Raw genomic sequence first — 106,470 nt, forward strand, 5'->3', positions numbered from 1 at the left:
GGGAAGGATCATCCCATATAACATTTTTTCCTAGTATTGAGATGGAAAATAAAATCATATATAATTTTTAATCAAGAAATAGACTATTTATATTATATCTTATAATCTTATTTGAAATCTTAAACAATCTAATCTTGAGCTTATATGCATGTTTTACAGCATATATACATTATTTACAGAGTCACATACACATACACATCTCTATACCAAAACTCACGATCACAAGAATTCTAGCTATATTTATCATATTAGGAATAAAATTCTTTTTCACCTTTTTAAATATTCAAGATGTTTTCGTTACAAAGTTAAAAATAATATTAGGGAAAACTTGACTTATAACCTTTGATCTTTCATCATTTTTGCAATTAAGTGTTCAAACTTTAAAAAAGTGTCAATTTAGGGTATCTATCTTTCAATTTTTATTTATTTATTTATTTATTCCAATTTCAACATTCCGTTAGAATTTTTTATCAAAATTTTCAAAATACCCATCTTTTTTTTTTTTTTTTTTTTTTTTTTTTTTTTTTTTTAGGAAAAAAGAAAGAAAAAAATTGCAAGGATTTAGGTGTTGGTTAGAATTTAATGGAATTAGCAAAAATACCCATGCCTGAATCTTTGAAATTTTTTTATTTTTTTATTTTTTAAATAGATATTTTGAAAATTTTGATAGGATTTAACAAAAAATTCTAATATGAGGTTAAAATTGAAAAAAATTAAAAGATAGATACTTTCAATTGACACTTTTAAAAGTTTGAATACTTAATTGTAAAATGATGAAAGATCAAGAATTATAAGTGAAGTTTTCCTATAATAATATTAAAAATAATATAAATAAACTTATACGAGACAGAAACAAATTTATACGAACTCGGCTCCTTTAGTAAACAAGTCTAAATTTCTATTTAAACTCAGATTGTTTGAATTGAGTCTACACGAGTCAAACATATTGTTATTGGTCTTTTTCCATGTGATGTTAGACTTGGATGGTAAACAAAATTCTATCCTATAATCATTCTTTTAACAAAACAAGACTCCATCTGATGTTAGACTTGGGTGGTAAACACAAAATTCTACTCTATAATCATTCTTTTAACAAAGCAAAACTGAGTTACATTGATCGTTCTCAATTCAGATAAGGTAAAAACGAAAGTATTGTTTTATCAGGTGGTGCCCTAAAAATTAATATTAATTACTATTATTCAGTTGTTGGAGCAATTAATATTGATATGAAGTGGAAAAATGATTGGTCTGAGGTTCACATCAAACATTAGAGTTATTCTAAAACAAGATTAGAAAATAAACAGGCCCAGAAGACCAATATCCTCCATTCAGACTTCATGTTTTCAAAGCTAAAACCCAATAACTACCCCCGTTACTCCTACTTGGGAGAGCTATGTTGCATAGTTGAAACATGAACATAAACCCTCAATTTCTTCTTCTTACTTCTTCCTCTTCTTTGGGGGCTGGAGGGCCTCTTCTTCTTCATCCTCTTCTGCATCCTCTGGATCTACTTCCACGACCTCTTCCCCGTCCTCATCCTCATCCTCAGCTTCATCATCGTCGTCTTCATCTTCTTCTTTATTTTCTTCATCTTCCTCCTTATCATTGTCGTCGATGTCGTTGTCATCGTTATGGTCATTGCCGTTTTCGTCATCTTCCGGCCTGTCTGCATTCTCATCCCCAGCAGCTCCACCAGCCTGTCCTTCGAGCCCCTTTTTAGCATTGTCGCCATTGCCGTTGGGATTGTGTCCGCCGCCTCCCTCTTCGGAAGACAGCTCCTCTTCGCCTTCTCCAAAGCCACCATCATCACCATTGCCTTCATCTCCATCTTCCCCACCATCAACTGCCTTCGAGTCACTTTCACTTTTGGGTCTAGAAGTTAGTAACAGCGCAAGAGGGCCCTATGATTATTTGAAAGGGCACAAAGAAAGAGTAAGGAAATCCATATGTAGTATAAACGAACTTACGACAGTAGGAACGAAGGCTATATATATAATGAAACACAACATCATCGGATATCTAACTAGATTGATTGCAACATGCTTCGATACAACATAAATGCTACCCAAACCAGGTGAATTACTAACGTATAATATTTTAATTACTAGGTATGACGGGTACAATATTTTAATGCCCATCTTCAGAGTTTCATGATCATAACTAAGAGCATCTCCAACAATAATAGTCAAAGTAGCTATTGTAAAAGTACCAACTCTTTCAAATAAGTCATTTCATCACTTTACCGTCAAAATTTACGTTGGCTACACGCTTAACACGTCAGCACCCAATGTCAGTGCCACGTTAGCACGTGCCATGTCATTTGACAAAACAAAAACCTGTGTGAATTCACTCAACTATTGTGTGAAGGTGTGTAAAAGCCATTCTGGTACTCAAAAAGCCAGTTTAAGATCTGAAGCCCTAGCCTGCTTAGAATTGTGTTAAGGAGCTTAGAAGATGCTTTTAGTAAAAGTTAAAATGGGTGAAATTTTGAATAAGAGTAAATATTATAACACACTCTATACCATTACTTTCATCCGTAGAGCCTACTGACTACTGTTATGTGAGATAAGTGAAGAAACTTTGCCTCATTTGACGATAATTTTCAGTTTTCAAAAAAAGAAAAACAAATTATTTTTTTTTTCAAAACAATTCAGAAACACAAAACATTTTCTCAAAAAACACTTTTCCATTAAACAATTTTTTCAAACCAAAATAAAATAAAATAAAATAAAAATATCCTTTTCAAAACCATTATCAACATACCCTAGTTTCGGAGATGGACTACATAAAATGTCATTACTTCTCTAACAAACAAAACCCCATCGAATATTCGAATATTTGCCTAAAAAATAAATCCAATGAATCGATCAAAATGATAGTACAGACAAACGAACAAACAAAAAAGAAAGACTTTTTCCAGTTTGACTTTTCAATTAGAACCGGCGAGAACCAACCGGAACCACTGACTTCCACGACCAAACCTAACTTACCTTCTTCTTTACGCTTCTCTTTCAGCTCCGAACTAAAGCCATAACTGACCTTCTTCTTTTTGTTAAATTCTCGCTTAAGCGTTAATTTGAGATGCAATTAATGCGTCATTAAGAGAGAGAGAGAGAGAGAGAGAGAAAAAAAAAAAATGAACTCACTTGAGCCCTAAGCAAAGCTGAGGTAAGCAGAGAAACGGCCACAGTTTCACAGGCGCACGTTAGCAACAAACCCTGGTTAGCGTTAACCATTGCGTCAACGAAGCTCCTTTTGGTCTCCATTTGTACGGACGTCCTGGTCCTGCGAACAAACAAACATCACAGGCCAACCGTCAGATCTGTTCCCCGGTTCGGTCCCACCGTTGGATCTCCCAATCAAAGTACAAAATATACAAAACAAAACAAAAGCTAAGCTAAACTAGTTAACTCGGAGTCTCAGAAAATTGAGAAAAATATTTATCCCCAGATCTAGGAACAAATAAATAAATGAAAAAAGTTATCCATAAATGAGAAAATAATAAAAAGACAAAATATATATATATATACAACTCTTGTACGGACAAAAGCTACCTGAAGAGTGAAGAGTTAAGGAAGGCGAAGAAGATACCTGAAAAGAACAAGAACTCAGGGAGATTTTCCGGGAAAAAATGGAAAGGAAAGGAAAAGAACGAGGAAGCTGACAATCAGTGAGAAAAGGTAGATTAAAAAAAGAAAAAGAAAAACAAGCGTAAGAATAGAAGGTGAAAGAAAATATGCAAAGCTAAAAAAGGCCAAAAAGGAATCGAATTCTGTTTGCGCAAACGTTACGACTAATAACGAAGAAAAAAAAAGCGTACCCGTGGATTTCAGAAGCGCAGTGAAAGCAGAGATCGAGTTAGAGTAAAGTTTCGGTCAGTTTTCGAAAGCCGAATGGGGGCAGCAACAGTACTATGCTTACCCTGCCCGATATAAACGTAGAGAGAGAGAGAGAGAGAGAGAGAGAGAAGAGAAAAAGAAAAACAAAAGCAATTGAATTGACTAGAAAAAGTGTGGAAATGGAGACGGAATCGATTCCAGAATATCGCCGCTTTAAACGTCTTAACCTAACCAAGCCATTAATTTGACCATTCTAATATTCTGTTCTTGTTTGACACAGCTGTCAATGTCTCTGTCTGTCTCTGTGTTTATTTTGTTCTAAATTTTAGAGAATCTTATCAAAGAAAAAGATGCAACTTTGGATGCGATTATAGAAAGAAGCTCCATCCTCATTCCTCTGCAAGTTTGCTAATGATTCTTCGTAACCACCAGTGCTTTGAATTTTGAAACTACATTTTATTCACCACTATCATCTTATTGATTTGAAGTGATAGTTTGAATCAATTCTTAAATTTATTTAAGAATCGGTTTTTGGCCCATTTTATATTTGTCGTTTGAAAATGCGTTTTAAAAAATTACGGTTTTGAAAAGGTAGAAAAATTTCAATTTTCAAATCTCAGACAAATGAGTGTATTTTAAAAAATTTACAAATTTAAAAACTAAACTACGATTTTACCAAATGCTTAATTGTATTTTTAAATCTCACAACTTTACCCTTGTTTTTTTTTTTTATTATTTGCCGCCGCTATGCTAGGTAAAGGAAGAGGATGAAGGCTCATCATTTGAGTTATATAGCAGAAGCCAAAACTCATCAAATCTTATTCATGCCCATATGATACGAACATAAATTTCCTTCAACTTAGTTTATAGAAATGATACGTATCTTTTAGCATGTGAAAAACACACGATTTTTTAATTAGCATGTGAGAAACACGTAATTTTTAATAAAACCATTAAAAGAGCATGTCTTGCTCACATGTTCAAAATACACATAAAAATTTTATAAGTCGAATTAAAAGAAGTTCTACAGATATATTCAAATTGACATACGAGGCAATAAAGACTCTTGAGAAACCACCTATATGGAAAATACGAGCACAAGGCGTCCTGACTAGCTTCATTGCCTTGCCGTTTAACGAGAACCGTCCGAGATAAATTCCACGAAGGAAACAAAATCCTCCATTCCAATAGATCTCCTCTCGCGAACAATACTTAAGTAGTAGCACCACCGCTTAAACCACCACGAAGGGCGGCGTTTTAGAGCATGTCCGGCACCACCAAAGCAGCACTGTGGTAGTTGCCATGTAGAACACTAGAATGCTACATTTGTTTATACAAATATTGTAGTGAAAATGATAATATCTTGAGCATTTTCCCAAAAGTTATTCGTAATGATAGGTTTGATTTCACATTCCGTTCAAAGTTCAACCCTAAATCCATCCGGATAATTTATTTTAAAGGTTAAAATAATGTCAATGATATTTATGACTGTCATAAATGCAACAACATTGTGCGAAAGATCCACCTAAGACATTGCTCCAATTTGATTGGAGGTGAGCGGCAGTCGCAGTTGCACTAGCACTACTCCTCTCGTGGAGTTAATTATGAAGTAGGTTCGGATTAACCAATCAACGCTCGGGTAGGTTTCAATTGTCCTTCAGCCTCGTCCAATATTATATTATTATATCCCTTCATATTGGAGAGATTTGCAAATAAAATGATAATTAGAGGAGGATAAATGTAAATTCCTTTCTTTTTGTGCTCTTCTTAATTAATACAGTGACGTATGGTTCAACCCCTCAATAAGTCAATATGGTGACGAATCACAAATCTGGGGACTCTTACTTGAGGATCTCAGCATTAGATTTGGGATATATCTAACTCAGCTGATACACAAATTAGAGCCTCTACCTTAACTTCCAGGACTAAAGTTTTTGGAGAATAATAAAATTTAAGCTTTAATGTTTAACTGATTAATGCCAAAATTTCTGAACATCAAACAACTCTAAACAATATAAAATTCTATGTTTAGTCAATTGATTCTCTCTCTCTCTCTCTCTCTCTCTCTCTCTCTCTCTCTCTCTCTCTATATATATATATATATTTTTTTTTTTTATAAAAAAAGAAGAAGAAGCTCACCCATCTATCTAAGTTTAGAGTGAGTTGTTTCTCTTAATCCCCTAATTTAAATTAGGTGCAATGAAGCTACCAATTGTATTTGTAATGAGCATCTTCCATCTTGTTTGGACATGTGTCTAACTTATATCCGAATAGAATGGATCCAAATGTCTTCTCGCATAAAAATTGTTGGGTATGACTTGTCACACATCAATTAGCCTTGCTATTTCATGGTTGAAGAGTTGGACATCTTAATTGCACATGGGTAGTCGAGAGACTTATGGGCATTTAAGAAGGGTTGGTGGAGCTTGCCTATATAAAAGAATGAGAGCTCGATCATTTGTGTATCATCCTATTTTAAGAGAGCTAGAAAATAGTGAGAGAAAGAAAATCCAAAGCTCAAGTAAGCCATTTGAGAGAGTGGGAGAATTCTCTTTGTAGAAATACTATCAAGTGTTGTTTTGAGTATACTTGGGTCTTTGGGTGTGAGCCACTATTTGTACCTCCCTTGTTTTCATAGTAAAAAATCTTAATCTGTCTTCGCCAGTAGACGAATGCCAAGTCGGGGCCGAACCCTTAAATCCTTGTATTTATTTTGGTAGTTTTGTTTGTTGATTTTTACTTCTCAATTTATTTTGATGTCTCTGTCACAACAAGAATGTCCGTTAGTAACCTATACTCATCCCCTATCTCATATACCTTGTCTGCCAAAATTACTTTTTAAGTGATTCTGTCGGCTAATATGTTCAATGAAAAATACTATACATATTTGGTATAAATGATTAAAAAAAAAAAAGAAGAAAAGAAAAAAAAGAAAAGAAAAGGGATTTTTGTTGATTAAAGGCATGAATATTGGCTTTTGCTTTTTGTGCAAGCTATTTGTTTTCCTCCAACTGATTGGTATAAGCCTTAGATCATCAAAAACAAGAAGAGAAGTATACTCATAATCACAGATGATTAATGGTAATTAACTCAAGTCGATCATAAATCCTCTATTATTGTCTCCTCTCGATACTCTTTTCCGTCATCTCATTCGAACATTTGTGCTTCCTTTTAGCAGCTACAGGAGAATATGAAGATGTAGATGATATTGTTAGCATTGGCATTGGCATATCCAGTTGAGTTGGATTTGGACCTCATCAAAGGTGAAACTACACAGTGAGACTTGTTGGGCCAGAAAAGGCAAAAATTGTGGCCCCTGAGCTTTATCTGGATACGCCCATTACTAGATTTGCATCAATCGTTGGATATTTCAAAGGAAACCCATTTTCCCCGGAGGAAGTAGTAAATGCAAAGTTGTGTTCAAAGGGGACTATGCGTTATATTGCACTCAAAAGTGTTCTCTAAAAACTTTAGGAATTTGGCTTATAAAGCACATGTTTATAACTTTAGAATATTGTTACTTGAAATAGTCGGAGGAAGGAAAAATGTTGATGATACAGTTGAGAACACTAGCCAAGTCTACTTTCTGTAATAGATCTATAATCTCTTATAACAAAAAGAAGACATACGAATCTTTGTTGAGGACGATGGAGTTGCTAAAATTGCAAAGAAACTTTCAATTGTGGGATTCTGGTGCATCAAATGGCACTCAATGAATCGTCATTTCATGAAAAAAGTGGTTCAAATGTTAGAAGGAGATAAGCTAACTATGCTTCATAATCCCTATGTCTCTACAAATCCCATAAAAATTAATGCAAATATGCGTAGAAAAAATTTAAACCATAAGTTAGAAGTCATCCTAGAATTAGAATAATTGTATGTAAATTTGGCGTATGTGATAATTATATAAGTTGCAACAATCTTGTACTCTTTAAACTTATTAATCTTGTAGTCGAGATTTTTCTTGTATCAATGTATGAGCAATTTGAGGATTATAAAAAAGTACCTGGTAATTTTTATTTCTCTTTTCAATTGTCAGCTTCTTGGGCGGTCATAAGATCTAAAAGTGAAATTGATTTTAGTCACACCATAAGCATGTTCGATCGCCACCAACTCAATTAAAGGGACCATGCATGCTTATATAAAACACACACACAAAGATATTGCAAAGACAATCATGTTTATATACTCTTTATATTTATATATATTCAGACGTAGATATTTTTATAAATTCTGTTAAATCCAAACTAATACCTAAATGCTTGCAAAAGAAAAAGAAAAAAAGAGTACTTAAAAAATTGACACCCTTCAGTTAGGATTTTCATTAAATCCTAACGGATGAATAAAATAAAAAAATTGATACACTAAATTGAGAATTTCTAAAGTTAATGAGGGTAATTACAAATGTGATAGAAGTTCAAGTAGGTTAAGTAAAGTTTCCCTTCAAAACAAAAACCATTAAGGTACCTTTTGTTACCCTTGTTTTACAGAGTGGAGTGTTACAATACTGTTTGATGTTGAAGATTTGCACAAGAACATGATCGCGTAGGTTGTATTTAGACAATCACTGTTTGTATTCCTTTGACAATTCTTAAGGTTTGATTTCAATTAGGTATGAGAACAGGTCCCCTTAAGATTTATCACGGCCAAAATGTTAAGTAAATTAGAAGGAATCACCCAAAGATAATGACACATGTGATAACATGAATTTCAACATTATAAGTGATGTTTAGAGCAAAGTAAGAATATCGAAATTAATAATTGGCCAATCCAGTGTCTCATTTTAGTTCCCAGTTTTGAATTTCTATAAGTTGGAAATGAAGCCATGTTTCTTCTATAGGAAGCAAACTCTGCATAATATATCATCTCAACTTCATCGCTGCAAATGTTGTTGCCAAATTGATTGCCTCATCTATATGTGATGCATCTGTCCCCTGAAATTCAACATTCATAACAGAAATTTTTTTTTGATAAGTAATATTCATAACAGAAATTACCAAAAAAAATTACAATGACACCGGCTCAATCAAATGACAAAATGAAATCAAATTAGATAGATGCCTTTTTCCTCACTGAGACACATATCAACCCACTGGTAGCCAAAAATAGTGAAGGCTTTTTGGGCATTCTTCCTTTGGTTCTTTCTTTGTTTTCAAATTTTATTTTCATTTTCATTTTTGTTTTAGCTTTTGTTCCTTTTTTTTTTTTGAGCTAGGTAATTAAGAGAAGGCTTTGTGGGTAAAAAGAAAAAAAAAAAATAACTTTTAAGGCAATTTAAAACCCCACTCCTAGCTGAAAATCTTATTGTTCAAATAAATAACTAATAACTTCACCATGTAGACAACTTAAGATGAGACCTATTAACTGCTGGGACCATGTAAAAATTACTAACCTGTCCTGATGCAAGACCACCTTTTCCTTTACCACATCGTCCTTTGAGAGGCTCCAAAGCAGCTGTCAACCACTCTGACACCTCCAAATGCTTCCCCTTATCTCCCATCTCCGGCACCCCAGCACACACCACAGCCTTGTTAGTGGTTTCATCTGTACTGAAAACCATAGCAGATATTCCCTGTCCATTCATCACAACAATCTCAATATTTTGCTCAAGTTAACTATAAGAGTGTGAAAGTGTCTCTTGGTTGTCGGGCACCAAAAACACGGATCCATTGCCATTACAGACTTGAGCCATTTCTTTTTTTTTATTTTTTTTGGGGGGTGGGGGGGTGGAAGATGTTAAATGTCCCTTAATTATATTGATGGCTACTATTCCTGAATTTCTCAATTTAAAGTAATGGATTTATGCATTGCCATCTGAAAAAGAAAACCAACGCTATCCATATTATACAGAACAGCCTGAACCCACCCAAAAATTATTGTCAACAAAGTGAGTGGCAATCACCTTCTGTTCTAAGACTTTTAGAACTGCTTCACGAACTGCAGCTGCATCCAAACCAACGTCAACACGGGATACACAGAAGACCTTCCCATCTGAAGCAGCAACTTCAGCCGTCTCAGTTGCGACCTTGACTGCTTTCTGTATATTTTCTTCGGCAATCTTTTTTTGTACCTTTCTCACTTGATTCTATAATAACAGAACAATTCAAAACATATAGAAGAACCATTGCATAAGAAGAATGGAGCAGTGAACAATAACACAGAAATCAGACACTGAGGAAAAACTATAATGAGCCATCGACATGTTTAGCCCACAGTAATACCTGAAGTATGGCAATCTTAGCCCTGATATCTGCTTTCTTGGCTGCTGGAATAGGTGCCGAGTCCACACGACTTTTCAAAGAAGCTACTATCTGCAATGAGAAAAACAAGATTGTCACTGACAGAAGATAGCATAATATATGGACACACATGAATATAAATCACTCCATATAAACCCTGTAATGAAAAAGAATGAAGTCCCAGAAAAGCAATGTCCTAAACCAAATGTGATAACTCTATAGGGTACCCAAGAAGCAAGATTCTGTGGAGGATTGTGGGAGACTGTCAACTAATATATTTGCAACCAATAGATGTTGGAATCTTTGATATTAAGAAATTTTATGATTTCCAAAAAGAAGGAAATGGGCTCCTCTCCCTTCAAGACCATATCCAAACAATATGCAGGTTCTCCAAAATTCATGGGTCTGTCTTCATTCATTCATATATACAAGAGATAATGTCAACTCAGAATCACAACAATACTCTAATTCTATCATCATCGAGAGGGAGGGACTATTCTACTTGAAGTTGGTCTTGCCCAAAAGCTTTATACATTCTTAATAATCTTCCCACCTTAATTGCTATACTTTGACAAATACTTAATCAGAAATCAGTATAATTGTCAAGCCATCAACCTAATTACCAAACAAACTTTGACTGCTAATGACAGAATGCAGCAAATTCATTCATTTTTCTGGAATATAAAGATTTCATTGAGTGATAAAACAGTCCATGTCGTAACTTCCCTGAAGATTGGTGTACAAGGCCAACAAAGCACAACTATGAGAACTAATTTAGGCAAAATTAGTGCCAATATTTCACTCATGCATGAAATCACTGGCTACCAGATGCCACATTAGAATGGGTGACAAACGTGAAGACCTGCTTGGAAATATCATACACTAGTTTTTCATTTTTTTTTGATAAGTAATGATAGTTTTATTGAAAGCGTAAGGCACCCCTACGTACACTAGAAGTATACAACAGGAAACACCTAACTAGAAAGCGAAAAAGAAGCAAGAAATTTAGCAAAGCTGATAGATAAAGGGTACAAATAAGCCATCGACCAGACATACAAGGTATGGAGAAACAACTCTAGCACCTCCTCTAGGGAGCTCTCTAGATTCTCAAAACACCTAAGGTTTCTTTCTCTCCAAATACACCAAAAAAGGCAAATAAGCACCATCTTCCAAGAAGTAGCGCTCCCAGATCTCCCAGACTTCCACCAACAAGCAACTAAGTCAAGCACACTCCTAGGCATGACCCACGAAAAACCAAAGCGGGAGAAAATGTTGTTCCATAGAGCTGAGGCCAGATCGCAATGCAGAAGAATATGGTCCACTGATTCCCCATCCCGCTTGCAAAGACAGCATCTATCCACAATAATTATGTTCCTCTTCATAAGCTTCATATAGGGTGATTTTTCATATAAGCTTCATGTTGATTTTTTAGATTTTAGACACTTGTATAGGGTGTTTGTCTCTCCTGTATACTTTTCGTGTCCGAGGGATTTGCATTTTTCTTTCAACAAAATATTATCCATAAAAAAAATCAGATATTCTTGAACCTTACATGAAAAACTAGTGTATGGTATTTCACAATTAGTGTATGATAAGAGAATAGTCTGGGCATGCATTATCGAATGGATCATGAGACATGCCAGAGATGTCTCAAACAACAAATCTATAGTAAGGAGGCCACAAAAGTTAAATGGAAAGTCAGAGGAGCAAATTAGCATAAAAATGAGGAAAAAAAAAAGGGAAAAAAAAAGAGTTGCTGCGCATCCATGCACATATTCTCACGTCAAAGTGACACTCATATGATAAAGGAGGAACTGGGACATTATGATTAAGGGTAATAACTAGCAGTGAGAAGAGCTGACAGCATGCCACAAAGCCTAAAAGTGAGTGAACCGAAGGGGAAAAAAAAAAACCTTTTCCAGCAGGCTTGCTTCTATCTTTGATGCATCATTTACTTCCTGCTCAAGCGAGTATGCTAATTCCATTGCCTTAAAAGCACAGTCAGTTGTGACAGCAGTTATCCTTCGAATTCCCTTGGCAATTCCCTCCTCAGATAATAGGGCAAATGCCTTAGCTTCCCGTGTATTTGATATATGCGTCCCTAGATGTATCCATATATCAAATTCAATACAACATTCAGAGCAAGGGTGCAAGAAAAGGCACTCATATAATTTACAAGACTAAACCTCCACAGAGTTCTGCAGAAATGGATGACCACTCGTAGTTCTCTGGATCAGCCAGAAGGTCCTCAACTTTACGTCCGATTGCCACAACTCTAACTGGATCCGGATACACCTATAGCAAAAACAGAAAATGTGTTAAAAAAACAGCATTCACAAGACATACACCAACCAAGTTGAGAAGACAAGGACAACAAACTGAAGCAGCTTACTTCACCAAAAACAGCTCGTAAACCATTGATACGCTTGGCTTCAGCAAGGCTTGCCTCCTTAGCAAATACATCTAGTTCAGCTTTTATTTGCTCATTCACAATTGACTCAATCCTTCTCAAATGACCAGGATCTACCGGCTTGCCTATCCAAATTCAGCAGTGTTAAAGCAATTCCATAAACTCAAATAACCTAATTGGCCATTTGAATAGAGCCTACCATGCGAAAAATCATATCTTAATTTTTCAGGAAGAACAATAGAACCCTTCTGGTCCACATGATTTCCAAGTACTTCCTGCACTCATAATACAAATAATTTTAACACAAGCACAAAAGGATTAACGAACATAATTTTGCAAGTTCACTAACAAACCATTGGCAAATTCAGGCATACCCGGAGAGCAAAGTTCAACATATGAGTGCACGTATGATTAGGGGCAACAAGCCTACGCCTGTCGTAGTCGACCTGCAGAAGTCATTAGAAAACTGAAAAGAGTCAAAAAAAAAAAAGAAAAAAAAAGGGAAAGGAACAGAAGAAATAACAATACTATATAATATAATGAACATTTTACCTTACAAATTACTTTGTCACCCACGAGGAATTTGCCAGTCTCTCCAGAAAAAGAACCAATATGAAGAACGAAACCTCCATAAATTTGAACATTAGAAACTTGAAATGAGCCGAAGGGGCCGTCAAGTGATCCAGTATCAAAAATCTAGAAACACAACAACTAGACTCAGAACCTAATTACATAACAAAAAAACGCCCAACTTTCACCATTTTACTTGTCTCCATGCCTTCTTCAGTCTATGAGTGGACATAATAATTGAGATTCCAACGCATATATCGGATATCAGCAAATTACATCAGTCAATAACACATATTTACTCTAAAGCATATATACCCACCCCTTCCATTTAAGGTGGGATAGAGCACTGGCCTATACTCCCTGAATGACCAACTATGATACCTCAGATCTACTACTAATATTCATTTACAAAACTATACAATTAGACACCACTGTATATTTTAATGTATTATATTCTACTTGCCATATTCGTCTAGTATATTGGATGCAAAAAGCAGCTTTTCCTAGATTGAACTCAAACTACTTTTGGATGTCATGCAGACCCAAAAAGAACCACCGTGTGTTCTTGCCATTTAGGTTCCAACAAGTAAAATAATTAAAGACAAATTCCACAAACCTTCTACTTTGACACAAATTGGTTGCAAATAACCTACGACATGCAATACCTGACCACCTTGCTCAGCATAGAAACTTGTAGATTCCAGAACTATACCAACTTCACTGCCATGACCAACACTTTCCAAGAACTGGGAACCAGTGTAAATTGCTCTTATAACACTTTCATGGTCCTGAAATAGTGCATAAAAAAGCAAATAAGATTAATACAAAATATGGTAGTTTAATACCAAAAGAACGTCAAGTAAACATAAGACTCATGCACACAGAAATTTCCTTCTGCTGATTTGGACACCATTAATTAATTCTTATAGCAGTAATTGTTCAATGATCTCAATCCCTTGAGTGGTTACAGAACTGGAAAAAAATGTTTATCATCGGCATAGCTAATTGGTGTAAAACGGCCATGCACAAGGATGCACTTGTACAATTTCATTAGAGTTCTAAGTCAAAAACACATAAACCCCCAGAAAAATGATCCCTCACACCATCAACGTGACAAAAGGATTGACAACCTGTATTGTCACTTCTGTACATATGCTTTTAGATATAGAAAAGCAGAGATACTCTAGAAAAAGAAAGATGTAGAAACTCAACACGGTTGATAAAATAAAAGTTCCAGAAGGACCTTAGTAAGCACAAATTACAAGAAAGTAAATGTTTATAATAATAGGCTCAAATAACCAGATTATCTAATACACTGTAAACAATCTGAACAACTTCTAGTTTTATTATGGTGAAATAGTCCCTCTACGTGGTCTCTAAAGCATTGAAAGAATTAGATCTCAATGGAGAAATTGACATTCACATGGTGATTTAATGACAAAGGTTCATTTTCAATATGTTACTGTCAACAGAGAATTTTGAAAAATCAAAATACACCATATAAAATGTTCAGAATCATATTTTATATAGAATGTAAACATTACATGCTTGTAGCTTGTAACTTCCAAGGTGGAAAAACCAGGCATAGGCCAATATATAGGATCATAATATGAATTTAGTCCACAGAGCTACTTCAATTCACCATTCAAGCAGATATACCGCCATACATATGTAGAAGCCACTCAGAGAATATAATTGGTGATGTATTCAAAATAAGCATAAACATAATCAATACCATGTGGCTTGTAGCCTCAAGGAGAGAGAATGTACAACTAGGAATACACAGGTGCTCACACACACAAACAGAGGGCCATTGACAAAGTATTCAGAGCTAAACGAGATAAGGCAAAGACGTCTAATGGTCTGGGAGAAGTGGGAATTTACCCCCAAAACGAGTAAAAGGGATCATGTAAACACTAAAATGGGTAGGCACGAGGGATTCTATTTGCAGACTCACAAGTAGAACAAAGAAGATGTTCGATTCTCAATATCTTGTCAAATATTATACACTACAATGCAATGTTTTGTTTGACTTCTTTGACGAGGTATGAAAAATTTGTTTCCACAGCCCATATCTATCTCACCCTTGATTCAGATTTGATAACTCCATGACATTTTTTCCAAGGCCTCAAAGGCAAGGGGATCATAAGTTAAATCTTGGATGGGATGGATGGAGGCGGTGATGGTGAGTTTGGGGAGGTCCTCTACTCTCCTCTGTGTTCTGATCCCTCTATTGTGTTTGGCAACTCCACTACTCGGATTGGGTTTTGCAAAGTGTGAAGGATATCTATCAGATCGTGAGGATCTCATGTGTGGGTCATGAGGAGCAGTTTATGGCTCTTTTGACGGTTATTGAAGAGCAACGTCGTCTTGAGGAATCGGATTCTCTCTCTAAACTTGGTAATAGAGGCAGTAGGGAGCTAAGGAGATTGGAGTGCTCCATCAGCAAATAGGCCACAAATTTAGAAAATTTGACATAAAATGAATTTTAGATCAAGAATGTTTATGAAGATTTATAATAATAGTAATATTTATGATTGAATTTAAGCCATCAGCTACCTAAAAAGTTTGAATATTCTGATTAACATTTTAACCAGAAAAAAAATAAATAAATAAATAAGTACAACACCCAAGAAATCCATACTCTTTTAAGTATAGTTACCAGGAAAATTATCTCTTCCCTTTCAAAGTTGAGATACGAGAATTTTTATCTAAAGTTTCACACGGACACTTATTTTCAAACTCCAGTCAGTAACAATCTAAATAACATTATCTAAAGTTTCACACATAGACACTTATTTTCAAACTCCAGTCAGTTAACAATCTAAATAACATAGTACAAGTGATATTTAATAGCAAACCTTTAACCAAATAAATTTGAAGGAATCATCTGTAGCAGCAACCCCTATTTTGTGCAATGCAGCGGTAGCATCAGCATCCATAACAATAGCACCACCAGCTTGCTGCCAACAAATAATATTAGAACAAAAGTATGACACAATGACTCTGGCAATATCCAGTTTCATTATTTTTCTTTGTAGCACTGGCTCCGAAGAAGATTAAGCCTTTATATTCATTATTTTATTAAGAGCAGATGTAAAAGCAGAGCACAGAAAGTGAACTCTTAAAACCTTATTTTGAGCATTCCTTGATCTTTCTCTTGCCTCATCCATGGCATTATTAAAACCCTCAACATCAACCAGTAGGCCCCTTTCTTCAGCCATCAACTGATAAGGAAAAGATAATTAGTAAACAGAGTAAGTAATTATTTGCGACAGAAAAGAAAGAACTCCACCTACCTGGGTCAAATCTAATGGGAACCCATATGTGTCCCACAAAACAAATGCATCCTGCAACAAGAGATAAACTGGGTTACAGATAGTGATGAGTATGGTAAGAAGAACGAATCTTTAAAAGATGTAAACCATTAGATTTGGAAAATTAAGATGAGAATTTTCAGTTATCCGAGATTTTTTCCGCTTTTGTCAACTTGACTTAATTAGGTCTATTTCTCTATCAACATCCAGTGCCAAGTGACTAAAAGTACCATATTCCAAAAATTTAAATGAGAATTTTCAGTTATCCAAGTGACCAAGTCTGGCAAGTTTCTTCTTGGCTCATATATTCAATAAGGAAAGTAATATTTGCTATCAACAATATTATTGTGACCCAATGATTTTTTGGTTAAAATTTTTACAGGAAACAGATGTGGTTACCTTGGCAGATGATAAGAGAAGGCATGAGAAGAATCCAATTTCAGCAAATTCAACAATGTATTGATAATTGAATAGAGGATTCCACACCCCCCCCCCCCCGGCTTTTTCTCTTTCTGTTTAAGAGACTCTAGAGTTCATTACACTGAACTTTTTGAGTAAATGCACAAGCTGTACGAAAGGAAACAAACCGGAAGACTTGGGGGCAGCTTCAACAGTAAAATAGAAAATAGGTGATAATCGTAGATCAATAAAATCTACTTCTAAGCTTCTGCGTATACTAAAAATTCTACAACAACATAACTCAAGAGAAGAGCACAAAGCCAATTTTGGAAAGTGAGCATTCATATTATGAGAACAGTGATTGAAGTACAGTACACAAAACACAAAATATAATCAAGAGAGGGGGAGAGAGAGAGAGAGAGAGAGAGAGAGAGATCAGAATAATACTTGCCTGCCCACTTAATATCTTCCCTTGAACATCCTGAGCAGCCTTCTTAAATTTCTCAATTCCCTAAAGACAAGTGAATGATGAGCAATGTTTGTTGCCAAAGACGGTACATTAGACAGAAACAATGTCCATCTCTCTACAAGGCAGGGAAATATAAAAAGCTAAAATGGCATCATGCAGGCAAAGCACCCATGCAGGGCACATTAGACAAACAATGTCAATCTCATGCACATACCGCAATTTGAAATTGAAAAAAAGAAAAAAGGAAGTAATCTATAAAGTGAAATTTGAACATTAACTTTTGACTTCATGTTTTCTTACATTTTGTTTTTTTTTTTGATGAATATGTTGTCTTACAAATTTATCGAAAGAGAAAAAAGTTCACATCTGAAAGTGCACACCAGAATCAAATTCAACAGAAGTAATGTTTCCATGGAAGTCAGTAGCATAAAAAAGAACCCATCACATAATATTCGATACCCGCACATATTCAGAAAATTATCATTTCATATGTAAATTATACATTACCTTACAAATATAATTTGTGATCTAATATCTGCAAGTCCCCAGTGTCAGCTAGAGTTGCTTTATTAGCATGGTCTGCAATTTAAAAATACAATACTAACAATCTCCTTTTAAGGAAGTGGGCCATTCATAAATGTGTCTTGCATACCCATGAGAGCCAGTTGATAATCCCGTTATTCATTGTCCATTTTCATCCCAGAATTGGTTTTGTTTCTCCTTCTTTTAAACAAAATATGGGAAGCCTTGGGTCATGCCTTCCACACTTCCCCAGTTGCTAGATTGATCGCTTAAGAGGGGCTCCAAAAGAGGGTATAATGTGGAAAATGTCTGTCATCGCACTCCTATGGTCCATTTGGAAGGAAAGGAAGAACGGATTTTTCATGGTGTTTCAGACAATGTATAGGTGCTAGAGGAAAAACCTATCTTGTGTTTTGAAAATGATCAGTGTTTTGAAAAGTGTTTTCGAAAACAAAAATGAAAACTAAAAATTGTTGGGGGTCGGACCACCTCTGAAAATTCGTTTGGATAACTATTGTCAAAAAAGTGTTTTTTCGCATTTGAAAAATGAACAGTGAATTTGAAAATTTTGCCAAACACTCGCTATATATTTTCATAGGATTTTGGTGTTGCAACATCCTAAGTTTCATGCGCATTGAAATTTTTCACTATATTTTTTTCATAGGATTTTGGTGTTACAACATCCTAAGTTTTATGCGCATTGAAATTTTTATATCCTTGCATTATTAATGCATATAGAATTAGAATTTTAACCAATTGTAGTGACTAATTTAACAGATACTGTTTCTTAATAGTACAACTAACTTAATAGAACCTTATTCTACATGGTGGGCATATCATTCTACATATGGGTATCAACCTGAACTTACAATTCGAGATATTCCTAGAAATATATTTCTAAAAAAATCATGCATAATCTGTACAGAAATTCATCCTTAAATATCATTCACATAGCAACCAAACTAGATTATCAATAAATAAAAAGAGTACAGAGTACAGTCAAAATGCTATAACCATCATTTCCTTAAAAAGCGTATCTCAGCGACAACTGATCATTTGAATATTAACCATAAGGAGGCCTACAATTCCTGTGCTATTCACTGACCTTGAGCAAAGTTTTGCCGAAACTTGCCTCCTCTTCTGCAATTATGCCTCTAATGCGCACTTCATTTTGTTTTAGCTCCGGAAAAACATCACCCATCACTTTCACCACAATGTCTACAAGCCTAAATGTAACAAAACCATTGAATTTCCCAATGGCAGTTTAATGAGTTTCAAAGGAAGAAAGGGCAGGAGGGATGGAGATAAACTGCAAAACCAAAATAGAAAATAATCACAAGTAAAACACATCTCCCCTACCCATTGAAAAATCCTTCTTGAGCTTTTAAGACCTCACTTCCATAACGAACAGCCCTACGAAGAATACGCCTCAAAACATATTCACGGCCCTCATTGCCTACACATCAAGTAAAATTGGCACAAACAAGTTACACCTAAAGGTGAGAGATTGCAAAAGATTGAACAATCTCTTAAAAATAAATGTCCACAAGTAGACCACCCTTTCATTGAAAGAGAAAATATAGTGGAAAATGTTTCATAAATAAAACTGAAAGAACAAGAAAACTGTCAGAACATTACGAAAGAGAATTTAGATTCCCCTATGATGGATTCAAATATTCATGACCCTCATTGCCTACACCCTCATTGCCTACACATCAAGAGAAATTGCCCAAGTTATTACTCCAGAACTACTAAAGTCGATCGCTCACAAAATACCGAGTAATCTCCTAAATTGAATATAGTAGACATGCATATTTCATAAATAAAACCAAAAAAAAAAAAAAAAAAAAAAAAGAGAAAACTATCATAGCATTTCAAAAGAAATTAGATGCCCCAACAACGGTTTCATGTAACCATTGTCATTAGAGGTAGTAATTACATCTCGACCCTCAGTTACATTAGATCAAGCAATCCTCAGTTAAACTTGGATTAAAGCAATAGATTTCAACATCCTAACGGGAAAGATGAGTAAAACGTGTAAATATCAAAAAGAAAATTCCATTCTTAAGGTGCCATTTAGTCTTTATATGAAAAATTACAAAAAAGCAATATCCAACAAAACAAAACAATTACAAAAACATAAGAGGATTGTCCAAGTACAGTGTTCTTTTACATGATTACACATTCTAATATTCCAACATAAGGTGCCAAGTCACCTATCAGAATCTTTTACATGTTTACATCACCTAAACTCCATGTACCCTCTAAAGACCTGTAAAATAAATGGCAAAAAAAACTGCAACAAAATAGGAGCCTTCAAGATCAAAATTTCAGTATGAGGGAGAGGATGCAAGAATAAAGGGAAGACTCTCCTTCTCTGAGAAACTGTCTCTCATTCATACAGACTAATCCATTGGAATAAGAAAAAAGAAAAGAAAAATATCAACTACGTCGGGTAGAACCACCCAGTCAATAGCCATTCCTAAATATCAACTACCTTGGCCAAATAAAAGACTACATTCCAAGAGCGTACAAGGCTTCCTCTTTTTCTTTTTTCTTTTTTATGAATAATAATTTATTAGAAGAAAATGCAAAGTCTTGTACACAAAAAGTATACATGAAATACAACTACTCCAATGGTGTCTGAAGTCTAAATGTTAACCAGATTTGAAGAGAATAAATTAGGAACATAAAATACAACTCAATCTAAGAGAGATCCCGCAAAAGGATGATTTCAAACCGGGCACATAAGACTCGCAACCCTCAAATAGGTGCCAATTCTTTAGTGCAATAATAACTTTCCAGATAGCCTCTACGCAATGTCCCATCCTTGAGTCTTCTAACAATGTAGCAGCTCTAAGACATTGCTCGGGATGACCCACAAAATTCCAAATAAGTTTAGAACCCAGTGCCAAAGATCGCTAGTAAACTCACAATAAGGTCATTTACAGTCTCCTCACTCTTTTTGCATAGGCAATACCAATTAACAAGAGTACAGACCCCGTCATCTAAGATTATCAATTATGAGGATTTTACCCAAAGTTGTCGTCCAAGTGAAGAAAGCAATGTGGGGCAGAACCTTAACCTTCCAAATGCTTTTCCATGGGAACAAACAAGGCTCTCCAGGCTATAAAGAGTAATAGTAGCTCTTCACTTCAAAGCTATGATTGCATGTTGGGCTCCACAACATTTTATCTGTCTTCCCCATATGGGCTTTTGAGGAGTACAATAGGTCGAGGAAAACATCAAGGAACTCAAACTCCCAATCCTAGACTGCTCTGAAGAAACTCAAATCCAATGGATATAAGTGTTGAAGGAGTCCAAGTAATCCGACACTAAGGCCTCTTTGTCACACACTATTGAATAGAGTTCTAGGAATGAGGACTTGAGAGCTGCTTCTCCCCACCAAACAGCATGCCAAAAACAAATGGGGGACCCATCCTCAACCTTGTAGGAGACAGAGTTGGAGAAATTCCCCCATACATTCTAAATATTCCTCCAAAGGCACACCCAATAGCTTATAGGGCCCTCAAGTTTCCTCAAAATACCAACCCCTTCTTTGGATCCCATCCCAACAATCACCTGTCTCCATAGAAAATTCTACTTGCGCTCACCACCTATTCCTCCCAAAGGAAGTCCCTTTGAAGACACACTCCAATCTTCTAGCAATACCGATTGGTAAAGAAAAAAAAAGACAAGTACATAGGTAAACTGGATAAAGTACTCTTGATGAGGGTTAGGCGACCACCCCGAGACAAGTAGATCTTCTTCTTCTTCCAACTAGCCAATCTTCTTTCCATTCTCTCAACTACCCCATACCAAATAGCTTTTGACTTAAAAGAAGCACACAGTGGGAGTCCCAAATATTTCAATGGCAGAGAAGATATGCTACATTTAAGAATATCAGCCAACTCTTCCTATTACGGTACCTCCCCCACTGCAACTACTTCAGATTTCCGAAGACTGAGCTTCAAGCTCGAAATAGACTCAAAACACAAGCGAATATGTGCCAAATTATAGATTTCGTCTTGATCTGGATTACAAATAATAAGTGTGTCATCTGCAAAAAGAAGATGGGAGATTTCCAAGGGGGCGCCATTTTGGAGGTCTACCCGGAATCCAGATAAATAACCCCCAAACATAGCTTTAGACAACATCCTATTAAGAGCCTCCATGACAATCATAAAGAGTAGAGGCGCAAGAGGGTCCCCTTGGTAAAGGCCCTTGGAGCTACCAAAGAATCCATGCGAACGACCATTAATCAAAATAAAGAATCAGGCCGTGGAGATACAACCAAACATCAATTTCCTCCATTTAGAACCAAAGCCAAAACGGCCCAAAAGATAGGAGAGAAATTCCCAGTTGACATGGTCATACACTTTCTCCAAGTCCAGCTTGCACAAAACACCGGGAATTCCCGACTTCAACCTACTGCTAAGACACTCATTTCTTATAAGAACTGAGCCTAGAATTTGTCTCCCCCTATAAAGGCATTCTAATTGTTCACTATGAGCAAACCCAACACATGTTTCATTCTAATAGCAAGGACCTTAGCCAAAATCTTAAAAACACTTCCCACTAGGCTGATAGCTTTGAAATCCCTTACTTCTAACAGCCCAATCTTTTTAAGGATAAGGGCAATGAAAGTAGCATTAAGACTCTTCTTGATCAACTCATGCTCATGAAAGTTATGGAAGATGCAAATAAGGTCATCTTTCACTATAAACCAACACAACCGAAAAAAGGCAATAGTGAAGCCATCCGGGCCCAACACTTTATCACCATCCATACTAAGCAACAACTGAAGGACTTCCTCCTCTTGAAACGGTCGCTCTAACCAATCCGCTTCAGCAAAGTCTAACAAAAGAAACTCCAAACCATCTAAGGTTTTGTGGGGAAGGTGAAACACTAGTGGGATTCGTACTCGTTCCAAGGTACCCCTAGTTTTGCCTTTGCTTGTAAACTAAAGGCTCTGAAAAAGGATTTGAAGATTTGGAATGAAGAGGTTTTTGGTAAGGTAGAAAGGAACAAGAGGAAGTTGTTTGAGGAACTTCAGGTTTTTGATGATACTGAAGGAAGTAGGGCATTAGTTGAGGAGGAGATTCAGAAGAAGACAGAGATAGTCAGAGAGATAGAGAGGTGCTCTCTTTTGGAGGAGGTGAGCTGGCGGCAAATATCTAGAGTCTTGTGGTTAAAAGAAGGGGACAAGTGTACTAAATTTTTCCACTCCATAGCAAACTCAAACAGAAGGTACAACTCTATTGACTCTTTAATGATTGGAGATATTCTTTCTTCTAATAAGACAGATATTGGCGATCATGTGGTTAATTTCTATCAAAAACTCTTTCATGAGCCGAGTAGGTGGAGGCCTAGGGTGGATGGTTTGTCCTTTGATTCTATTTCAGATTCTGATGCTAGCTGGTTGGAGAGAGCATTCGAAGAGGAGGAGGTCAAGAAGGTAGTGTCAGCTATGAATGGTGATAAGGCACCGGGTCCTGATGGCTTTTCTATGGCCTTCTTTCAAGCGTGCTGGGATGTCGTGAGAATGGACATTATGAAGGTTTTTGATGAGTTTCATGCCAGAGGTTTATTTGAGAAAAGCCTGAATGCTTCGTTTATTTCTCTTATTCAGAAGGTTCCAGGGGCTAACTCCATCAAAGATTTCCGGCCTATTAGTTTGGTGGAAGGCATCTACAAGATTATTGCTAAAGTTCTAGCAAACAGATTGAAGTTAGTCTTGGAGAAGGTCATTTCCAAATCTCAGAGAGCTTTTATCAAAGGGAGGCAGATTCTTGATCCGATTCTTATTGCTAATGAATGCATTGATAGTAGGCTTAGATCAGGGTTGCTAGGCATCATTTGCAAAATGGACCTGGAGAAAGCATACGATCATGTTAACTGGGATTTTCTTTTGTATATGTTGAGGAGGTGTGGCTTTGGGGAAAAGTGGTGTAGGTGGATAGCTCATTGCATTTCAACTGTGCGGTTTTCGGTGTTAATCAATGGCTCCCCTTTTGGTTTTTTCAGTAGCTCTCGAGGTCTGAGACAAGGGGATCCTTTGTCACCCCTATTGTTTGTTTTTGTGATGGAAGCCTTGAGCCGTATGATCTCAGCTGCAGTTAAGGGGGGGTTTGCTGGAAGGTTTTAAAATAGGTGACACAGATTTTTCGCATCTTCTGTTTGCAGATGATACACTAATTTTTTGTAGTGCTCATTCTTCTCAGTTACGTAATTTGCGGAGTCTCTTCCTCCTGTTTGAAGCAGTCTCGGGTCTGAAGGTTAATTTGGCAAAGTCTAATTTAATTCCAATGGGGCATGTTGATCAAGCGGAAAGGCTAGCCGATATTTTAGGGTATGGGTTTGCCACTTTGCCGGTTAAGTATCTTGGTCTTCCTTTGGGGGCTTCCTATAAGTCTACTCATATTGGGACGGGGTCGTTGAGAAGATTGAACATCGTTTGGCTAGTTGGAAAAGGTTGTATCTCTCTAAGGGTGGTAGAGTAACCCTTATTAAGAGTACCCTTGCAAATGTGCCTACTTGTTTTTTGTCTCTGTTCCATCTCCCGAGGAGTGTGCTGCTCGATTAGAGAAGCTACAACGGGATTTTCTTTGGGGTGGATTGGGTGAAGAATCTAAAGTTCACTTGGTGAAGTGGTCGAAAGTCTGTTCCCCAATTTCAAATGGAGGGTTGGGTATTCGGAATTTGTTGTTGTTCAACCAAGCTTTGTTGGGTAAATGGTTGTGGCGGTATGGAATAGAGAGAGAAGCTTGGTGGAGAGTTGCGGTGGATGCCAAGTTTGGTAGTTTGTGGGGTGGGTGGTGTTCCCACGAGCCTGTAGGTGCTCATGGGGTGGGGCTGTGGAAGAATATCAGGAAATGGTGGGGGAGTTTCTCTGGTCTCTCTAGATTGGAAGTGGGGGATGGGGCTAGGACAAAATTTTGGCATGATCTGTGGTGCGAGGATAGGGTGTTGAAGGAAGCTTTTCCTGTTCTGTTTGGTATTGCTCGGATGAAGGATGCTTCTGTTGCGGATAATATGGAGGTTTTGGGCGGATCTATCCAATGGAATGTGAGCTTTGTTAGAGAGGCGCATGACTGGGAAGTGGGTGTATTTGCATCTTTCTATCATGTGTTGCATTTAGCCACGGTGAGTAGAGATCGTGCTGATAGGCTTAGGTGGGTCCCTTCTAAAAAAGGGGTGTTCAAGGTGAAGTCCTATTTCAGCTCCTTGGCCGGTTGTGAGGGTAGTTATTTCCCTTGGAAGAGTGTGTGGAGGACTCATGCTCCTCCGAGGGCGGCTTTCTTCGCGTGGTTGGCAGCCCTTGGAAAGATTCTTACAGCGGATAATCTCAGGAAGCGAAAGATCATCATTGTGGATAGATGCTATTTGTGCAAAAGAGATGGGGAAACTGTAGACCACCTTCTTCTTCATTGTGATGTGGCTTCTACTTTGTGGAATCACGTCTTTTCTCGGTTTGGTCTGTCTTGGGTTACGCCTAGGAGAGTTGTAGATTTATTGCTTGTTGGTGGAAGGCAGGTAGGTCAAGGAGTGCTGTAGTTTGGAAGATGGTGCCTATTTGCATTCTTTGGTGTGTTTGGAATGAGAGAAATATTAGGTGTTTTGAAGACTTGGAGAATTCCATAGAGGATATTGTTGCTTCGTTTTTTCTTATCATCTTATGTTGTATCTTTGGACGGAGGCTTTTTTGTCACCCGTGTCTATTAGTTTTTCTGATTTTCTTGTTCGTTTTTCTTTATCTTCTTAGGTGTTTCCTTGTGTATACTTTCAATGTACTTAGAGGGGCGCCTTACGCTTTTTATAAAATTTCATTTACTTATCAAAAAAAAATTTGGGGCGCCAATGAACTATTTATGTGAAGAGATACTTGTAATATTGAATGATTCTATCATTGATTGCCTCTTGATCGGGGGTAACAGTACCATCAATGCTAAGATTTGAGATAAAGTTGTTTCTCTTGTGAGTTGGCGAGGCGGTAAAAAAACTCGTATTGTGATTCCCATCTTTTAACAGGTCCTCCTAGATTTTCGCCTCCAACTAACTTCTTGCATAAGAGCTACATTCTCCAAATTTGCTTTCACCTTAGCCCTCCTGACTCTCTCCTCGTCTAAATAATCAAGAGACTAGATCTCCTCCATTAAGGCCTTTTTTCTCTCCTCTACATTTATGAAGGCCTTGTTCCAACGCTTTAAATCAAGTTTCAGCCATGTAAGCTTATTAGCAAAAACAAAACAGGGAGTATCAAGACACTAATACAAATCCCACCAATATTTCACCAAGTCTACAAAACATTCTGCTTTCAGCCACATGTTCTAAAATTTAAATGAGCGTTATCCTCTAACCAAATCTCCACTATCGAGCAAAATGGGAAAATGATCTTATAAGAGTCAAGGAGACGGCGATGAATCAGTTCTGGAAAATGTTCTTCCCAATTCGAAGAAACTAGAAATATATCAATCATGTACATAGAAGGCGGGTCTTGGTTGTTAGACCAAGTGAAAGAACCTCGTGCCAATGGAATATCCATCAACCCCAGTTCTGAAATGAAATCTAAAAATCCCCTCATAGTAGAGGTTAACTGAGACACTCCAAATCTTTCATTCAGGATGCGAGTAACATTAAAGTCTCCCCCAGTGCACCAAGGAACTTCCCACCAACTGAAAACCCCTTATAACTCCTCCCACAAATAATGCACTTCGGAATCTGCATTGGGACTGTAAACTCCCGCAAAAAGCCAAACAAACTGGTCCAAAACAGATTTGAATTTACATGAGATAGAGAAAGTGTCCACCACCTCCTCAATGCACTCTATTGCACGTCTATCCCACATTAAGTTAGTAACCCCCCCCCCCCCCCAAAAAAAAAAAAAATCTCATGTGGCTGGCAGAATAGACCACCTCGTGAAAGGACCACCCCAAAAACCCCAGACAATACCAACTTAAATCTGCTCCATTTTAGTTTCTTGAAAACACAGTCAGGCTTCCAATTTTTAAGTAAGTTGCTAATGCCAAGCCTTTTCCCTGCATCATTATGTCTTCAAACATTCCAACAAATAATTTTTCAATTCATAATGGGGTAGAAGCCATGTACATACCGTGGAGAAGGACAGGGTTTGAATGGATTCCTCTTAGAATCGTAGTTCCCTTTAACCACGCTCCATGTTTCCTTTTTGAAAGAGCCCGACATTACTCTATAACCCTTACAGTTGGATTCAATTACAGATAACTCTGAAACCCCTCCTATTCAAAGCCTTAATAAGAAACCCCCAAAATCTCAAGCCCATACATACGTCTCTTGACCCCAATCTGAGCACTCAAATTATCCCATCAGGGGGTTGAGGAGTTGAGAGAGATCTCAGGAACACTGCAAAGGGCATCCTCTTTGCAAGAGGAGGGAACCACAAGAAGCCCACAGGTGGCATGTGGGCTACAGTAGATTGTGAGAGCCTAATGCTTTAAAAGTCTGTTCTATGCATGTGGGCTGGAATGGACTATGAAAGCCTAAAGAAGGGCCCATTACTATAGATTTCTTTAGAAGCCCATTGGTTGCATGTGGGCTACAGTAGGCCGTGAGAGCCTAAAGAAAAGCCCATTACTACACCGAGTTCATCCTTTTTTTCTTTGCAAGAGGAGGGAACCACAAGAAGCCCACTGGTGGCATGTGGGCTACAGTAGATTGTGAGAGCCTAAAGCTTTAAAAGCCCATTATATGCATGTGGGCTGTAATGGATTATGAAAGCCTGAAGAAGGGCCCATTACTACAGATTTTTTTAGAAGCCCGTTGATTGCATGTGAGCTAGAGTAGGCTGTGAGACCCTAAAGAAAAGCCTGTTACTACACCAAGTGTCCTTAAGCTACATGGGCTTGGGAGTTTTACTGGGCCCAGGCACCAACTAAACCATCTCGTACTATTCCCTAGGCCCAGCCTGCTCTGAGGTCTTAGAGCCATCCATTACGCGTGGTACCCACACGGAGGCCACCTGAGTTTTTGTTCTTATCCAATTGACATGGCATTTTCCTAGAACGTCAATGTCGACCCTCAATCGTGGGATATTGCCAACACTTGGAGAGTACTATGAAGGCTTTTTTGGATTTGAGTCTCTCTCACGAAGGAAAATACAATGTGTACCTTCTTGTTGCTAACAACTTGTTTTGGCAATATTCAGGTGTTGGAAGGAGCAACACAATTGGCATCACTACACGGCTGTGATGCAATGCTCTGCACCGGCCTAATGGGATGCACTTGATGGTGCGACGTGACCGAAACCCCTCCTGCACCCTTACCATTTACAGAGGTTGAGTTGCTCTATCCGGCTACCGCCTGGTACTCCGGTAAGGGTAAATCAACGACTGAAGGTGCGGGCTTCACAAATGAATATGGAGACAACGAAAATCGCAGAACCTCCAGGAATCCACACCAACCCCATTTTTTTTTTCTTCAAGAATAAGAATAAATCCCCTCCGCACACTGCCATTGAACTCTTTAATGGGCATGTAGCTGCCGTGATAATTACTTTACCGCTAACCCAAAAAGGCACTCTAAGAATCTCTGAACTTTCAAAAGAAACCCCCACTGATTTCCACTCTAGCCACATCCTCAAGCGTCAAGAGTAACCAAAATGCTCCATATCTCCCCAGAAAAATCGAGCGGAGGTACCCCTTCCCTCGTTCCACTATTCTCAGCCTGATGGAGTTTCCCTCAAGCTCGACGATGAACTCAAGATTTCGCTTCTACATGGAAAAAATACTGCCCCATTGAACCTTTGGTACACAGGTGTTTCATGAACTTTTCTATCCTCCCTCACATCAGATAAAAGATCCAAAATGGAGAGCTTTCTGTAAGTAGAGAATAGGAAAGTCTGGCTTCTGTCTGGAGATTACTACTTTCTGCTTACAAGGCTTCCCATTTTTTACCAAAAATTATAGGTAATGTACAACAATGTGGCATTAGAGGCCTCTATTCAAACCAGAAATCATTAGCTATAAGAGCATAAATCATTAGCTATAGAAAGGGAAAGGTAGAAAAGATGGGCAGACAACAATTTTGTCTCTAGTACCCTACCTGGACAAGACCCATCAGCAATGGCAAATGAAAGAGTTCTAATGTGATCTGCAACAACCCTGTAGGCCATGTCAACTCTATCTAGATCATCTGGTCCAACTTTCCCAGAATATGATCGAGCCCCAGTTGCCTACAAATAAAATGGATCATATACATGTAGCATCATCAACCGCTCAACGAAATAATGCAAATCCACATTTAGTCATGCCAAAGAAATCTGGCTAAAATGGAAAAGTCTTATAGGAAGCAAAAATCTTCAATAAAATCTCAGAAAGAGATATTTCAAAAATATAACAATCAATGGCGAGTTAATTATGCCGCTTTAATATTTTCAAGGCCATACCATCTATTCATTACGAAGCGAAAAATGAAATTTTAGCAAAAGAGGCATAGAACCAAACAATGGAACTAATTCAATCCAAAACATCAAAGTCCATCTTAGACATGCTATTAGTACATGTTAATCTGGACACTGCATTGATATTTCATATTTCCAACCATTGGAAGAGGTACTGTTCAAAAATTGAAAAAAGCTAATCAATACTATCAGAACAAAATAATTTGTACAACCATCAGCCTCACCATCTTACCTGTTGGATTGCATCAAAGATGGGCATGAACACATCAGTATCATAATTGCTCATCTTGTTCTGAAGTACCGAAGTCAATCTTTCAAAGCCCATGCCAGTATCAACATGCTTAGAAGGCAGAGGTTTTAAGGAACCATCACTTTCCCTATTGAACTGTCAGAAATAATTAAACAAATGTGAAAACAAATCAAATCAATTGTTAGGCACCAGAGTACACCAGAAAGAAGAAGAAGAATGACATAACTACAGTAAGGCATCTTTTGAAGAAGATTCAGACACCTCATTTCAGAGATGCTAAATGGGGATCCACAAGACATCGTGGCCAAGTTATACCTGAATAAAGACAAGGTTCCAAATCTCAATGCACGTAGGATCATCATTGTTAACTAATGATGCAGCATCTCTGTTGCCAATTCTATCATAATGAATTTCTGTGCAAGGTCCACAAGGACCAGTATCACCCATCTCCCAGAAATTGTCCTATTCAAAGGAACAAAAATAATAAATCCAATTAATATAGCATAACGAAAATAATTAATGCACAAGAAGAAAATATTTCAACTAGATGGAACCTTTTAGTGCAAGCAAGAAAAGAATTAATATATATGGCATATAGTTTGCTGTTAAAAATAGATTAGAAGTTTCAAATTTGAGCAGCAAAAGAAAATCTTTATTCCAAGAGTTAGCTTATCATTTGTTTCAAAGACAGGCACATGTATCATTGCGAAGATGCTAACGTAGCACTTACATCAGAAAGTTCAGCAGTAACCTTTACATGTGTGTCTGTATTATTTTTCACCTTTTAGTTTTTACCATTTAATTTCAGCAGCAGAACTATATATTTTTACAAATATAGCTGAAACATATTACATCCATATTACATTAGTAAAAGAATTTCCGGAAAACTCTAGACCTTTGTCATAAAAAAATGTAAGAGAAGATTAGTAAGAAAGTATACTTTACACCCAAAAGGCAGCACACGTCCTGGTGGTAAAAATTTAAGCCATAGATCTCTAGCTTCAGCATCAGGAGCAAGGCCCAATTTCTCATCACCGCCAAAATACGTGGCATAGAACCGATCTTTAGGTAGTTTATAAACCTGCAAAGGCAACAAACGACAAAAATTGAAAATAACACTCATCAAGATATAAAGATAGGATATCACATGAATGACTACTTAACTCCAAATCAGGGCATATACTACAATTTCAGAAGCATTTTCAGTCATAACAGCCTAATAGTAAGCAATATTATACAAGAATGCAGAAGCAACTTAATAAAGTCATCAATCAAATTTCTCCTTCACTAAATTATTACTCCAAAAGTTGACCTAGCGTCTGATATGACATTACAATGAGTATAATTAAAAACCATTCAACCTAACAATTTGAACATCTAATATGACATTTTAAAAGTAATACTTGAAGAATATTAGTGGTGTTAGTAGTTTGGCCATGCTTAGTAATTGGAACACCTGATTTTGAATTTGTTGAAGGTTTGAATGGAATGAATGACGCTAACAGTTGTTATTCAGAAAAAATTAATATCAGTGAAATGTGATGGCCTAATAACCAAGGGAATATATATAGGGGATAAATGATGAACCAACAATCTTCTTTATTCAATTTTAATGCTTGAAGTCTTGCTTAAGTTAGGTATGGCAGTTGGATCCTTCCTCCCATTTCTCTTATTAGGCCCCCTTCAGAGAACCAAACATGTGATACAGTATCTCAAACAGAATCAACACTTTTTCTATATGTATCACCAGTCACTGTGCATCAATATGTACAACGAATAATTAAGGGAACATAAAAACCATGAGCACACCAGTGAAGTAAAAGCAAAATGGTACAAATTATCATCAGATTGAATCAATGAAATTCGACTATAACTGGCTTTAACGATACGATCTATACATTACTAAATCCTAGAGGTTCCCGTGTGTAAAAAGAGTAAATATTAAGTGAATTGATGCACGGCTGTGACATGATATGGATTTTTAAAAGAAAATTGCCAAAACACATGAATCCTCACTACTATTCATTTCTTTGTAGACTAAACTTTTGTTCACAACTCAAACATGACAGCAAAAGAAAGCTGACAGCAAAAGAAAGCCAAATATTTAGAAGAACAAAAGAAATAGATCAAGAGTGCCACTAACAAAAAAATAAGCCAAAACTAAGAAAAGCATGAACCAACTTGCCTCTGTAAGAAGTTCCCAACCCCATTCAATGGCTTCTTTTTTAAAGTAATCTCCAAATGACCAATTGCCAAGCATCTCAAAGAAGGTGTGGTGGTATGTGTCTTTCCCTACATCATCAAGATCATTGTGCTTTCCACCAGCTCGAATGCATTTTTGGGTGTTGCATGCACGAGTCAGTTTGCTTAAGGAAGTGTTAGGGTCAGCTGTCCCCAAGAAGATGGGCTTGAACTGATTCATACCTGTGGTTTGTATCACAATTTTAAAAAATCTCAATACACAAGAATATAATTATGCAACCCAACGTCTACAAAGAAATGAACATAAAATCCCATATCAAAGAGTGAAAACATAGCCAAAGTAGTCATGTAAAAATAAGGAAAAAAAATATTTAGCCCTTAGGTTTTCATTTGATTTGGATTTAGTCATTGGATTTCCAATTTCAAGAATACAATCTTTAGGTTTTGACCAAGTTTAAAATAGGCCATTCTGTTACTTTAATGTCAAAAGTTAACGATATGTAATTTGTCAAATGTTTCATTTGACATGTCAGCAACCATGCAAGCACCTCAATGCAATGCCATGTTAGCAAGTGTCAAGTCATTCATAGAAAAAAAAAACAAACAAACAAAAAATACAAAACAAAAGACCCACAAAAACCAATCAATGTGACGCATGAAACTTAGAGAAACACAAAACCTGAAAACTTAAAGAGCAAACCCACAGTAACCAAAGACTTCCTCTTTGGCTTGAAACTTGAGAAACAGAAGACTTCTTCTTCGTCTATGTGCATCGCCCGTTCTTCTTAGTCTCTAATGTCATGGCATCTCCCAGGTAATTTTTATTATCACTTTTCTTTTTACATTTTTTATTTGCTTTCTTCTCTTACCATTGAAGGAAAAGAGGCTGTGTTATTAGATTTTGAATCATTGGTTAAATTTGCTTGGAGTTGTTCAGTTTCTTTTTTAAAAAAATTGGGATTATGGTTTTTCTTTTTTCAGTTTCTGAAATCCAGAAACAGAGCAGCCTTTTTCTTTTTAGTAAATTTTTTAATCCAATAACAAAAAAATTTGGATATTATTTTTTTTTTTATATAGATACTTGAAAAAAGAAAGTACAAAGCTAGGGCTGGGCAACCCAAAACACATCTAATAATGAAAGTACGCGGAGGCAATGCTTCCAAAGATGAATTATTTTGGATATGATTTTCAGTTGTGGTGAATGGGTTGGCTGAATCTAGAACGAATCTGCTTGACTTTGTTCATTTTTTGGTTTTTCCATGTGAATATATTTGTAAACATCATAATCACAACAAATGTGTCTGGTCAATTTTCAAAAAAAAAATTTTGATAAGTAATTTCAAATTCAATAAAAAAGCGCAGAGGGGCGCAACCCTAATACACGAAAAGTATACAAGAGTGCCCCTAAACGGGAGGAACAGCTAATAAATTTCGAAAGTCTACAAAAGTAGAAACACCTAGGTGGCAAAGACGGGAGGCTATCCAAAGATATAGCGTGTTAAGTACACGCTTCCTTAACACTACCATTACAGTCTCGACATCTTTAAAAAGCCTCGCATTCCGCTCCCGCAAAATTTCACTCATTCATTCGTTTAATTGTAGAACATTTTTTTTAAAAGAAAAAGGGTTCTCATGTTGGTGAAAGTAAAATTTTTGAATTACAAATTGAGTGGTAGTGTATTTCTCCTTCTACTTTCATCTTTTGCTCAACTTCAAATTTTGTCATACAGGCAATAGTATTAATTGGCTAATCATATTGGTTGGTAAAAATGCATGATTGAACCTGTGAGGAACATGAACTATTTCAAACTAAAAATTGTCTACATTTTGGTTTGAGATATGTGTTGGAGTTATTGTAGCCAGCTGGGATTCCCTTTCCCTTTCTTTTATTTTCTTCTTTCGAATTCGCAACCCTTTTGTTCAATTACGGACGACGGCATCAGAGACGAAGAAGAATGGCCGATGCAAGAGACTAAGAAGTCTTTTGTTTCTCAAGTTCCTAGCCCAAGAAGAAGCCGTTTGTCACCGTGGGCTGTGGATTTGCTCTTAAGGTTCTCAGGTTTTGTGTTCTGTAAGTTTCATGCATCACATCAATTGGTTTTTTTGGGTCTTTCTTTTTTCTACGAATGACTTGACACTTGTTGACGTGGCATTGCATTGGGATACCAACATGTCAAATGAGATACATATAGTAGATAACAAACTACTAACTTTGACAATAAATTGACATAGGGAACTACTTTAAACTTACGCAAAACCTAAGAATTGTATTCTTGAAATTGGAAACCTAAGGACTAAATCCAACTTAGATGAAAACCGAGGGCTAAATAGGATTTTTCTCTAAATATATATATATATAGTTCCACAGTGCGCGTTTGTGTGTGTATAAGTCTGTATAAAGTGAAAATACTACTTTGTAATGAATGTCCGATTAGTATTTGCCCTAATAGAGATAACGAAGAAAAGGCTCAATAACGAGAGGTAGAAATCAATAGCTCTCTAGGCTTTTTATTACATTTCATTTCTGTGTAGGATCATGAAAAATAAAACCTCCACTAAACAGCGGATTAGAAACACATTCTCAAACGCATGGTACACGGCCCAGCAGAGATCAGTTTTTCCTTTGATGCTGAATAAGAAAGCGTTTTTCTCATTATTTCAGAAAACCAAAACCAACAATTATAATGTCGCACATACGAAAATAAGAATAATATATTTGAACGAACAGAAAACACTGAAAAGCAAAGCATATTGTCATCATTTCTTCATGACTTTCTTTAATTGCTATGAAACAGGTTATCTACTAGGAAACAAATCTAAAAGCAGTCCAATTTCCACATTTTTCTTCGTTTTCTCAGGAACCAAACAGAGGCAGATAGGGAAATGAGAACCGCACCAGCATTAGCGAAGAGTAGAGTCGGATCATTGACCGGCACAACCGGGCTTGACCTCCAGTCGACATGGTTTTTCTCCTCGAAGAACTTGATGAACGTTTCCCGCACGCGGTTCGCCGGCCACTCCACAACTTCGGATTCGACACCCGGCATGTTGGGAGAAACCGACGTCGTAGCGAGGGAAGAGAACGAAGCGAAAGAGCCAACAGATAATACACGGAGCCTGCTGAGAAGACAGCGTTTGGAAGAGTGAAAATGGAATGGCGGCGAGGTAAGAAGAGGTATAGGGTTACAGAGAATCCTTGCGTTGACAAAGAATCCCCAAGTCATTCAACGCTATCTAATACTTTTTTTATACGCCAATAGCTCCCAGAGCGCACGCTAGCAACGAACACCGGATATAAGTAAACAACACCAAGCATTAACCGTTAGATCTATTCCTTCGTTCGGCCCCACCGTTGGATCTCCCAATAAAAGTAACAATTTCAAAAGAAAAATGCAGAACAAAACTAGAGTTGAACTCGGAATGTCATAACATAGAGAGAGTATAATTATAAGATTAAACAAATAAATTTTTCATAAATCAGAAAATTAAAGAAAAAAAAAAAAAAAAAACTACCTGAGGAAAAGTTACCTAAAAAGCTCAGGTTAGTCGGAGATTTTCCAGGAAAATCAAAGGAAACGGAGGAGGAAGCAGAGAATCAATAGGAAAGGTGCAGAAAAAGAGAGACAAACAAGCATAGAAGATGACTAATTTGGAAAGATTTCTACCATGCTTCGTGTTTTCGAAACTTGTTTTTAAATTTCAAGCATAAAATAAAAAAATAAAAAAATAAAAAAATTGTAATTGGATGTATTCTTCTGCCATTTTTTTCTTTAAAATGTTTGATAATTGGTCTAAAAACTGGTTAGAAATTGTAAATAAATCATTTTACTGGAACGAAGTCGTTTTGATATGATTTATAGGAAACTATCTTAACCTTGTATGAAAAGGTCGTTAATATTTATCATCGCGCCAAAGTTTTCAATGAAGCTGATATCGTGTGTGAAAGATATATTTTATTCCGGTAATTAAAGATATATTTTTATATTATCATAAATATAAAATTGATAATATTATAAAATTGAACTAGAGATATCGATGTTCATCCTAGGGGTGAAATAACCGCCCGCAATAACTGCTCGCTAACTGCCCATAACCGCTAACCGTAAAACCGCTAAAACTGCTAACCAATAACCATCCTGCAAAGGTGATTAGCGATTTTTACAACCGCCTTTATTATTATTATTTTTTTTTAAAACAAAAAAAAAATTATATATAAAACGACATCGTGTTGGTGTTGGCACCATTTCAATTCAATCTAAAGACTCTAAACCTAAAGCAACGCATAAAAGCATAAACGAAAAAACCCTAAGGGCTCCGGCTCCTCTCATTCTCCCAACTCTCACTGCACCGCCTCACTCCTCAGCCCTCAACCTCTCGACTTTATCATCTCCGAATCTCCCTTCTCGCAACACCCTGCCACTCGCCGACCTCTCTCTCTCCGCCCAGAAGCTCCAACGCTCCACTATTGTTGTTTCTCCACCACTCTCCGTCCTCTCTACCTCACTCTTTACGACTTTGCTAGTAAGTTTTCTTTTTTCTTTTGTCATTAGACTTAATAGACTGTGTTTTGGGTTTATGTTTTAATTATTTGTTTGATTTGTTTTAGTTTTGATTTGTTATAGTTGGATTTCGTCACATTTACAGCTGTAGTAAAGGGTGAACACTGAAAATCATACTTTGATTTGTTTGTTTGTTATAGTTTGATTTCTGGTTGCCCATTTTTGCGTTTTGAATTGGTTTGGCTGTTTGCCCTCTTCTTCGATTTTTTTTTTTTTTTTTCTAAGAGTAAAACTGTTTTTCAGAGAAGTAAAAATAATAAAATAATATGTTTTTTAGGATGATTCGTTGATCTATATGTACAACAGTTTGTCTTTATTTATTTTCACTTTTTTGTTTTTGTTTTTAATCTGTTTTTATGTTCATAGTCGATGTTTATTTGCGGCAGAAATGTAGATGTTGCTAGCTTAATTGTTGATGAATACTTCTGTCTAGAGACATGATCTAGGTTTGATTAGTGGTCACATAACTGGATTGGAGTTATTTGTTTTTTTAACTCCAAACTCATACTTTTGTTGTACTATTTCTTATATGTACACTGATCTGTAACTAAGACTGTAAGGATTAAGGCTTAGATGAGTTCTTTTAAACCCAACTCACAAGACAGGTCTTCTTTCTATTTCTTGCTCACTCTGTTTTGTGATTCTTCTTTTATCTATGAGATGCTTGATAAATGAAGAAATCATTTTGTAATTAGATCAATGAAGATTTATATTTTTTAGCTTTTTATTTGAAACGATATTTCTTTTTTTTTTAGGAGTGATTCATCTTCATTTTGGTTGTTAAATAATTTTTATTGTTTATCTAATAACAGATGGCAGACACTTTGAGTGATACAACTACCCCTGTTATGGTAGATAACAATTCTGAAACACCTTCCAATGCAAGTGTTGCCCTAAACTACATGTGTGTTACCGCTAGCTTCATAGACTCTAATTGGACAATGCATAAAAAAAATACTCAAGTTTAACCAAATTCCCAATCATAAGGGTGAAACTATTTGAAGGATGATAGAAAGTGCATTGACCCAGTGGAGAATTGATAGTGTGTTCACTATTACAGTCGATAATGCCTCAGCCAATGATGTGGGGATTGAGTATATAAGAAAAATGATGAAGAACATTAGTCATACTGTTTTGGGAGGAAAATTTATTCACATGCGTTGTGCTGCTCATATTTTAAACCTTGTTGTGCATGAAGGCATGAAAGACTTAGGTGACTGTGTTATCGATATAAGGAACGCAATGAGATATGTGAGGTATTCACCGGAGAGGATGTCAAAGTTTAAAGATTGTATAGAGCGGGAAAAAATTAAATGTAAAAACATGGTGTGTCTAGATATTCCAACTAGATGGAATTCTACATATTTGATGTTGAACACTGCTGAGAAGTACCAAAAAGCTTTTGACCTATTGGGGGAAGATGAGCATAATCATTTTGTTGTTCCTCAACCCATTGATTGGAAAAATGCTAGGGCATTTGCGACGTTTTTGCAAACTTTTTATAAAGCTACATTGAAGTTCTATGGTTCAACTCATGTTACTTTCAATTCATATTTTTTGCAACTTTGTATTATTCAAAATACCTTGAATGATGGTTGTCTCAGTGAAGATTAGGTCTTGAGTTCAATGAGTTTTAGTATGAAACAAAAATATAAAAAGTATTAGGGGATTATGGATATTATCAACTTAATGTTGTATGTTGGTTTTGTTATTGGTCCACACAACAAAATAAAGGCGTTGGTGTTTTGGTTGAGAAAATGCAATGGGCCTGTGTGGGCGGATCAAAGAAAGCCAAAAGTGAGAGACATTCTGAATCGTTGAATTGGGCAAAACAATAAGTTTCATGGGGGGAGTAGGGGAGTCATTTAACATTGTTGAAGATATAAGAAGAACAAATGTTAATCATATCTGTAGCGATGAAGATAAAGAGACACAATATATGAATATGTTTTCCCAACACCTTGTCGTAGAGAATGACTTGGAATGCAGGTCGGAGGTGGATTGATATTTGTTGGATGAGTGTGAAGCAAATATTATAGATTTTGACATCTTAAATTGGTGGAAGGTTAATGTACAAAAATATCCTACTCTCGCAGCGATAACTCGTGATGTATTGGCCATCCTTATTTCCAACGTTGCCTCTAAGTCCGCCTTTAGCAACAGAGGACGTGTATTGGATATCTTTAGGAGCTCATTGTCTCCACTTACCGTTGAGGCCTTGATTTACACACAAGACTGGTTAAAGAACCGTCCAATCATCTATGAGGAAGTGTTTCAAGACTTTATAAAAAGCTATAATGAACCTGGTAATTTTTTATGAATTAGTTTTTTATAAACTCATTTCAGTTACTTTTCACTAATTATTTTTTAACTCAAACTTTTTCTATTGTAGATGGGCCTAAGAATCAGTATTCAAATACAAGGACGACTGAAACATCTTATTCCTAGAGGAAGGTTATCATTTTTTGACTTGTCATTATATTTATATTACAATATAATTGCTTAGTTTGTCAATTTTTTAAGTTTATAATATTTATTGTTGTTAGTTCCACAGGATTTTGCTAGAAGACCAAATGGAAGTCATATTGTTATTTCCACAAGATTTTTTTATGTTGAGTGTGGGTGTGTGGACTATGGATATGGTTTGATTTTTGAATATGGTTTGATAATTGATGAGCGTGGGTGTATAAACTTGTGGACTATAAACTATTGAATATAGTTTGATTTTTATGTTGTGAATCAAACCATGTTGTGGGTGTGGGTGTGTGGACTATAGACTATGGGTTATTTGAATATGGTTTGATTTTTTGATGTTGTGAATCAAACCATGTTGTGAGTGTGGGTTGTGTTGATAGTTGACTTGTGTTTTGAATATGGTGTGTTGACTTGTGTTTTGAATTTGATCTCAATATGATCCCTACTCAAGGGTGAAATAAATGTTGCAGGAAAATGTAGGAAATTTTGTAGACTACTAGACTTGGCTCTTGATATGTAGAACTTCTCAGTAGGTGCCATGTTTATACTTGTATAAAAAAACATTGTTACTACAAGTAACTTAATTTAAATTGCAGAATAGCCTAATTTAACAAATTGCATAATAGAAACTAGGCCTTAAAAAACTAGGCCAAAAAAGGTTCAAAACAGGTCCACTAGTCCAACAGCTTAAAAAAAAAAAAAGATTCCCGATTGGCGGTTATTTGAAAATCGCCAACTGCCTAACCGTCAAGCTGGTTACGATTAGCGGTTTTGCCAGCGGTTATTTGAAAACCACCAACCGCCTAACCACCCAGCCGGTTACGATTAGCGGTTTTGCCCAAAAACTACTAACCGTAACCGCATTTTCACCCCTAGTTCATCCCACTATTGATGTTTAGGATTTATCGACAGACGATATACCATTGAGAGTTGGATGACAACTAGTGGTAGAGTCTCGTTTGACGTGTGATGACAACTCGCGGGTGACTTATTTCTTGTCCAAGGAGAATTATTTGTCATTCATATCCTTTACTTTTGGCTCCTAAAATAAAAATTTGGTTTCACCCTTTTTAGGACAAAAATTTAGGACATGCTTGGCATGCTAAATAAATTCCTGAAATAATATAGAATACCCATTTTGTTGTTTTGTTAGTTTTTACACATTGTTTTTATGATAGAATCTCACCCCAAAGTATGGTTATTTTGTGTACCTAACTCTATGTCTTGAGAATCAGAGTGGTCTACAAATCTTGATAACTTCTGAAGATTAGTCAGTTGACCAATCCACGTGGCACATAAGTCAAAACATTGCATTCATTTATGTCAAGATGCCTAAGGTTGATTAATTGTTTGATGTCTCTTGGCAATTCTTCTAATGCCGTATACTCGTAGAGTCTTAGTTTTTGCAAATTATGCAAACTAGTTATAGAATTAGACAGCTTCTTGAAGTAATTTTGAGAAAGATCAAAATATCTTAAATGCTTTAATCTCCTGATAGAGCTCGGTACAAAATAAAGCTTTCTATACGGCAAATCCAACATGCACAAGAACTTAAAACTTGAAAATATTGCATCACAATCAATCATTGTAATGGAGATCTAGGCAAAGAAATGTTTGTACATCTAAACATGTATGGCTCTGCAAAAGATGAAGCTGAAGGATCATACATCTAAACATGGCTTTAATAATTTAATCACATATATTTTAAATACATAATCAATTTAATGAACTGATTAAAAAATATATATATATCTTATGCCCCATTTGTTTCGGCATAAAATTATTTCGGTATTTTTCGGTGTTTGGTAAGGGCGAAAATAATGGTCAACCGAAAAATGATTTCGGTTTGACAAAAAATGCTTAATAAATTTAAGAAAATAATTTACGCTTTTTAAAAGCGTAAATCGTTTTCCGTAGATGGTAGACGCAGTCGACTCTCTTTTAAACAACGCAGTTGACCTTTACGTTCAAGCAGTTGATTATCGCCGGATTCCGACAAGCCAGACTCCGACACCGGTTAATGCCGAAATCCGACAAATTATGCCAGAATCCGGCGACGTTCAGCAAACGTTGCTGGATTTCGACGATACCGTGCCAGATTCCGGCCAGCCTAGCCGAAATCTGGCAGGAGTAGCCGGATCTCCGGCTATCTGGCCGGGATACTGGCCGAAATCCGGCACAAATGGCCTAATTCCGGCCACATTTGTCGAAAATTGTATGAAAATATTTTTATATTATTTTTTATTAATATATTTTTTGTGAATAAAATTTAATTTTTTAAAATTAATATGATTAAATTAAAATATAAAAAATATTTATAATTTTCCGTACGTGCCAAAGACTGACAAATAATTTTGACAAAAAATATATTTCTGAAAAATGACTTCCCTAAAAAATATTTTACAATAAAAATCATTTTACACTGAAACAAACATAGCATCAAAATCCAATTTGCATAAAACTTTACCGGGTTCGGATAAACCAAATGACACAGGGTAGGCTTCAATTATTCGACTCATTGTCCCTTTCTTGCTGATCTTATTATGGCGAGACATAGTTCAACTACTCCATATGGTGACGCATTGCATATTTTAGTGACCCCTTCCAAGCGATTTATTTTTTAAAAATAAATCAATAAAAAGTCATTTATAATTTATGAACTTTCATTACTTTTGAAAGAAGGTACCTAAATTTTAAAACGTCTCAATTTAGGGTATTTATGTTGTAGAAAGTTTCAATCTCAATCCTCAGTTATAATTTTCTGTTAAATCATGTCAAAATTTTCAAAATACCAATCATTTTTTTTTAAGAAAAAAATTTGCTAAGATTTAGGTATTGGTTAGAATTTAAAGAAATTTACAAAAATACTCGTGCTTAAATCTTTGACAATTTTTATAATTTTTTAAAAAATAAACACAATGGTATATTTGAAATTTTGATAAGATTTAATGGAAAATTTTAACAAATTACTGAAATTCAAACTTTTTGAAAAATGGATACCCTATATTGAGACTTTTTAAAATTTAGGTACCTCATTTTCAAAAGAGTGAAAGTTCAAGAGTTACAAATAAAGTTCTCTCTTTTAATTTATTGAGTATCCAAAGAATGCCAAAGTTTATGACTATTTTTGGTGCCCGTAATTTTATTTTATTTTATTTATTTATTTTTAATAATTTTCTATCTACATACGTTATTTTTACTCTTTTTTTTTGTTTTCTTCTAATCTCAAAGCCTAATCAAGATGTTCGTCCTTATGAACCGTCAACCAAATCTCAACAATCCAAACAAAATTTGATGGCTGATTGACAGAATGGAATAAAGCAAGATAATTAAATAGAAAAAAATAAATAAAGAATAAAGAATAGAATATGCATGTATAAAAAGATGCTAGAAGGAGCCCGAGCTGGTCCGTCGCAATTGGTATTTGGGCATCGGAGTTGGATTTGAAGATAAGAGCATCTCCATTTCCTGCAACATAAGCATCAACAAGGGACAAGTTAAGACAAAACAATTATTGGCAAGCCCTCTTTGTCCAACTCATGGCTTACTAATCAATATTTCAATTTGAATGAAAATAAAATGACGTGGAACTTATTTATTGGCATCCGTACCATTTTTTTTTATTTATTTATTGTTTCGATTCTCTCCGATGAATAAGTTTCACATCATCTTATTTTTATTCTTAGTACCAATCTTATGATAAAATATTTAGTACTCCCAACATTTCTTAATCCATGTTACGAGGGATGCACGTTTTTCCGTTGATTTTTTTTATCAACCATTGAATCTTGGTTGCGCATAAATCTACCAAGAAACAAATATGATTAAACAAGTAGAAGAGAATGCATGTGCACATGAATCCACTTGAATGATCTTGGTAATGTAAACTAAAACCAATGGCATTGTTAACATTTGTTACAATTCTAAGTGTCTCATATTGGTCAAGACTTATATTGAAAACCGGCTTGTAAGTGTCTCATACTGGTTGAAATTATACTAAAAATCGGCTTGTGAAAGGAAAATGTCTAAATATTTATATACACACGGGTAAAATTGCACCTAACGGATGCGGAAGGACCATAAAAGGTATGAATATTACCTTTTGCATTTTGAGCAAGCTATTTGTTTTCCTTAGGTGAAACACTTCATGCTCCAGCTCGTTGGTATAAGCCTTAGATAATCAAAACAAAAAAGAAACTCATAATTATCATAAATGCTTATCGACAGTAAACTCAAGTAGATCATAAATCCTCCATTGATACCAAAAAAGAAAAAAAGAAAAGAAAGGAAAATGGTCTCCATTGTCCAATAATTTACCTGCTTCCTTGCCCTTGACCTGGCAGCTGACTCACGGTTCTTGATCATCCTCTTCTGCCTCCTCTCAATAGTCTTCTCCATCATCTCATCAGAGCGTCTGCGCTTCCTATCAGCCACCACCTGAGAACCTGAAGACGTCGATGATATTGCCGGCATCGGCATTGATATACCCAGTTGGTTGTCGGAGTAACCAATATCCACAACTCGGTTCTCGTACACTGATTGATCAGAAAAATCGAAATTTGAATCGAGCGGTGCCATCTGCTGTTCCTGCTGGACGGCTGTGATTTGAAACTGCAACGAATCTGTCTGCTGAGACACCATAACGGCCATCGGATCAATTCCCATTATTGGCCGGGAATTAACAACACCGGCGCGAACTAAAAACTCCTCGAGGGTTGTTTCTCCAAGAGTTGATTTTTTCTGAATCATCGACCGGTTGTCCACCTCATTCACAATGTCCTTCCACATCTCATCAACCGTCTTCTTACTCAAAGTTCCGTTCAAATTAAGATTCCCAAGGAAGAATGAAGCAGAGGATGAGGAAGAAGAAGGGTTTGGCACTATCTGCCCTTCTTCTTCAACCCATATGATATTCCTCAGTAACTCATCCAAATTCATACAATTCAAAGGTTTGCCTACATTCCCCAATTGGGTTTGGACCTCATCAAATGTGAGATTATACAGTGAGCTCTGTCTGGCCAGAGGAGACGATTGCGGGCCCTGAACTTTATTTGGGAACACCATTGTTCTATCAGCCATTTCACCATTACTAGATTTGCATGACCTGTAGGGTATTTCAAAGGCAACCCATTTCCCGGAGCAAGTAGACAATGCTAGATATCATGGGAGTCAAATATAATGCTAACAAAATTGAATGACTAAGGTACGTACTAGGAAATCAGACCATTCTGATGGGTTACGATGAAAATGTTGGAGGGAGCTAGGGAAGTGAAGAGTGAAATAATGCTGAGAGCACATAAACATAAAGACGCTTCTAATAAGCGAAATGATCCGGTCGGCGCCGATTTGTTGAAAACGATCCTATTTTAGAGAGAGAGAGAGAGAAAGAGAGTTGTTATCTCAACAGCCACTCCTGATTTCCATGCTATTTTGGGGGGAATATAGAGCTGATTTTCATGACCCAAACAATATGAAAGCCCTACACATTTCTCAATTCTCTCCCTCGCCCTCGCTGTATGTATATAGCAATTCCTCTGGATTTGGTTTTCTCGCTGTTTTACAGTTGCTTCCACATGAGAGAGGAAAGAGGTGACCGTTGAGGCAGTTATTTGGGCTTACTTTCCCATTTTAGCCTGCTCAAAATAGTAAGACACGATCTAGCCCAGCCCACTACTAAATTGGATTTGAAGATTTACCACTCTCTTTCTCTAACTCTCTCTCTCTGCCTTTTTTTCTTTCTTCTTCTTCTTCTTCTTCTTTTTTTTTTAAAAAAAAATAAAATAAAATTGGATACTATAACTAATTCAAAGTTAGGTGGGTGCCATATTAAGGATCATATAAAATTTGGTTATTTTTAGAATGCTTTATTTGGAAAGTATCTAAATAACCTAATTTTTGTAGCACAACTATTATATATTTGAAAATTTGTGTTATTCATTTATTTTGCAGACGAATTTAATTAAGTAATAACTTTTATACTTTTGAATATAAAGATTATTGCTTCTTCTTTTTCTTTTCTTTTTTTTTTTAAAAAAAAAATCCATTTGATACAAACCTCGTGTATAATTCACTTTTAAAAATCTATTTACAAATAAATGATGTCCAAGAGCTTACATTCACATTATTAAGACACTTAGTATCGTAACATATTACCACTCTTTCAAATCTGATATCTATAGCGACCCCTTTATCTTATAGATAGCTTCATTTGGGATTCGAACTTGTGATGTGGTGCATGACTTTGATGCCAAATGATACAAACATCAAATAGAACTCACAATCGAAAACTAACTTGTAAAAGGAAGGATGTCCAAAAACTTGTATACACATGATTAAGATCATAACACCGTTATGATTATTAATGATGAGAGGGTCAACTACATTACTAATAGAATAAATAATGATAAAAATAATATGACCAGCAAATGGTAAATAAATATACTATTGAGTATTTGATCTCTCTGGTCATATGACACTATATGGCTTGTTTGACGATGTTTTGAAGAAGTTTTTGCTTTTTAGCTAAAAAGGGAAAGTAGTGAAAAACAACTCAAGTTACAAAATATTAAAAATTACTTTCATATTTATGTCACATCAAAACATTTTTTCAACCAAAAAAATACCTTAAAAAAATGTTTTATCAAACGATCCTAGTATATTTCGTTATAATAGCCAAAATCAAGGCTAGTTATACATCAAGGGTGTTGTTAGACATATTATAAATTTATTTACAAACTGATGTTGCTGTCCATAATTGATAAGATGTTTAAGAGTATATCATGATTGAAAAATATAAAAAAATAATTCTTGTTACGGCCATTACAACTTTTATTACAAATTGTCGAACAAACTAACATGAACCTAAACTTATGATCGATAAAAATTATAATACCCATAACATCATTCTTGGTTGGAACAATCATTCATTAATATGGACTTTGTAGAGCGAGCATTCCCAACAGCTTTCCTATAGCCCATTCACTTTCCTACATATAGGAAAAATGTCAAAAAAATTACAAAAAATCACCGATAACAAATACCTTATTAGTACTCTAAGCATTGAGAATATTACAGTTTTACTCAATATATAAGAAACCAAAAGAGTTTTCTTATTTATTATTTTAATACAAAATATTTTTATTTTCTTTCTCATCTCTCAACTCTCGTCTCTTTGTTTTTATTGGGGGTTGTGTTGAAATTTTGTGGAAAAAATTGATAACAAAAAATAACAAAAGCTATTATGAAGAAATGTGATGGGATTTTGAAAATGCAAAAAAAAGTGTAGGAAACAGCGATGGGTGATATGCTTGCTGAGTGTCCCCACAGCTTAATGCAACAAAGCAATCAACACTTTTGGAGGTGCTCCATTACCAATTAATAAAGTTGAAAAGCCTCAGCCGGAAAATTAAAGCCTAAAGGGGTCCAAAGTGGATTGGTTGCCTTGATTGCCCCCGGTATCCACCTCCCTATCTATGGGAGGTCTGGTGCCTTCATGGCACACGCATTTTCTTTTTGGCTGTCAACCCCATTACCTCCTTTAGCCCCCACCTTTTTTATTATTATTATTTTATTTTAATAAAGACATTGTAGGCGCTTTAAAGAGCTAATCTTATATTGAAAAGATGAATTAAATACAATGAGGAGGTGAATTATAAAGATGTTACGAGTGCTAAGTCTCACATTAGCTTTTTAGTAGGTAAGACCGAGTTTTATAAGTGATTTTAGGAAGCTCTAATTGTAATTTGACTATCTTTTATAGAGTGATAGAGCAAATGTGACTCTAATTAGTTATACTTTATTTGTTTCGGCGTACAATATTTTTTGTATTCTTATGTGTTTGGTTCGACCGAAAAATAATAATCAAACCGATAATATTTTTAGTTTGATCGAACAAGCTTCTTTAATTTTGAAAAATGTTTTCTAACTTTAAAATTTTGTAAATCATTTTTTTAGATTAAGCTTTTCCTTCTACATTTGTCGAAATTGTCGAAAGTCACCGGCCGTTTTACGAGCCAAACACTTCAAAAAGGATAAAAAATAAAAAATAAAAAAAAATAGAGAAATCTGGTTGAAAATATTTTTATTCGAAACACATTTTACGTTATAGAAAACAGAGCTTCATATAAAATAAATATTAAATATAAATTGCCGTAATTTTGATGGTACTCTTCGCCTGGATTGTCCTTTTCTAAGCCAAATGTTGCCTTGTCAATGTCATGGCACAGGCGACAAGCGGTTGAAGATTTTGGCCATGGCACCTAGTCAAGGGTCTCTTTCTTTCTTGAGAGCTATATTCTCTGGTATAAATAATGCTCTGCCCTTTCTTTTCTTTTTTATTTTTTATTTTTATTTTTTATTTTATGATCTTTGAGAATCCTTCGTCTGTAGCTGTACGTACAAAATTCTCTACACATGTTTGGTTCAAATGGTTTAGCCACTTTCAAATGCACTTTTAGACTTTAGGCCACACCACAAATAGAAGGCATCTCCAATAATGGCTCACAAACTTTGTCCTCTTGGACCACCAAATTAGCATACAATTAATATTAATAGAGTAAATGGGTTCTTCTTGATTACAAAGTAACAATCACTAATAGAGATTAGAGAATGAATCAAACATGATTGCCGAATGCTTTTCTATTGCATGTGCATTCCTCATATGAACACACCATGCTATAAAATGCGTCTCGGGGGAATATCCTTAGGCATATATATATAGTTGTCCGACCACTCACCTAATATTGTATGTTAAAAACTAAACACGTACAAAAGAACATATATAAAACTCCCTTGTTTTATTTCTCTAAACCACTATGTGTCCATTTAGTTTAGTGGTTTTAAAATGCATATTATAAAAAGAACAATAATTTTAAAACGTAGTTAAGCGTTTGATAAAATAGTGATTCAACTTTTAAAATTGTGGATTTAAAACAAGTCATTTTACATTTTTCTTTTTCTTTTTTTAAAACGTGTATTTCACCTGTGAAAATTACGAGGCCAAACACGTACAATATTTGACTTATACTTCCCCAAGGGCTAGGTAGCTTATGTGCCATGTATCTCTTCTTAAAGGAGAGGAACAATGAGAATGGACTTTAGGAATAATAGTAGTACAAGCACGGGCATCCAACAAAGGTAAGGAATTTCGGATTTTTTGAAAGTGTTATTTTTTTGCCTAGCCATAGCAGGCATGCAACTTGCCTTTTCTTATAGAAGAGAAAACATGGTACCACATCAATTCGTACGTTGTTTGGTAATGGACCATTAAATATTGTAAGTTCATATAATGTTAGTGTCCTAGGGTTTAATTAATATTGTGAATCAGCACGTTACTTTAGGGATCTGAAAAGACTCAAGAAAAATGATAATTATATCTATACTATTACTTTAAAATGAGTAGTTAAGTTACAATTAAGAATGTAAAGCTGAGCACCCACAAGTATCGTTATAATTCATCAACTTAATTAATGTAAAATACGAGACCAACTTTTTAAAGTGTCACACAATCTCTATGCCATTTTCGGGTCCAATTAGAAAGAAAATATCCCTAATCTTTTTGGCCAAATTATTAATACTCTCTTTTTGCTATACTTAAGAGCCTTAACATGGGACTTCTTTGATACACTTTGCGTGTACTTTACGTCGATGTTTTAGCCGATATATGTACAAAGCCAAAGGCATACTACTTTCAATCTAGAAATAAGAAAAAGAAAAAGAAAAAGAAAAAGAAAAAGAAAAAAAAGGCTGATTTGTTCATATTTTAGGTTATCTCTAATGTTTGAGATATGTTTGGGAAGCAAAGAAAACAAGGTCTTTAGATCCCGTACGTGAGTGGTGGGAACAATGGAGGTAAAAGGTGAAAGAAGACAAACAATTTCCGCGTAGACGCATTAAAGCAAAAGCCAACTCCCTCTTGCGTGACCTAATTTTTAGGTGGTGGCCGGGGTGGGTGCCCTTACACCTGTGCATGCCGGATCGCACTCACGCACGCACACGCTCTTAAATTAAACCCATCCCGGTTAGATAGCAAACAAACGCAATTCTTTTGTCTTCTCAGTTCTCACTTTACTTAACTAAACTTTTCCCTCACGTCTTTTTCTTAATAACTAAGGCTTAATGCTTAAAATATTGAATTAAAATTATGTTAAATTATTAATTATTTCAAAATTTAACGATGCGGGCGAGACAAAAGATCTATTTAGTTTTATATTTTATTTAATTTTTAAGAATTAAATATGTTGTTTTGTAACAAGAAATGCTAAATATTCAAACATTTTTTTATAGAATTCAATTACAATTTCATGTGTCACAATCCCATGAAATATATTATTTTAAGAAGTGTACCACAATCTCATAGAATTGTGACACATCAAATTAAAACTAAATTCTGAAATAAAAAATACATTAAAATATCTAACATTTTTCTTTTGTAATTCGATACTCGGCTTGGCCCAAGAGTAATCAAATTATAAAGGTAATGTAATTAGTTATGATTTGAATTATCGTCATTAAAAAAAGTGTCTTTAATCAGAAAAACCATACATAACCCCCCCTCCCAATCATGCTTTCTCAGTGGAGGTAATCATGTATCCATAAAAGCTTGCATTAGCGAAACGACCAAGCTAGCATCATTTGGTTACCACGTAGCAATACAATTCTTCCTTTCCTTCTCTTCTTCCCTTTTTTTTTTTTTTTTTCCGTCATTTTTGACCTTTACCTTTTACCTTCAAATGCGAAGTTGACACAACACTTTCTTGTCCGTTCAGGTTTTTTAAAAGTGACGTGTACCAGCAGAACCAAAGAGAGAATATGCCGCAAATGGCGGCTCCTACGGCCACGTGTAGAGTATATTCTCCAGCTCATCGCCACAGAATCATAGATCGTTTCAACATTCCAAAAGCGTTAACTTTCTTATTCATTGAGCTGACCGCTGAGTATAGGATCGGGATCCCCTGCATTGAAAAACAGAATTGACATCAGGAAGGACGAGTCTTGTTACACAGGGACACTCATCTATTCTTTATGAATCTCTTTTTAATAAAAAAAATTAATTTTTATTAAAAAGTTGACTCTAATGTAACATCAGAACCAACATTTTAATAAAAAATATTTTTTTTATTATAAATGGGTGTTGGGGGACAGATGAGTGTCCCCCAGCAAGCATTTCCCCAAGAAGGACAGCAGTAGCTTTCCCATACAAAGGTGTGGCATGGGAAACTCATGAACTTAATAATCTGATAATCACACAAGATTGACGTATCTCATTAGTTTTCTCGAATTTCTTTTTCACCATCCCATCATCAACTAGCTGAAGAGCTAGTAATGTTAATTGAAGTGCAAACCTCTGTACCCACAATATGACTAATTGAACCGCAACTAAATTTTCTTTTAGCTGCATTCTCACCTCTTCTTTATCTTTGCTTTCTGGAACCATTCCTCCTTGTTTTGGGATAGATTCCACTTTCTCTTTTAGGGTTCCTTACTTTTCTTGTTTTTTAATGTTGTACTTATTAAAAAGAAAAAAAAAAATAAAAAAAATACTTTAGCCTTTAGCCTCCTGAACTATGGATATATTTTGATAAATGTTATACACAATCTCAATTCTATGCCATTAGATTTTGAACGATCAATGATTACTATCGAATTTTAGATTCAATGATAATTTTTACTGTCACGTCAGGGAGTACACATTTGAGAGTGTGAGAGTGAAAGTGTGGAACGTGGATATCATTTCTCATATATTTCTATATACGCCTCCAAACTTTAAAAAGCAACATTGACATTTTTACATTTTCTTCTCAACATACCTTTAAAGTTATTACAAAATAACCATATGAAAAAGCTTAAAATTATTATTATTATTATTATTATTATTTTAAAAAAGAAAGCTGAAAAAACAAAAATAGGCGGCTCTTTTCTTATTAGCCTAATCATTTTGTTTTGAGTGTTTGTTAATGCTATATATATATATATATATATATATATATATATATATATATATATATATGAAGAAGTCCTAAAAAGGATTGTCAAACCAGCCCACTTAAGTTCTACGTGAAAAACATATCACAAGAATGAGTGATTAATATAACACAACTAATTGGACTCGTTGAATTAGGTAATGTTCTAGTACTGTAATCTCATTGAAAGAGCTCTCTAAAAAATAAATCTTTCAAATACATTTTTCTTGACGCAAAGCCAAAATCAGATGCCTTTCGATCGACCTACTGGTGTTGGACCAATTATGATCTTTTAATCTCTTTTCTTCATCTTCTTTTAAGAAGCATGGAGGAGTTTAGTAAGATTAAGCAGCAATAATCTTTGGGATTTGATTCATGCACTACACCATCACAACAAGTGTACAACAACCCATCACATGAGGGTGGACCCCAGTGTGCAGTTGTTGTGTGGTGTTGTAAATTTAACATTTTTCATAATCTTTAGGGAAAATCTACCAAGAGCTATGATCTCACCCAGATATCAAGAGGCCCATATCTATAGAATTGAGAGAATCTTTAAAGGGTGAACTCTAAAGATTGAATGATGATGTCTGTTAGGATTGAGATTCACAATAATTAGCTGTTCAAATTATTAGTAATTTGATTATTTAAATAGTTATTACGAGATAATTGATGTAAAACTCTCCTAACCTAATCGATGACCGGCCTAAATTTATTTGGATTACTGAATTTTATGTGCTACCTCAATGTTGTTGATCTTAACTTGCTCTCTTGGTGTGTCAGTGTATTACTACTCTTCGCTCAATTCCCCAACAATTGGCAATGTTCTTGTTTGACTTTCAATATTAAAAAAATTGAACCTTTCTGACATATAGGTTTTTTTTTTTTTTTTTTTTTTTTTTTTTTTTTTTTTTAATGAAGTATTTATTCAATTAATTTCCCATGTAATTCTTAAATTTAAACACACATTTTGTTTAAATTTGAACTCTTTATTATTATCTTGTTTTTTTCCAAATTTGAACCTACCTTTCTTGATACATCTAATGTGGCGTCTAAATTGTGGAATCTAATATTCTCCGAACATTCACATTTTCATTAATTTGATGCTCGAAAATTTGGATTTTTCATGAATGTGACTATTCTCATGTCGAATAATGATTCAATGCCACATAAATATACAACTTTTCACCCCCTTACTACTTTTTGAGTTTTTTTATTTTTTAAAAATAAATTAAAGTGGGGGACTACCTTGCCACATAGACAAGGTGGTGGAAAGTTGTATATTTAAGTGGTAGTGAATCATTACTCATGCATCTATATTACTTGCAATATAGATAGAACCTACTTACAACAAGAAGTAATTATGTATGGTAGAGTTTATCGAAAATCAATTCACCCATTTAAACGTCAAAGCATTTGATCAAAATAAACATTTTAGGATTGACATCTAACTATTAGATAGAATGATTTCTCTCATCGAAAAATTGAAAACAAAAAACAAAAACAATAGAGTGATATGTTGCTTCAAATTATGTGTCCAAGTATTGTCACTTGAAATTATGAGACATGTTAATCAATATTAAGGTCCAAACTTCAACCAAATTAGCATCTTCAATGATATAATTCGTAAGTTCAAATTAATTTTGCAAATACCACGAGAGCGTTAAATATTGAATCCTCAATGTATAATTAGAGGTTTATTTCTTTGTTTGTTTTTTTTTGTTTGTTTTTTTTTTTTTTTTTTCATTACAAAAAACTCTGCATTTAATGACGTGTCTACAGTAAATTATTTTTTGACACCTCACTAATTAGTGACGTGTTGGATTTAAAGGTCACTAAATTAGTGGCATGTTGGATTCAGCACACCACAAATTTACTGGCGTGTTAGTTAGACACGCCACAAATTTGTGGCGTGTTAGCCACTAAATTTCATAGAACCGGCGCGGTTCTCCCTATTTTCTCCTGCAACAAAATTTTCCTCTCTCTCACTCTACTCTCTCTCTTCTCTCGCTCTCATCTCTCTCTCTCCCACCCAGCTCAGACACCAGCCACCACCGACGCCGTCCACCCCCGGTCGCCCAAGACCTCTGACACCGTCCATCCGTAAGGTTAGTGACTCCGTTTTTTCTTCTTTTCTTTCTTTAGCAAAAAAAAATCATGCATAAATGCCTAGATTTAGAATTTGATATATAGCTATGGAATTCTTATTCTTATATATATATATATATATAAAATAATAAAAAATCAGATATTCATTCATTCAAAAAAATTAAAAATTTGTAATTCATTATGAAAAAATATTTTAAAAATCCCAATCTTAGAAAGAGGAAAAGATGTAGGAAAAAATATTTTAAAAAATTCATAAAGGCTCAAATGTAAAAAGATCTTGTTGAATTCAAATTTTTGGTCTTTGTTCGGCCGTTATGGTTTTGTACTTTTGTTCATTTATTTATATATGTCAATGAGTTGACCACTTTTATAGTCATTAATCATTACATAAACATATATAGATATTAATACTGTGTTTTCTTTGGATTTTAGCTCACTTGTGGCATTTTATTTTTATTTGCATAATTTTTGTTTTGTTTATTAATCAAATGGGTCTATAATAGTCATGTGTATTTCAGTATTTATAAGTTTGAAAATAATGGCAAAAAAAATAAGGAGCGGAACTATGTGTATTTACGGGACGACTGGGCGCATGTACCGGGGCGCATGTACCGGCTCGTACAAATGATGATATATGGGAAGCCCTGATGATAGGTGGACTTTTACATCCCGCCAAGCTTTTTTTATTTTTTTATTTTTTTATTTATCAACTTCCAACTTGTGTAGGTGGACTTTTACATTCTGCCAAGTTATGATTTACAAAAAGTAAAACGGGATGCGTTTCGGGATATGAGCATAAAGCTCAAGAATTTGAGACACAACACAAAAGTTAAACTAGGCATTCAGCGGGGCGATACTCCTGAGATGGTACGAGCAAGAGTAGGGGCAAGAAGACTCTCCGACTACCACCCCGAGGACTTTGATGCGTTGTTGAATAAATTGTGTGATGAGGAGTATCAAGTTAGTCATGAATTATATTACTATTTTGTGAAGTTTCATTAATTTCATTTAGTTGTGTTAGTGTTCATGTAATAAGAATGTTAATTGTGTAGGAGTATGCTGACCATATGAAGCAATTACGAGCATTGCAAAAGACTCCTCATTGCACGGGGACTAAAAGTTATGCAAGGTTGTCACACGAAGAAGTATGTGCACCAATTTATCCCGTACATATAAATGTAAACATTTTTTTATATATAAACATGTGTTTTAATGTTTTATTCTTTTGGCAGGCTGTTAAGGATGATACTCCTCCTATGCGAGCACAATCGTACATAAAAACTTATGCGAGGAAGGATGAAAGCTATCTAAATGACATAGTAAAAGAAAGATGTGTATGTTACTCACCTTTCATATATTGTTTTACTTATATGTGTGATAACTTATTTACGATGCATATTGGTTTGACGCACCAACATTTAATACAACATGCAAGAGAGGATGGTGATGCTAATGCCAACTGACTCTGCCGAATCGTCAATCATAACACAAGGAACGGTTCGCTGGAGACATAACAATGCGTACGTCCAGGTGTTCGGCAATAAGCCGGAGTACGCCAACAGAGTTCGGCAGGTTGGGCCAAATATTTGGCCTGTGCGGGGGTCTATACGCTCATACTATACACCATCACAATCATGTTCACAAAATCAATGGCACGCCGTCTTCCAATAAGAAATCTTTGCTTCTGAGATTGAGATAGCACTTGAGGTTAAGCAGGCACGACACGCTTCTAAGATGGAGAGAGCACTAGAGGCTGAGCGGCCACGACAAGCTTTTGAGATCGAGAGAGCACTCGAGGGTGAGTGGGCACAACACAAGTTACAAATGGATGAGGTGTTGGCAGCACAATCTTAGATTATGTTTCGTTTTAGCCAAATTGAGTCATTGTGGCACCAGTTAGTATCCGTGCTCAGAGTCTAATGATAACGCAGTACCAGACAAAAATTTCGCACATCATATGAATGTATTATTTATTGATAGCAGATCAGATAATAATTAATAATTTTTTTTTCGTGGTACGATTACGTTTGTTTAAATTCACACGTTGCTGAATGCTTGAGACTTAATATGATTCGATCATATTGTTTGCTAACTATATTTGTTTTATCATTCGTATATCCTACAAAAAATGCTGTGCAGTTACCCGATCATGAAAAATCTTGCTGACGATTGATATTGGGTAACATTTAGGTTTATTTTAGTTGGCAAATACATACTTGCCTTTTTTGTTCCGATTTTGTTATCAATCTATGACAAAAATTGATTGTATATTTTGTTTGTTGAAACCTTTGTTTTGATTGTTATGAATTTATGACATATGTTTATTGAAACTTTTGGAATGATTTTTTGGTATCAATCTATGACGAAGATTGATTGTATATTTTGTTTGTTGTAACTTTTAGTTTGATTATTATGAATCTATGTCATATATATGTTTAGTGAAACTTTTGGAATGATTTTTTGGTAGTTGTGATTGTTGATTATTGATAAAAAATTCAAATTGTTGCAATTGTGTTGATCATGGATTGATAGAATTGTAGTAGAATACAGAATTTAGATTGCTGAGTTTTGGATTGCATAATATTTTTTTTATTATTTTAAAAATGTCTTAATTATTGGCGTGTTCAGATTGACACGCCACAATATATATAGTGGCATGTCATTTTGACATGCCACTATGTGTAATAGTGGTGTGCCGAAAAGACACGCCATTAATTTATGGCGTGTCAGTCAATTGCACGCTACAAAGTTAGAAATACTGACACCCTGATTAATGGCCTTGATTAATGGCCTTGATTAATGGCCTTCTAGAAATGTCACTAATCACACGTCACTGTTGTTTAGTGGCATTTCAGGCATCCTGAAAGGCCACTAAAAGTTTGTCACAAATCACTTTAATTTTTATAATGTTTGTTTTTTGTTTTTTAAAAAAATAGGTTTATTTATTTGTTAAGTACAAGTGCTCCTAGGTGGGATATATGGTAAAGTTCAATACTTCATTTTTGAAATTTTGGCATCAAAATCTATAATCGTATTGTGCGTTTATCTTGAAAATTAGGTTAGGGGTGAAATAACCGCTTGCTAACCGCCCATAACCGCAAACCGTATAACCGCAAAACCGTTAAAACCGCCTTAAAACCGGTAACTGCCCTACAAAGGCGGTTAGCGGTTTTTACAGAGGCGGTTAACGGTTATAACCGCTAACCGTCTTTATTTTTGTATATATATATATTTATATTTTCTATAGGTGAAACAACGTCGTTTCACCTATACCCTAAAGAAAAAGAAAAAAAAAAAAAAAAAAAAAAAAAAAAAAAAAAAAAAAAAAAAAAAAAACCTAACTCCTTACTCGTCTCATTTGCCTCTCATCTAATTTCGCCTCTCTCTCTAGCTGTAACATACGCTTGAAGGAGTAACCGGGCTAATAATCCTTCGGGAAACTCTCTAGAAGGCAGCAACACGAAGCCAATTGAACCCCACTCTAGAAGGCAGTTTCCGAGAAGTCTTTGCCGAAAAGACATTACTGGAGGACTAAATCGAAGAGGTATGAGCTACGAATTGGGGAGGATGACAACACGGTTGTCCTCGCATTTGACTCCGGCCCAAGAGCACGGACTGGGCTCTGTGACATTTCAGAAAAGCGTTCGTCCGCCGACTACCAACTGGAGGGCCAAGAAAGTAGATCCGTTGGAACCCAGATCTGGTTTTGCCGAGGGCAACACAACGTTGTCTTGGTTGGTTTTTGGTATCTTGGTTGGTTTTCTTATGGAGAAAACCACCCAGATTTTGAAATGAGGGAGTGGGTTTGTGGGGTTTGGAGTATTGGTCATATCTGTAACTGATTCAAAACCCTCTAACCAGTAAGTTTTCTTCATGTTTGTCTTGGGTTTTGGTCAAATTTTTGTTTTCACCACTAGATCTGGTTGAATCGGCATCTTTGGGTGAGGTTGATTTTCAGCATTTTTGGTTTTCATTGTTGAATCTATCATGTTGGGAAAAAGAAGCGGTTACCGGTTGCCGGTTGGTGGTTATAAACTGCCAACCGCCGATTATTTCATAACCGGTAACTGTCCATGCGGTTGGCGGAGGCGGTTGGTGTTTTTCACTAACCTCCCATGCGGTTGCGGTTAGCGGTTTTGGCCAATAACCGCTAACCGCAACGGTATTTTCACCCATAAATTAGGTGGCTAAAGTCTTTAGCATTTATTTATTTATTTTTTTTTGTTCTATTGTGGTATTTATCATGATGAGATAAAAGATTTTTTTTTTTTTTAAAAAAAAATAAAATAAAATAAAAATTAACTGGTAGAGTTTGTATGAACAATATAACAAACGAGTTAATCTTTTAGGATTTGAAGGAATTAATCCTAAAAGATTATCCTATCAAAACGGCGTATAAATGCATTTTAGAGGAATATTTATTTTATTAACGTAAAATCATTTAAAAACCTTCATAAAATGTGTGACGGGGAGAGTAATTTTCTTAATTCTCTATTTGCAATAAATTACATTTTTGGTCCATGTGCTTTTGTTCTTTGTGCAAAACTGGTCCATACGTTATCAAAGATTCAAAAGTACTCTGGAAGTCCTTGCAATTTTCAAACCATCTAAAAATGGTCCATGTGGGTCCATATTACAACCAATCATCAATTGTGGCAAGGTTAATAACATATAACTTTATCCTTAAATAAGAAATAGAGAATAAAATATATATATATATATATTTTTAAAGTATTTCCTCCCAATCATCTAAGGAGTGGCTCCCTCAACAAATTAGGGGTGATTTACTACCTCTCACTTCATGGGAGATGGTTGTTTAATCCTTATGAGGAGAAGTCCTCCTCAACATATTAGGAGCGAGGGGCGGGCGACAACCTCCCTCTGAGATGAGGGTGAGGGGTGACCTTTATTTTTTATTTTATTTATTTATTTTAAAAAAATTATTATTGTTTTTATTATTTATTTTAAGGATAAAATTGTAATTTCTCAATAGGTTGAGTTATTGGCTCTGTTATGTGTTCCACGATTAGTTGTCAAACAATGACGACAGTGATCGTTTTGGGCAGTTTAAAACCCATATAGATATTCAGGGTACTTTTGATACCACATTGACCAGTTTGGTACAAGAACAAAACACATGGACCAAAAATGTGATTCTTCTCAAAAAAAAAAAAAAAAAAAAAAAAAAAAAAAAAAATCAAGAAGAAAAAGTTATTGGACCAAAACGCATGTCTAGAAGGCAAAAAGTTTTGGACTTGTGGGCATATAGAAAAAATAAAAAATAAGGTTCTGTTCTCTAAAATTAAAAAATAAAAATGAAAAATTAATAAAATTAAGATAAAGCAATACAAATGTAATGATTGAAATTCATTTTTAGAAGATTTGCATTTGAAGAAGGCTAACTTTGTTTGTTGATTTTTTTCATTCTCCCTTTTTATTTTGTTTTCAAAACAAAAATATTAACAAAAAATAAAAAAACTCACAAAACACTCAAAATTATTTTTACTTTTATGTCATTTCAAAATATTTTTTCAAAAAATAAAAAATAAAAAAAAAATTAACAAACAGAGCCGTAGGCAAGATTTTTAAAACCTATCTTTTGATAATTTCCAGAGTGATTTCTATTCCAATTTCAATTTGGCACCATTTGGAGCCAAATGAGCCAATAAATGGTTAAAGGGAATCATCTTCTGATAATTCTCTTTATCCTAATTCGTGTCTCGATTCAGTACAATCATAAGTTAAAGAATAAAGTAATATTTTTAGAAAACAATTTATTATTTTTCCTTTTTCTTAAGCTTTTTTTTCGAATGATATACGAGTCGTGTCCATGTGTGATTGGAATCTTAGCATAGCTGTAAAGGATCAAAGATATTGATAGTCAACATAGTAGTAAATTGATAATAGCCAATAATTAGATTAAAGAGGGTAGCGATGAGATAAACTAAGAATCTAATACATAAAATACACAATAATTCTTCACTTTCCCTGCGTGCAAAAATTACAAAATACAAACGGTGAGTTACCGGCACGAGAGAAAAGCAAAAGCAAAAGATCATCAGTCACATCTTTTAATCTACCCAAAAAAAGGAAAAAACAACAATCAATAAATAAATAAATAAAACCCACAAAAGAAACAACAAGTAGTAAAGTACCTTCCATATCTCCATATCTCCATATCTCACACTCCGGATTGAGATGTCATGCAATATTTAATGGTGGAATACATTTTTTTTTTTTTTTTTTTTTTAAATGAAGAGTCCAAATTGTGACAATAAAAATTAAAAAAAATAAAAGAAAAAGTGGCTTTTGGGGCTTTTTTTTTTTTTTTTTTTTTTTTTGGGTGATTGTTTGGTGTGGTTCGGAGTGGTCGGCAAATAGTGGCCAAACCACCTCCAAGCACTTAGGGTGGCTTGGTTCGGCCACCCTAAATTTGACTGAAGGGGATGGTCAAACAACTATCGAATCACCGCTTCTAAGTGGTCGAACCATCTATGAATCACCCTTTTTGGGTGGCTTAACCAAACCAAACAACACCCATTAACCATTTTTTATTTTCAGCTTTGTTGTCACGATATGAACTGCCTACAAAAAAGAATAATTTTATTTTTCACATTCATTGATCACACCACAAACATGCTGACATGATATAAGTTGAATAGCCCCTTCAAAAAAAAAAAAAAAAAAAAAAAAACTCTGTATCTTGATTGGGTTCATGATACGTTATGGATGTGTGTAATATGTATAATAAAATAGATGTAAAATATAGTATTACTTAAAAAAAAAATAAAAAAATAAAAAAATTATTGCACTTAGGCAGATATTGCATGGGATCTCTAGATTCTTAATCCCTTACACAGTTACACACACACCCCATGGGCCATGGCAGGAGACAGGCCACGCGCTTGTTCTACTTTCTGCCACGCTCTGACATACCTGCTTACGTATACATCATCTTCAAAAAAAATTCAGAAAAAGAAAAATGCAAAATTAACGAGCCTAGGGTTAAGATAACTTCACCCACCTCGCAACTCACCTGCCAACCCCAGCCTCCCGGGTGGCACGTTAGGGAGCTGCTGGCGAATCACTTCCTGGTCATGACATCAGCCAAGGATGTCATGGGGGTGAGACTTGTGCTATTCTTCTTCTCACACTCTTTCGGGGCTTTCGATACTACTTTTGTTGTAACTTGTAAGACAGCGACTTTGACGGTTGACTGTAGCGTTCAAATAATGAACGAAAGTCTTTTTAATTTTTATTTTAGTATTACCAGATATTTTAATGTAGTATTACTTTTTTACTGTTGTGATGTTTTGTCCTGGGTCGGATTGGTGATGTCGGTCCGTTTCTTTAATCATTTTAGTTGTTAAGTTGCTTTTCTGGTTCTTGTTTGCTTCCGAGGAATAAACGGTATTAAATTCGCCTCGAGCTGAGTCTAAAACAGTTTTAAGCATGATGAGATTAGGTCTTCCTGCGCTGAATTTTGAGCTCTGAAGTGAGACCAAATCAGGTCAGTCATCAGTGTCTTCAACTTCTTGCTCTGCTTGTGAGTTTTGTAGTACTGGAACATGGCCTTAAGATAGAAATTATGTTCTGGGATTGTTGTTTAGATCCAAAATTGTTTTCTTTTATACCTTTCTGAATTCTGGGTAATTGAGAACTTTGCTGTTTTCGCCAGTTTTTAGTGAAGCACGTAGGTTTTGGCGCCATTTTGCTACAAAGGATTGATTGGGAGCATGTCGTGAGGGGTGAGCACAGTTTGGTGTCTTGTTCTTCTGAATCTTATCTGAATTGAAAATGTTTAGTTTTTTCCTTTTTCATTTGATTGTGAATTGAAACGGGAGGTTGTTTTGCGATGAAATTTTAGGATTTTGAGTTCGTTGGTAGTGAATGTCGAGTTTTCGATGCAATTTAAAGGTGTTTTTTTTACTTCATGAAATCGTCTTTCTCGCTCACACACACACACACACGCGTGCGTGTGCTTATACTGAACTGAGCTTAGGTTCACTTTGCTCGAGCTGATTGAAATTGGAAGCTGCAAATCTTCCTCATATATGTGGTTCCTCTATCTTTAGAATCTAAATTTTACGAAATTGAGTTGATTTCATTTGCATAGCATTGGGTGAATTAATTATGGATCAAAGATAACAAAAGTATGATATTTTAGTCCAAAGGTGAGACAAGTAAACGGGTTTCACCAACGCGTTGGAGAACAATTCCGGTTTGCTAATTATTCTCCCTTCAGAAAGGACTTTCTAGAGAACTGTTGGATGTTAGTAAATGCTCTATTGTTTTTTTTTTTTTTTTTTTTTTCCTTTTCACTTATCTATTTCTTGGTGAGCCTACTAGTCTGATTTTTGAAACATCAATACATATTATCTCATTTACTGGACATTCTATTGGAGAAAGTTTTTGCGTTAGATTTCTGGGTGGAGAAGATGGGCAAAAGTTTAACAATTAATCTAAAAATATAGCTAAAATATCTTTCGTAGTTGGCTCATTTTGACCCTGGTTTGTCAAAAATATTGATCTATTATTTCCCCACGTTCAAGATTCATGTTAAGGCAGTGCAGTAGAGGCTTAGGAAACTTCTGCAGGATTTTCATAGGTTCACTGTGAAGAAGAGAAGCAAGGTCTAGTAACTAGCTTTGGGTTGTTGCCAACTATAGGATGTATTGTAACGTGATGTGGCTTCTAGAAATATAGACATGATGCAGAAAAGGATTTAGATCTCTAGTTCTGAGCTCAACCACCTTCAGCATTCGGTCGTTTTGAAACAAGTATGGAGGGCACCTAATGAGAGGGACTAACACATAGTAACTGCTACAAAGGGGAGACCACTGTTGCCTTTGGAAAATCATCAGTCGCGTCTGTTCCTCCTGCAAAAAAAGTATGATGTGGGTTATATCCACACAAGCGTTGCTTTCCTTCCCGCTACCTGCTTTGAACATTAATATTGCACTTATGTGATTTTCATTCTTTTATTATGAGATGCTGCAGGAGACTTAATAAAAGTTTGCCTCTCCTTCTTCTGTTTCTTGTTATTTTTCCTTACTTGTTAATCAATTTATAGGTTATGAGCTTCACGTCAACTCAACTTGTCACCTCAAGAAGGATGGGCATATACGATCCATTCCAACAAATTAGCATGTGGGAAGACACATTCAAAGGTGATAGTAGCCCAAATAAAGGTGTTTCCACAATTTTACAGGTGGATGCTAGGCTGGACAACAAGGTGAAGATACATGAAATTGAATCTCTTTGTTTTGGAATTTAGAGTTATTTTATCTGATTACCGGACATTAACAATTTCTGAATCGATTTGCTAGTCTGAATTTATTTCTCATGAATCGGGGGGACCCTCCAGCACTGATCAAGAAGAAAACAAACCTACTGATAAGGTGAAGAAATTGCACCACTTGGTCTTTCTCTCCTCCCACCCCTAAGTTTGTAGTCTTCTTCGATATATCCATGTCATCTTCTTGTTATAGATATGATACTATCATACAAAATGCATCTTATTATTATCAACTTAGGAGAGCATTTGATTGTGCATAGAATTTACATGAATGGAAGGATATACTTTTTCAAGTGCTAAACATTATTTGCTACTTTTATGGATTGCTCATCAAGAATTTGTTACTATACTTGATTCTAGTTCAATTGTGTGGTATTTCTTTGGCTAGGGCCCATGTGGGCACCCTAGTAACAACTGGTGATGCTGAGAACATAAACATTTGATTCTAGTAGGCCATTAGTTGCCTGATCAATGTTGGTCATGTTTTGCACTGTTAAAATATTGATTAAATAATTAAATTTACCTCTTCCTATTACTTTAGGCTTTTAGGACAAGTGTTGGTTTAACATGGTATCAAAGCCAAAAGTTCTAGGTTTGAACATTGACTCCGTCATTTATTTCTCATTTCAATTACATATTTTATGTGTTGGGCTTCACTTATATTAAAAGGGAGTTTGAGCCCATAGAGAGTATTAAAGTACTAATTAAATAATTAAATTTACTTCTTCCTGTTAGCTTAAGCTTTTAGGATAAATGATGGTTGAACATGCACATATATCTATGTACAGGTACAGAGACGCCTTGCACAAAATCGTGAAGCTGCTCGGAAAAGTCGTTTGCGGAAAAAGGTTAAAAGAAATATTATCTTGTAATAGCTTCATAGCTGTGACTTATCAAGCTTATTAAGTTACAATTTTTTATTTTTTATTTTTATTTTTATAGGCCTATGTTCAACAGTTAGAAACAAGCCGTTTGAAGCTGGCACAACTGGAGCAGGAACTTCAGAGAGCTAGGAAGCAGGTTAGGTGAAGTGAAGCTCACCATTTTCAGTTTACCCCCTATCATTAAATGCCTTTGCTTATTGATCATGCATCGAAATTTGGTATCCATCTAACAGCCACTGAATGCCTGATTGTAGGGTGTGTACACAGGCAGTGCGCTAGATACTAGCCATGTAGGATTTTCTGGAAATGTAAACTCAGGTTTGTAATTATAACTGCTGGTAATTACTGTTCTAGATCTTGTATTTGCCCCAGCTTATTTGTCCTTCTACTCTTCTCTTTTATATTTCATTCATGTATTTTTTATCTTATTCATTTTCAAAAACTTAAAATCTGTGGACAATTCATCTTAATTGAGTATGAGACAGTATACATTGTACAAGTTGGAGTTTAGCTAAAGAGTTTCATGCAGTGATATTCAGTTGGATTTTATGTGATAATCAAACTATGCCAGAAGTTTATATTAGTGTATCAAATGTAGAACTCTCTTTGTAGTAAATGTATATCGAAAATTTTATGATCGTATGTTGAATGCTGAAAATAAGAGTCATCCTAGTTTTCTTAGCCATTGTTTGCCCACATACTGGAGAAGTCATGTATTCTGAAACAAAGACAGCGACTCTTTAAAGATTTTCCATGAATATCATACCTGTTGACTGTGGTCAGTAACTGCCCCTAAGAGTGCCCTTTATAGTCTGTTCCATCCTTTTGGACCTAGTTTTCACTTCCTTGGATGAGACCCCAAGCTCATTTTTCCCCAGTCTTAAGTTTCTTTTACCCCAATACATAATAAAACGGGTTTTGTCAGACTGCTGAGGTAGGAATGTTGTATTGGCTTCTAAAGGGACAACACTAGCGCTAATGCTTTTAATATGGTGTTGAATCCATAGAGACAATTCCAGTCTAACCTCTAATCATCATTTCTTATATAGTTCCAGAACTTTGTACTTTTCATGAGATAATTCCCAGTTCTCTTTTGTAGCCAACTTTTTTAGAGTTTTAAGATTACAGCTTGTTATGTTCTTGAAATGGTGCCAACTGTTGATCTTGCAGGCATTGCTACATTTGAGATGGAATATGCACACTGGGTTGAAGAGCAACAAAAACAAACTTTTGAACTTAGAAGTGCATTGCAAGCTCATGTATCTGAAATAGAACTTAATATACTTGTGGAGCTTGGCTTGAACCATTATCACAATCTTTTTCGCATGAAAGCAGATGCTGCAAAGGCTGATGTCTTTTATTTACTGTCCGGGGTGTGGAGAACATCTACAGAACGTTTCTTCCTCTGGATTGGAGGATTTCGCCCGTCAGAGCTTCTAAATGTAATAAGTAATATTTAATCTCAATGCTTGAAGAATGCTAATATGTTAGTGTCAAAAATAAAATTGTTTCTGTATTTGCTGTTTCTTTTTTGGATTGACTCTATATTTACATCATCACTATTAGTTATCAGTGTGCTGGCCTTATCTTCAACCCTATAGGACGATTGCATATCTGGAAAAATTAATATCTACCTCCACATTATGGAAAAGAAGAAATGAAAGATATTCATGCACGAAGATTGCTCTTCTACATCAAGCTGTTTCGTATTTAGAACAATAGTTTTGGTTCATTTGACCATAGCTCTCATCTTTGGATCTAAGATCACTTAATTACATCGTCATGATTTGTTGTTAGATAGTGCAACCTTACTCATAAATTTTGACATGCTTATTTTATTTTAACAGGTCCTCCTGCCACAACTAGAGCCATTGACTGATCAACAAGTTCTGAGAGTATGTAACCTCCGGCAGTCATCTCAGCAAGCGGAAGATGCCCTCTCACAAGGAATGGAAAAACTCCAGCAGAGTCTGTCCCAGGGCATAGGAGCTCAATCAGTAAATGCAGGAAATTATGGGTCTCAGATGGCTGCCGCAATGGATAAGTTGGAAGCTCTTGAGGGATTTGTGATCCAGGTAATATATTACAGATTGCTGCCGTGAAGAATTTTAGTTGATCTGAGAAATTTGAAGTTCATTTAGGGCAGTTAACTCACAGGTGTTAAGAAAACTTATGTTAATTCAAAATTGGCTTCTTGAAGATGCAAGACATCATTGGGTCTTCAAATGAATACAGAACAGCCTACACTACATATTCATCCATCTATAACCTTAAAATATAGCTCAACTGGGTGATGTTTAATCATTTGAGGGAAGCAAAAGCTGTGTCAAGAATCTAATGTGTCTAGACTTTTTGTAATATTTACCATATATCTATCTGCAATGCCGTTTCAAATAAATTACCAACTTTTTCACTGAACTGTCATATGTCTATCTGCAATGCCGTTTCAAATAAATTACCGACTTTTTCACTGTACTGTCTGTTGCCCTTCTACAAAACAGGCAGATCACCTTCGGCAACAGACTCTGCAGCAAACATCTCGCATTCTAACAACCCACCAAGTAGCTCGTGGCTTGCTCGCCTTGGGGGAGTATTTCCACCGTCTCCGTGCTCTCAGTTCGCTTTGGGCTGCTCGTCCTCGCGAACCTGCCTAGAAAGTACCTCTAGAATCACCATATATATATATATATATATATAGGTTGTAGTTGCATCCCCCTCAGCTGGAAAGGGAATGAATACCGTACTTTTTGTTTTAAAACCGTTTCTCTAGTTTGATAAGGTGTAAATATATATATATGTCAAGGTTATGTTTATTAAGAAAATTTAGGAGATGTAATATTCCCTACAATGCCTGTTATAGACTATATTGTCTGCATTGTGATAATAGATAAACTTGAAATCAGTGCTTCTTGGGCAACATGTGGGCTTAGATGATTGCTGCACCATTGAAGATAATATCTTTAAGCTTGTTAGTGATGATTCCACAGCCAAGAATGTTCTCTCATGAGTGCTTAAACGGCCATGAGTAGGTAGCCGCGGGATGAAAGCCAAATCTTGGATAGAATTCACTCTTGAAAACTGGCTTATGTAATGTTCTGAAGTGTTTCATATAATTCAAGTGCAATCTTAATCTTATGTATATAAGCTCTTGAGCACTAACTCATTGCAAGGTAGTTTAGAAAAGTTTTAACTTCTTTAAAGCAGTATTAATAGTTACTGTTGATTCAATCGTAAAAAGATAATCCGCTTAGCAAAAATGAGGAATTTTTTGTTCTTTGCACGTCTCCAATAGAAACTGAACTGTGCCCTCATCAATCTTCTTTCATAATAAACCCAAAAAAAAAAAAAAAATAAATAAATTCCGTACTATTTCTCCCATCCACAGTCTTAAAGAAGAAGCTGGGGTCAGGAAATGGCAAAAGGGTAATATTGCCTATCCCAACTGTCATAGTACAGGAAGCCCAACCGTCCACAAAAATACCCGCTTCCCCCCCCCCCCCCCCCAAAAAAAAAAAAAAAAAAAGAGTAAGAATTTATTTTAAATTTTTTTCAAAAAAAATTAAAAAATTTTAGATTCAGTCAGATTCTTACATGTATGGTATCAGTCTATCAGAACTTCTTTGCACTTCCTTCACGTCTTCAACCTTGGTAGCTAAATCATGACAAATTAGTCAAATTTTTGTGAATAAAAACGAAACCCTAATTTTTGGTTCTCAATCTTTCTTTGTCCGTGCGATTTGAGCTCCAACTCAGAGGAAAAAAAACATGAGCAATCTGAGGACAATCTGTAGGCCACACACGGTCTTCTTCTCCTCCTTCGTGTGTTGCAGAGAGCGAGCTCGAGTCAGGGTTTCATTTCGAAACCCTAACTACAAGCCTCGCTTCTCCTCGCCGTCTTCGTTCGCTCCCTGGTTCGAGTCCTTGGGTTCGAATGGGACTGAGCCGTGGTTCCGTGTGAGCCAGAGGAGGACACTGGTTCGGGCGTCCAATTGGTCCGATCAGAAATCTCCCTACGACACTCTTGGTAATTCTCTTTCTTTTTTCTTTTTTTTTTTGTTAATTTTTTTCTTTAAAGGTTCTGTTGAAGAAATTATAAAGAGAAAAGCGTTTTTATTTATTCACATCTTTGCGTGACTATATATTTTTCCTTCTCAATCTCTCTGTGGATGCGTGAACAATTGAACACAAGGAGAAATTACATTGTGGAAAAAATTGAAAATTGAGACTTTATACATGTGCTTGTGATTGAGTTTAGGACAAAGTTTTCCACCAGGTCAACGAAATTCTTCAAACGCAGTCGTCTGATTTCTGTCGTAGAGGATGTGAGCATTTAATTCTCAAATATATTGTTGTCTGCTGTTGGGTGGCATGTACACACACCAACTATTAGTATGTTTGTGAATGGTTAACAAATTAGACCTCAATTTTCTTACACAGAGTTAGAAAGAGATGCTGATGAAGAGCAGATAAAGTTTGCTTACAGACGCTTGGCCAAATTTTATCATCCAGATGGTTTGTCCTTTATCATGACTTCGCTTTTTGGAATTTTAAATTTCATGGATATTCTTTGCAACTTGTTTCTATTTGTGTATTGGTGTTTGCTTAAAAGTTGGCCACTATTTCTGGACTCTGTATTGATCCAGTCATCTTTCCCTTTTCAAGTCTATGATGGTAGAGGGACTCTAGAGGAGGGGGAAACGGCTGAAGCTAGATTTATTAAGGTTCAAGCTGCTTATGAGTTGCTCATAGATGAGGAGAAGCGGAGGAAATATGATATGGACAACCGAGTCAACCCAATGAAAGTAAGATTTGTAATTTATTTGTTAGTCTCTGTGTCAGTTCATAGTTTACTTTAGGCTTCAAGATGTTAATATTCTGGGTATTATTGGGTTATGTAGATAAGGTATTTAATTTCTGTTACATGTTTTCACTTGTCATTGCATTGCTTGCTTTAGAATATTTTAATGGTTCTATTGAGTTTCATTTGTTATTTGTGCTTGGTGATTACATTTCTTAGTCTTTTGTTGATGATTCTGTATATCCTTTCTGAAATTCCTGATTGCATTTTAAACTATGGTATTAGTAGCACAATCCTACTGCCAGCCTGGTCTGTAATATGGCAACTACGCACACACTCAAAAGTATTGTATCAATTAATTTTGAGAAAGAAACAGTACTGGACGATTTCTCCACCATAAGTTAACTTTGAGAATGAGCAAACCAATGATTTATGAATTTAAATTTTTTCTTGTTTTGTGCTAAAGCCAGATGGAGCATTAAAGTTTTGTTTGTTTAGAGAGTAATCTTAATTAGATGATGCTTTTTTGTAAATTTATTAATTGTATCCTCACTTTAGCTGCTTTCCTAACGGTTTTTCCATGTTGACTTTTGTATCAGGCATCTCAAGCATGGATGGAGTGGCTTATGAAAAAGAGAAAAGCTTTTGATCAGCGGGGTGATATGGCCATGCAAGCATGGGCTGAGCAGCAGCAGCGTGAGCTAAATCTACGTGCTCGTCGTCTTTCACGTTCAAAGGTATCGAATTAAATTATATCTCCCTCAAGATTGAAAAAAAAAAAATGCTCTCATGCTCCATATTTATCTTCTAACAGCCCTTTCACCTAGATCTCTGTTCTTGTTTTGTTTGCTATGCTGATACTACACCATATTAATGTTATATATAGCTATTTTCAGGTGACATCTCAAAATAATAATCTTTATTGATTCACATTTGAAATAATAGCATCAGTGATGGTCCTTTATGTGATCTCACTTTTCACTTAAACGAGTTCTTTCATTATTGGCCACATTTTACTGCAATTCTCTCTTAAAATCTATGCTGGGATTCCAGGTTGATCCTGAAGAAGAGAGGAGAATCTTGGCTAAAGAAAAAAAGGCATCCCAGGAGTATTACTCGAACACCCTTAGGCGGCATACACTTGTCTTGAAGAAGAGGGACTTGATGCGAAAGAAAGCAGAGGAAGAGAAGAAAAAGGTTATCAGTCGGCTTTTAGCTGCAGAGGGCCTTGAGCTTGACACAGATTTCGATGATAAGGCACTGTAGGCAATTTGCTTCACCTACTGTCATCCCTCATCTTATTACTGAATACATTCTGGAATGTCTGTTGGTGATACATATATTTATTGTACAAAAAAAAAAAAAATTGTATATATTATTCCTTCCATAGTAGAAAAGAAATGAATTAGAGATGGTCGTTACACATATAAGTGCCCTCCCCACCTCTCCCTCTCCCACACGCACACAAACACACTCTTAAGAGAAGAAGGTTTATTATTCACTTTAAATTAAAGACTACAACAACTTTATTCACTATAAATTCACAGTTCTTCCAAACAAATGAGCTATTGAGAGGGTAAAATTGTTGTCCCTATAAGGTTTCTGAACACTTCGCAAGCATTGTGATTGAGGGGAGTGCTTTTACTGTCTTTCTTTTTTATTATATAAACTGTAAAAACTAAGACGAGGCAAAGAAGGAAAGCTTAGGTGAGGCAGTGAGGATCCACTATAGTCTATAAATAAATAAAAGTAAACTTTTTGGGTAAACTTATGTTGTATGTATCATCATTCTGAAGCTGTTAGGGCGACATATCATAGGTCAGGATTCTCAAGATAAGTTGAATGTCTCTCCACAAGAAGTCCTATCAGGTGATTCTCCACATCATCACCGACCTGCGTCTTGTCCCGGCGAACTGATATCTTTTCATTAGCTGTAACAACTACAACCTCCTCTTTGCGGTTTGAAAGCTCGTTTGCCACAACCATATGCATCTTGTTCTTTTTAAGAGCCATATAAGCCTTCTCTAAAAGAATTTTTGCATCTGTCTCCAGCTGTTTAGTCAAGCAGAGCAAAACGTTTCAGTCTCATGCTAAAACCCGATTTAGTAACAGAAACTTCACAATTCTACACAACAAAAAGTCAGGGAAGGTTATAAAAGGACACTCTGAAATTGCATGTATCACGGAATCATCCCTGGGGTGGAAGAGAAATAGGAGAGGGGATTGGGTACAATGAGCTGGCCATATTGCATTCAATATAGGCAGCTCATTGCACCCGATCCAAATCCAATAAATAGGCCCTCCACTTTCTTTGGGACATAGGGCGTAATCAAATACCACACTATAGTCTGTCTTTGCCTACCCTTTCATATTCTCAAGTTCAAATAACCAATAAAAGATATGAAGATAGAAACATGGAGATAAGATTTCTGTTCAAAGAAAGCGCTGAACGGACCTAAGGAAGTCCTGCAGAGATGACCCAGCCACAACTTTTTTTTTTTTTTTATTAAACAACCCTGTCACAACTTATGGACAAACAAATGATATTCTACTTCTAATATCCTTGATACATACAGGAGAAAAAATATAGAAATGTCATGCATAATATGGTTTATATCAGCAAAAACAATTTATTATTATTTTTTTTAAAATCTTTTGTCATCGTTGTAGATGCTGCTACTCATCAAATAAAGTTTTACAGGTATATTCAAACCTATAATAGTCACCTAAGTTCCAATAAACTAGTGGTAGAAAAACATCTAACCTTGAAAGATATGCAGAAGGCCATGGGAGCCCAGTCTTTCCTCAGCACCGAGAGCATCTTTGGCACTTGAACCAGTCGCATGTCCAAAGGACCAGATGCTGACTGTATCTTGTGCTCTGCCTGCAGAATTGAACCATGTAAAGTAGGCACAGACATGATATACTTTAGAAACATCTTTTACATGTCCATAGAAGGGCGGTCTTAAATTGTGGGAGCGGTTACAAGTTCCCTAGTAGAGGAACCTCTGCTATAGCAAAATGACAAAGGAACCAACAGGGTTAAGTTAAAGAAATCTGAGTTAAGTTCCTTGGCTGAAGTCAAGACTTCAAAAACAAATATGTGCTGCTCTCATGTTTCTGTGGCTATTACTACAAACATGATGCTTATACAAGAGGAATTTGAATTATATAGTCAGCCTATTTTCCAACATGCAGCTTGCCAAAAAAAAATGGTGACCTTTCTTCATGTTGTACCAATATAATATGTGTTCATAAAAGAACTGATTTTCAATCTGATTATACATGACAATATTGGGAGAATTCTTGAAACAATCCCATGCTCTACCAAGGCCAAAATAAAATCTGACTAAAGTTATCAATGGATAACTTCTGCACTCCTGCAATTTATGATTGTTAATGAAGTGTGAGATAATATTAGCAAGAAGCAAATCTTCTTTTTTTTTTTCAAGAAAAACTTCAGACATAAAAAGGAGAATAACCATGAATGAGATTGTTTTGAATAACAGAAGAAATGAAACTTGTGCTCTACACTTGAACTAGAAATTATTTTGAAGGATTTACATAATCTATTTTCCAAAATACCAAATGCAGCCAGAAGAAAAGAGTAAAATAAATTAATAATCAACATATTAAACCTTTACCATGCTCTTCCAAGGAACATAAAAGTCAGAAACTGCAGCTGCAAGATAAAACATTGCATTTGCCCCAAGACGACTCGTTGAAACTGCAATCATTTGTAGCATCTGCTCATAACATAAAGACCACTAATCAGTCCATAGGAGAGAACACATATTATGTCCAAAACCAACACACTTTAGTAACATCAAACAGAGCAGCAACAAGTTTATAGGATGGAAAATTGTCCTGTAACAAGAAGTATATATAAACTAGTTTATATTGCCTAGGCACTTCGACAACATTGTTGTACCCAAAATAAAAGGTAAAGTTACATAAGGGAAAGGGTAGCCAAATAAAAGAAGCAATTTGCACCATGAGTAGGGTTGACAATTTTTGACATGACTTGCGAATTTGATACGAATATGATACAAAATTATAAGGTTAGGGTTTAGGCTAAACGAGTTGGTGGGTTGACCAGTTTACCGATACAATTATAAATGGGTTGACGGGTCAACCCGTTTAGTTTTCGGGTCACCCGTCAACTCGCGGGTTGACCTGCCAACCCGTTTACTTTTATTTAAAAAAAAAAAAAAAGTTACTAGCCTTTTTTACTTTATTTAAAAAAAAAAAAAAAGAGTAAATATCTTAAAACAAGAGCCATGATTCCCCGGCTTCCAAGAAAAGAAAAAAGGAAAAAATCTTTAAAAATAATTTTTTTTTTTTTTTTTTTTTTTTTTTTTTTTAAAAAAAAAAAAAAAAACCCTAAAAAAATCGGGTCGGGTCGACATTCCCCGTTAACTTATTCATGTCGTGTCCAATTAATAATCATGTTGGGTTCGGGTTGGCAAGTCAAGCGAGCCGGGCCGAACCCGAACCCGACAACCCGAATTGCAAACCCGGTCCATGAGATTCAATACAATCACAATATAACAGGGGCCATAAACCAATCCGTTCGACAACCCGCTCAGTTTAGTCCAATCCGAACTCGAGCTCGATACTGTAGAAACTCGCTAGTTATTGTAGAAACCTGCTTGATTAGTAAGTGATACATACCCGACTCGCTTGACAAAACTCGATAGGGGCTCACGAGCTTAGTTCGTCAAAGCTCGACTGGCTCGTTAGCTCGTTCATATCTCTTATATATTACTAAAAATGAGTTATATAAATTTAAGCATGTATATTAGTAATTAAGTAATATATGTTATATATGTTACTTAATATTTATATATGTGTGTATTAGTTAACATACTAACTAGTTAGTTCATAAACTAACATATTATATAGTTTATTAACATATACCAAGTAAATGTAATTAACTATATGTTACTCAATATTTTTTTGTATATATATATACACTAAATAAGCATATAGTATACTAGCTAAGTAAATATTGTATTACATATTAATTATAATACTTTGATAATAGTATTTAGTATGTTAAACTAATATATTAAGTTATTAATAGTTAGCATGGAGGTTGTTCACAAACTCGGGCTTGGAATCCGCTTTGATCACACATTGAAAAATTTAATAGCCTACCTCGAGCTCTAATTGAGCCGAGCTTGTCGAGTAACTCGGCTCGTTTAGGATCGAATGTCATTCTCAATGACCTCGAGCTCGAGCTCGTCCGAGTTTTAAACGAGTCAAGCTTGAACACGCATTTTATAACTCGGCTCGAATTCGAGCTCGACTATTTAAGCTCGAATCATAAACGACTCAGTCTTGAAATCTTAAGAGAGAGGGAGGGAGGGAGGGAGGGAGGGGGAATATGATCCCAAACATTGGCACAAAAAATTATGAAATATACAGATTCATAACTAGGCACATCATTTCGCATTAAAGAAAAACAGCCAATGATCAATTGAAGCTAACCTGAAGATACTCAAATATGGTTGTAAAGGGAAGTTTTAACAGGTGGCCTTCTGCGACAGCCTGCAAGAATACAACCCCAAACTGGCTCACTGTTACGTTGTGCTAATCTTCTGCCATCACATTATAAACCAAGAGAGCTAAAAGTTGGAATACAGGGGTTAAGGGGGGAGAAAAAAAAATGCATGGATAAATATCGATAGTTCATACAGCATGATGCTCAGTGATGGCCTTCTTCACTGCTTCAGAATGTGACGGGTGCACTGAAGTATGAAACGAAATTCAGTCATCTTATCTGGAACCATCAGTGCTTCATATAATATTGATCATGAGAATTTGGCATATTAGCATTCTCAAAAAGCTGCTGGGAAAGCTACATTTAAAACCCATGAAGAAATGCTTTTCATTTAATAGTTCGTCCATGGGTTACAAGTATTAGAGCCATGTGATAACATAGGCATGCATTATACGCACAATTCATCACATTTAGGTCTTTTCTCAGGGTGCAACTGCTATCTACATATGAAAGCATAAAAGAAAAAAAATTTACTCACTTGTCATGATGTCATACATATATATTGCCTGTGGTCAAAAGAAACAAACCTCGAATATTTGACTCATCAGTGATCTCAAAACATTCAACTAAGGGATCCTCTGGAAGAGATCTGCAGTAAGGCAGGTAGGTTCCCCTGCTTAAAATGCGTACAAGATCCACCATATCGTGAGCAGACTTAAAAATTATTCTCTTCCAACCATGTAAACTTCTTTTAGTTAATGGAAAGGGTATATCATGGTAAGAAAATAATTCACCTGCGATATAAAAAGATAACTGCATATCCGGCCTTAATAAAATACCTGCAAGATAATCAACACGCCGACATTGATAACATAGCATTAAAGTTTGTAAGCTACAGACTTCCTGTTCCGTATGGTGGAATGTAACATACTCCGTGGATGCTGCTCCTCTATGGCCCGAGCTGAAGTTATCAATGTAGCGAACACACCGTTGCTCCAAAGGAACCGTGGTGCCACCAGATGTCACGCACACAACCCTCCTAGCTCTTCCATTTCCTGAAAATAATTTTCGAAACAACACATACTCAATTTACCTTATTCATCCGAGGGACCATTTTGAAAGTCGAGAATAAAAATTGCATATGTGATTAACTAGAGAGTGAATTTGCCTGACAGTGCCGAATTCCTCTCAACAAATTCCTCCAATTTTTCACTGATATCGTCCCTGTTTTTAAGAGGAGGAGCGGATTCAAAGAACGATTCGACTTCTGCATCCAGTGTTTCTTGTGGAACTCCCGGTCCATTTTTTACATCCATCGCAAAATGCCTACAGCCATTTTCTTGTCACAAAAAGAAAAAAACCCCACAATTTGATTTCACGCACACGGTCTGTAGGATTTGGTACAGGACAAAGTACATGAATATGAAATTTTCAGCATCGTATAAAAGCCACCCTCGTACTCAAAACTCAAAAGAAAGTCAACCATCACTAAACAATGCAAGGAATTGAACAAAATCTCAATCAGATACTAAAAATTTATAAACCCAACAAAAAGAAAGCGACAATTTTGAATAAGACCCATTACACATAGGATAAACGTTAACCTCACAAACGTATAACAAAGCAAATATCATGAGGCAAGTTAGAGAAAGGGGCAAACAAACCCTAGTCGTTCCAATATAAGAACACCGCGCACCGGTTAAACACGTGAATTCAACGCAGAAATTCGTTGAATGGAAACGAATTTGACATTGAAATTCAACAATATATTTGAGTTCGGAAAGGGATCCAGAGCGCTCACCTTCAAGAAACCGAACGCCTCGTGAAAAAAATGCGAGGAAAAAAGTGAGTAGGTGTCACAGTGTTGAATTGGTAGTGTGGGAGATGAAGATTTCAGCTTGTTTATATACGAAGTCCATGATTTTATTGTAAATTTTAATTCCAGGAATTAGTTAATCTATAACAAGTGAGCGTAAGGCTTTAATGGCCGTATATTCCCGCCAACATTGACGATCATGACCGGAGGATAAGATTAAGGTTTTTTTTTTTTTGTTTAATCGAGTCCATTAAAACTTTAAAGAATATAATTTTTACATATATTTTTAAAATTGTATTTAAAAATACCATATTTTAAAGATAAATATTAATTTAATACATCGAAATAAAATAATTTGAACTAGAAAAACAAAAACTTTGTACGTGAAACGAAGTGTATGATTGACGTGAGGCACCAAACCAAGTTCATCCCACTCAACTAGTTAAATAAATTCATAGAAAAGCTTGAGATTATTTATTATTTATTTATATATATTAAAAAAAAAACCCCACTTTTTCAAGTGAAAAATAAGAATGAAAATGTTAGATTTACAACACCAACACAACAAGTGTACAACAACCCATCACATGAGGGTGAGCCCTATACACTGAGACCCATCCTCATGTGAAGAATTATTGTACATTTGTTATGGAGTAATGATTCCCTACCACCTAAATATACAACTTTTCACCACCTTGTCTATGTGGCAAGGTGGTCCCCCACTTTAATTTATTTTTAAAAAATAAAAATACTTAAAAAGTAGTGGGGGACCACCTTGCCACATAAGCAAGGTGGTAAAAAATTGTATATTTAGGTGGCATTGAATCATTATTTTTTGTTATGATAGTTTAATGCATGAATCAAATTTCAAATAGGAATGCATTTAAGAAAAGGCAACAAATAACGGCAGCTGTTAAATGGCAAAAATCAATAATTACTCTAACCAAGAAATGTGGGCAGTCAGGGAGGGATGGTCATTGGTCACCATCCACCAACCACGTCTTGAAGAGCCACCTTTAATCCTTGTGATCGTGATGGGAGCGTTGAATCAATTTCTTTTATGCCTTGGAGTCTTGGACCACCTGCTTGAAGCTCAACAATTTATTTATGACGTCCAAAACAAATACATTCGTTGATGCAAGTATAGTAAAAAGAGTAATGAAAAACAATTGATATTTTTTTTAGCCGGCTCTAGAGCAAAAACTTTCAGAAAATAGATTTGAGACGAGGAAAGATCAGATTTGCTCTCTACTCTTTTACCTATTCATTTTTGCTTCCCGCTCCTACCATTTTCTTCCAATTCTGGTTTTTTTCTTTTGTTTGCAGGTGTTTTCCAACCATATCAGTAATTTTAGCTTTTCCGCTATGCATCCGTTCATCTACCTCCGTATTGTTCTGTTTATCTCTTTTATGATTGTTGTTGTTGTTTGCTGGTTGTATTTTTGTTTTGAATAAAAGTTTTATTCTCCATAACTCTGCCCTCATAGACAATTTATGAGATGAAAGTTAGTCAGGTATGAGGGGTTATCCCTCACAGCCTGGATAGTTCAATGTGAATGGTTATCTCTCACGACCTGAATAGTTTGGTGTGAGAGGTTATCTTTCACGGCCGGTTTAAATAAATTTTTATAGAATATTTGACTATCCATGTCTTAGATCTGGTTTGTTCGGAGCATGTCTACTTTTTTAACTATTTTTGCATATGGGTTAGTAGAAGATGAAAGTCATATGCAGTACTTTATTGTACGAATTTTGTTTGTATCTATGATTTTGTAACTTATAGCACGTGTTTATGATTTTGCAGAGTTTTATGCTTTGTGATGTAAGAGTTTTATGCCCGTGATCTTTGATCATGAAATACTCAAATCTTTCGTTAAAAAAAAGAAAAAAAAAAAAAAAAAAGGTAATGTTTTTGCACAATAATTGCACACACTTTATACAATAAAGCTGATATTGAAATAATTTTCACAATAACTATACACCTTTTATTCACTTAAAAAAGGTGAAAAATCACATCACCTTTTTGTACAAAGTGTATACCATTATAATTTTAATTATGACACTTTTTCTTTTTTATACTTTACATTGGAGATAGTAGAGACTAGAGAATATGAATGCAACTTGAAAGAAAAATGTATATTTAATGGCGCCTTGCTTGATATGCAAGTTATTAATATTATTTAATCATTGTTTTCAATTTCAATTGGTCCCAGTTTTGGGAAATTAATTACAAAACAGAAAAATGCTTACCGAAGAGTAGGGTTGGCAATTCTGGTCAACGGGTCAGGTTTGTGTCGACCCGGCTGATGCGATTACATAATCGGGTTCAACACATACCCGACTTGATTATTAATCGGGTCATAACTACAAACCCGAACACGACCCAATAACGAATCGGGTTACACGACACGAACACGTTTTGCAACTCTGTTAACGCCTGCCCTGCTCACTGGCCACTGCTCACCGGCACCGCCTCATCCCACAGGCCACGCGGACGAAGGACATGAGGTAGAGCAGGTTCGACTGGGCTTGGACAGTTGAATCCGAGAACCGATCCGGCGGTCGCAAATTTCGACGAATTTGCCGTGCTTGATCAACGGCATCGCCCAGTTGACCATTGAGGGTGGGTTGTAGTTGACGTTGATGGCGTGCCTGCCGCTAATGATCTCCAACAGCAAGACTGCAAGATCCTGAAGCTCAGATCCCCGCGCCCTGATCCTCGGCGCTCAAATCCCCGAAGCTCAGATCCACGGCACTTAGATCCCCTTTGCAAGATAAATCGTGAAGAAGGAGTCTGGACAGTCTCTTCACTCTTGGAGGCTTGGAGCAAATAGGCGACAGACGTGCTGCGTGAAAAAGGTGAACTGGTGAAGGCACTGAAGGGAAAAGAAAATATGCGGGTTGTGGCTAGGGTTGCCCACTTGCCCTTTTGCTGCTGTGTTTTTTGTTTTTGTTTTTTTAATCGGGTCTAATCGTGTCTGGCGGGTCAACCCGCCAGACACGATTTTAACCGGGTCATAATTGGGTTGTCCCGACCATGACCCGAATCCGATTATGATAAACTTAAACCCTATTTTCCTGTGTCAGGTTTGCGGGTCGAGTTAAAAATTTGCCAACCCTATTGAAGAGTGAAAATGTAGGAGCATCTTATTTGAAGATATTACAAACAGAAATAATTTACAAAAAATCAATTCAATTTTTTTTTTTTTTTTTCCTGTTGCCAAAGACGTGTCTGCAGATATAATTGATTCCAAAGATGTCAGATAAGGATAATGGACCACCCAAAAAGAGTTGTTTGTCTTTTGGTATAGGGATTAAAAAGGGCACTACAAGTTGTATTGAACCCGACGTGAATCGAACACGCAACCTTCTGATCTGGAGTCAGACGCGCTACCATTGCGCCACGGATCCTACTGATTATAGTACGGACAATTATATTAATTAACTAACCATTAACTGTCTTTCATTTTATCTCATTATTATTATTTTTTTTCTCAGAAATAAAAATGAATTTTTCTTCAAATTAGGTCGAAGAAAATTTCTTAAATTTTCAGTCTAATAAATTAATCTCTATCCAAAATACATGTTATTATCCCACAATCCCATTCATTTTTAATAGAACATAAATTGTTAGCCATTTATAGATTTAAATATATATATATATATTGGGGGCAAATTAAACTTTTGACGAGAAGACTTCCCGCCAAGCCCAACCGTTTCTAGAAACAGAACAACCACCACAGCTGGACGACGATAAGGCGCCAACTCCTTCCTTCAAATACCCCTCTCTCTCTCTCCCACTCTCTTCCGATTTGGCACAAAAATGGCAGATCCCTCCAGGCTCCACTCCCACATCGAAATCAAGGCCCCTCCTCCTCCTTCTCCACCACCACCACCACCACCACCACCACCACCATCAGCGCGATTGTCCGTCGACCTTGCTGTTCTCCAAGACCAGAGGATCCCCTTCTTTAGGTCCCGCTCTCGGCGCAGCAGCAGTGGCGGCGACACTTGGGTGATCTCCGTGTTCGTGATCCTCCACGTGGTGGCCTTCTTCGCCACCATGATAGTCAATGATTGCTGGACCAACTCCCACCAGGACTGCGCGCTCAGGGCGCTTGGCAGGCTCTCCTTCCAGACTATGTCCGAGAACCCCCTGCTTGGACCCTCCGCTTCCACGTCAGTAAAGATTCACAAAAAAAAAAAAAAAAAGCTTCTTCTTTGTGATGACTCTTCTGTGATTGGTTCGGCTGTTTGGTCGCTGAGAAAAACTGAGTAGAAAATTAAGGCTAGTATAGGTTTTGCCAGACCATAAAAGGAAAGTTTTTTTATTGGAAGTACTGATTTTCATGGCTGGATGGATTAGGGTTTCTGGAACCTCTTTTCTTAGTGTTGTAGTCACTGATTTCTCTGTGGTTCTCGAAAACTATGAGCTTATAGTGCTTCTCTGCTTGAGTGTTCAGGAAAACTGTTAATCTCTTATGCTAGGATTTCTAGAAACTTTTTATTTTGTACGATTGGGCGTTTTCTTGATCCTATGGCTCTAAAAAATTATGCTTAATTGTATTTCCCGTTTGGTTGACAAGAAAGTTTGAGAAAGGGAACTTTTTTTTTTTGGGGGGGGGGGGGGGGGGGGGGGGGGGTATCTCTATGTGTTTAATGTAGCTTCTTTTTAGAATTAGAAAACCTTGCCCAATAAAAACTTGTCTGATTAGAAGCTTTGGATAGAGATTGTGATTTTGGCATGAGAGAATTGGACAATCTTTAAAAATATTATATTTATGGTGCTTCAGTTGACTGCTGAAGCTATCTTGTGTGTTGCAGAGAAATTCATTACTTTGTGTCGACTTGTGTTAATGTAATTTTGTATATGGGTTTTCGATTTCTTCTACTCCTAGCCTTTTGACTCATCAAGTTGCCTGCTGGGTTAGAAATAATTCTTATTTTTTTCTTTGTATTCGAGAATGAATGAACATTTTTGTTAGAATCAAACATGCATGTTGATAAATGAACGATTTGATGAGTGTTTCTTGAAGTTTTTTCTTCCGAAATGGGATTGGTAACATGTAATTCAAAGTGCGCAGCCTTTCAAATGTTTTGTGTGTAAGATTTTATTCCATGTGAAATGTCTCATCCAGTTCTCAACCCAATACTATAAATTGGGTGCTACTCTCTTTGGTGCTTTCCACCAATGGCAAATAAATGCTTCCACTGTTGCAGGCTAGATCAAATGGGGGCTCTTCGAAGGAATTTTTTGACAGAATATCACCAAACTTGGCGTCTTTTCACATCTCCATGTTTGCATGCTGGAGCCATCCACCTTGTCATCAACCTCTGCAGTGTAATCTTTGTAGGGATTCACTTGGAACAAGAGTTTGGACCATGTAACTATTTTCTTCTCTCTAGTTTTTGTTTTGCATAATCAAATAAGTATACGCAATCTTTTACCTTCTTGCTTTTTTCACTTCTGAAGTAAGGATTGGAGTAGTATATATACTCTCAGCTTTTGTTGGTACCTTGGTGGCTACACTCTTTGTCGAAGACAGCCCAGCAGTTGGTTCATCCGGAGCTCTATATGGATTGCTTGGAGCTATGCTCTCTGTGCTCATTCGGAACTGGAAAATTTACACCGATAAGGTCCTTCACCTGCTTCTTTTCTCAGTTCCCTGTTATCACATTATTAATTATTGTGATTAACTGGTCTAATAATTGCCTTTTTTCTTTGATTGCAGTTTGCAGCTCTAGCATCACTTTTCTTTTTCTCTATGATCAATTTCGTCCTTGGTTTGCTACCTTATGTAGACAATTTTTCAAATATTGGAGGTTTTATATCGGGGTTCCTGCTTGGATTTGTGCTTTTGTTCAGTCCTCAGCTCAGGAAAGTGGCTCAAAATAAAGGAGACCTTTATGAATATGGTGTTAAAGTTTCCACTAAATTGAAGTTGAAGCAGAAGCTAGACAGGCCAGTCCAGAGGAGTGTTTCTCTTCTTCTTTTTGGTCTTATGTGAGTTTCTTTCTTTTATTTGTATGGCAAGCTAGTCTTGCTGCTGCTCACTAATAATTGTTTTTTGGGCTTATGTGAGATCTTATAAGAGGAGCTTCTTCCAATGCAGACTTGCTGGATGTCTTCTAGCAGTTCTTCGAGGTGTTAACATGAACCAGTATTGCAGATGGTGTCAATATGTTGACTGTGTTCCTTTCAAATGGTGGAGCTGCAAAGACACAGCAACTTCTTGTGAGGTATAGATTTATTTCTAGAAATTATTTGTATAGATAACCCATGATACACACAGGGTTATGAGACTGAACCGTGACATTACTCTCCACCCCTTTTTTATGCGGAAGAAAATGCCACTCAGTCCATAGACCATTGGCTAACTTTAGTAATTTGATTGTTTGTAATGTTGAAATTAGCAATGTAAATTGTAAAAGAAAAAAAGAATCAGAAGAAGTAAAAGTAACCCTTTGAAGAAGCCCAACCCCCTACCTATGCCTCTCCTCAAACTGGACAAGAGAATCGAAACCTATGCATCGTACTGAATGTACAAGATCTATAGAGATTAGTAACCATATATCTTTTGATAAGAAATATTACTACTATATACCATAATAGTTTTTTAAAAGAATATAGATAATTTCTTTTGATACCGTCTTACATCAATAAAGGTCCTATTCACCTGTATCTTTGTACTTTTCTAATGCACCTTCTCTGTCTTTTTAAGTTTTCTGTGGTAGAGGGAAGAAAACATTTCGTTTTAAGAATATCTACCTTAGAAAGCTTTCTTATGCATATAATGTATTCTTCATTCAAGTCACCACAAATGGACTCCAGCATGTTATGATGTATGTAATTCAGTCTTGGGTTCGATACTCCGTGCTAATGGTAGCTAAATGTCAAATGCAGACCATGGTGAGCGATGCACAGTTGACATTGACCTGCATGAGTAATGGAAACTTCAGGGTTTTCCCTTTTACTAACATTTCGCAAGCAAGGGTAAACGATTTGTGCACTCTGATATGCAGATAAAAACTTGTGAGTTCTGTTGATTTTTTATTTTTTGTGAAACAGTAGAGCTATACAAACTTTTTTATATGCATACCAAGCTAAAAGCTATAACGTGTAAAATGCAGACTATCTAGTAATGCATGGTTGACATTGACCTATATGAGCTGAGTAATGGCAACTTCAGTGTTTTCCCTGTCACCAACATTTTGTAAGTAAGGATGAAGGATTTGTGCAGTCTGATATACTAATGAAAAGTTGTGAGTTACAGTTTTGTTATGGGATGGTGGACCTCTACACATTTTAATATCAACATTTTGTTGATTACTAGTGATGATATCTGTAGCATTCTGTAGTTTTGCCTGTGTTCCAAATTATCAAAATTGTATAACCGAATGGAAGATGAATACAATGAAATGAAATGAGACAGAATGTCCTCCTTCCCTTTGGTTTAAGAATGCCAGTGTAAACCTAAAGTACTGATTTGGCCTAGCATTCTGGAGCTTATAGCTTTTAAAGGACAAAGGTTATATATGCAGACTGAAAATATGCCTTGAGGAAGGTTGATCTAGTAGTCTGAGGATCACACCCCTTGTGCCTGAAGCATTTTCTGAGGGTATAGGCTTCATGTATAGAGATTATAATTAAGTGTGGTGCTTATTTTATTTATCAATCACTTCTTAGTGGTTTAATCTCATATTTTCTTTTCCCCTAAACTATTAGCCTTTTCACTCGCTCTCCAATCTCTTCACCTTTTAGAATGATTGCTCGACTTCTTCAAAACTGCATGCACCCACAGTAAAGTTTATGCTGCTATAGATCAATATCAAGTGTGTTATTCCACTTCTTTACTCTTAGACTCTACTTTCTGCACCAGAGCTGGATCATCTACAATATCACTAGTGATTGAGGAGCTAATCTCGCATTTTTATGTCCAAAATGCAGTATTTTGCTTTTATATTTTATTTCCATTTCATAATGAGTTTCTTCGATCTCGTGATATTCTGTCCCTCCCCATTGTGAAATTCCAAAGAGTAATATTTCTTGCACAACTTTTATACAACTCTTAACAATTTTTTTTTTAGGATCAACCATTGAATATTTAAGGCCCACATGTAGGAAAATAAATCCAATGATTGTTTATAAAAAAAATAGTTAGAGTTGTACAAGAAACATTACTCAATTCGAAAAACAAGCAGGTCGCGTCGGAAGGAAGGCTTCAACAACCTGTCTTGGAGTCTTGTAGGCCCATATTTCTAGAATATCACAGTAATAGGATAAAATTCTGGCGATCGAAAGAAGAAGGAAACCATTCTATAGGATTTTTCTTTAACATATCTTGGGATTGACACATATCAAAATTCCTTTTTTCTTGAATTCAATGGCCTATGTTGGGGTCTGCCGACAGTTTCCCCAGTACCCCCCAAAAAAAAGAAAAAAGAAAAAGAAGGATTCTTTGAAATAATTAACATCAGAATTAGGTATCTCTCTGCTGCTTCATATAAGAAATCCATTGCTTTCCATTAGGTCACTTTCTCCACCAAGTATAAACTCCTTGGTAAAATTGCTTTGCTATTCTATCTACAGATTTAGATGAAAATCTGATTATTGAATTGGAGTAATTGAGATGTAGTTGCAGAACTGAGAGTTCAAACTAGATTGGAGATGGGTTTTGTTAGGGAGAGAATTGCTTAGGGAGTCCACCAAGAACACATATTATACATGTTTAGACACCATTCCAATCCAATAGTTTACTTTTGTATGTTAACTACTTATTTTATTTATTTATTTTCAACATAGGGCTTAGCACTCATTCGTGCATTTACTCTAGACAACAGATTGGCCCAAAAAGAAGAAGAAAAAAAAAAAAAGACAAAAGAAAAACTCCATGAACCTTCCCCTTTTAACTTTCTGAGGAAAATAAGTATCATTCAATTATAAAAATCAGCTATATTCTCTCTATCTCTATAACCTAATTCCCACTAGCTATCTCCTAGGTTTATATAGATAGATAAAGAGAACAGGAGCTCCTTCAGACCAGTAGTGTTACACTGTTACTGTTGTTTGAGCCCTCTGTTTTGTTTTCATTATTTTTCAATGTCAAAAGTACCTGACTATTGACAATGAGATGACACCTAACAAGAGTACATGACCATAGTAGCATTTTTGTTTTGTTTTTTTTTACTCCCTTTCAATACTCCACTAATTTTGAACGTGTTTAGTCACTCCATCTTTACATGTATAACGCAATTATGAATGTCTTTTTGTGAAGCAACAGAAATCGAACTTGAGCAAACACTTGTTTAGGCGTGTCACACCCAAGTCAAAGAGCCACTGAATCAACCCATTAAGATTGAGCATGATGGGATTTTGATTCTTTATGTTCAATTGGGATTGCCCTTTTTTTTAAAAAAAAAATCCAACTTTTTTCCTCTCTCTTCGTTATGATGGTACTTTTACATTAAAGTCGTCAATTTTTTATATGATTCATAAATTCAATACGAACACAATAAGAAATTAATGAATTAGAATTAAATGATCTGACCCATTTAATGGAATAGGTCCAATTATGATTATCCTCTCTAATCAGCCAATTTTGGAATTGTGGGTTAATATATCCACAAAACAAAATCTTTTAACGGTAACTCGTCTCCATTTACCTTTGAAATAATACGCAAAATTGTCACCATGTTGTGATTTATTGTTGGTTTCTTAATTTTTAAACCAAACGGATCTGAGAGTGGGCATGGCCGTATGAGGTGGGCTCGATTCCCACGCCATACTGGGTTACTGGTCCACTTAAATGGTTCAGGTCCCATTTCGGGAAATACACAGGAAAAAAAAAAAAAACTATATATATATACTCTTTTTATCCTAATTTAATTATTTCATTTTTCTTTTTAGGGTAGTAAGCTTTCTTCTTCTTTTTTTTTTTTTTTTAAAAAAAGAAATTTATTTCTCATGATAAATACATGAATAGGGCTATATAATAAATATATAATATTTTTATTCCACAACACTGATGTAGTAGGTCCAACTAACCCTTAATTTTATTTTATTTTATTTTATTTTTTTTTTTTTAGGGTTTATCTAATGGTTAGTTAAAACTGATACATCAGCTTTGTGGAACATCAGTAAAATTCGAGATAGCTTATATTAATCAGTTTTGGAGATTTTCATTGTAGGAGTTGAACCCTCGCTCTAGTACTTGCCCACTAACTTAGGGGTTACCTTGAGGCCACTGAACCACCGAGTAAATATAAATGTCACCTATATCTTCCTTGTGCCCCTTAAAACTGATGTGAGTTTTAAAATTACCATTATATCAAAATTTTATAGTGATTTATCACAAATCTAATGATTTTAAAAGTCATATCAATTTTGTAAGGACATAAAAAAAAAAAAAAAAAAAAAAAAACGCACATTGGAGTGACACATAGCATTACAACCACTGCCACTTATTATATATTTTTTTATTATTATTAATAACTATCATTTAAAACCAAAACAGTTGTTTTTAAGATATGAAGAGTACTAAGTAACAATTGAATTAATGATTTTTTTTTTTAAAAAAAACAATTGAATTAATGAAATCAGGGACTCACATGGTACAGTAATTCCTCACTTTATTTTCATTAATAAATAACATACTGTAACTGGACTGTACATAAATAAATAAAGGCTATTAATTATAAAATTAAGAAAACTGAAAAAAAAAAAAAAAAAGAATTTAATCACGAATTGTAGAAGAAAGGAGGAAACAGACTTGTGGTCCTGTGGAAAGAAAAAAGAAGAGTTATTGCCCCCGCCGGGGGAGTAGAGGCGCAAGTAACAGAGATAATTACTAACAAAAATATTATGTTTTTACTTAATGAGTTACTTAATCAAAGATTAATTCTAGGATCCTAAGATACCATTTAACTTTATGGGAATATTTATACCAAAAAAAAAAAAATTGTAATCATATTTAAATATAATGTTAAGGTATTAATTAAATAATTAAATTTATTATTTTTTTTATCAGTTTTTTTTTTTTTTTAACCAGTGATTTAGTATGGTATAAAAACAGAAATTATGAGTTTAAATCCTATTTCCTTTATTTATTCTTATTTTAGTTTAAATATTTCATGCGTAGCTGGTTTCCATGTGAAGCCCAAAGGCAAGAGCGAAACTAGCTTATGGCTTGGGGGGTTTTATGGCCCAAAAAAAAATTTAAATATCCCTCAAAAATTAAATCCTCCCCTCCCTATATATAATAGTTTTGTTTTCTTCCCACTAAAATTCCTAGTTCCACCCGTGCTTAAGTAAAGTATTAAAGTATTAATTAAAGCTTTATTTGTTTTTGCGTAAAATATTTTTTGATCGTTAGTGCGAGCAAAAATGATAATCAAACCGACAATATTTTCGGTTTGACTAAAAAAGAGGGATTCTTTAATTTTGAAAATCGAGTTTGAACTCTTCATTCTCAAACCGCCGGACCATTGCCGAAGTTATCGGCCGTTTTCCACTATCGTTCATTTTTCATACGAACCAAACGGCAAAATAAAAATTCAAAAAAAATATTTCCGATGAAAAATATTTTATCTTGAAACAAACATAGCATAAACAATTAAAAGCACCTTTAACAAACAAAAATTTCATTGTTTTGGCGCTAAGCAAAGTAAAATTCATTTTGACATGCCTTGGGATACCTTTAAAAAATAATAATAATAAAATAAAATAATAAAAAATGGTTTGAAAAATGAAATATTGAGTATGATGAATGATGCGATGAGTCCAATGATCCCACAGAGCTACGATGGATAGAGTCTATACAGTACACTGAGAAAGGCTGTGAGCTGCGCAACTCCCGGACCCAATCAAAGCTACCAAACTCTTGTTTTCTTTCGATCCTTTGGGGCTACGGACATGATTGAATTGCCTTGGCCTACCTCGGCCGCCCTCACAGTGCCACCCAGCCGCAGTGGTTTTAATGACTCGTACTACTTCTTCACTTTTTTCTACCATTTTCTTCACTCGTACTACAAAAACCTCTTTTACTTTTTACCACTTTCAAAATACAAATTTTTTTTTTTCTTTTTAAATAAACAATTTTAATATGTAATTAAGTATTCAATAAAAATTACAGTTCAACGTTTAAATTCGTCATTTGACCTTCAAAATTTACAAACCTAAATGGACTCTTAAAAATGCACCCCCAAGTGAAATTCTTTGTAATTTTTTTTAAAACCCTTTTCCTTTCTTTCTTTTTTCTTGTGGGTGATTTCAAAGTAGACATGCGATCTCTAGCAAAACTACTTCCACAAACCACCCACACAGAGAGAGAGAGAGAGAGAGCAATTATGTATATATCTGCAAGAAGAGAAGAGGTCTGGCTCTTTTCTTTTTTGGGCTGCTTTTTGCATGTACTTTTTGGGCAGGGCTGCAGTTTGAGATGAAAGCTGGGCAGAAGAAATCAGAGTAGTTAATTGGGGGACGGCATCTTTAGGAAACCCAAGGGGGAGGGTGTTGGACCATTGTTACGTACCTCAACTGAAAGTCTGAAACTGAAACCGAAACCATAAATAGCCAACAAATCCTTAAAACAGAGCATTATTGTCCATGTGGCAGCTTTACCACACGACGACTGAGCAGCAGCTGTTGTACGTTATCAAACAGCTACCTCGTCTGCAATACCAACGTTGATGTCCAAGTAGCCAAAGCTTTGTGTGAGCAACCCTATAACAAACAGACTATAACCACATAAATAAATGTGTTCGATCTGTCTAAACAATTTCATTATAAAATTTAAATATCACTTAAATGACATCAAAATTATATATATATATATATATATATATATTCGATCTGTCTAAACAATTTCATTATAAAATTTAAATATCACTTAAATGACATCAAAATTATATATATATATATATATATATAAAAAGAGGTGGAATATTAAAGATTAAGAAAATGCTTCCTTTTTTTACATCTAATGTTGTAACAGCTTACCAAATGTTTCTCAAAATTGTTAAGCCAGATGTAGTTCATTTTACTCCCATTGTAGCATCCCAACTAGCTAGGTGGGAATGCTCTAAAAGACAAAAAGAACTTTTACAAATAAAAAATAAAATCTCTCTCTCTCTCTCTCACCCCCCCCCCCCCCCCCTCCCCCTTTGAAATATGACAAATTGGGTGAAAGATGAGAACGACGCATGCTAATGGCAAGCACGACGGTATGGTGAGCTTCATCGACGAGCGACATACGGAGAAGAAATTTCAATGACAAGCAAGATCTAGATGGCGAGCCTTGGGATTCGACAATGGTTGTTGCGGAGCTTCACACTAGCAACAACCAGTACGCGAGAGAGAGAGAGATGAACATAATATTATTAAAAAGATTATTTTAATAAAGTAGATAATTTTTTTTAAAAAAAGGTAAGAAGTATAGGGTTTTGAAAAGTTGGTAACTAATTATTATTATTATTATTAATTTTTTTAAACAAGTTTTTAGGTAAATTTTGGAGAAACTTTGCTTAACAAGATGCGAATGCTCTTACACCTTTACTTTTGTCACGATAATAGTAGAATAACCGTGTGTAATGCAATTGTTGAAAAAAAATAAAAAAATATCATTACTTGTATTAAATAGCCAAAAAAAATATTTGTATTAAAAATTTATAATATCATTACAATTATTGAAAATAAAAAACAAAATCTTTAATTAATAATATTTACTTGTTTGAGAGTCATTGCAAAGTAAAAATCAGACAAACAAGAAAACTTTGAAAAAAGAAATACCTTCTATGTAACCAATGTTTAGAGGGTTTGATTTGGTGGATCGCCGGAATCCCAGCTCTTCAATGATAAGATTCCCAAACGTGATGCTTCTCCGGCGATCCTCACTCTCTTGCATGATAAAGCCTCTGCCAGCTTTAAGCTTTTGCTGTGTGAAACGGTGACAGAGAAATGCAAAATGTGAGTGAAATTAAATAATGTATATCGATGGTGTAGACTGTAGAGTGAGTAACATTTTAAATATCTTCAAACCATTAATAAGAGTTTTAGGGAAGAAAAAAAATGAAAAAAAATAGAAAAAAGTAATGTGAGCAAACATCATTTTAATCATCTTGCAGACCAAAAAAAAAAAATTAATATTATGATAAATGGGAAAACCTCTGCCCATTCCACCCTACTTAAATGACATATGTCATATGATAAGATTATATTATATTAGATTTATTATGTCCGAGTGTGTTCGTATATATATATTATAGATGAGAAGAGAGGAACAAGAACTACAACTTCAATGGGATCCTTCCCACTATTTAAGGGAAAGATCCTCCTTGGCCAATATGGAGTGGCTTGTCCATCTCCTAAAAGAACATTTTTTGTTTTTTTTTTATTGATTATTTTAATTTATATATATATTTGTTATTAAAGGAGATTCGTGTCAACTTTTTATTAAGCATGATATAGAAGCACAGTAAGAAATTTAATGAAATGTGAAATGAATGATCTATTTGATAACGGTTCTAACCTTAGGAAGTAAATTGACAAAATTTAAATTTTAGGAAGCGATTTGATAAAAAGTGATATCTTAAAGACTTATGGAGCAATTTTTTTTCCTAATTTTTATTTCAAGCTTATGTTTTATCTCCTTTTGGAATTTATTTTTGGAGAGAAAAACTATAATAGTGTTATGGAATTAGTTGTAATGGGTGTTACTTTAGAGTGATCATTTTATCCTCGTTTTATTACAACCTAATTTGAAAGTTTATACAAATATGAAGAACATAAGATTTGGAACCTGGACATGCGCACAACACATTCAAAATAGTAGTAGGGCAAGCCACTTTTTACATGACTTACGAAATTGACACGAACTCAACGCGAAATTAGCGGGTTATAGTTGATGGGTTTAACCCGTTTAATTAAATTGATCGGGTTAAGGTTTAACTATACAGTCTTATACCCATGCCTCAACGTGATGTGAACCTAACACATGACATAAGGGCTGGCAATTTTTTATACGACCGATGAACTAGACACGAACTTAATACGAAGTTAGCGGGTGAGGGTTGAAGAATCTGATCCATTTAATTAAATAGGTCAAATTATGGTTAACCTATATAATCTTTTATTCATATTTCGACACGAATAAGACCAAACACACAAACACAAAAATGACCACCCCTACAAAATAGTACATATAGAGGACAAAGTGACTTGATCAGACACAGGTTACTTAAGGTGGTTTTGGGGGTAGGGAACTTATGGTCAGGATCAAAGAACATGTCATCTGTCGAATTTATATACTGGTAACATCTGCAGATTCTCCACAAGCCTCATGCACCGTTGAGGAAGCAAGCATTAAAAGTGTGACAAATGGCATGTTCCCACTAAAGAAAATGGTGAGGTAATGCCTTAAAACCCTTGATGGAACACAAATTTAAACAAAAAATCATTATCATGAAAAGGGGTCTTAAGGGTCCTTTTTTAAATATCATATCTGCATCTAAAGCCTACTAGCACTAGCACTTGTTACACTAAGCAGTACAAAAATGTTTAGTTGATGGGTTTTGTGCTTAGTTGCAAATTTGTTTATCTTTTGAAAGCTCCCTCTTTTAGGGGAGGAGAAAGGGACTAAAAGGCAACTATAGTGGGAAGGAATCCTGAAGTGGGTGTTGCCTAGTTGAACCAAAAAGCAAAGCAATCCTTCTTGCCTTTCACCATCAATATTAGTCAAAGAGGGATAATGGGTTATAGGGCATAGACCCTAAAGACTTTTTATTTTTTGTTTCTTTTTTTTTTTTTTTTTCCTTTGGAGCAACCATAGACCCAATGCACTTAAAAAATATGATCATTGGTCTCTCTGTAAAGGATGTGCTAAGTGGTTGACTCTCTCTCTCTCTCTCTCTCTCTCTCTCTCTCTCTCTATCATTTTGGTGGATTGACCTTATAACAAACAATTTCGGAAAGTCCGTAAAATGATGTGTAATATATTTAGATATATATTATTAGATGCTGTGAAATTTAATTTAGATTATATTTCACATAAAAAGAATAGTTGAAGGTGCCTATAATGAAAATTATACATTATTAATGAGTTAATTATGCGGTGAATTGTGAAGCTCGCCTTCCTTTTAGATTATTAATATAAAAGATTCAAGCACTAAATAATTAATCAATGTTGTCTTATCTATTGTTTATTGTTACATCTTAGATGTGTGTCATATGTGTGGTAGTTTATGCAAGTTATTTTAAGATATGTTGAGACATACATGGCCACTCATGAATAGCTATGTTATAAATAAAATGGAAAAATCATTATATGTGGTTTGCATTTTGATAGATTCAGTCCTAACTTAAATTACAAATTTATCCTTTTTTTTATAAAAAAAAAAGAAAAGAGAAAAAGAAAAAAAAGAAGAAGAAGTGGATGGCCAAAGACGAGTGGCCGCCTACCCCTCTAGAGAGGTGGCTTCTGGATGAGTGGTTAAATTGCCATGTGTCAATTTATAATTGGTGTTGATGCGTCTAAATGACCACGTGACATTAAATTCCGTTAGAATGTTAAAAGGACCATTTTTATGGAGAAGAAAACCACACAGATTTATTCTATAAAATTTAAACAACGTGGATTGATTCCACAAAGATGTAAATCATATATATGGACTCATTTATTTTTTATTTTTTACCCTAAATAAAAACAGAAATTTATTTTTGGAATTTTATTTTATAATCGTATATAAATTATAACGTGTCTCTCCGGCAGCTTATCTTCTTCTAAGATGGTTGTCAACTCCTACTTCCTTCACATGATTGACCAATATATCAATAAAAAGATATCTTATTCATTTATAAATAATTCGGTACTCAAATGATTCTACAGACGAATAATATATATACCTACTATAATATCCACGGCCACTTTGTCAGATCAATAATAATGAGGGATTGTATATTAAATTAGGAAAAAAGAAAAAAAGAAGAAGGATTCTGTTAATCATATATGATACTCTCCAACCATCTTCAAGAAACTCTTTTTTTATATAATAATAATCAAGTCATAAACAAATGGTATGACCCTCCACAAATTTTATACTTGCATACCATATCATGGAAATGAATATAATGACGATGAAAAAACAAAAACAACAAAATGAAGAGCAGGGGCATTCAAAAACTCGCACGGGTCAGATTCCGACAGTGGCGGAGTACGATATCGAATTGGAAGCCGGACGTGATTCCGACATATTGTCAACGAAGGCGAAGGTAGGTAGCGGAAAGCCCATTTCCGCCTCCGCGAACCTGTGATGTACTGTACATATAGTCATATACTTTGTATATATGCGTTTGGAAGATGTCCGATCGACTGACATTGTGCCCACAGAATAGAAGAGAGAGGACCCAGTAGAATTACGTGATCCCAATCCAGTCTGCTGCATGTATAATTGTGTGTACCATATTGATTTTGTTCTCACATTCAATACAATTAAATGTGTCCCGAATCAAAGACTACTTTAAATTTTGTTTGTAAAGGTTATTTTAGGTGGCCCAGACGAAAAGAAAACTCTGCTTTAGAAGGTTGAGAATATGATTATCATCCAGTTGTTTAGTTTTATGCTTGCTACCTGTCATAAAATGCATTCCTATGTAACACTTTTACCTAACTTTACTTCTTTTTTCTTTTTCTTTTTTTCCTTTCCTTTGTTTTCCCTTTCTCCAAACAGAGCAGTGATTTAATTGCTCATGTCCATGAGAAGTGGAGCACCTTCCTCAAAGAAAGACAATAATGCCCGTATTCAACTCCTTTTATTTGCATTAATAATACATTTTTCTTCTTTCTTTCTTCTTGTGCATGTGTGAAACATTTCAATAGCTTGTTGGTCTAGTCTTATTTCAAGATGAAATTATCTTTTCTTCATGATGTTTTTAAAGTTACCATCCAACGTTGTTATCTTTTTCTTTCTCTTTACTTTCCATCATTGTTTACATTTAATTCTCTAAAAGTTACCATGCAATCTCGTTTTGGACAAAGTTTTCAATCAAACTAGGTTGTAAAAATTTCCTCCAATTTAGTATATTTAATTTGTTAGTGCAAATGATTATACATTTCTCACAAATGCTACTACATATTCTCATTCTCTTACAGATTGTTCACCATACATTGACTCAGAGTAAAATATTTGTAATCATTGTAATCCCATTATTAAAGGGATCTCTATTCTCTTGTATGTGTGTATTTTTGCTCAATCGGGTATGACTATATATATAAGAATTAGGGTCTATTTGGATTGCACTTTCAATAAGTGTGATTTAAAAACAACGATTTGAAAACGTAATTTTTTTAAATGTAGTTAAGCGTTTGGCAAAATTGTAGTTTGACATTTAAAATCGCAATTTTGTTAAAAACGCAATCTCAAACGATTCATTTTCTGTAACTTGGTTTAAAATCGCATTTTTTTGTTTATGGAATCACAATGTCAAACGCACTGACATAGCAGAAAACTTGGTAACAACAATCAGAAGTGTCTGCGTCTTCAGACCAAAAGATAAAACAAGCCCGCATGCTTAAAGGAACAATAAATTCTGCAGAGTATTGAAAAATTCTTAAGTTTGATTAATAATTCAAGGGTTAATATTTAAATGCTACTACCTCTTATATTTATACTGAAACAAGCTTGAAGAGAAAGTAAAACTACTCCTAGTAGTAGTTGTAAATCTAATTCTAGTAAAAGATGTAAACCTAATCCTAGTAAAGAAAGGAAAATAATTATAATCTTAAAAGGAAGTAAAATCCTAAATTATAAAAGCAAACAAAATCTTCAGCTTGGCGGTCACGAATTCCACTTCTAGAATATTCGCCATTAATGCATGCGCCAACTGTCTACTAATTGAGGATCGCTAGTCGGGTTAGGCTTAGCGATCGTTTTTTGGATGAGGCTTAGCGATTGAGAGCATCCTAAATCTATCTCGAGATCGCTTCTCAAAAGCACATTCTTCTCGGGAGCATCCTACATCAGGCACCCTTAGTCCTTTCATTACAAACTCTTTATTGGTGTCAAAGCCATAGGCTTGGGCTTGTTCTAGATTAATTTCTATGGCCTTTTCTAGCTCCAATTCAGCTACCTTAACTTTTCTCAATGTTACCTAACTCGTCTCTCTGAAGCTTGATTATAGGCTTGGGCTAGTTCTAGATTAATTTCTATGGCCTTTTCTAGCTCCAATATCAACTACCTTTACTTTTCTCAATATTACCTAACTCGTCTCTCTGAAGCTTGATTGGTCAAATTATCTTATGTGGTTGTCTCTAGTTTCGAGAGGCCATGATCTCTTTGGGGTTGTGGATGGTTAAGGACTGTGCCCATGTAAGTTCCTGCTAGCTAGGTGATCAAGGCAAGGATTCATCTACTCTTAATCCATAATTTATAATATATAGGGATTAAGAGAAATCAATACCTCATGAGTTGGTTGAATGCCACTCTTGCATAAAAATGTTCCATCCACGGTTTATGGATTCGGACACCTAAAAAATATAAAAAACTTTATCTTTCATCTCTCACATCTCTTGCATTTATTTGAAACAATATTTAAATAATTTTTTTTCTTGTCTTTTTCTCTTATGATTTAATTTAAATAATATTTAAATGGTATAAAGAAAAGATAAGAGAAGCTATTGTGGAGTACATTTAAATAGGAAAGCAAAAAATAATTTAATTTTCATAATTTAAGAAAAAGTTAAAAGGAATTTGCTACCAGTGCTTTTACTCAAATTCAACCAAGATGACTCTTCAGCCAGGCATGAAAAAATGGGACAGAGCTAGTAACAATGGCCTCGGTGGAAATTATCAGATGTAGTCCGAGCCAAATAATCAACAGAAATATTTGAGCATTCTTTTTCAATCAATACAGACCAAAAATCACTCCATATCTGCTTGTGACTTGGTCTGTATTGATTGAAAATATGTTTAACAACCTAACAATTAAGTGGGGGTAATAGACTGAATGAAATGAAGAAATGCTTATGTTCTACATATCTGCTTGTGAATAGGAGATACTTTAGCATGATGTGATTTAACTATTGCTTTCTATTATCATATGTTGGTAACTAAATTTATTTGTATTACTATATATATGGAATTATGAAAAAGAAGATGCTAAGTAATTAAATTCGTAGTTTGGATTCTATTATAAAAAGTCTATCTCTAAATGAAATGATTTTACATTGTTGATTTCACTAAAGAGCTTTAATACACGATTTTTATGAAAAATTATACATCTACTTTAAATATGTTTTGATTTTGAGTACTAGCTTTTTTTTTAAAAAAAAAAAAGACGAGAGAAATTTAGTGATAAATAAAGGCCAACGTCACACACAAAGAACAGTTGGTTAGCCTTTATTTGCTAAGCCGTGTACTCACATTTTTCACTTATAATTTTCAAAAAGATTAAGAGAAAATAAAATAAAATAAAATAATGCAAATTATGTGTTTGTTGAATTTATTATTATTATTATTTTTTTCATGAGCAATCCTGTGTGTATTATGTTACATTCGTGTTGACCATAGAAAATGGTTTGTCGTCAATGACCCCAAATGAAACAGAATAATGTTATTTTTATTCCCACTCTTAATTTACAGATATTTTATCAGGCCATAACACTGTAATTAATATTTTATTAGGCCATTACAATATTGCTTATGTGCATCATGCATACCATTGAGTCATTGACTCTAATCTATGTTTTTTTTTTTTTTTCACAAATTGCAATATTTATTAATATTAAAAGTGTTACAATGTCTCCATCATTTATCTCTCATTTCAATTAAATATTATATGTGTTAAGAATCCTCTCCATTTTAAATAGTATTCATTTAATGCTCAGGATTTAAAGTTGTTACATCTAATGGTGTACATGAAGTCAATGTTGAAACGTCTCTTAAAAAATTAAAAAAATATAAACCAAACTTTTAGGATAAGTGGATATATTTAGGCTTTATAATACACATTGACAAATTCATATGGTATTTAATTTACGCCATAGAATATAATAATTAAATAGCAGTATTTAGATTCATATGTTAAAAATATAATAAAGTTTTTCCTTCAAATTGGATTAGGGATTTCTTTTTTAATCAAAGCTGATATATATATTTAATTAAAATTCATGTAATTACTAATTATTACATATACTTTTAATTCTCACATGAATACATGTTAATTTAATAAACTGAGTTAGAATAAATTACTCTGACTTATTATTATTTTTTTAATAAAAAATGTCCTTAAAAATAACATAATTTTAAGTCTATTGTAAAATCCAATAAAATAACAAGACAAGATAAAGAGATTGTAATATGTGAAACTAATTTTTCAGGAACTATGTATGATTCTTTTCTATTATTGTGTCTCTTTACATACAACTCAACACTCATTTTCATAGACATTGAATCATAATGGGAGGTTAAGGAATATGAAAAGATAATACATGAATTAAAAATGTCTCGTTAAAACCTTGCCAAGGAAAACCTAGTGGGAAAAACCATGTGGCGAAGGAAAAAGAATACATTATTCTTATGTAACGTCATATGCTTTAAGACTGCCTCATTAAAACCTTGCAAAGGAAAACCCAATGGAAAAAACCTTAGCGAAGGAAAAATAGTACAATCAGCATAATCTTTTTACTCCCCTTCATTAGCATGATGAACTTCAATTGTTTATGATGAAAGATCATTGAGTCGTCGCTTTCCAATGTTATTTACTAACTTCTTAAATGTTGCAATTGGTAATGTTTTGGTAAATAAATCTACCAAATTATCACTTGATTGTATTTGTTTCACATCAATATCATCACTCTTCTGGAATTCATGTGTATAAAAGAATTTCGGTGAAATGTGTTTTGTTTTATCACCTTTAATATATCCTTCTCTGATCTGTGTGATACAAGCAGCATGTGTTGAATTACTGATCTTAGCCATATGCATTCTTGACTTGCTTCATGAATTGCAATAATCTCTGAGTGATTTAAAGAAGTAGCAACAAGTGTTTGCTTGACAGATCTCCATGAAATAGCAGTATTTCTACATGTAAATAGATATCCTGTTTGAGATCTACCTTTATGCGGATGAGAAAAAAAACCCGCATATGCATATCTAACTAACTGTGAATTTGAACTTTTTGGATAAAATAATCTCATATCAGTTGTTCCACGAAGATAACGTATAACATGTTTAACCCCATTCCAATGCCTTCGAGTTGGTGCAGAATTGTATCTTACTAGTAAATTAATTGAAAATGCTATATCAAGTCGTGTGCAATTTGCAAGATACATCAAAGCACCAATTGCACTAAGATATGATATTTCAAGACCAAGAATTTCTTCGTCATCTTCTCGAGGGCAAACTGGTCTTTTTTCATATCAAGTGATCAAACAACCATTAGAGTGCTCAAAGAATTAGCTTTCTCCATGTAAAAGTGCTTCATGAATTTTTGTGTATGTTGACTGATGAGCAATAATTCCATTTGAAAAATGTTCAATCTGTAAGTCAAGGCAAAATTTTATCTTTCCAAGATCTTTCATCTCAAACTCATTTTTTAAATAAGTGGTAGTTTGTCACGCCCCCGTTTTGGGATATAAGGGAAACGTGAGTTTGAGTACTAAAATCATATAAAGTTAAACTTCCTATTTTTATACCTTTTTATTAATAATTATTTACAAAGTCATGAACTCCAAAAGGAACAAAACATACTATACAATACTAGGGTTTGGCCGGTTCATCACGAACTATCGCTCTCAGCGAGGTCTACGCCCTTACAAGAAAAAGACTTCGTCTTACTGTTGTCATCTGGAAAGGGGTGGAGGAAGAAGGGGTGAGTTCGACAACTCAGTAAGGAAAATACAACACCAGGGGAATAAAACATGTTATAAACCTTTATGCCATAATCTTTAGTCATGCATAATGACAGATTTATTTTACTCACTGTTAAGAATTAATTTCACATATGATGAATTGCATAATGTAAATTGATTTATAACCTAAACCAATAGTATGTTGATTTTAATTTATTTTAGATAAATTAAGTGTTTTTGAGTATATTAAAATTGCGATGATATTTAAAAGTATGAATATGATATGTGATTTTAGACTGAATATAAGTTGGAGATTCAAATTATGAAAATTGTCTGAGAAGTGTTATGTTAGGCTGTTTATGTTTTATAAGAAAACACATATTAAAGCATGATTCATAAATGAAATGTATTGTTTTAGGACAGATGTCATAGCATATGAACAATTAAATAGAATTTGAAGAATATGAATAATGGTATAAGAATGACAGTTTATGTAGATTAACAAGATGAACAATTAAACAGATTTTCTAATGATTCAGTAAATTCTTTTTATCAGTTTTCTCTTTAATCCTTTATTTGTGGTTTATCCCTTTATAGACTCTACACCGCCAGTTCCCGTGAGCGGCGCACGTTGGCCCAAAGGACCTATAAACTCAGCCTGTCGTCACAGAGAAGAGTCTCCAGGTTGGGGATCTTCCCTAGGTGAAGGCCAACCCCGGCCGGTAGCACACACCGACTTACGGTATGCTTGTCTTGCTAACCTATGAGTACCAAATCTAACTGTAGTAGTGCCTCATGGTTAAACAATTACTGCACATGAACGTTTTCTGTAATACTGTAGGCTCTGTTATAACTGTAAACTTTATTTCAAAACTGTAAGAGCCGCTTTCATAACTGTAGTCATGTGCAGAATTTAACTTTAAATTCTCTTTTCTTTCAAAACTGTATTCATGAATAGAGTCATATACTTTGGAATGCTCTATAATCATAACTTTCAAATGCTCTCTTTTACATCATTGTAAGTACGCATAATTCATAACTTTGAAATACTTTTGATCATATCTGTAATTATGCATAAATCATAACTTTAGTATGCTCTTAATCATATCTGTGATTTATGCTCAAAATTCTTAAACAATATCATATGAGTAATAAAGCTTGGCATTAAAATCACATGAGCAACGCTTTATAAAATTTCTCAACACTTTTTCAAAAGATTTGTAATAAGATCTTGTTGGGGGTTTTTCGGTGTTGTATCCCCTTACCTGGACTTTCCATTAGCGTCAGTATCGAACTTTACCTAAATAAATTGAAAGAAGGAGCTTAGAAGAATATTCTAAAATTCGAAATATCCTATATAACATCCTATGTACTGCATAATCATAATTATTCAGATACTTCCTATTAATACAAAATTTCTACCCAAATTACCACAGATATCTGAAATTATAGCTTATGACTTTTCTTGAAAATCAAAGTAATCTAACTAACATCACTACCTTAGTGAACTAAATCCTTAATAGTTAGCAATTCCAACATATAAGAAGCAAGAAATCATTTGGCCTATTCACATAAATCCCCAAAAATGAACTTTCTTAAATTATCAAATCCATAGTCCAAAACTCCATAATTCAAACCAACCAATAATAAACCTAACTCATAAAAAGAATCCACCCAAACATCAGTCCATACTCACGGTCCTCCACAGTGAACACACCAACACTAACCGGCCAGCACCTCAACACAGAAAATCCTCCACAGTTAAACACACTCACTCAGCTACTCCAAATAAAACATCTCAAAATAATTCCAGCAACTAAAGTTCAACATGAAATATTACAAGTCTAACAACTACATACACTGCCAAATTAGGAGAGTCTACCCAAAATTAAAGCATGGCCGAACACCTCCAATCAGCCTATTTAAGCACAATCGTTTGAAAAGCCCCAAATTAATCAAACCCTAATTCCATAATAAGCAAATTAACTCCTAAAAATAAAACATCATAGGCTATAAGAAATTACCCCAAGATTTTCATAGAAAATCCACTGAAAAAGCCACTGATTCAGCCGGAAAAGTCGCCGGAAAACGCTTTAAGGAACCGGGTCTTCCTCTCGGGTCTGACGGGTCGGGTTTTGGGTCAGGGGCTTCGGGTCTTCGTCTGGGTTGCTGCACACAGGTCACTCGCCGGAAACCACTGCGGGAACCACCGGACATCACCGAAAAACCGCCATGGAGAACTGGGTCTCACTCGGGTTCAAGGGTTCACGGCTTCAGAGGATCGGGTTGTGGGTTTGGCGGGTCGCACGGGTTGCAGGGGTTCGAGGGGTTCCGATTTACGGGTCTTCGCGGTTCGGCGGAAAACATCAGGCCTGTCGGAAATTGGCCTCTAGCCGTCGGAATTTGTGTTTCAGATCACCGGAAACCAGGTCCTGGGGGATTGGGTCTCCACTGGATTTCTCCTGCTTTCTCTCGGTCTCACGGTTCCTCTGGTTCACCGGAAGTCACGAACGTTGCCCACCATGAACCGCCGGAAAGTCGGACCTCCGGTCTCCCCTGGGTTCGACGGGTTCTCTCTCACGGGTCTCCCGGAACTCTCCTTTTGGGTCTCTCTGTCTCCCTCGGCATCTCTCTCTCAGCAATCTCCCTCTCTCCCGATCTCTAACTTTTCCTCTCTCTCTGTCTCATCTCGTCTCTACTCTCCCTGTTCTCTCCCTCTCACTCTCTCTCGCTCGGTGGGTCTGTTCGGCAAGAAATAGGAGAATAGAAGAAGAAAGAAGAAGGAAACAACTTGCCGTGCAAGTTGTGGACTTTTCTCTTCTTTCTTTTTTTTTTTTTTTTTTTTTTTTTTTCTACTTATTAAGTAAGTTACTTACTTAATAAGTTATATATATATATATATATATATATATATATATATATATTACTATTATTATTGTTAAAAAAAATTGGGATATTACACAGTTTTTGTGAGCTCTTCTGGACTTCCAACAAGATTTAAATCATCTACATAAACTGCAATGATAGCAAATTCAGATTCAGATTTCTTAATGAAAACGCATGGACAAATTAGATTATTCTCAAATCCTTCTTTCAATAGATATTCACTAAGACGATTGCACCACATGCGTTCGGATTGGAATTATATGCTTCATGAATTTTGTATCATTCATGGATTTTTCATGTAAATATCATTATCAAGTGATCCATATAAATATGTTGTAACCACATCTATTAAACGCATATCCAATCTTTCTGTAACTACCAACCTAATAAAAAATTTAAATGTAATTGCATCCACTACAGGGGAATATGTTTCTTCATAATCAATACCAGGTTTTTGCAGGAAACCTTATGCAACAAGTCTTGTTTTATATCTCATAATTTCATTTTTCTCATAACGTTTTCGTATAAAATACCCATTTGTATCCAACAGGCGATATACCTTCAGGTGTTTAGACTACAGGTCCAAATACTTCACGTTTAGCTAGTGAGTTCAGTTATGCTTGAATTGCTTCCTTCCACATTGGCCAATCATTTCTATGTCAACATTATTCGACGGATTGTGGTTCAATATCATCATTACTTCTGATAATGTCAAATGCAACTTTAAATGAAAATATGTTGTTGACAACAGTTTTGTTTCTATCCAATATTTCTCTTGTACTTTAAATATTTAGTGAGATCTCTTTATTTCCAGGTACCTGTTCCTCTTCAGGGGGTAACTCTTCAAGAGATTCCTCTTCAGGGATTCTTTTCCAGGAGAATTTTGTACATAAAGTTTGGATGGATCAGTTTTCGTTGCCTGTTTTGAAGGTAAGGCCTCTTCAAGAGCGCTGATTTTATTTCATTGTGCTTTTCTCTTTCTGAGAATCTTATCATTGCACCAATAGGTTTTCTACACTTCAGGCATGCCTTAAACTCATTTGTTGTTGTATTAATTGATTGTCCTACAGGGACTACTATCTTCGTTGGAATATTAGCAGCTGGAATGTGAGACTTTTGTTATTGTCAGTAAATGCATCAGACAATTGATTTGCAATACTCTACAAATGAATAATTATTTGAACTTCTAGTTTACATTGATTTGTACGAGGATCAAAATGAAATAGCATTGAATTATTCCAAGTGATTTCTTGTCGTGCTTCTGGCAACGACTTTTCTTTCCCTAGTGATGAAAATATATTTTCATCAAAATGACAATTTTCAAAACATGATTTAAAAATATCACCAGTTAAAGGCTCAAGGTATCTAATAATAGATGGAGGATCAAAAAACCAATATAAATTCCAAGTCTATGTTGAGGTCCCATCTTAGTGCGCTCAAGTTGAGCAATTAGAACATATACAACACAACAAAAAATGCGAAAATGAAAAATATTTTGTGGTTGATCTCAACTAATGATGCAGCATGTAATATTGCATGTCTCCAAGCATAAACAAGAAATTTTGTTTTCATAAACAAATGTAGAGCAATTAACAGAAGTCGTTTAATAAACGATTAAGCTAAACCATTTTGAGTATGAGTATGAGCAACATGATGCTCAACATTAATACAGATTGACATGCAATAGTCATAAAAATGTTTGAAATATAAATTCACCCGCATTATCCATTCGAATAGATTGAATTGGATAATCAAGAAATTGTGCCCGTAATCTAATTCTTTGGGCAAGAAGTCTAGCAAATGCAACATTACAAGTAGAAAGTAGACAAACATGTGATCATCTAGTTTATGCATCTATTAAAACCATAAAATATCTAAATGACCCACATGAAGGGTGAGTTGGCCCACATATATCCCCTTAAATTCTTTGTAAAAATGATATAGATTCAACAATTACCTTAGAAGGGGATGGTTTTATAACAAATTTACCTTTAGAACAAGCAGTACAAAGATAATCACTTAGTAAAAAAATCTTCTGGTTCTTTAAGGGATGCCCATGAGAGTTCTCAATTATTCGACGCATCATAATTGTTACCGAATGTCTAAGACGATTATGCCAAAGCATAAACATCTTTGGATTATAGCACTTCTGGTGCATCACAACATGTGATTCAATTGTTCTTATTGTTGTATAATACAACCCGGAAAAGAAAGCAAGCAGTTTTTCCAATATGAGTTTCTAACCCGAAATTATTAAAGTAATATAAAGATATTTGTCACTGCCTTCATTAGTGGTTTCAACATGATAACTATTTAGACGAATATCCTTAAAACTGATTAAATTTCTTATAGATTTAGAAGAATACAAAGCATCGTCAAAACAAATTTTTGTTTCTTTTGGTAATATGATATTCACTCTTCCAGAGCCTTCAATTAGGTTTGATGAACTTGATATTGTATTGACACTAGCTTTGTTTGATATTAAGTATTGAAAATATTTCTTATTTCTAAGAATTGCGTGCGTTGTACAACTATCTGCTAGACACAAATCTTTACCAATCATATTGGAATTAATCATTCCATCAGTATGACCCATGCCTCCATATATAAACAAAATATATATTAAATTTCATTATTCAAAAAGAAAATAACAAAATACAAATAAAGTTAATAATGTACATAATAAAAACATATTAATCTCCAATCAAAAGATCAGTTTTTTTGTTAGAGTCTACAAAGAAATTAGAAACATCAAGATAAGTGATACCATCTCCATTTAGAATATCAAGAAAAATCAGAAGATCTAAAGGATCATTGTGATTAGCAAAATTCATTTAAATCCTTTTTTCTTTATCCTTTATGGAGGTTAGATATAAGTCTACTAGATGTTTAGGCGTGTGACAGGTACTCGACCAATGTCGTTTCATATCACACCTATAGCATTTATCTTCATAGTTCTTTGTAGGTTTATTCTGTAAACCTTTGTTTTCATTTTGTTTCGCCTTAGCGTGGTTCAACTTCTGGTGGAAATGGGCATTTCTTTTGTAAGAATTGTGAGTATGTTCCCCTTGTCCTCTATAATTTTTTTTTTCTACCACGTCTACGTCCATGACTACGGTTTCCTTTATTACTATGAAATGAGGTTCCATTTGCTTCAAGAAATGGTGTAAAACTCGTTGGACGAGATTGATGATTTTTCATTAATAACTCATTGTTTTGCTCGGCCACTATAAGACGAGGTATTAACTCAGAATATATTGTGAAATTAAGCTCTCGATATTGCTACTGCAGGAGCACATTTGAGGCATGAAATATGGTTTATATCATCATAAGTGACTTTTTCACCACACAGTTTTAACTATGAGCTGATTTTAAAGATTGCAACTTCAGGTGTATCAAACCATAATGAGCTTTTAGGAGGATAACTATCTTCTGGTGCTCGTATTTCTCCCTTAAATTATTCCATAAGGTCAATGGATCTTTTACTATAAGGTACTCATTTTTTTTTTAATTCATCATACAGATGATGGTAAAGAAAAATCATTGCTTCAGCGCAATCCTGTTGGAATGCTTGATTTTCATTTATTGTTTTAGTGCAATCTTGCTGGAATGCTTGATTTTCATTCTTAATAGTATTTCTAGTATTTATAACATCAATATTCATAGCATTAAAATGATAACATTTTAGTTCATAATAATCTCATACGGATCATAAGATTCATATGTTATAATATGATTCTTAAAACATACCAAAATAAAAAATAAAAAAATTTAAGCATATGCTAGAATGTTAATTAACAAAATAGATAATAAGATTACTAAATCTTAAAGAGACTTGCAATGAATTAAGAATATCCCACGGATAATTTTTGATATTGAAGATCAAAATAACACAACAACTGGCTAGAGCTTCTTGCTAATAACGTGTTGTAAAATCCAATAAAATAACAAGACAAGATAAAGAGATTGCAATATGTGAAACTAGTTCTTCAAGAACTATGTATGATTCTTCTCTATTATTGTGCCTCTTTACATAAAACTCAACACTCCTTTTTATAGACATGGAATCATAATGAGAGGTTAAGAAATATGAAAAGATAATACATGAATTAAAAGGCTGCATCAATGTATTACATGAATGTTATGGAATTTTAAAAGATGACATGAATATGTAGAATTTCAAGAGATAGAACTACATGGTCATCCACCAAATGCATGAATACATTCATAACAAAGTCAAGATGGTATTAAATTTTGCTATTTCATATCTAATACTTTAATTTGTGGAGATATTAAATTAGAAAGCATACCCCGTGGCTTTTATATATATGGAGGATCTCAAGCTTTTGTCGGTCGGAAATGGGTCTCGGTTTTTTTTTTTTTTTTTTTGGAGGTATGCAAAGATTCAAAAATAAAATAAAATTCAAAGGTTGATGAGCATACTGCCTAATAAAATTGAATTGAGATGAAAATATAGTATGTAACATTAATCATTAGAGCTTGAACTCCCTACCTGAACGTAATCAAAATAACATCTTATCCGTTGGAGTATCAATCGGGAGGAATCTAACCCTAATTAAATAGTGTAACAACAATTTAATGAAATATCATCCTTCACTATCGTAAATAAAAGAACAACAAAAAGATTAAAAAAAAAAAAAAAAAAAAAAAAAAAAAAAAAAAAAAAGAAGAAAGAAAAAAAAGATAAAAAAGTAAATTAGAACTCATTAGTTGGAATCAAATCTGGACCGTTAAAAAAATTACAAGAAAATATTTTGTAATTAATTTTTTATTTTACCGCACGTAAGTCGAATCATTTGAATAAACATTTTATGGAGTCTCATTCCAATTTTATCTTATTTTTATTTTTTAGGTTTTCTAAATAATCCACAACTCATCTTTAAGAGAAGTGTGAATGGTCCCCCTAGAAAGCCCCCAATTTAATTCTGAAATTAATATGATAAGCAACTTGTCAAGACTAGGCATATCAAACCCACCCTCCCATGCCCAAACTGATTGGATATGCCTTTTCCTGACTGCCTCCTTTTCGTTTTTCTTTGGTTTGAATTTCAATATAAACATTTATTCCTTTATATCATTTTCACTAGTTTAGAGGCTCTGGACCATCCAGTTGTATACATCTATGACCATTAAGAAGAAAATGAAACATTCTCCTACAGATGACTTTCTGGGTTAATATGACGATGGGCTGAAAGGGATGTTGCCAGACAAATCCAGCCGTCCATTTCTTTTACTCCCCATACCTCCACTGGACCCACTTTCACTTCCATCTCTATCTACCACTAATTTAAAAAAAGACCAAAGCTTTTCTCCGTATTTCAATCCAGTCTATCAAATTGACACGTATTCAAAATATTCGTAGAAAATACATGCATTTTGGACACCTATCAGTTTAATTCTTCTAACCCATTTTGGAAGAAAATTTTGTCTGGTTTAAATTTTTGAACTAGCACCTGTTGTTTTATGAATTAGTTAAGGCGACCGGAAACAACACATTTATTCCATCACTATTTTACACTATTGACGTGGCAACGCCAATCGGTGATTGATTTTTGTTTGTTTTTTCCTTTTTAGCAAAGAGCACAATCAAGCAAATTCTAAAATCCAATACTTACCCTAATTTACTCGGCCAAATTAATGTGGATTATGGGAAGATGATTTGT

At 35.0% G+C, this 106,470-nt stretch overlaps 6 protein-coding genes and 1 non-coding gene across 12 annotated transcripts; 3 read left to right on the top strand and 4 right to left on the bottom strand.

The window, feature by feature from the left end:
• Nucleotides 1–8,567: 8,567 nt before the first annotated feature.
• On the bottom strand, nucleotides 8,568–34,918 carry LOC133853941 (alanine--tRNA ligase). Its single transcript, XM_062289962.1, has 23 exons — nucleotides 34,551–34,918; nucleotides 31,638–31,876; nucleotides 30,393–30,533; nucleotides 29,768–29,914; nucleotides 29,435–29,587; nucleotides 28,845–28,974; nucleotides 19,125–19,221; nucleotides 18,871–18,991; nucleotides 17,226–17,285; nucleotides 16,358–16,408; nucleotides 16,190–16,285; nucleotides 15,920–16,021; nucleotides 13,724–13,846; nucleotides 13,041–13,184; nucleotides 12,863–12,934; nucleotides 12,688–12,763; nucleotides 12,471–12,613; nucleotides 12,265–12,373; nucleotides 11,992–12,179; nucleotides 10,061–10,150; nucleotides 9,742–9,924; nucleotides 9,232–9,411; nucleotides 8,568–8,773 (listed from the first exon to the last, which is right to left on the bottom strand). The coding sequence occupies exons 1-23, from the start codon at nucleotides 34,876–34,878 to the stop codon at nucleotides 8,702–8,704; spliced, it is 3,045 nt and encodes a 1,014-aa protein (XP_062145946.1). The 5' UTR covers nucleotides 34,879–34,918; the 3' UTR covers nucleotides 8,568–8,701.
• A 7,006-nt stretch (nucleotides 34,919–41,924) lies between these two features.
• Nucleotides 41,925–44,042, bottom strand: LOC133871323 (ABSCISIC ACID-INSENSITIVE 5-like protein 2). Its single transcript, XM_062308786.1, has 3 exons — nucleotides 43,006–44,042; nucleotides 42,788–42,859; nucleotides 41,925–42,156 (listed from the first exon to the last, which is right to left on the bottom strand). The coding sequence occupies exons 1-3, from the start codon at nucleotides 43,765–43,767 to the stop codon at nucleotides 42,076–42,078; spliced, it is 915 nt and encodes a 304-aa protein (XP_062164770.1). The 5' UTR covers nucleotides 43,768–44,042; the 3' UTR covers nucleotides 41,925–42,075.
• A 16,067-nt stretch (nucleotides 44,043–60,109) lies between these two features.
• LOC133853985 (transcription factor TGA3) lies at nucleotides 60,110–65,856 on the top strand. 4 transcript variants are annotated; one of them, XM_062290021.1, is made up of 11 exons: nucleotides 60,111–60,267; nucleotides 60,436–60,505; nucleotides 61,310–61,647; nucleotides 61,831–61,992; nucleotides 62,087–62,158; nucleotides 62,844–62,903; nucleotides 62,998–63,075; nucleotides 63,194–63,257; nucleotides 64,110–64,381; nucleotides 64,787–65,014; nucleotides 65,441–65,856. In XM_062290021.1, the coding sequence occupies exons 4-11, from the start codon at nucleotides 61,834–61,836 to the stop codon at nucleotides 65,591–65,593; spliced, it is 1,086 nt and encodes a 361-aa protein (XP_062146005.1). In that variant the 5' UTR covers nucleotides 60,111–60,267; nucleotides 60,436–60,505; nucleotides 61,310–61,647; nucleotides 61,831–61,833; the 3' UTR covers nucleotides 65,594–65,856. The 4 variants fall into 4 exon arrangements, with proteins under 4 accessions (XP_062146008.1, XP_062146005.1, XP_062145995.1 ...); XM_062290024.1 differs by lacking the exon at nucleotides 61,310–61,647 and having other exon boundaries at nucleotides 60,110–60,267; nucleotides 63,013–63,075; XM_062290011.1 differs by lacking the exon at nucleotides 61,310–61,647.
• A 666-nt stretch (nucleotides 65,857–66,522) lies between these two features.
• On the top strand, nucleotides 66,523–69,158 carry LOC133854024 (pre-mRNA-splicing factor cwf23). The gene is made up of 5 exons (XM_062290049.1): nucleotides 66,523–66,963; nucleotides 67,377–67,451; nucleotides 67,602–67,741; nucleotides 68,337–68,474; nucleotides 68,791–69,158. The coding sequence occupies exons 1-5, from the start codon at nucleotides 66,705–66,707 to the stop codon at nucleotides 69,001–69,003; spliced, it is 825 nt and encodes a 274-aa protein (XP_062146033.1). The 5' UTR covers nucleotides 66,523–66,704; the 3' UTR covers nucleotides 69,004–69,158.
• Nucleotides 69,159–69,445: 287 nt separating this feature from the next.
• LOC133854004 (phosphopantothenate--cysteine ligase 2-like) lies at nucleotides 69,446–75,202 on the bottom strand. Of its 3 annotated transcripts, none has more exons than XM_062290029.1 (10): nucleotides 75,045–75,202; nucleotides 74,412–74,569; nucleotides 74,175–74,298; nucleotides 74,038–74,082; nucleotides 73,831–73,916; nucleotides 73,438–73,490; nucleotides 73,231–73,290; nucleotides 71,382–71,483; nucleotides 70,502–70,621; nucleotides 69,446–69,789 (listed from the first exon to the last, which is right to left on the bottom strand). In XM_062290029.1, the coding sequence occupies exons 2-10, from the start codon at nucleotides 74,557–74,559 to the stop codon at nucleotides 69,550–69,552; spliced, it is 978 nt and encodes a 325-aa protein (XP_062146013.1). In that variant the 5' UTR covers nucleotides 74,560–74,569; nucleotides 75,045–75,202; the 3' UTR covers nucleotides 69,446–69,549. The 3 variants fall into 3 exon arrangements, with proteins under 3 accessions (XP_062146013.1, XP_062146023.1, XP_062146017.1); XM_062290039.1 differs by having other exon boundaries at nucleotides 74,412–74,631; nucleotides 75,045–75,196; XM_062290033.1 differs by having other exon boundaries at nucleotides 74,412–74,582; nucleotides 75,045–75,193.
• Nucleotides 75,203–78,398: 3,196 nt separating this feature from the next.
• TRNAW-CCA (transfer RNA tryptophan (anticodon CCA)) lies at nucleotides 78,399–78,470 on the bottom strand. Its single transcript has one exon. It is a non-coding gene; the product is annotated as a tRNA-Trp (tRNA).
• Nucleotides 78,471–78,848: 378 nt separating this feature from the next.
• Nucleotides 78,849–82,456, top strand: LOC133871687 (inactive RHOMBOID-like protein 8). Its single transcript, XM_062309131.1, has 7 exons — nucleotides 78,849–79,238; nucleotides 80,280–80,443; nucleotides 80,533–80,696; nucleotides 80,792–81,063; nucleotides 81,173–81,299; nucleotides 81,964–82,092; nucleotides 82,191–82,456. The coding sequence occupies exons 1-6, from the start codon at nucleotides 78,883–78,885 to the stop codon at nucleotides 82,084–82,086; spliced, it is 1,206 nt and encodes a 401-aa protein (XP_062165115.1). The 5' UTR covers nucleotides 78,849–78,882; the 3' UTR covers nucleotides 82,087–82,092; nucleotides 82,191–82,456.
• Nucleotides 82,457–106,470: the final 24,014 nt, after the last annotated feature.

This window comes from Alnus glutinosa, chromosome 1 (assembly GCF_958979055.1).
Source record: "Alnus glutinosa chromosome 1, dhAlnGlut1.1, whole genome shotgun sequence".
In the NCBI taxonomy this organism is placed as follows: Eukaryota; Viridiplantae; Streptophyta; class Magnoliopsida; order Fagales; family Betulaceae; genus Alnus; species Alnus glutinosa.

Bases quoted from the DNA above. Each gene is read 5' to 3' on its own strand.
- LOC133853941 (XM_062289962.1), bottom strand. From the start codon at position 34,878: ATGACTTGGGGATTCTTTGTCAACGCAAGGATTCTCTGTAACCCTATA. The intron at 31,877-34,550 runs GTGCGGTTCTCA...TACAAACCACAG, and splicing joins TCTACTCTTCGCTAATGCTG to GTATGAATCAGTTCAAGCCC. The intron at 29,588-29,767 runs GTATAACTTGGC...TATTTCTGACAG, and splicing joins GGAACCTTGTCTTTATTCAG to TTCAATAGGGAAAGTGATGG.
- LOC133871323 (XM_062308786.1), bottom strand. From the start codon at position 43,767: ATGGCTGATAGAACAATGGTGTTCCCAAATAAAGTTCAGGGCCCGCAA. The intron at 42,860-43,005 runs GTAAATTATTGG...TGATTATCTAAG, and splicing joins GGTCAAGGGCAAGGAAGCAG to GCTTATACCAACGAGCTGGA. The intron at 42,157-42,787 runs GTAATATTCATA...CTTATGTTGCAG, and splicing joins GCTTGCTCAAAATGCAAAAG to GAAATGGAGATGCTCTTATC.
- LOC133853985 (XM_062290021.1), top strand. From the start codon at position 61,834: ATGAGCTTCACGTCAACTCAACTTGTCACCTCAAGAAGGATGGGCATA. The intron at 62,904-62,997 runs GTTAAAAGAAAT...TTATTTTTATAG, and splicing joins AAAGTCGTTTGCGGAAAAAG to GCCTATGTTCAACAGTTAGA. The intron at 63,258-64,109 runs GTTTGTAATTAT...TTGATCTTGCAG, and splicing joins TTCTGGAAATGTAAACTCAG to GCATTGCTACATTTGAGATG.
- LOC133854024 (XM_062290049.1), top strand. From the start codon at position 66,705: ATGAGCAATCTGAGGACAATCTGTAGGCCACACACGGTCTTCTTCTCC. The intron at 67,452-67,601 runs GTTTGTCCTTTA...TCCCTTTTCAAG, and splicing joins CAAATTTTATCATCCAGATG to TCTATGATGGTAGAGGGACT. The intron at 67,742-68,336 runs GTAAGATTTGTA...CTTTTGTATCAG, and splicing joins ACCGAGTCAACCCAATGAAA to GCATCTCAAGCATGGATGGA.
- LOC133854004 (XM_062290029.1), bottom strand. From the start codon at position 74,559: ATGGATGTAAAAAATGGACCGGGAGTTCCACAAGAAACACTGGATGCA. The intron at 71,484-73,230 runs GTTAGCTTCAAT...TGTTATGAGCAG, and splicing joins CCATATTTGAGTATCTTCAG to ATGCTACAAATGATTGCAGT. The intron at 69,790-70,501 runs GTTAGATGTTTT...TTGACTAAACAG, and splicing joins CCTTCTGCATATCTTTCAAG to CTGGAGACAGATGCAAAAAT.
- LOC133871687 (XM_062309131.1), top strand. From the start codon at position 78,883: ATGGCAGATCCCTCCAGGCTCCACTCCCACATCGAAATCAAGGCCCCT. The intron at 80,444-80,532 runs GTAACTATTTTC...TCACTTCTGAAG, and splicing joins GGAACAAGAGTTTGGACCAT to TAAGGATTGGAGTAGTATAT. The intron at 81,064-81,172 runs GTGAGTTTCTTT...CTTCCAATGCAG, and splicing joins CTTCTTCTTTTTGGTCTTAT to ACTTGCTGGATGTCTTCTAG.